Source organism: Doryrhamphus excisus, linkage group LG8, assembly GCF_037039965.1.
Source record: "Doryrhamphus excisus strain RoL-2023G ecotype Guam linkage group LG8, RoL_Dexc_Guam_v1.1, whole genome shotgun sequence".
In the NCBI taxonomy this organism is placed as follows: Eukaryota; Metazoa; Chordata; class Actinopteri; order Syngnathiformes; family Syngnathidae; genus Doryrhamphus; species Doryrhamphus excisus.
In genome coordinates, this window is record NC_136364.1 from 19,763,597 (window position 1) to 19,907,775 (window position 144,179).

At 39.7% G+C, this 144,179-nt stretch overlaps 9 protein-coding genes and 1 non-coding gene across 12 annotated transcripts in view; 3 read left to right on the forward strand and 7 right to left on the reverse strand.

Annotated features, from left to right (window-relative positions):
* Positions 1–948: 948 nt before the first annotated feature.
* On the reverse strand, positions 949–9,586 carry rab38a (RAB38a, member RAS oncogene family). Its single transcript, XM_078792585.1, has 4 exons — positions 9,536–9,586; positions 9,169–9,444; positions 6,617–6,897; positions 949–1,951 (listed from the first exon to the last, which is right to left on the reverse strand). The coding sequence occupies exons 2-4, from the start codon at positions 9,368–9,370 to the stop codon at positions 1,796–1,798; spliced, it is 639 nt and encodes a 212-aa protein (XP_078648711.1). The 5' UTR covers positions 9,371–9,444; positions 9,536–9,586; the 3' UTR covers positions 949–1,795.
* A 1,797-nt stretch (positions 9,587–11,383) lies between these two features.
* Positions 11,384–21,721, reverse strand: ctsc (cathepsin C). Its single transcript, XM_058080469.2, has 8 exons — positions 21,561–21,721; positions 21,072–21,217; positions 19,607–19,761; positions 18,678–18,833; positions 18,180–18,298; positions 14,846–14,977; positions 13,385–13,617; positions 11,384–12,136 (listed from the first exon to the last, which is right to left on the reverse strand). The coding sequence occupies exons 1-8, from the start codon at positions 21,718–21,720 to the stop codon at positions 11,870–11,872; spliced, it is 1,368 nt and encodes a 455-aa protein (XP_057936452.2). The 5' UTR covers position 21,721; the 3' UTR covers positions 11,384–11,869.
* Positions 21,722–26,761: 5,040 nt separating this feature from the next.
* Positions 26,762–86,786, reverse strand: grm5b (glutamate receptor, metabotropic 5b). Of its 3 annotated transcripts, XM_058079457.2 has the most exons (19): positions 84,101–84,660; positions 76,481–76,917; positions 75,983–76,420; positions 75,795–75,909; positions 68,097–68,171; positions 67,822–67,996; positions 50,663–50,898; positions 49,858–49,979; positions 48,826–48,950; positions 48,461–48,629; positions 46,470–46,596; positions 43,579–43,696; positions 42,526–42,712; positions 42,226–42,384; positions 40,999–41,124; positions 40,484–40,518; positions 40,336–40,384; positions 38,315–38,481; positions 26,762–35,676 (listed from the first exon to the last, which is right to left on the reverse strand). In XM_058079457.2, exons 2-19 carry the CDS (start codon positions 76,631–76,633, stop codon positions 34,602–34,604), a joined length of 3,651 nt encoding a protein of 1,216 aa, XP_057935440.2. In that variant the 5' UTR covers positions 76,634–76,917; positions 84,101–84,660; the 3' UTR covers positions 26,762–34,601. The 3 variants fall into 3 exon arrangements, with proteins under 3 accessions (XP_057935440.2, XP_057935439.2, XP_057935438.2); XM_058079456.2 differs by lacking the exon at positions 84,101–84,660 and adding an exon at positions 86,255–86,786 and having other exon boundaries at positions 40,336–40,518; XM_058079455.2 differs by having other exon boundaries at positions 40,336–40,518.
* A 4,104-nt stretch (positions 86,787–90,890) lies between these two features.
* On the forward strand, positions 90,891–95,824 carry tyr (tyrosinase). Its single transcript, XM_058080325.2, has 6 exons — positions 90,891–90,995; positions 91,139–92,004; positions 93,098–93,314; positions 94,786–94,933; positions 95,011–95,192; positions 95,273–95,824. Exons 1-6 carry the CDS (start codon positions 90,899–90,901, stop codon positions 95,518–95,520), a joined length of 1,758 nt encoding a protein of 585 aa, XP_057936308.2. The 5' UTR covers positions 90,891–90,898; the 3' UTR covers positions 95,521–95,824.
* A 19-nt stretch (positions 95,825–95,843) lies between these two features.
* nox4 (NADPH oxidase 4) lies at positions 95,844–118,127 on the reverse strand. Its single transcript, XM_078792979.1, has 18 exons — positions 117,787–118,127; positions 117,544–117,639; positions 112,604–112,714; positions 110,980–111,064; positions 108,097–108,194; positions 107,041–107,068; positions 106,898–106,970; positions 103,906–103,986; positions 102,539–102,698; positions 101,759–101,923; positions 101,288–101,350; positions 100,616–100,676; positions 100,129–100,210; positions 98,949–99,068; positions 98,742–98,850; positions 98,055–98,123; positions 97,320–97,420; positions 95,844–97,246 (listed from the first exon to the last, which is right to left on the reverse strand). Exons 1-18 carry the CDS (start codon positions 117,844–117,846, stop codon positions 97,126–97,128), a joined length of 1,683 nt encoding a protein of 560 aa, XP_078649105.1. The 5' UTR covers positions 117,847–118,127; the 3' UTR covers positions 95,844–97,125.
* trnad-guc (transfer RNA aspartic acid (anticodon GUC)) lies at positions 97,706–97,777 on the reverse strand. The gene has a single exon. It is a non-coding gene; the product is annotated as a tRNA-Asp (tRNA).
* Positions 118,128–121,452: 3,325 nt separating the features above from the next.
* naalad2 (N-acetylated alpha-linked acidic dipeptidase 2) lies at positions 121,453–131,581 on the forward strand. Its single transcript, XM_058080094.2, has 20 exons — positions 121,453–121,616; positions 121,931–122,039; positions 122,172–122,358; positions 122,622–122,723; positions 122,811–122,936; positions 126,446–126,526; positions 126,610–126,715; positions 126,789–126,882; positions 126,952–127,047; positions 127,387–127,472; positions 128,208–128,327; positions 128,405–128,487; positions 129,258–129,321; positions 129,402–129,469; positions 129,603–129,694; positions 130,303–130,393; positions 130,588–130,852; positions 130,937–131,018; positions 131,097–131,189; positions 131,362–131,581. Exons 1-20 carry the CDS (start codon positions 121,532–121,534, stop codon positions 131,549–131,551), a joined length of 2,220 nt encoding a protein of 739 aa, XP_057936077.2. The 5' UTR covers positions 121,453–121,531; the 3' UTR covers positions 131,552–131,581.
* A 3,537-nt stretch (positions 131,582–135,118) lies between these two features.
* On the forward strand, positions 135,119–136,589 carry lrrc51 (leucine rich repeat containing 51). Its single transcript, XM_058080097.2, has 4 exons — positions 135,119–135,190; positions 135,429–135,634; positions 135,849–135,997; positions 136,062–136,589. Exons 1-4 carry the CDS (start codon positions 135,139–135,141, stop codon positions 136,192–136,194), a joined length of 540 nt encoding a protein of 179 aa, XP_057936080.2. The 5' UTR covers positions 135,119–135,138; the 3' UTR covers positions 136,195–136,589.
* Positions 136,590–137,001: 412 nt separating this feature from the next.
* Positions 137,002–141,114, reverse strand: lamtor1 (late endosomal/lysosomal adaptor, MAPK and MTOR activator 1). The gene is made up of 5 exons (XM_058080100.2): positions 140,878–141,114; positions 140,194–140,336; positions 140,044–140,121; positions 138,308–138,431; positions 137,002–138,196 (listed from the first exon to the last, which is right to left on the reverse strand). The coding sequence occupies exons 1-5, from the start codon at positions 140,917–140,919 to the stop codon at positions 138,104–138,106; spliced, it is 480 nt and encodes a 159-aa protein (XP_057936083.1). The 5' UTR covers positions 140,920–141,114; the 3' UTR covers positions 137,002–138,103.
* A 2,096-nt stretch (positions 141,115–143,210) lies between these two features.
* LOC144899676 (nuclear mitotic apparatus protein 1-like) overlaps positions 143,211–144,179 on the reverse strand; it is a 6,206-nt gene continuing 5,237 nt past the window's right edge. Inside the window, exon 12 of the mRNA XM_078792981.1 lies at positions 143,211–143,759. Within this exon, the coding sequence (XP_078649107.1) occupies positions 143,730–143,759 (30 nt within the window). The 3' untranslated portion in view covers positions 143,211–143,729. The remainder of the gene's footprint in view (positions 143,760–144,179) is intronic.

Here is a 144,179-nt window from a genome sequence, read left to right on the forward strand (position 1 = left end):
CTAGTGGGCGAGGAGAGGACACGTCAGCTCCAAAACACGTTGGCAGAATAAACTCACCCAAGATTATCAGCCAGCTAAGATGTTCTGTAGACCCCCCGCTCACAGTACTCCGGTGAGGAATCACACGAGAAGTCAGAGGCAGGTCATTGGGACGGGCGACAATCAACAACTCTGGATTTGCTGATCTTGTAAATACGGGTTTTAACTTTATTAGAGCCTTCTATACCCAAAGTAACATCCCTATAGTAACATCCCTATAGCCATCATTATTTTTGAAATGGAGTTGCAAAATTCCTACTGCAAATTGGCGAGGGACAACAAGATGGCACTATCTTGTGGCACTATACTGGTGTCTAAAGGGTTGCTATCCCCAAAATATAAGTATTAGTATTTAATATTTACAGTTCAAGCTGTTTTTGAAAAATGTTATTCTCACCAAGTAGGGATCAATATAAATAGATGGAATATTTTAATAGCTAGGGCATGGAAAACCTATTTTTGCCATTATTAGAGCCTTGTAGACATGAAATAGCACCCCTATAGTCACCGTTACACTCCTATTATTCTTTGTTTTGTTGGTGAAAAATTTGATTTGATTGCCGGAATATAAAAATTGATGCTGAAACACAAAATGTAAGCCTTTAAACACACTTTTACTACCAATGTTTGTTTTTTTTTTACTGTGGAGCTCCCCCTAGAGGTGTGCAATGCAACTTAAATATCAGATACTGTGCTTAATGCAAAATTATAAGAAAAAAATAAAAGGAATTGACTCATGAAATAATAAAATTACAGATTTTAAACATTGTTCCCGATATGCGGCGCTGAGTGGAAAAAGTTTGGACACCCCTCATCTAATTATTATTACACATTTTTGCTTTAAAATCAGAATTTTACAGAAAAGAATCAGAGAGTCAAAGACTCAAAGAGTCAGAAAGGAAAGTTTATTCATGTTGATAACAAGACACATTAGAATATAATATGTACATATTTGTATAGATAGATAATTACAAATATTACAAGTTATGAACATTAGAAATTAGAGTATAAAACCAGTGGATAAAAATTAAAATACTTTCTCCTTTTTCCATCAATTTGGTGAAAGTAAGTTAAGATTTATCCTGAGTATAAAACTGTCATAAATGTTGCCATATATTGATAACTTATATCTCTTATTGCATTTATAAATAAAATATTTGATCATGTGGACGCTGACATATTAAAAATGACGCTGTAATAACAAAGCCGGCGGTAATATATTTTGAATGCAAAGTGATATCAGCCATGTAACTGTAGAGTTATTGGGTAATTACTGAAGGAACACTGTATGGCAATGAGGGATGGGGGGGGGCAAAAAAGAGGCGGGATAATAAAATGGAGTGGGCGAGTATAACGAGTGACAGCCAAGATTCGGACCTTTCGCAGAGATATTCACCGGTATCCTCCATGTGTTCATTAAGTAACTGCGTCTCCATGGTTACGCACGTGGGAGTGCTGGAGATGTGAGTGACCTTGTCTTTGACAGGTACATCCATCCTTCTGTCTCTCTAGCTTTTCTTCCATCCCTCCCATTTCCTCTGTGCTCTCTCTCCTTTCTATACCTCTTGTCCTCATTAGGGTCACGAGTAAGATGGAACCTATCTTAGATGACATCGGCGGGGAGAGGCGGGGTACATTAACGGTCACACCTATGGACAATTTGCACTCTACAATGAACCTATCGTGCATGTTTTTGGATTCACGGTGCGACTTTGCATGTCGTCGCATACAAAAACGGTCGGCCACATACGCGCCATTACTGCGATCTGAAGCAAGAGGAGCACGCCCCGCCTTTTTCCGTCTCTAAATGAGGGATGATGGTGTCTGGGACCTCTGATTGCAGCATGTCATTCTCGCTGGAAATGATGTGTTTCACCAGGCAGTTAGCAGCTTCATCGATGTTGATGTTCTCCTAAGCATTGAGACAAGAGCAATGGGAGGGAAAAAAAAAGGACAGTAAGCAGGCGATAAAATAGGAATGTATTTACTGTAATGTCAACACAATCATCCAAAAAATGGAACCTCTCAAGTGGAACACCCCCGAGGCCATAAAATGTAGAATTGAACCAATATTTTTCACACATGTTGGATTCAAAACCGAGAACCTCACGGCTGTGAAGCAGATGTGCATTATGATTTAATGCAAAGTTGCAAGTTTTGCACCAACACTGAAAAATCTGCCACAAGGACTGTATTGGTAATGGTAATGGTAATGGTAATGGTAATGGTAATGGTAATGGTAATGGTAATGGTAATGGTAATGGTAATGGTAATGGTAATGGTAATGGTAATGGTAATGGTAATGGTAATGGTAATGGTAATGGTAATGGTAATGGTAATGGTTTTATTTCATTTGAACATGCATCAGATTACAATTGAGTGCATCCCATAATCAGTTCACAGTTCCACATGTCCAAAAGGAGTAGGAAGAAGCAAAGCTTATTAAATCCTACCCCTCCATCTGGTACTTTTACAATCAGTAACTGTTACATTTGTTCACTTCCTGCTTTCCTAATATAGTTTTAAATTAAAATTAAAATTAAAATTAAAATTAAAATTAAAATTAAAATTAAAATTAAAATTAAAATTAAAATTAAAATTAAAATTAAAATTAAAATTAAAATTAAAATTAAAATTAAAATTAAAATTAAAATTAAAATTAAAATTAAAATTTAGATGGAACCTATCTTAGATGACATTGGGGGAGAGGCGGGGTACATTAACGGGTACAATAAATTTATACTTAAATTTAAATTTAAGTATATTAGGAAAGCAGGAAGTGAACAAATGTAACAGTTACTGATTGTAAAAGTACCAGATGGAGGGGTAGGATTTAATAAGCTTTGCTTCTTCCTACTCCTTTTGGACATGTGGAACTGTGAACTGATTATGGGATGCACTCAATTGTAATCTGATGCATGTTCAAATGAAATAAAACAATTTTAATTTTAATTTTAATTAAAAAAAATTTTTTTTAAATTAAATTAAATTTTTTTTTTGACCATACAATGACATAATGGGTACCATAGTAACTGTCAATATAGTGATATGTATTGGAACCACCTATAATATGGATGGGACCCATCCCATCCAGTATCAATATGGGCCTCCCAGACCGGAAAAGTGCATAGATTTCCAATCCATAAGCCATGTCTATGATATAGTGTTGTCAGCAAGGAATATCAATAAATAAAATAAAGCAAATGTAGATGTCTGCACACATGCAACACCACAAACACACACAAGGTCTCCACTACAGTCAGACATTAGAAACTCTGAACACAAAACTGGGATGTTACAATATCCTGTAGAGAGGAGTTTATTGTAGTCCAAAGCCTGTTTGAGGCCTGCAGCTTGTTTTTAATTGGCCATCGGCAATTATAATAATAAGATTAAAGCAAATTTGGAAAAGTCAAAATGTGGATTGGTGCATTCAAAAGAAATAAAGTACTCCAAAGCACAACTAATTCAGTGGTTCTAAAATTTCCTAAAGTGCAAATGCAAGTGAATGGTTGTTTATCCATAGTATGTGGATTGGTGACCAATCAAAAGTAAGCTGGGCTCCAGCTCACCCGTGACCCCTTCACAGGATAAGGACAAAAAAAAAAGCACCATTATAAAAATGTTAATATAATTTTTCCCAGCCTTTTCCTCCCATTTCGATGTATTTGACGAAGTCTATTAAAGCTTCCTTTGTGACTTTATTGGATGACAGAGCAGATAGATGAGAACCAAAAGACAGGGTGGTGACATGCAACAATGGTCTCAAGCCCAAATCATACCTGGCAGATATAATTCTCAAGAACAGACAATTATCTCGCTTGACTTGCACAACATTTCGAAAAACGGAGTCAACCCAAAGAAAACATGTCAGCAAACACAACACAAACAAAAGATGTGAACTGAGTGAACTGGGGAGGAACATAATAAAGTAATCCCTGCGTACAATATGTTTACGATTGTTTTACACTGGATCTTTCTATTTTAAAACCATTATGGCACCCAATAAAATATAACACTGATTCTTTCCAAGTGCAAGTGTAAAGTGGAGTCAACATTGATGAGAACCAGGATTAACGTTCAGATTCTCTCGGGATTGTTCACATTTTTTAATTCCAATTACCAGTTTTGATGCCCAGTCCGCCAACCGGAAGAAATACCAATGAAGAAGAAGCGACTGTGAAAGTGCAACATTTGTGCGACATGCAAAAAATATCATTGTAATTAAAAACTTCCAGATTAACGATGTATAAATAATTGGATATGCCGTCTTTGATGCATGTCAGAATCAGGGAAGTCCAACAATAAAAGACGTCTTCCTCATGCCAACGTAAGCCGGGGTTTGAGGATGACGGCTGATGTGGAAGTTGAGTATAAATAAAGAACGGGAGCCACGGCTGCAAGATATAATGCTAGTATAATGCTAAATAACATGCTAGTTCAATCATGTACACATGATCGGTTTTCAAAATCAGAGCACTTTGCACTACATCCTGTTTACAGGAGTCTATATAATCAAGAAATTTCAGCACGGCGACTGATGTAATCGCAGCTGCATGTTTTTATGGATTGAAATTGACTGATTTCTGCAACCTATTCATGTTCAACTACACTGTATCATACTGAGAGTTGTTTCTAATATTATGTTTACCTTTGTAGCTACATTAAAGATGACAAAAGCTAAGAAAATATGAACAATAAATGATACATATATACTGGATTATACAGGTGCATCTAATTTAATTGTATTTTAGTGACTAGCGGGTGTTAAAGTGTGTGCAAGTCAATGTGCACGTCTTGTTCTATTTTCCGACCTTACCACCAGGCTGTGACATTCTTGAAGCACATCACTCACTGCACTCCGGTTCGTAGCTGCTGTGGTATTATTTTAGCCCCGCTAGACTAAACTAATCATACATTCCATTCATTTGCAATGTTTAGAAATCAACAAAATAAAATCTATTGAATAGCTCACTCTATTGTATTGATATCAGCCATGTAATTTACAATGTAGCAAAGCTAAAGACAACATTGCTACATTCATCATGATTACTAGCAATGGTTGAAATATTAACATTAGTACACACTTATTACCATTGCTTATAGAGTTGCAAATTTTGGTATACTGTACTACGGCATATTGGAATACTACAATAATATAGTATAGTATATAATATAGTATACAGTATATAGTAATAAAGTATAGTATATAGTAAATAGTATGGTATAGTATAGTAATATAATATCTTATATAATATACTTGAGATTTTTCATTTTCATTTGCAATCAGAATTTTCATCATTGAGAACTAACACGGCTACACGGCGGTCGAGTGGTTAGCGCGCAGACCTCACAGCTCGGAGACCTGAGTTCAATTCCACTCTCTGGCATCTCTGTGTGGAGTTTGCATGCGTGGGTTTTCTCCGGGTACTCCGGTTTTTCCTCCCACATTCCAAAAACATGCTAGGTTAATTGGCGACTCCAAATTGTCCAAAGTTGTCCAAATTGTCACATATGAATGTGAGTGTGAATGGTTGTTTGTCTATATGTGCCCTGTGATTGGCTGGCCACCAGTCCAGGGTGTACCCCGCCTCACGCCCAAAAAGACAGCTGGGATAGGCTCCAGCACCCCCGCGACCCTCGTGAGGAAAAGCGGTAGAAAATGAATGAATGAATGAGAACTAACACTGATGACAATTTTCCAAAAAATAAATAATTCATATTAATTTTAACGATAATTTAAACAAAATTTGGCCTCGGTTTTTGTACAGTTATCATACAATATTGTACGTAACAGAGTAGTTTGTCTGTACTGTAGTGTTACGCAAAATCCAGCGCCCAAACAACACCCTCCATACATTGCTAACGCACTCTGTGTGTATTTTTGATTGAGCGTAACTGCTAAATAACCCGTCATGGGGCCAAGTTAAAGTTGCGAGTGAAAATGACTCGCAACACCGAGGTACCAAGTTACTATGGTAACCATTATGTCATTGTATGGTCATATCACCTCGTACTTCGGTACGTGACAGAAAAAAAATAATTTTAATTTTAATTTTAATTTTAATTTTAATTTTAATTTTAATTTTAATTTTAATTTTAATTTTAATTTTAATTTTAATTTTAATTTTAATTTTAATTTTAATTTTAATTTTAATTTTAATTTTAATTTTAATTTTAATTTTAATTTTAAACTATATTAGGAAAGCAGGAAGTGAACAAATGTAACAGTTATTGATTGTAAAACTATAATAGGAAAGCAGGAAGTGAACAAATGAAACAGTTATTGATTGTAAAAGTACCAGATGGAGGGGTAGGATTTAATAAGCTTTGCTTCTGTTTTTGTGCATTATGCGACTATACTGTATTTGCGTTGTTTCATGCCATCCACTGTCCCTCAATCACTAATTCAATTAATTCCAGTTGTTATTGTAGTCATGCATATTGTCCTGTCCTCCATATAAATGTCTGTAATGATGTAAGAGTGATGTCATAACGATGTCATGTTTTCAATGCTGATTTCCACGCATGTTTTGCGTAAATAACCTCGCCACATTTGTGTGCACGTTTGTGTTACCTTGGCAGATGTCTCGAACCATCCCACAAAGCCGTTCTCCTGGCAGAACTGCTCCATCTTTATTCCGTTATTGGTCAGTACGTCCCGGCCCTGGTCACATTTATTAGCCAGGAGCACAGTGGCCACGTGCTTGCCATTGCCTAGCGACACCTTGGAATCCAAGTCCTCCTTCCATTTGGTGACGGCCTCAAAGGAGGCGGGTCTTGTGACGTCAAACACGATGAAGGCGCCCATTGCCTCGCGGTAGTACACACGGGTCATGTTGCCGAATCTCTCCTGACCTAGGACGCACGCACAGGTGAGAATAGGTGAGAATGAAGGATTAAAGTGACTGAATCGTTTCGGAATGTACCATTTTAAATGAACCAATACTGAAGGCAAAAAGGGCAACAAATGAATTTGATCAGCCTTGTAAGGACACACAAGCATGCATTTGTTTGGAATCCATCCTGTATTCTTACAGATGGATATTTGTTTATACATGTCTTGACACTTTTAATAATCATATAATACATCTAGCCAGGCGTAAACCCGCATTGACCGACCTCATAAAAAAGAATGATAATGTTTCTATTACGGAATAATACCAATTAGGAGTGTTTAGAAGATGATCAGTCATATTAATCAGAGATGTATGATAGCCGGTATTATCAATCTCTTGTTTTTTTTTTGTCTGGGCGGCGCTGAGCTGAGGTAATCCTTCAATGATTTATGGCAAGTCTTAAGTTATTACGAAAAGCTGCCAAAATAATGCAGCGTTATATCAGTGTTTGTCCCTCTGTCAGTTAGCAGGCTACTTCCTGGTTCATGGATGATGATATTATGATACTGGGGTTTGAAATAAGAGTTGTGCGGATCGATTTAAATATTAGTATTTTCCATACCACGGTCGTGTTTGTTTGTATTACGTATTGTAACAGTATTTGTAACAGTATTTATGGCAGGGGCCTCAAACTAGTGTCCTGTGGGCCACATTTGGCCCACGGGCCGCGTGTTTGATATGAAAGTTTCATGTTAGTGCGGCCCGCGCAAGTTCGATATGGATGCTGTACCCAGAAAAAATTATTACGTTTGATTAATGTTCATGTTAAAGGTTAAATAACTGTTAATAGTTATCCTCCCTATCCGTGTGGAAGTGGTAAGTTTTTGGCTATTTAAGTTTAAAGGAAATAACTTGAAGGCTACCGTTTAGGTCGCTAGCTCTCTAGTTTGCGAGTTAGCATGTGTCTCAAGACCCTGCAGTTGCACAATATGTTGTAAATAAAAAGAGTATAAATGTGACTATAGTCGTGTTTTGTCATGTTAATTTTAAAATAATTTGTCTACCCACCAACTATATGTGGTTTCTTAAGTTTTTATTATTTGTCGTTTTATTATTATATTTTACTGATTGATTGATTTTTATTCTTGATTTGTTTATTTATTTTTCATCTTATTTTGTGCAGAAAAATAAAAATTAAGATATTTGAGAACAGTGGAATGTTTTATCAGAGCTTTTATTGTAGAAAATCGGAACCAAAGCACTGAAAAAGTTTGTATATTTTTCTGTTTTTAATAAATGCATTTTTTGGGGGGGGGGAAACCTGATGCGGCCCAGCCTTGCCCAGACCCTAGCTCCAGTGGCCCCCAGGTAAATTGAGTTTGAGACCCCTGCTCTACACAGAGATGACCGAGGCTGGGATTGAACTCGGGTGTCCTAGCTGTGAGGTCTGCAAGTTTTACCATTATAATTCAAATTAAATGGGTTGTCTGCTAAAAAATGAAGGTTATTATAAGTCATGGCTCCACTTTAATCTTAAAAAATGTAAAAAAAAAAGTATAGTTATCAAAACCAGGCTACGCCCTTAATGTGTTTATGCAGGTCTGCTGACACGATAATGAAACTAAAGGATGCTCTCCACAACTATGAGATCGGCGTCAAAGTAAACGGCTCGCATAAACGCTCTCTGTACACGACACGCTCGGACCTCAAATCTGCCTCACATGAGAAGCAGACACATGACCGCTCGTGCTCAGTGGAGAAAGTGCAGCGGAGGGCCTCGAGCGAGCAGGTCAACCTCAGCCGACACTCACGTGAGATGAGCACCGTCTGAGCCTTCAGGTCTGTTCTCTCAGCAGCAAGCCATCATTGATCAGAAGGCAAAAAACAGACCACAAATGTTCTTCTAATAGGGGGGTGTTATGTATGTAAATGCGGCATCCATTAATATGAATGTAGATTATCCTCATTGAACATGCATGGTCACATGGTTCATTATTATTCCCGCCCTTGCAGTACCAAGCTTTTTTTTTTTTTTTCTGATAATATACAATAAAATGGCAGCAGAACTGAGCAATAATTTCATTTGTGGTGCAAAATCAGTTGACTAAGTGGACTGTTCTAATTTTGAGAAGGGGGGGCACACAAATAAGATTGTAATTTATTTTACTGTAGTTGGCCCAGGCACTTTTTTTAAAATATCTAAAGTACTTACTCACAGTATCTTAATCATAATCTACCGCAAAATACTACTATTGTAAACCCCTTCATGTTTAAAGTAACATTCAAGTACCTGCAATGTCCCACAACTGCAGTCTCACGGTCTCCTGGTCCAAGTTGAGGACCTTGAGGGCGAAGTCCACGCCGATGGTGGCTCTGTAGTTGGGGCTGAAGTTGTGGTGCACGTACCGCTTGATGATGCTGGTCTTGCCCACCCCGAGGTCTCCTATGACCAGGATCTTGTACAGGTGCTCCTTGGCGTGGTGGTTCTGCATGGCGAGGGCCGAGCATGAATCCACTCGAGTGGAAGTAGCTGCTGGGACGAAAGGGTAAGCGTGGAGCACGATCGCTAAGTGGAGGGGAGAAGAAGGGAGGAGGAGGAGGAGGTGTGTGAGTGAGACTGGCTGGCAGAGGAAGGGGAGGTGAACTTGGAAGGATACAAGGTAGGAAGTCCGTTCCGTTGGACGGGTTTGGACCTTGTGACTGCTGGCGCGGAGGGGCGATCGGGGTGTGTCGTGGACTAGTTCGTGGTCTTTTCTGCAAGTAGATCAAACTTCAACAACAACAAAAAAAATACAAAATACACACTAGCAAATGTGGACAGAATTGTTGCATCAGTACTGGATCAATACTAGCACGACCATCCATCTCTCTTCTATACCGCTTATCCTCACGAGGGTCGCATGCTGGAGCCTATCCCAGCTGGACTGTGTTGTTCCTATTATTTACACTTTACTTTGTATCACTTAGATACTAAACAATATTGTTCACCCCCAATACACACACCACATAGGGTGTAAATCAGGGGTCTCAAACTCAATTTACCTGGGGGCCACTGGAGCTAGGGTCTGGGCAAGGCTGGGCCCCATCAGGTTTTCCAAAAAAAAAAAATAAAAATAATAAAACGCATTTATTAAAAACAGAAAAATATACAAACCTTTTAAGTGCTTTGGTTCCGATTTTCTACAATAAAAGCTCTGATAAAACATTCCACTGTTCTCAAATATCTTCATTTTTATTTTTCTGCACAAAATAAGATGAAAAATAAATAAACAAATCAAGAATAAAGAAAATCAATCAGTAATAAATAAATATAATAATAATAATAAAACATCAAATAATAAAAACTTAAGAAACCACATATAGTTGGTGGGTAGACAAATTATTTTTTTCAGATTAAAATGAACAAAGCATTATTAGAGCCCTGTAGACATGACAAAACACGACTATAGTCACATTTATACTCTTTTTATTTACAACATATTGCGCAAACTAGAGAGCTAGCGACCTAAACGGTAGCCTTCAAGTTATTTCCTTTAAACTTAAATAGCCAAAAACTTACCACTTCCACACGGATAGGGAGGATAACTATTAACAGTTATTTAACCTTTAACATGAACATTAATCAAACGTAATAATTTTTTCTGGGTACATGATACCATACAGCATCCATATCAAACTTGCGCAGGCCGCACTAACATTAAACTTTCATATCAAGGCGGGGGCCTCAAACTAGTGTCCTGCGGGCCACATCTGGCCCGCGGGGCGCGTGTTTGAGACCCCTGCTGTAAATGTCTGCTTTCCCAATATTAATAATTAAAAAAATAAATAAATAATTGGATTTTGTTTACCATTGTCAAAGAGCTGGTATCACTATGTTTATTACTGGCATATTTTGGTTACATTATAGAAGATATACCTTTTAAATACAGCCACAATAATGAACATATTATTCAATGAACACCTCTTTGACTGTTTTAATTAAAATGTTTCTCTGACAAATGTTGATTTGTGGGCTTCACGGCGGACGAGTGGTTAGCGCGCAGACCTCACACCTAGGAGACCAGGGTTCAATTCCACCCTCAGCCATCTCTGTGTGGAGTTTGCATGTTCTCTCCCGTGGGTTTTCTCCGGGTACTCCGGTTTCCTCCCACATTCCAAAAACATGCTAGGTTAATTGGCGACTCCAAATTGTCCATAGGTATGAATGTGAGTGTGAATGGTTGTTTGTCTATATGTGCCCTGTGATTATATGTGCTCCAGCACCCCGCGACCCTCATGAGGAACAGCAGTAGAAAATGAATGAATGAATATGTTTCCTGATACGACCAGTTCAGGGTGTACCCCGCTTCTCGCCTAGGCTCCAGCATACCCAGGACCCTAGTGTGGATAAGAAAATGTATGTATGGATGCTTGAAGGTCAGAAGCAGCCAAACGGAGTACAATGTCACAAAAGTGCTATAAGGGAGTGTAAACCGGTGCTGTTCAAAGTTTCCTTGTTATTTTCAAACTACAGCAATCAAGATCACCAAAGTTTTTGTTTTTTTTTCTCTCTTCAACATTTTATTGAGATCCCTTTATTACAACCATTAAAAACGCGGAGCTGTATATGGCTCCACAAAGACATACATAAACGGTTTAAAAGTGATTCAAGGAGACTGGCTGTGCTTCCCCGATTCCCTGAGACAAACAAAGACCCTGACAAGCGGATATTAAAAAGTAGCCTCACTTGGCTATTCCCTTTACACAATTACAGCATGCGCTCTGTCTGTACTAATCACACTAAAAGTCAATGAAAAATCACGCGGGGCTTTGCCATCCTCCTAAAATATTGAGATTGATTCTGTCCCTTTTAAAAATTTTACTAATTCACGCTGAACCAATTCTTATTAATGTCATCAAAATGTGAAATCACTGTTAATAATACTGCATTAGGAAGGGATCAGAGTGCAGTTTGAACCACAAGTTCTTATTAGCGCATGCGATGTCGCGCCCTACAGTTGGGGAATGGGCTTGGCGGCGACCGCGATGCTCTCGATGGAACACTCGTCGTTTCCCCGGCGGATTCGGAAGTAGCCGTCTTCTCCCCAGCCGGTGCCCCAGCTGTTCTTGACCAGCCAGTACTTCTGACCGGTCATGTGACAGCGACCGTAACCCACCAGTAGCACAGCGTGGTTGGTCAGCTCGAAGGGGTTGAAGGAGTCGGAGACGCCCGTGTGGTGGTAGATGCCCTCCTTGTAATGCATGAAGTCTGGATACACCTGGAGAGAACGTATTCATCCACATGGTTCATTGATGCTAGTGGTGATCTTCCAGCATATATATTTTTTTTTTACCTGCATGTAAGGTGTGTGCATCTATAACGAAATCAAGTATGTGCCATATGAAAACACAGTTGAATGGTGGCCAACAGGGGCAAAAGTGTGGCAACATCCAGATATGATCCAACACCATAAAACACATGCAAAAGGAATCTGATGCAAGGCTTCCAGGGATGTGACGGATATCCCTCTTAAGAGGACATTTTGTACGATGTAATATTTTACACTAAGTTGCAGCATTTCTCCTTGTGCATGTGTTTTGGATGCTTTGCGTGTTTTGGGCATTTGCAATATTTTACTTTTGCATTTGTTTTTGGTGTTTCACCGTTTCGTGTGTTTTATGGTGCCGCTGTCAGCCACAGTACAGTTGCACGAAAAATTATTCAACCAACAAAACAAAATTCACTATTTACTACTTATCAAAATTGGCTGATCCTATCCATCCTGGTCACTCCCAACGACAACCTCAAGATCCACATCTCTGCTTCCTCCAGTTCTTTGATCATTATTCATTCATTCATTTTCTACCGCTTATCCTCACGAGGGTCGCGAGGGGTGCTGGAGCCTATCCCAGCTGTCTTTGTGCAAGAGGCGGGGTACACCCTGGACTGGTGGCCTGCCAATCACAGGGCACATATAGACAAACAACCATTCACACTCACATTCATACCTATGGACAATTTGGAGTCGCCAATTAACCTAGCATGTTTTTGGAATGTGGGAGGAAACCGGAGTACCCGGAGAAAACGCACACACGCACGGGGAGAACATGCAAACTCCACACAGAGATGGCTGAGGATGGGATTGAACTCAGGTCTCCTAGCTGTGAGGTCTGTGCGCTAACCACTCGATCGCCGTGCAGCTGCATTGTAAGTTAATAATAATAATAATAATAATAATAATAGGGGTTGGACAACTTTCACTGCAACAGAAGTGGATAAATGGGAATTGAGCACTTAGACGTGCAGAGTAAATGCAGCTTTGGTGCATTATTGAAGCAAAAATCGACTAATGTAACTCAGAAAAACATTATGAGGACAAAGCAAATGTAGCTGATAAACATTCTAAAAGCTCTGCGCTGAATGTTGATATTTTGCTTAGTTTGACGGGACAGTAGAGAATGCGATAGGTGGGCCTCCCGCAGCAGTCATACTCTGTACTTTTAAGAATAGCAGTAATAATTTGTACCTCAAAGGCCACCGCCATGGGCCCATTCTGGACCAGTTCCAGCATCATGGCCGCCTCACTGCAGCCGCCGTAAAATCCACCCACGTAGCTATACTCGGCCACGTAAGTGCGGCCGCAGTTTTGAGGGACGCCGCATGGAGTGTTCTTTCCCACGTACGGGAAACAAGACTCATCCGCGATACCGAAGTCCTGGATGTACTTGCCAATCAGATACGGGAAACCGCCATCGCAACCTTTGGAGAAGAAGACAAGCTTGACTCGTGACCAATAATGACATTTCATATATAAAAGAAGACGTTGAAATTGCATGCCGATAAATCCCACAGTAGCAGTGGTTCCTGAAGCATCCCCAGAAACTGAATGTGTAAATACGGGGTTAGGAGCAGCATAAGGACATCATCAGCACGGTGTGTCTTTTTTTACACTCTGCTGTAGTTCACGGATAAATGTCAAGACCTCCTTTGTGCATCATTGCCTGTGTGTGTGTTTGTGTGTGTGTGTGTGTGTGAGCGAGAGAGATACTATCCATATCATTAATCATTGTATTGTGCTTCAACCAGTTAGTTCAGTAAACAACTCCGTTTACTGAGAATGAACAACAATATGAAGATAAATGACAATGAGATTTATAGATATATATGTTCGGAGTTTCTTTGAATGCATCTTGCGTTCTTGTAATGACAATAAGACGGATGGGGTTAGATATAAATACACATGGTGTGTTCAGGTCACAATGAAGTGAAATGAAACTGTGTCAGGCTCTGCGTGACTGTGTGTGTGTTTGATGTCGGACCCCAGGCCTGCTCGCTCTGGTACGCGTGTTGCGCAACTGTTGCAACATATTGCGTATAATGCACAAGATTTTCTATACATCACTTTTACTATTGCATTTCTAGCGATTACTTTTGTTATTACACTTAAGCAATATACAGAAGGTCATATACAGATTAACTGTTTACCCTGGGCTGGTGATTGTATGTATGTAATACTCACGGTACTTGCTGTGATATACTGTATGTGATGTGATGTTGTTCCATTCTTCTTGTTGTAATTGGATACAAGAGTCTATATTTGAATTTGTTTTACATAATCCTGAACATTCTGCACGTCAAGCAGAAAAAAAATGTTTAAGGATAAAATGGGTAAGATAATACATTGCAGCACATCCTAGGAATCCATAGATTTTGTTGATTTTTTTTGTTGATTCTCACCAAAAAGGATCTAAAAATAAAAAGTCCATATTCCATTCCAGATAGTATCCTTATCGAATGCCCAAACCACATCAAGTCTCTCATTGTGTTAAGACTTGCAGCTCTAATTCAAGCTCCTAACTAAAAACATTGAAAGCATACTCATCTCAGTTGCTTTTATGCCTCAATTGCAGGAAAGAATACAATAGTACATTAATAGCAGAATATGATGCTGTTTTGTAAGTAACATGTCAAAGAGTCAAGATGTTACCTTGGGAATATTCAGAGCAGGAAACCACTTGTTGCGGGCTGAGGATGGGAGTCTCGCTGTTGTTGGTTTGAATTCGGATGCGAGCCTCCAGCATTCCCATGGAGGCGAAGGAGTAACAGCTACCGCATGAGGCTGAAAAGAAAGAATACATTTTAGAATAAAATAGTATAAAGCGCTGATTCCTTACTTTTTGCCTGTTTGTCACATTTAAGATTTAGAACATAACCCAAAACTATTTATAGACCAACAACAACAACAATGGCGTCAACAATGTCAACCTTATCCTTCACGACCGCGACAGATCTCCATGCCAGTGTGAACTGCCTGTATTTTTGTCTCTGTCGAATTCGTCGCCATTTTCCTCTTGTCAGCACGCAATTCAGCAACTTCTGTCTTCATATCCAAGCTGTTGCTGCCGATCGGAGGAAAATAGAACTATTGCTCTCGACTGGGACAGAAAACGTTGCCGACAAGTCTGAAAGTCACACATAAGTTGCATAAGACTTTGATCTGCAGCAAGCAAGACGTCAATGGACATCTTTGGCAGTCAATGCGACTTTTTGAAAATACATCTATAGACGTCTTTGGCAGTAAATGAGTTAATAGCATGAGTTAATTCTCCACACGGGTACAATAGCAAAGACTAGCCGAGTTTTTCGGAATATACCAATGATATTTCCCAGGGATTGTAGCAATCTCTGCACTGCACTGACTCCACTGACTGCCTGGGAACAGGAAGCAAAGAAACTCCATTTCAGTCAATGAGCAGCGCACATCCAACCTAACTTTCGAGGCTTGAAAGACAGCAACCGTTGCCGTAAGACACAGTGGCTTAAAGGGCTTCTAGTCAAACACTTCAGCCCTCTCCAGATCCTAAAGCACAGCCCTGCAGAGTCGCTCTCAGACACTCAAACTACTCAGCACGCTTAATCCCTCCACTCACACACCAGGCTGTGCAGAAACGCATGAGAGCGCACAGACGAGCCAGGCCTGCCAGGAGGGGAGGCAAACAAGCTGCTGCTCAGTGCCTGCCGCTACCCATGCTGTGCACGTCCGTGTGCAAGGATTCAGCCTCGACTGACACAACAGATCTTCTCATATCCAGTCTTTCCATTTTGGTGTGAAGGAACATTATAATCTTGTTTCAAATATCAACAAAATGGCTAAAATTCATTTCTTTGAACAAATAATACAAAGACGCTCAGATGATGATGATGACCCAAATTTGACTAAGTTTCCATGACAACAAACCAAAAACGCCAGCAAAAAGAACTGAAAAAGCCGCAATATGCATGCCGGCCAGTTGTCGGCAGTGTCTCTTTGTAAAGAAAAACAATGTGCATGCAAACATTTTCGGAATGCCCCGTCTTTGCTGTATGTTTATATATGCATGTTTAGCTATTGTATTAATTATGGTAATTGCAATGGTTTTATTTCATTCGAACATGCATCAGATTACAATTGAGTGCATCCCATAATCAGTTCACAGTTCCACATGTCCAAAAGGAGTAGGAAGAAGCAAAGCTTATTAAATCCTATCCCACCATCTGGTACTTTTACAGTAACTGTTACATTTGTTCACTTCCTGCTTTCCTAATATAGTTTAAGTTTTTTTTTAAATTTTATTCTTGGCACGCACCAAAGTACGAGGTGATATGACCATACAATGACATAATCGGTACCATTATTGCTGTGACATGAATTTTCATACTTTTTCATTGAAAAAAGGATGAAAAAGACGACTTATATTTAGAGATTATTTATTTATATATACATACACACACACACACACACACACACACACACACACACACACACACACACACACACACACTTTATATGCTTTTCTCATTTTTACCATGTTTTTGTTTTTCATTTCCACAATGTGCTCTGGGCCAATAAATTGTCTCCGGGCTGCACTTTGGACACCCTTGCCTTTATAGCTCTTTACCTGTGAGCAACCTCAACTCTCTACTATTTAACTATTTAGCTTGCAGTCATGAGAAAATGGTGACAATTAAAAAAAAAGAATGGGAGTGCTATTGCAGCTAAAAATGCTGAAAACAGTCAGCAGATACGTCCGCCATCTGAACGTGCCGTGTAGAGACTTGAAATAATGAACTACAAGCCAACCAATCATAGCCTTAATGAGGATTTTTTGGGGGAGGTGGACGTTACGCTAAGTGGGGTGGATGAACAAGGAAACTGAAACTGGTGAAATGCAACAAAAAGTGTACCAGAGAGCAGCGAAGCATACAAGCGTATTCAAGGGTTAAAATGCATGTGCGTACAAACATGAGTACATGTTCACAGGTACCACATACAGGTCTGACGTGACTCAAAGTTTGGGTAAGTTATTTAACAGATGAAACATGGTTGTTATTGTAAGATAAGGAGATGAATGAAGCAGAGTCGTCATGATATTTATAGGTTATCACATGATACTGGCACGCGGGGGGCATGATACTGGGCCTGATACCAGACAAACCATGTGATGATCTTATTATCACATACTATTTAATCATGAGCTTATTATCACGTACTACTTAATCAAAAGACCATTTTGTTTCCAGAAAATGTTCAGTTTTTACATGTATTATATCTTCATGGAAGTTTAGCTTTCGTTTTTCCATCATGTAACGTGCCAGAGAGTTGAATTTTGATTTGAGAGAATCAGGCTCGTATTCATCTCCATTTTCTTTTCTGATTGATAAAATAAACATAGACACGTATTTGTCTAACTCAGGCGGGGGAATACTTTCTACCAGTCTTCGTTCGTTCTTGCAGTTGATGAGCCATTCAGAAAAAAGCTTGAGGTCGCCCTTGGTTTTCCCACTTGTATTTGCATTTTTAGTTTTTTCGATCATTTCAAGAGTGTCCTCCTCATTAATGGTGATAAAACGTTCCATTTCTATTATTCTGTTTGCTATTTTCCCTATTTGTCTTTCGCTGGGAGTTCGCCTGGGCTTTGACACAGTATCATTTCAGCCTTTTCCCGTATCATTCATGGGTGGTTTCTAGGGTACAGGGCCAATTAATACTGTAGTATGTGATAAGTCTTATTATCTGAAACGAGTCTTGAAAATAATCTTGTACTCAGAGTTGTCTTGTAGTCTGGTCAATGCAGTCGTGATAACGGTGCTGCTTTTGAAAAACTTCTCATCTGACACCAAATACTTACCCTTTACAACCCACTTTATGTGTAAAAAAAAAAAAAATGACGCCAGCCTTCATCAGTTTACAGTTAAAAATTATGTGACGCAAACAGTCCTGAATATGTTTACGTGTGCGAAAATAGCAGAAAATATTAGAATTAACGTGAAATGTACATCACCTTGGTTGCGTACAGGGCTGACAAAGTTTACGCCATCCATGTTCCTCCAGTCCCAGTGCTCTGGTAGGGCTGCGGCTAACTTGGCTACTTGAGCTGTCACAGGCATAGGACGAACACGGCTGAAGAAAAACAAAGTACATTTGCAGTGAATGAACATTTTAGATCGGGACACATTTACATAATGTTGTGTTAGATTAACGTTAGAAAACACCTTTTACGTTATAATAGCATCTCCGTTTGACGGATATGAACTTGTGGAGGACATAATTTGGACTGAAAAGTAACAACGGTGATGGACTAATATGCGATCTTTTGACCTACGTTGGCCTTTGTGAACTCGCACGCCATTATTTCTTTGAAATCTGCTTCATTATGGATTCCAGCACAGTAATCGCTTGAAAAGTTTGACATGGTGAACACTAAATGCATACATTAAGCAGTTCAGAGTGATTGTTGTTTTTCTTTGGATTGCATGCCATTCCTAGAGTAGAAACTCACACAGGAATGCGCGAGGCAGGTCCTCCTGCTCGATAGTGCAGCTCCTGCAGCGAGTATCTCTTGTATTCTGGATACGACACAGCTTTCCAGGAGTTCTGGACCGAGTTAATGGCCTCGATGACGTCCAGGTTGGGCGTGAAAGTCCTCTGGAGAAGCCTGAGGGGATGAGACAAATGTCAGGACTGTAATGCTTCAAAGCACTCTTCTCTTATTTGTCACACTTAAATGTTCTTGATAATGAAACTAAATTAAATATTGACAACTGAATTTTAAATGAGACTTTTTATTATTAAGGGGGAAAAAAAATCCAAACCTATATGGCACTGTGAGCAAAAGTCATTTTGTTTTTCCTCAACATTTAGAGGTGGACATGGTGGTGTGGTTTCGATCGTTGTCCAGCAGCAGAAGCCAAGTTGGTTTCAACTTAATGTCACCAACACATAGCTGGACATTCTCCTTCAGGATTTTTTGGAAATCATGGTTCCATTTATCACAGCAAGTCTTTCAGGTCCTGAACCAGCCAAACAGCCCCGGACCATCACACTACCACCACCATATTTTACAGTTGGTACGATATTGTTTTTCTGAAATGCGGTTTTTGTCTCGTCAGACCAGAGTATTTTTCCAAAGGTCAAGATTTTTCCTGGCAAAATTGAGATAAGCCTTAATGTTCTGTTGAGCAGTGGTTTTGGTCTAGGAACTCTGTTATGGAGGTCGTTTTTGTGTATTTCTTATGGTGGAGTCATGAACATGACGAGTGAAGCCTGCAGTTCTTTGGATGTTGTTGTGGGGTCTTTTGTGACCTCTTGTGACCTCAAATGTGTTTGATGATCTGACACATGCAATAAAATAAATCAGAATCAGAAAGGGTGAACACACATTTCTCTCTCAATGTATACTATATGTATCTGAGTGCTTTATAGTTTTACCTGGTGCTCATGACCGGTTTATCGTAAGATTGTGGAGGTACTGGCTTCACCTTTTTCCCAACAAAACAAGACCAGTTGTTTCCCAGGACATCATGCACCCATCCTGGTAGGGTATGGTCACAATAGCTGGTCACCTTACGGCCATCTTCGGTGTACTGAAAAGGAGGCAAAAATACTGTAGGTCTTTAAACTTAACACAACAAACACATTTGTGTTTCAAAAAAATACTCTGACTAAGTCTTTGAATACTTTCTGAATGGACAAATAAATAACGAAATGAAGAATAGCAGATAACAAGGGATCATGTGGGTTTTGGAGCCATAAGGGATACAATATTTCCTTTACTCAAGACTCATGTGAGGAAAAAAGGGGAAGAAAGCAACAATAACTCTGTTGTGAAATCCCTAGAAATAAGATTATGATAAGGTTATGGACATTTTTGGAATAACTCCATATTAGTTAAATGAAATGGCAAGTTGGGCCATGATGAAAAAATGCTTCAAATATTGAATACTATAACATAGTACACATTTTAAAACAATTATAAATACATCTCAATTGTCCTACAATTGTGTATTACCCCAAATCTAGCTTGGTGGTGGATTTTAGACTATTTTACAAGTCCTGCATTTCCTACAGGAGTACGCTGTTTTTGTGTGATTTGTGTGTCTGTAGCTTTCTCCCAGAAGCACTTTTGTGGACTTTATCCACTTATTTCATCATCCCTTGCCACATCACGTTAAAAATTTTGCATACAAAAATATATTAATTAATAAAACACGCAGTTTTGTGTTTGAATACGGCCTTTTGGTAAAACAATATATATATATATATCCTTAAAAAAGGTTTGCAAACTGCACACAGAGATACCCAGGCAGAGAATCAAACCAAGTTCCAGATTTCCTGACTGTGTGGCCTACCACTTGTCCACAGTGCCGCCCCCATCTCTTGTTTTAACATTTAAAAAAGTCAATTTTGCATAACAGGGTTGTTTAACGTTAAATAATTATAATATTAATATTATAATTTATTATAATAATAATAATAATAACAACAACAATAATAATAGGGCTGCATGGCAGTCGAGTTAGCGCGCAGACCTCACAGCTAGGAGACCAAGGTTCAATTCCACCCTCGGCCATCTCTGTGTGGAGTTTGCATGTTTTCCCCGTGCATGCTTGAGTTTTCTCCAGGTATTCCGGTTTCCTCCCACATTCCAAAAACATGCTAGGTTAATTAGCGACTCCAAATTGTGCATAGTATGAATGTGAGTGTGAATGGTTGTTTGTCTATATGTGCCCTGTGATTGGCTGGCCACCAGTCCAGGGTGTATCCCGCCACTAGCTCGAAGACAGCTGGGATAGGCCCCCTGCGACCCTCGTGAGGATAAGCGGTAGAAAATGAATAATAATAATAATAATAAAAACTTTAAATAATACAATTGTTTCCTTGGCATTTTGTTCACCTTGAAGAATGCAAACCATTTGTAGCCATTGATGACTACTTCAAAACCTTGGTTATAAATAAGAGTGAAGAAGCCGCTGTTTCCCAGCTCATCTTTGGCCACCGATAGCTTCTCAAGGGTCACCATCACCATGGTCTCACTGGTGGCTGAAAAAGATAATGTAATATATGACTACCTAGTCCACAAAAACACACAGGGATGTATTATTTCAATGAATTCACAGTCCATAATCAGACAGAAATTAAACAAACCAGAGCACAATCATTCCAGAATTTTCCCCACCACATTTCTGTCAGGTTTTAATTATGAGTGTTGTACCAGGAAGTGTTTGAAAGTGCTACAACTAAACCTCAAGTAAAAATGCCAACACTTCATTAAATATCACAGGGGCACACGTCCTTGTTTAAGTGTCATGTTACTGTTTTTAACACATATTTACATGCTTTATCTCAACAGTCCGTGTCCATGTTTGAACAGTGTGTGATTTACCTTCAGCGGAGCAGTTGATATTTTTATCATGTCCCCCCTTGGACACTTGGAACACCCATGTCCCCAGCAGGTCCTCGTAAGTGCAGTTGGCCGGTGTGTCCCCCCAACAGACATCAGTCCAAATCAGTAGCAAACACGCCAAGACGCCATTCAGCTTCATCGTCACCTATTCGGAAAGTTGGGAAACCCGTTGACTTCTTCTTTTGGTCACGCGCGTCCTGATACACGCGACCAAATCTTAGCAAAGTACTTTTTTTTTTTAAACAAAGACCATGATCACAATGTTCAAGATAACTACCTTTCACGTACGCGGAAGTGGTACCAACAACGCTTGACCGGACCCCAAAATTCGTAAAAAGTAACAAATGTTTAGGTTTTCACTATTAAATAACTCATATAAACGTCGTAATTGCAGATTAAAATAATAGTAGATCGAGTTCTTTTTTCTTTTTCTACTTTTATTGCCGCTATTATGACTGTGCTTAGCGCGGCATCAGAAAGAACAATCTCTCTTCTAGATAGTCTTTGTTGGTGTCGCCGTTTGCTTTCGTTTTTCCACGAGCACGTGACCATGACGTGTGCGCTTGCGCAGTTGAGATAAGATGATTTGTTTACTAGAGTAGACTGATGTCCGGATTTGTTTGACGCTGTCACAATGTTTTTTTATTTATTTGTCACGATATGTACATTACCATTACATCATACACATACTGTAGATGCAAAAACATCTGGAGGATGCAAAAACTTAATACAATTCTCTCTCTATAATGACGAAAAATCCAAATTTTCACAAGAGATGTCCTAGAAGTTTCTCCACCCTAACAAGGTCAAAGGTGTGTTGCAAAAAAAAATACACGCGTAAACAAGGCAGCAACAAATCACACCATTGACTGTAGAGCTTTACTCCAAAAGAAAGTCTGACATAGATCAAGTGTAATATTTAAAAGGCTACAGAACCTGCTGCAGGCCTAGCAAGCATTTAAGGGAAGTACTGGGGCCCCGGATCACCATAGTAACCACATACTGTAATGGAGTGACTCACCTTCTCTACACAATAAGCACTCGTGTGAAGAAGGGTCTGAAGTAGCATGAGTCATGAAGTCTTGATTGCTATTATTACACCGTGTGCATGTGTCTGTGCATTAGTGTTTGAAAGTATTTTAACCAGTACTTTTGTAAATATTTAGTTGTTGATTCATATGTTTATCCTTAGCTGTTTAGTCCCCCTCCCAGGCCCTGTAGTAGTTGTTGTAGTTTTACCTTGGCAGTTTTACCTTCCACTGTCAAACTCCTTGATTTTGTTGTTGTTGTTGTTCTGCATGACTAGAACTTTCAAGTCCGCCATCGTTAGTCCAGACCACATCTCTGGCATGACTAGGGTGATGATTCATGTCTAGAGATGGGTGATGGAGGCGGATGGACACAAGTCTTCATGCTGAACCCGGAGACATTCATTCATTCATTCATTCATTTTCTATGTTTTTTCTATGCATGTTTTTGGAATGTGGGAGGAAACCGGAGTACCCGGAGAAAACCCACGCATGCAAACTCCGCACAGAGATGGCCGAGGGTGGAATCGAGCAAGGGTCTCCTAGCTGTGAGGCCTGCGCACGGACACAAGTCTTCATGCTGAACCCGGAAACATTCATTCATTCATTCATTTTCTACTGCTTATCCTCACGAGGGTCGTGGGGGTGCTGGAGCCTATCCCAGCTGTCTTCGGGCGAGAGGCGAGGTACACCCTGGACTGGTGGCCAGCCAATCACAGGGCACTTATAGACAAACAACCATTCACACTCACATTCATACCTATGGACAATTTGGAGTCACCAATTAACCTAGCATGTTTTTGGAATGTGGGAGGAAACTGGAGTACCCGGAGAAAACCCACGCAAGCAAACTCCGCACAGAGATGGCCGAGGGTGGAATCGAGCACGGGTCTCCTAGCTGTGAGGCCTGCACACGGACACAAGTCTTCATGCTGAACCCGGAGACATTCATTCATTTTCTACTGCTTATCCTCACGAGTGTCGTGGGGATGCTGGAGCCTATCCCCGCTGTCTTCGGGCGAGAGGCGGGGTACACCCTGGACTGGTTGCCAGCCAATCACAGGGCACATATAGACAAACAACCATTCACACTCACATTCATACCTATGGACAATTTGGAGTCGCCAATTAACCTAGCATGTTTTTGGAATGTTTTTGGGAGGAAACCGGAGTACCAGGAGAACATGCAAACTCCGCACAGAGATCGCCGAGGGTGGACTTGAACCCTGGTCTCCTAGCTGTGAGGCACCCACATATCCGGTTCTTGCTTAGGCGCTTTCTTTTTCCTTTCCCTGCATATAGTACATGCAGCATACATATTTCTCTCTGCACACGATTCCTGGTTTTTGAGCAAGTTCTTGCACCTGTGTTCCTTTCATGCATGCAGGTGTGTGGGTGTCTTTGCCTTCCCTGTGAATGTTTCGTTGCCGAGCAAATTTACACTTATTGTATCCTCTACAACCGTCACTGACAATTTAGCAGTTACCGTAGTTACAGTTACATCACGGTTCACTGGACTGTGATGAGTGAATTTCTGCAGTTTCTGGAGTATTCCTTGTTTATAAATCAAGTATTTTCACGTTGTTGACATTCACACAGATAGCGAGACACCACACGTACACCAGCTTCCTGTTTGGTCATGACTCATTTCTCACCTTCTTTGTCAAAATGCTGGCAACTTGCAACTTCCGGGTTCCACTGTTGAGGTGAGAATTCAAGAACTTGAAACAGGAAGGTTGTGGTGGTGGTTGATCTTGCAAGATAAAATCTTCATTTATCCTTTTCGCTCATTATTTATATGTATTTATATGCATTTCAAAATGTAACAAAGTTTAAAACGATAAAATCGTGTTTTGGGTCAACATTTTTGGCTTTACATTATTTATTACGGGAAAATATATGGTAATGGTTTTATTTCATTTGAATATGCATCAAATTACAATTGAGTGCATCCCATAATCAGTTCACAGTTCCACATGTCCAAAAGGAGTAGGAAGAAGCAAAGCTTATTAAATCCTACCCCTCCATCTGGTACTTTTACAATCAGTAGCTGTTACATTTGTTCACTTCCTGCTTTCCTAGTATAGTTTTTTATTATTATTATTATTTTTTAATTCTATTTTTTGTTACGTACCGAAGTACAAGGTAATATGACCATACAATGACATAAACATTACCATAGTAAATGTCAATATAGTGATATGTATATTGCGTTAGAGTCAGGAACAAATTAATGTAGCTAACCAAGGTGCACACAGGTACATTTTTAAACATTATTAGAGCCCTCCAGACATCAATTAACACCCCTTTACACTTGTATTACTCACTATAGTGGACATGATAAAAGTAAATAAGCAATTTAAGACATAAATAACACTCGGGCTTGTGTGTTATTTAGGGGAAATGAGTGGTTGGTGGACAGGAAGTGATGTTGAGGGTTCAGAATTGAATTTCACGACTGAGAGTATACAGTACTGTGGATGTCTGGTGAATCGTGACAGCTTTTGAATTGGATGTTTTGTGCATAAAAAAATAAATAAATAAATCCAATCACCCCTATGTATGACTCTACAGTAGCAGTCAAATGTTTAGACACACTTTCCCATTTAATAGCATGAAAAAGTGTTTCGAGTCTTGTGACTGGTACTGCCGCATGCTGCCACAGTTCATCCACAAACAATGAACAATCAATCAAACCTGGGATCTGTGCATTTTGAGATAAAAAGCTAAATGATTGACAGAGCAGATAAGCATGACTGCTGCTGGCAATTCAAAGAGAATTAAAACTAAAATCGTTAAATGAGAATTAGGCCGATCTTTATTTTTATTTATGAGCAAAATAGCACTTCACAAAACCTTCTTATGTAAGAAGTGTAAACCGAGGTAAATGTGTATACTTACGTTATGTATTTAAATCTCGACCACCAATGAAATCAGACATTAGACCCGTTTGATTAAAGCCTGAAATGCTGTGTGTTTTAGCAGCAAATCAATATACTCAGCCTCTGGGATCACAAACACACACACACGACTAATGAATGAGATATTGACCGATCCATACTTAAACCCATCAGTGAGTGAGTGAGTATATTTATATATTTGCATCTTTGCAGATGATGAATTTCTGTTGGTGTATTAGCAATAAACCCAACCACCTTTTGCATTTTTGTTCCCATTTGTTTTTTTTTTCTTATTTTGTTCTATCCATTTAATCAGACAGGAGGTCTAATGCAGCAATTTGCATTGATAGACGTGTCGGCTGTGGGCGTCGGGGAAATTGTTTTCTGTTTTCTCTTCCATTTACAGCCATGTTTTTGAATCTCATTAGATTCAATGCAAGATATAAGGACAGTAGAAAATAGTACTGTATAGAACAGGGGTCTCAAACACGCGGCCCGCGGGCCAAATGTGGCCCGCAGGACACTAGTTTGAGGCCCCGCCTTGATATGAAAGTTTCATGTTAGTGCGGCGCGCGAAAAGTTTGATATGGATGCTGCATGGCATCATGTACCCAGAAAAAATTATTACGTTTGATTAATGTTCATGTTAAAGGTTAAATAACTGTTAATAGTTATCCTCCTTATCCGTGTGGAAGTGGTAAGTTTTTGGCTATTTGAGTTTAAAGGAAATAACTTGAAGGCTACCGTTTAGGTCGCTAGCTGTCTAGTTTGCGAGTTAGCATGTGTCTCAAGACCCTGCAGTTGCGCAATATGTTGTAAATAAAAAAAGTATACATGTGACTATAGTCGTGTTTTGTCATGTCTACAGGGCTCTAATAATGCTTTGTTCATTTTAATCTGAAAAAAATAATTTGTCTACCCACCAACTATATGTGGTTTCTTAAGTTTTTATTATTTGCCATTTTATTATTATTATATTTATTTATTACTGATTGATTGATTTTATTTATTCTTGATTTGTTTATTTATTTTTCATCTTATTTTGTACAGAAAAATAAAAATTAAGTCATTTTAATACTCACTTCTTCTCAGGTCTCTTGTAGATATCACCACTCCTCAGTCGTCAGCATTGAACCCATGCAAAACGGCAATATGAACCAAATGCATCCAAAATGCAGATGCAATGTTTCATTACCTGTCAGGTCTGTTGTGAGAAGACATCAGCGTTAGGAACACAATTTGGACAAAACAACACAATCTGAGGACGATTTATTCTCTGAGTAAATGGACTTTATCTCAGTTCGGAGTATTTAAGAACATTCTAAAGCAACTTACCTCTAAAAATGTAAAATATAACCAACGCAAACACCGCTCCCCCGCACAACCCTGTGATCAATGCCCTCTACAAAGCCACTTAGAAATATACTGCATTTTTCATACTACAACCATATAGTATTCACACGTTTACAAATCTGAAGGGGATATAGGAAATAGATAACCAAATATTTCAATATAAATCCATCTCTGATTATCACAGATAGTTTCTTTGAAGTTACATTCTACATTTGTAACATAAAAAAAAATGGAATGAAATCGACACCGCTTAAAAAAGTTCATAAAAATGAATCCACACAATATCAAATCGAGGAAATGATATAAGATTTCCTCAAATAAACAATAGATGTAAATAGTCTTTTTAGTACACGTACAGTAAGTTAATAGCTTGTGAAAAATTTACATCATTTGTCACAGCAGATGGTTCGTAAGATTTCGCTCCACACACTTCAAAATTCCAGATAAGAAATACAGAAGCACTTGAAATGAGGTGGGGAGGGGGTGAAAATTGGCACACACTCTCAAGGAAATAAAAAAAAAAAAAAGAGGATACAATTGTTATTTGCGTTCATTTCACTAACAGTCATTTTGAACGTGATAACCTTTTTTGCACACTTTAGCATTTAAACAGCAGTGCATTTCTTCAAGTAACATTTGCTAACCAACCATTATTCCACTTCATCAAAATCAAGTCCCGACTAACTGCTTGGTGTGATCAGCGTGGGCTGGAAGGAGAGTGGAACACAACACAGCCACTTCATTTAAATGGAGATGAGCTGCGTGCTTCTCTCCGTTCAGACCTTCGGCGTCAGTATTGCAAAAAAAAAAAAAAAAAAAAAACATTTGCTGACAAGCCTGTAAAAAATGTCACTGTAAATGAATGCCTTGATTACCTGTGATGAATTTGATTAGCTCTAGTGAGCGGCGAAAATGTAAACATCTCTTCTAAAGGCAACACTCACATTTGTTTTACTTAGTAGGGCCACTGAATTAAAAATTAGAATTAAAATCATATGTGTGTTTATGTGTTATGGTGGCATTTCACGGCTCCTTTTGGTTTAAAAAAAAGATGCATTACTTCACTTTATGACATCACACAACATCAACAAAGTAGTGGAGGATCTACAACCTGCCTGCACCATCCTGTATGTCAAATAATATCTTCCACTTTCCTCAAGCACATCATATAACATATTGTAATGCATAATAATTTAATGAATAACCAACCACAAAAAAATATCTTTATCCACTTAGAAGCCACATTCCATTCAGCAGCACCAAACAACCAATATTATTATTATTTAAGACATTGAAGTCGCCACCTCAGCTTAGCCTGCCTTAAGCAAACTGAAACATGTAACCAGCCTTAATTACTTAATATTCAAAAAAATGCTATGCTAATATCTATAGAGTGTTTATAAGTAAAGTATTTCTTCTTATCCTTCTAATGCGCCTACATCCGCACACAGCAATTTTTAAAGTCAGTCTTGGTTGAAACACGGTTGAAACCGAGGGAAAAAAAAAAGAGCTAGAAAGCTGGAACATTGCAGTTCAAGATGGCCAATATTCAAAATGACAAAATACAATATACTATATATAGTTATAATATATTATATACTATAATAGAGCAAAAAATAATATACTCATTATTTTCTGTGTATTGTTTGTCAGATTCAAGTGAATAACGGTGCATACTGCTCCAGTTGTGTGAGTGTGCATGGTGTGTTGCTCCATTCTGCTTGTGTGGTGAGGTGTTCAGGTGCACTCGTAATTGTGAGTGTTAGGGGAAAAGTTTTTTTTTAATTTTGGTACTAGGAGTGTGCGTACCCCAGTTTGGGAACCTAGGCTGTAAACCAGGGGTCTCAAACATGCGGCCCGCGGGCCAAATGTGGCCCGCAGGACACTAGTTTGAGGCCCCCGCCTTGATATGAAAGTTTAATGTTTGATATGGATGCTGTATGGTATCATGTACCCAGAAAAAATTATTACGTTTGATTAATGTTCAAGGTTAAATAACTGTTAATAGTTATCCTCCCAATCCGTGTGGAAGTGGTAAGTTTTTGGCTATTTAAGTTTAAAGGAAATAATTTGAAGGCTACCGTTTAGGTCGCTAGCTCTCTAGTTTGCGAGTTAGCATGTGTCTCAAGACCCTGCAGTTGCGCAATATGTTGTAAATAAAAAGAGTATAAATGTGACTATAGTCGTGTTTTGTCATGTCTACAGGGCTCTAATAATGCTTTGTTCATTTTAATCTGAAAAAAATAATTTGTCTACCCACCAACTATATGTGGTTTCTTAAGTTTTTATTATTTGCCGTTTTATTATTATTATTATATTTATTTATTACTGATTGATTTTCTTTATTCTTGATTTGTTCATTTATTTTTCATCTTATTTTGTGTAGAAAAATAAAAAGTAAGATATTTGAGAACAGTGGAATGTTTTATCAGAGCTTTTCTTGTAGAAAATTGGAACCAAAGCGAAGATTTTTAAATTTTTTGGTTTTTAATAAATGCGTTTTTTTTGGAAAACCTAATGCGGCCCAAGCTCACCCAGACCCGAGCTCCAGTGACCCCCCCAAGTAAATTGAGTTTGAGACCCCTGCTGTAAACAACACGGTTGCTACCCTGTTCAATTCCGTCTCAGTCATTGAATGATTTCCATATGCGAGAATATTGCACGTATGCAGCGTTTTCACTCTGACTTCACTTGACATGTCCCTCCAGATATGCTTGTGTGACCCTCAACCCGATGATGCAATAATTTGACATCTCTTCAAACGCAAGAAAAGACTACATAAGCTATATTTTATCTCTATTTATTGGTTCTAGTAGATACAAGCTTTGCATTAAAATTGGTATTTAGATATGTCACTATATCATCTCGGCTGCATGAGTGGTTCGTGCGCAGGCCTCACAGCTAGGAGACCCGTGTTCGATTCCACTCTCGACCTTCTCTGTATGGAATATGCATGCGTGGGTTTTCTCAGTTTTCCTCCCACATTCCAAAAACATGCTAGGTTAATTGGCGACTCCAAATTGTCCATAGGTATGAATGTGAGTGTGAATGGTTGTTTGTCTATATGTGCCCTGTGATTGGCCGGCGACCAGTCCAGGGTGTACCCCGCATCTCGCCCGAAGACAGCACTACTGCCACCCTGATCAGGTCTACCAGATAAAACAGTTGAGTCGTCAAAAGGGACGTACATCCCATGTCTCATCATAAACCAACTAGTAAGAAAACAATAGCTTGGTCCAGGGTTTACATGTAAACATTCAGCTGTTGTGTATGAGAATATCAAAGGGGCATCGTCCACCGCGAACACCAACACCAACATCTCCTGGGATTCCATAGACAGACTGATAAAAGCCCTTAGTCACCATCTTTTATAGTGGATGTTTGCAGTTCAAAAGTCAGCATCAGTGCAGTTCCACGGGACAGGACAATGTGGCATTTCCCTAAAAGAACATTCCAGCAACCTTAAGACGACCAAAAAAAACATTCTCATTTATCACAATTAGCCAATTTAACCAGCGGATGAAATGACATTACATGACAAGACCAGCTACATGACACAGCCTCCTCACCACACACGATCCTTGAGCTAAAAGCGAGAACTGGATCAGCAGTTAAAATGTCATCACCCTCTGATCAGCACATGGATTTAAAGTATTTTGCAGCACAAGGATTATCAGTCCAATTCTTTGGAGTGCCATTACAAAAATCAGGGGATCAAACTTTGGCTCATATTTTGGTAAAAATATGTATTTGTTTGGGTCGAGTGGTTAGCGTACAGACCTCACAGCTGGGAGACCAGTGTTCGATTCCACCCTCGGCCATCTCTGTGTGGAATTTGCATGTGCGGGTTTTCTCAGAGACTCCGGTTTCCTCCCACATTCCAAAAACATGCTAGGTTAATTAGCGACTCCAAATTGTCCATAGGTATGAATGTGAGTGTGAATGGTTGTTTGTCTATATGTGCCCTGTGATTGGCTGGCCACCAGTCCAGGGTGTACCCCGCCTCTTGCCCAAAGACAGCTGGGATAGGCTCTTGTTGTTGAATTGTTGAGGTCGAGTGGTTAGCGCACAGACCTCACAGCTGGGAGACCAGTGTTCGATTCCACCCTCGGCCATGTCTGTGTGGAGTTTGCATGTTCTCCCCGTGCATGCGTGGGTTTTCTCCGGGTACTCCGGTTTCCTCCCACATTCCAAAAACATGCTATGTTAATTAGCGACTCCAAATTGTCCATAGGTATGAATGTGAGTGTGAATGGTTGTTTGTCTATATGTGCAAATATACTAGAGGTAGTGAAATACCTTTTTCACAAAAGCATATATTATATCATTGTAATATTATGGGTGTCATAACCTTGCAAGGTTTTTTTTAAGTATCATTTTTTAAGCAAACACGTTTTTGACAACATATGAAATGTTGTGGCTGCACGGCACTGCAAGTGGTTAACTTACAGGCCTCACAGCTAGGAGACCCGAGTTCGATTCCACCCTCGGGCATCTCTGTGTGGAGTTTGCATGTTCTCCCCGTGCATGCGTGGGTTTTCTCCGGGTACTCCGGTTTCCTCCCACATTCCAAAAACATGCTAGGTTAGTTAGCCACTCCAAATTGTCCATAGGTATGAATGTGAGTGTGAATGGTTGTTTGTCTATATGTGCCCTGTGATTGGCTGGCTACCCCGCCTCTGGCCCGAAGACAGCTGGGATAGGCTCCAGCACCCCCCGGCGACGCTCGTGAGGAAAAGCGTTAGAAAATGAATGAATGTATTTCTTTCCAAATTTTCCCTCCGTTTTGGTCCAATTCAGCAGTTCTATTTGAGGCTTGTTGTTATTGGGAAAAATCGCCTCGGTTTTCAAACGTTTACATTTCCGTCTAACCTTTTGCACCACTGCGTATCCATGCATATACAACTAAAGAATGTTTCCAATCCTCCTGTTGCTGGACTAGTACTGGTAATGCTTTCACTAAACTCCCTTAGCCACATCATCTAGGCTGATGTCACAGCACCGAGTCCTTGTCGAAAAATAAACTGATCCTCTCTTTTTCTCTGCTGAGGCAGCAAATATAAAACGTGGCGTTCCACCCGAGGGGCTGATAACGTGCAGGCTGAAGTGCTGAAGCGAGCACTCCGTTCTCGCCGTCGTAATAAACACAGTTGGTGGAAGCAGGCTGTAAACTCGCTCCTCTCAAACAACACCACGACGACAATTGTTAATTGTTAAGTCGTTGCGAACAATTATATCTTTTCCTTGCTTACTTCATCCTAAACCCAGTTATGTCATATATTAATACTGTATATGCAATTACTGGAGAAAAACTGAAATAATACCATTCAAATGCACTTGTATCTATCTCATATGGAGCTATGAATAAGATCAGGGATTAGAATAAGTAACAGAGGCCTCAAGCACTTTGGAGCACTTCTGCAATGCACACTCCTTGGCAAACTGTGCACTAGAGAATACAGAAGTGTGATTTGAGAGCCCATTCACATGTATGGAAACTATTGCTTTTACAATAAAAGGATCAGAATGATCAAATTGAAGATATGAAAATACAATACAAAGTCTTTGACATTTACATTGGCTTTTTTTTTGTGTTTTTTTTTTATCAAAGCACATATTTACTAACAAGCATATAAGGTAGCCTCACCTGAACCCCCTTTGGCACAATAATTAACATGAAATCAATTATGATACAGTCATTGCCAAACATTTTGCAAGTGACTTTGTGCTTAAATAACTTTGATGCTTCATTTTCATTTTTGGGGAAAAAAAAATGCTTGATGTTGCAGAATATATAGACATGGGGCGGCACGGTGGTCGAGTGGTTAGCGCGCAGACTTCACAGCTAAGAGACCAGGGTTCAATTCCACCCTCGGGCATCTCTGTGTGGAGTTTGCATGTTCTCCCCCGTATGCATGCGTGGGTTTTCTCCGGGTACTCCGGTTTTCTTCCCACATTCCAAAAACATGCTGGGTTAATAATTGGTGACTCCAAATTGTCCATAGGTATGAATGTGAGTGTGAATGGTTGTTTGTCTATATGTGCCCTGTGATTGGCTGGCCTCTCGCCCGAAGACAGCTGGGATAGGCTCCAGCACCCCCGCGACCCTCGTGAGGGTCTCTGGCTTTTAACTCGGAGTGAGTCGTATGGTCCTGTGTCTTTTAGTTCTTTGTTTTATTGTAATTGGTTTTATTTTTTATACTTTTATTGCTTTGTTTCTTGTTTTTAATATTTTAATATATTTATATTTTAATAATTTTAATTTTGGATTATTACTTTTTAATTTTACGGTAAAGCAGTAGAAAATGAATGAATTCCGGTTTCCTCCCACATTCCAAAAACATGCTAGGTTAATTGACGACTCCAAATTGTCCATAGGTATGAATGTGAGTGTGAATGGTTGTTTGTCTATATGTGCCCTGTGATTGGCTGGCCTCTCGCCCGAAGACAGCTGGGATAGGCTCCAGCATCCCCGCGACCCTCGTGAGGAAAAACTTTTATTCTCTGGCTTTTAACTCGGAGTGAGTCATATGGTCCTGTGTCTTTTAGTTCTTCGTTTATTTATTTATTTTTTTTTTTTTTCATACTTTTATTGCTTTGTTTCTTGTTTATATTTTAATAATTTTAATTTTGGATTATTACTTTTTAATTTTACGGTAAAGCGGTAGAAAATGAATGAATTCCGGTTTCCTCCCACATTCCAAAAACATGCTAGGTTAATTGACGACTCCAAATTGTCCATAGGTATGAATGTGAGTGTGAATGGTTGTTTGTCTATACTATGTGCCCTGTGATTGGCTGGCGACCAGTCTAGGGGTGTACCCCGCCTCTCGCCCAAAGACAGCTGGGATAGGCTCCAGCACCCCCACAAGTGGTAGAAAATGAATGAATGAATGAATATAGACATGGAAAATGTTTTCTTAAAAAACACAGAGGTTGAGAGTTATTGAAGCACAAAATTGAATTCCCTGCCAAAATGTTTGCGGCCGTGAATGTATTGTTGAAAAAAATTGGAATGTTTGCGCACACGTAGCACAACACAGTGACTGCTAACACAGTTTCTGTAGTCATTATACATGCTGTGACCGTCATTGATGGTAAAGTATTAGAATTCTTGTTTGGTTTTTTTGGTCCCCGTCTTTTCAAGTGAAAAACTTTGATGGACAAATAGAATAAGAAGAATTTTTATGGCAAATACAAAGATGTGTATGTTATGGAAACTGGCAAAGCAACTTATATTTATATTTTCTTAACCAAAACAAACTCCTGCAACGCATGACTTGATCAATATTTACACTTTCATTTTTTATCCGCAAGCCGATGCTGTGCCTGTTTGACTGTTGCACAGCGGATCCACCAACCTGTCAAGTTTGTGTGCCCTTGGGAGCTTTTAAGCTTGTTTCCAAGCACTTCCCTGGCGTCTTTGACCCGTCCTTTCAATATACGAACCGCATCCATAAAGGCATACCTATGTATACTCACACAAGTGCACAATCGCTATGTCTAATTAGCTGACAGCCGTGTTAGCTCAAGGCCACGATCTATACCTAATACCACATATTTATACTGTGGCCATTTTTTTCCCTTTCCTGTGATTGACACCACTATGAAAATCTCTCACTGCACATAATGTAAACACAAAGCTTTCACACCCCCACCGTGCGGATGAATGGATTCGACTAGATCAATCCACTCTCCTTTTGTTGGCATGATCCTCTTCTCTCGGAAGCATGTCTGCCTCACAGTGACGAGGAACTCTGGCTGTAGTTTCTGAGAGTTAGTCTACTGTACCTGGGCGACGGGGGCGATGGAGGCGGGTGGGAAGGGACCGGCGGGAGACACAGATCTATGTCAGATACAGCTGAGCTACTGCTGGATGCCAGAGAGTCCCGGAAGGGCGAGGGGGGAGTTAAAGCGATAAGCTCCTCATCCAGCTCCACCCTCCTCAGCGGAGAGTCCATGAGGCAGGTGACGAGGCCTCCTCGCATGGGGGAGATGGAAGGGGACGACTGAGGGTGAGGAGGTGGAAGAGGGTACGGATGAATGGGACACCCGCTCCGGCGACCCAAACTTGACTCACCGACGGGATGGGCTTGGACTTCGGCGTATGTTGTGAGAGTAGGAGGCGTGTGGATCTCACGTGGGAGCAGATAGGGATCAGCGGGATGAGGAGGCGGCGGCGGTGGCGGCGAGTGTTTGTGTATGTGAGGATGCGTCGGAGAGGACAGCAGCATCATGGTGTTGAGCTCGCTGATGTTGGCGGTGAAGCGGTTCACCACGCAGCTGATCTGCTCCATCAGGTTGCTTTGGCACGCCACCGGTCGACCTTCCAGGATGACCAAGCGACCGTCGCTCCCGGTTACACCGGATCCGCTGTTGACGGGTCCGCAACTGCTGCCGCTGCTCTGGCTGCAAACGCTGCTGGGATATTTGGCTACACCCGTGACCTGAGGTTCCTCCTCCAAACCTGGACCCAGTCTCTGGCTTACCGTGCTGATTGGAGATGGCGTTTGTGGAGCGTACGTGAGGGAGCACCTCTCCTCCGCTTCAGAGAGCTCATAGAGGTTCTTGTCGCCACCGGCGTCGCTGTGAGAATGCAGGGAGGAAATGGACGGCAAGGAGGGAAGAGGTAAATGTGGAGGCAGGTTGCCCCCCCCCAAATAACGCTCCCCGGAGGTCTTGGAGAAGGGCTTGATGACAGCCGTCTGGTTGTTCTCCTTCTTTTTGATGTGGAAGGACAGACGCTGCCACAAGTGGTTCCCGTGTGAACTGTTGCGCTCCGTCTGCGCCCAAGACACCGACTTGCCGTTAGAGCTGAAAAACAAGATCGCTTTCAATTTCCATGGCAGTCGATTGAAAACACAGCCTTAGTAATACTTAGGACGTCATTTCCATGAATGAACTGTTCATGTACTGGAATGCTTTGAACCAGCAAAACCTTCGCCATTAAGGTCATTTGGTCAAAAGTCGAAAAAAAACTAGAACAGCAACAACAAGAAGAAATCGAGAGAATGAGGCTCATTGGACTTCTCAATATAATATTGCAGACAAGTTGATATCAAATGTGATCTCAGGAAATATGATATCAAGGAAGAACTAAATTTGAAACATGCTAGGACTACGTTAAGAAGCCATAGCATTTCAGTATGTGGAATCAAACTATGGAATGGATTGAGTAAGACCCTCAAACAATGCACAACGATGAGCCAATTCAAGAAACAAAACAAGCAGTTGATGTTTGCTAAATACAAGGATGAAGAGTCTTGAACCAGTCATGATGTGGTATACATATCACTATATGAATAAAATAAAATAAAATGAAATAAAATAAAATAAAATAAAATAAAATAAAATAAAATAAAATAAAATAAAATAAAATAAAATAAAATAAAATAAAATAAAATAAAATAAAATAATTAAATTAAAAAATAATAATAAAAATACATTTTAATTAATAAAATAAAGTAATAAAAAAAGACTTAAATTATGTTAGGAAAGCAGGAAGTGAACAAATGTAACAGTTACTGATTGTAAAAGTACCAGACGGAGGGGTAGGATTTAATAAGCTTTGCTTCTTCCTACTCCTTTTGGACATGTGGAACTGTGAACTGATTATGTGATGCATTCAATTGTAATCTGATGCATGTTCAAATGAAATAAAACCATTACCATTACCAAATGTCAGCTCCAGCCGGGAGAGAATGGTCATACAATGACAATTTCATAATTGTGGTTATTAAAAGTCACATCATTTCACATATAGTTGAGTTTTATTTTGATTAAATCGATACTATAATTTCATTTACATTCAATGAGTTTTTCCAACCAAAGTATTTTCACTATATTTCATACTCTGTTCTATTTTTAACTGACCTTATGTTCTTCATTTGTCACTGTCAGGTAATCCCTTTTTTTTTTTTCTTCACCGTCGTCCTCTTTACATTTGTCACAATTTGTCCCCTGCCCCTTCCTTTTGTCAGATTAATTCCTTTGATTAATGCATAGTGGAAGTTCTGATTAAACCTCACACCGCAATTGAAGGGAACAAGAAGAGTTTCCCTGAAAAAGCGCATACGTTTCTTTACATTGATATTCTCACCGTGTATACAACATTTTCTACTGCTTATCCTCAAGGGTCGCGAGGGGTGCTGGAGCCTATCCCAGCTGTCTTTCGGTGACCCTGGACTGGTGGCCCGCCAATCACAGGGCACATATAGACAAACAACCATTCACACTCACATTCATACCTATGGACAATTTGGAGTCGCTAATTAACCTAGCATGTTTTTGGAATGTGGGAGGAAACCGGAGTACCCGGAGAAAACCCACGCATGCACGGGGAGAACATGCAAACTCCACACAGAGATGGCCGAGGGTGGAATCAAACTCGGGTCTCCTAGCTGTGAGGCCTGTGCATGAACCACATGAACGCCGTGCAGCCACAACACTTCATTCATTCATTTATTCATTTTCTACCGCTTTTCCTCACGAGGGTCGCGGGGGTGCTGGAGCCTATCCCAGTTTTTTTGATGCGAGAGGCAGAGTACACCCTGGACTGGTAGCCAGCCAATCACAGGGCACATATAGACAAACAACCATTCACACTCACATTCATACCTATGGACAATTTGGAGTCGCTAATTAACCTAGCATGTTTTTGGAATGTGGGAGGAAACCGGAGTACCCGGAGAAAACCCACGCATGCACGGGGAGAACATGCAAACTCCACACAGACATGGCCGAGAGTGGAATCGAACTCGGGTCAACTAGCTGTGAGGCCTGTGCACTTGTCCACCACTCAAACAAAGTGTTTGCTTAAAAAACAATACTTAAAAAAAACCTTGTAAGGTCATGACACCCATAATATATTCTATAATAATATAATATCTGCTTTTGTGAAAAAGGTGTATTTGCTTTATATTTGTCTGTGTCAACATGACAGCATCTCAAAGGCCACATCTCAGCACCGAGGTAGACACGCTGCCAATTTGGTGGCGGCGGCGAGTGTACAAGACAGGAAGGACCCAGGTAGTGCCGAGGGGAATAAAAGAAGCAAAGATGGAAGCACTCTTGATACGTCTCATAAAAGCACGATTGAAATCTTGCTTGCCAAGCACGGCGAGCTCAAATAACATGCTGACAATTAAGATGGCTCTTTTTATTCTCTCACTCCTTTTCAATTGGGGAAAGTGGCTGTCCATCACTGCCTTTGTGTCTTTTGATCCTTTTGCTTGTTGCCACAGATGACAAGCGGATTGCCTTATGATTGGTGCAAAAGCTATTAGGCTTTTTTTTTATTTTCAATCAGACATGTTCTCCTTCTTGCCTTCTGCTCAGTTCATTCCCATCTCCGTCATTGCCATGTCCCTATTAGCCAATCGTCTGCAGTTCATGTTAGGGTCAGAAGAACAATCAGGTTTCGGTGAATTAGCTCAAAAACTAGCACACATACCTGAGAGTCTCAGCAGTGGAGCCTCGGCGTTTCCACAGGTTAACCAGACTGGAGGAGCGGCTCGCAGCTGAGGAGGACTTTCCATCTCCCACGTGCATGCGTACCACTGTACTGGTGGTAAAGGCACTGCGCACATTACGCTCGGGTTTGGCCAGTATGATGTATACCTTTGATGACAGAAAGTTAAATATACATTAACATTAAACTCAGCTTACATAATTCTAATTAATACCAAAACACTAGTCTAGTCCGATACAGGTATTATTTAATTGTAGAGATGCTTGATACCGATATCAGCAATTGTGTCACAAGCACATTATTTACTGTGATGCCACTGCATGCTAAATATGACAAATATAATAAGATATGATGTGATATATTTGGTCTGCCCTCCCCACAATGTAACATCCTATTTTCCACACTGTACATATTTCAAGTGAGGGACTGGATGAAAAGGCGAGGTATTCGGCTACAGTATAACACTGTATTGTCTTAAAAATAAAAACAGTAAACCAGGGGTGTTCAAAGTGTGGCCCCAGGGGACATTTTCGGCCCTTAGCTTGTACAGTAACATGCATTGTCACTTATAACAGCTTTTATAGCTTGTAGTACAATGTACATGGGATTGTTTTTTTAATATCTTTAATGTATCAAAGTGGCCCCCACATTCTTACATTTTTGCATGTATGCCATGTCAATATTTTTTGTTTTTTACTTAAAAACGTCGATTGTAATTTCATTTCTATGCTTCATTTAAAAGATCACTTAAAATGAAAAAAATACCTATGGACAATTTGGAGTCGCCAATTAACCTATCACATTCTTACCATGTTTTTGGAATGTGGGAGGAGGGTGGAATTGAACTTGGGTCTACTAGCTGTGAGGCCAACACACTAACCACTTGTCCATCGTGCAGCCCTCACTTAAAATTAATAAGTTAATAAGAGTTACCTGTACCGTTACACCCCTAGTCATCGCACACTGATATCATTGGCGTCAGAAAAACCCATACGATGCGCCGGATACGATGCGCCGGATACGATGCGCCGGATACGATGCGCCGGATACGATGCGCCGGATACGATGCGCCGGATACGATGCGCCGGATACGATGCGCCGGATACGATGCGCCGGATACGATGCGCCGGATACGATGCGCCGGATACGATGCGCCGGATACGATGCGCCCGAGACGTTGCGCCCGAGACGTTGCGCCCGAGACGTTGCGCCCGAGACGTTGCGCCCGAGACGTTGCGCCCGAGACGTTGCGCCCGAGACGATGCGCCCGAGACGATGCGCCCGAGACGATGCGCCCGAGACGATGCGCCCGAGACGATGCGCGCGAGACGATGCGCGCGATAAGATGCGCGCGATAAGATGCGCGCGATAAGATGCGCGCGATACGATGCGCGCGATACGATGCGCGCGATACGATGCGCGCGATAAGATGCGCGCGATAAGATGCGCGCGATACGATGAGCGCCATACGATGAGCGCCATACGATGAGCGCCATACGATGAGCGCCATACGATGCGCTCCATACGATGCGCCCCATACGATGCGCCCCATAGGATGCGCCCCATAGGATGCGCCCCATAGGATGCGCCCGATAGGATGCGCCCGATAGGATGCGCCCGATAGGATGCGCCCGATAGGATGCGCCCGATAGGATGCGCCCGATAGGATGCGCCCGATACGATGCGCTCCATACGATGCGCTCTCATTTGTATGTCCATATGGGTCGATATTAGGACATCACTAAAGAATTGCATAACATGGCGTCCACTAGCATCAACCATAATGTATTGCGGGTGTTATTGAGTGCGGAAATATTGAACAAACACAAACAATATTTTATTTATGGTAGAAGTGGATCACATGCAATACTATGCATCATTGTCGAGAATAGAAACATTTATATTTTTAAACAAAAATCAGTGCGGTATTTGTGAAGGCCGCATTAAATATGTATGTAGAAAGGAAAAGTAACCAAGGCGGGAAGAGTCGGCCATAAACTTACCTTGGGTACGAACATGCAGCAAAGGGCCACCGTGGCGCTGAGGCTGACGCTGAAGCACATGGTGATAATTTTATAATTGGAGCCAAAGTAGATGGGAACAAAGGCCAGCCAAATGATGCAGGTGGTGTACATGGTAAATGCGATGTACTTTGCCTCGTTGAAATTAGCAGGAACGTTGCGGGTCTGGAAGGGAAAAAAGGCAGACAGGAAGGAGCGAATCATTTTATTGTTCACTTGATTTTGCATTAATTGACAATTACGGCTGGGAACTTCATTATACCTCAATTATATTAGGTTTAAGGAACGCCTATGGCGCCGGGTTGTTATTTGGAATTTATGTCATCTTTTGTCTCCTTTTTACTAAGCAGTTTTCACACTGTGGAGAAAATTGATGGCTACAGGCCACAAACAATCAAATATGGACTTTCATTTACATTTTTGGGGGAAATGAAATTTCAGTCAGCGGTCTTTTGCTTAATCAGCCCGCAGCAATTCAATTATTATTTTTATCAGTCCGTGTGACGTCTCTCACATGAAAGTACAGGTCATAGATTTTTTTCTTATTGATCTACTTTAATCACTTTAATCAACTGTAGAAGCCTCAGGTCTGCAGAAACTGATTTTGTTGCACATGTGATGGAGATAAGAAGGTCCAGCCGTTACCTTGAAGGCATAGAAGGTACAGCTGAGGATGAGCAGGCCGTTGTATCCCAGAGGGGCGACCACACCCAAGTTGGTGGTGTTGCATATGAGGTTGACTTGGCGTATGCTGGGATAGTCATGGATCACCTGCGTGGACGAATGAAACCATTTTATACACGTTTAAATGAAAATAACTTTATTGCAAAACTGTAGGAGCACAGAAAATATGAGTCAATTGCTATTGTTATGAGTATTTTTGTTAAAGTGTGTGAATTATGTAGTGTTTAATAAAACACATTTGTATAATTTAGAGCTGCTCGGCAGCCCCACAGCTACGAGACCCGGGTTTGATTCCACCCTATGCCATGTCTGTGCATGTTCTCCCCGTGCATGCGTGGGTTTTCTCCGGGTACTCCGGTTTCCTCCCACATTCCAAAAACATGCTAGGTTAATTAGCGACTCCAAATTGTCCATAGGTATGAATGTGAGTGTGAATGGTTGTTTGTCTATATGTGCCCTGTGATCCTCACCCTAGTGAGGATAACCGTTAAAAAAATGGATGGATGCTTTAATGTACATTTTCTATTATTTATCATTCTTTTCAATTTCAAATTATTATTAGTCAAAAAATAAAATATCAGCAATTGATGATTGTTTGTTATTTGCATTACATACCGTATATAGTCACACCTTGGTTTATTTATTGTGTGGAAATATGGGGTAATAACTACAAAAGCAATCTTCACTCGCTAAATGTACTGCAAAAAAGGTCAGTAAGGATAATTCATAATGCCGCCTACAGAGAACATACTAACATACTAATTTCTAAAATCACAAATGCTTCAACTTGCTGATATAGTTCATCTTCAAACAGCTAAAATAATGCATAAGGCTAAAAATAACCAATTAGCGAAAAATGTCATCCAATACTTCTCTACAAGAGAGGAGAAATATGATCTCAGGGAAGAAGTACATTTGAAACACTTCTATGCTAGGACTACGTTAAAAAGCCATAGCATTTCAGTATGTGGAATCAAACTATGGAATGGATTGAGTAAGACCCTCAAACAATGCACAACGATGAGCCAATTCAAGAATTCAAGAAGTGAAAAAAAAAATCTTTGAATTCAAGAAAGAAGCTCCTCTCCTTTGCAAGTCTTCAGAAAATGTCAAGATTATTTTAAATATTCATTTGTCCTATATAATTACTGTATATGCTCTTGGAGTCTACTGTATTTTCATGGTCACCTGCGGGGGCTCCATAAGGAAGAGAGCTACAATGATGCCGAGCTGTAGCAGTATGAGCAGGAAGGCAATGATGAGCTGGGCGCAGGCGGACATGAAACGAGGCTTCTTGGTACAAATTTTCTTCTTGCTGCCGGCCAGGATCCGTGCAATGCGGTTAGTCTGGGAACAGAATGCAAATATTAACATAATGTCAATTCAGTGTTCTCTCTATCGTGGTTTACTTTTCCATAACTGTGTTTTATTGTCCAAGAAGGTACCTTACACTTTATATAATTCATATACTTCCAAAGTCATACTCACCTTGGTGACCAGCGCCGAGTAGCTCATGGCGGGTGACAGACCAATTCCCAAACGCTGGAGGTAGCAATGGATGACATGTGGTTTGGCGATGAGGCTGAAGGTACACAGGTACCCCAAGCAGATGCCCGCCAGTATTATGTAGCATAGCTCTCTGCTGGATGATTTCACTACAGGGGTGTCCCTGAACCTGAATAGAATGATATATATAACACACTATGAAACATCACATGCTTTATATCAGGGGTCTCAAACATGCGGCCCGCGGGCCAAATGTGGCCCGCAGGACACTAGTTTGAGGAGTTTAATGTTAGCGCGGCCCGCGCAAGTTTGATATGGATGCTGTATGGTATCATGTACCCAGAAAAAATTATTACGTTTGATTAATGTTCATGTTTAAGGTTAAATAACTGTTAATAGTTATCCTCCCTATCCGTGTGGAAGTGGTAAGTTTTTGGCTATTTAAGTTTAAGGGAAATAACTTGAAGGCTACCGTTTAGGTCGCTAGCTCTCTAATTTGCGAGTTAGCATGTGTCTCAAGACCCTGCAGTTGTGCAATATGTTGTAAATAAAAAGAGTATAAATGTGACTATAGTCGTGTTTTGTCATGTCTACAGGGCTCTAATAATGCTTTGTTCATTTTAATCTGAAAAAAATAATTTGTCTACCCACCAACTATATGTGGTTTCTTAAGTTTTATTTTTTGCCGTTTTATTATTATTATTATATTTATTTATTACTGATTTATTCTTGATTTGTTTATTTATTTTTCATCTTATTTTGTGCAGAAAAATAAAAATTAAGATATTTGAGAACAGTGGAATGTTTTATCAGAGCTTTTATTGTAGAAAATCGGAACCAAAGCACTGAAAAAGTTTGTATATTTTTCTGTTTTTAATAAATTTTTTTTTTTTTTGGAAAACCTGATGCGGCCCACCCTTGCCCAGACCCTAACTCCAGTGGCCCCCAGGTAAATTAAGTTTGAGACCCCTGCTTTATATACATCGAACTTTCCATGTTGACTGACAAATGTCCACAATCAGTGATATCTGATACCTGATGAAGACAGCAGTGACAAAGAATGTGGCCATGAGTCCAAGACAGGCAAACACCACAGCAGCGATGGGTTCAGGGTCTCCCCATCTCAAGTACTCCACCGGGATCGGATCACATCCTGGGTGTGGAGTCATAATTATTAACCATTCATTTATAAGGCATGCCGAGTGCACCATGTTCACAATATCTTTCATGTTTTGGTATAGTGTCTCCGTATCCATTTGGTGTAGATCTACACAAGTGTAGCAGCAGTACATAACAGTTAAATGCTTTGATATCGTTGCTCCTCTTTCTAATCGCTCACTCCAGCTGTGAACGGTTGTCACACCCCCCCCGTTGCAACATCTTTAATTAATGCCACGCTTGCACTGCATATACATCAGTCTCTCTGCCATTCTCAAACAAGGAGAGGGTTGATTTCTCCATCTGGATTATTATTATTGGCTTCAAATATTTAGTATTTAGGCCCCCCAGCATAGAGACGGGAGGACACTCTTGGATCTACTCTAAGATTTGTATTATTGCAGCGATTAATGATGATTAATCATGATTAAGCACAGGATGGAAATGTGATTATTCATTCATTTTCTACCACTTATCCTCACAAGTGTCGCGGGGGTGCTGGTGTCTATCCCTTGAATGGTCGCGAGCCAATCACAGGGCACATATAGACAAACAACCATTCACACTCACATTCATACATATGGACAATTTGGAGTCGCCAATAAACCTAGCATGTTTTTTAAATGTGGGAGGAGGGTGGAATTGAACTTGGGTCTCCTAGCTGTGAGGCCAACTCGCTAACCACTTGTCCATCGTGCAACCCTCACTTAAAATGAATAAGTTAATAAGAGTTACCTGTACCGTTATGTTTTTGGAGTGTGGGAGGAAACCGGAGTACCCGGAAAAAAACCCACACATGCACGGGGAGAACATGCAAACTCCACACAGAGATGCCCGATGGTGGAATCGAACTCGGGTCTGCTCGTTGTGAGGCCGGCACGCTAACTAGTTGTCCACCGTGCAGCCCGGAAATGTGATTCATTAATTCATTCATTTTCTACCGCTTTTTCCTCACGAGGGTCGCGGGAGGTGCTGGAGCCTATCCCAGCTGTCTTCTGGCGAGAGGCGGGGTACACCCTGGACTGGTGGCCAGCCAATCACAGGGCACATATAGACAAACAACCATTCAAACTCACATTCATACCTATGGACAATTTGGAGTCGCTAATCAACCTAGCATGTTTTTGGAATGTTTAGGAAACCGGAGTACCCGGAAAAAAAAACAGCACATGGAGTGTTCCATGAAAAGTTCTCCTAAGTTAAGGACAGTTTGGTGGGCGAAGTCAATACAAAGACGTGACACTTCAAATACATTCTAAATTCAACTGTGAAACTTCACTGACCACAGAAGAAGCTCCAAGCCCAAAACTAATCCTCTCTTTTTCTGCTCGTTTCACTCTCCTGGCGGCTGCTTCTGCCAGACTCTCAATTTATTTCCTTCTCTTCCATTCCCCTGCCCTCATTATTCCAAGCAACTTTTTCTCAACTCTATTTCCCTGTTTTTGTCCTCGATTGCTTGTGACAATTACCTATTTGTTTTCACACCAACTTCACAGTACAGCCATTCTCTGTCCATTTTCATTGTCTTATTCATGGCTGTCCTATTACTCCGCACCCACTAAATTTAGAGGATTTAGATTTGTACATATATAAGCCGTGCCCATGCATAAGCTGCATGTGTCCACATTGTGGTCATGTGGACCGGGCAGCTCTTTATTTCGCAGGAGGCAATCATGAGCTATAAAAAAAAAAAAAAACTCACCACAATCTTGTCAACCCATTGGAAATTGTAGAAGGTCATTACTCAATATGACAGCCTGACAAAAACAATTAATTCATCACACAGGAACTTAACACTCAAAAGGTAAAACTAATGAGTATACGAACAATGTTTAAAATCGACCCCCCAACATTTTAATGCATTACCAAAACATTTAATTGGAGGACAAGCCACAAAGAAAATGGATGGATGGGGGTTCAATGCTGCCTCAGTCCACCACAGAGAGCCAGAGGAGCCGGGAACCCGGAGCCCAGCGGGAGGCTTATGTCAATGCAGCACCCCTATAAAACTCATATTGGTACATGTTTGTATATATATATGTATATGCAAGGGGCGTTAAGTTGCTGTGTGATGAGTTTAGTGATAGTTGGGTTGACAAGCTCATTGGTAAGTGTACCTCTCTGCTCTTTGACCCTCATAACCCCACATATCCTGCTTTGTAATACACGCAGTTGGTCAAATTCTGCAAATGACAACCGCATCTGGCCAGTGAGCGCATACCGTATCACCCTGGGGGGGGGGGGGGAGCACAGAGCACTAGTATTTGAGCCCAAATCCCTTGGTGAGACTTGCCTGTGTGCTTCTCTTTAAATCTGCTAAATATGTCTGCTCCATTAAGTGAGGTGCCTTCTGTCTCTGTCATTGAGGCTCAATTTGAATGTTCAGCAGGATTCTTTTCATGTTTTAATCATTGCATGGCAAGCAGCTAGCAAGCAGCATAATGAGCTTCTGAAAGAATAACAAGGCAATAGTCGTCCTCTTGAAATGCAGTGAAGGAGAAAAATACATTTTCACCGCAGCAGAAATATGTTTGCACTGAAAGCTGCTCTGGATTGAGAATAATTAAAACAGCAGTGATCATGTTGCCAGCAAATTAAAAAGAATTACAGTGGAGGGGGGCGGGGGGGGGGGGGGGGGGGGGATGTAGCGGCGGGTGGAGAACCTACAATAATATTATGCTAATTGTATCTCTGATGACATGGTAATTTAATCATTGCATATCTGCTACATTGCAACGCATAAAAAAAAAAAAAATACAAAGACTGACCTGTCAGGTCATCGGTAGGCCAGGAGCCGAGGTCACAAGCTCGGCAGGTGTACTCATCAAACACAAACTCATTTTCTTTACAGGGGGTGCACGTCCAGCAGCAGCTCACCTCACCTTTACGGATCACCTATGAAAGAAGAAAAGTTCACTTCCCGCACTTGACACATCAATTCAGGTTCAATCAGCTGCTGAATATATGCAATGAGGGGGAATCAAATGAATAACAGTTAAATTAATAACGATTAATCACCCACTATAGTAGGCACAGGACACAGCGCTAGTTGAATCACACTTAAACAGCGTTATTATAGGCAATGAGGAGTTGCGTTCAAAGACTTCTGCATTAAGAGTCAGACAGTGAGTTTGGACAACACGAAGAAAACAGTGCTAATTAGTTCCTGCTCCGACACAAAGAAAGGAGTCAACTGTGGAGGTGTTCATCGTTATTTGCATTATTTGAACCAGGAAGTGAGTTTAATTATATTTTTATATAACTCAAGAGCTTGCAAGTTGGAGATAAATATACTCCTAGACTCCTCAGACCAGTTGACAAATTACAAGAATTTACATTTTTACAGCAGGGGCCTCAAACACGCGGCCCGCGGGCCAAATGTGGCCCGCAGGACACTAGTTTGAGGCCCCCGCCCTTGATATGAAAGTTTAATGTTAGTGCGGCCCACGCAAGTTTGATATGGATGCTGTATGGTATCATGTACCCAGAAAAAATTATTACGTTTGATTAATGTTCATGTTAAAGGTTAAATAACTGTTAATAGTTATCCTCCCTATCCGTGTGGAAGTGGTAAGTTTTTGGCTATTTAAGTTTAAAGGAAATAACTTGACGGCTACCGTTTAGGTCGCTAGCTCTCTAGTTTGCGAGTTAGCATGTGTCTCAAGACCCTGCAGTTGCGCAATATGTTGTAAATAAAAAGAGTATAAATGTGACTATAGTCGTGTTTTGTCATGTCTACAGGGCTCTAATAAAGCTTTGTTCATTTTAATCTGAAAAAAATCATTTGTCTACCCACCAACTATATGTGGTTTCTTAAGTTTTTATTATTTGCCATTTTAATATTATTAATATTATATTTATTTATTACTGATTGATTGATTTTCTTTATTCTTGATTTGTTTATTTTTCATCTTATTTTGTGTAGAAAAATAAAAAGTAAGATATTTGAAAACAGTGGAATGTTTTATCAGAGCTTTTCTTGTAGAAAATCGGAACCAAAGCAAAGTTTATTCATTTTTCTGTTTTTAATATATGCGTTTTTTTTTTTTTAAACCTGATGCGGCCCAGTCTCACCCAGACCCGAGCTCCAGTGGCCCCCAGGTAAATTGAGTTTGATACCCCTGTTTTACAGTGTTGGGCCATAAGGTGGTTCTGAGTAAAGTTCAAATTTTGAACTTTATTGCAAATAACAATAGAACTGAAATACCTCACAATACCCAGAAAGCCTCCAAATATAGAAATTACATAAAAAAAGTGAGCAATTCTTATTAAAATTGGTTTTGGCCTGCTGGCTTCCAGGAGACTCGTGGAAATGTTGCTCCTGCACAACCTGACACTCTATTGAAAGAAAAAAGACCCCACTACTGTGCTGTGTGGGATCTCCTTTTCATGCCAGTAAAGTTAAAAGCCATCAGGACCATCAAGGTTATTTACTTTTTTCACAGCAGAGAATAAACCTTTCAAAGCGCCATGTTTGGTGCAACTTAAAAATGCTTCAAATTTAAATTCTTGTCATTTTTCAACATCCTGTACGGTGTTAGAATTTCACTGCTGATGTTTTCAGATCAGTATAAACTTATAAAAAATGGACAAAAAATGGAAATGGACACTACACTTTGCAATCTGCCATCATAATGCACATGAGTTTATTATGTTAAAAATGCAATGTGATGAATTTCATATGTAATTTAGTTACCACTGTTAGCATGTTATCTCTGTACAAAAAACAGGCTTATCTTCTATAATTCATTCACCTTACCTTAATCTGACCCTTATCGCAGGGCTCACTGCAAACCGACTTGATGACCGTATCCTTGCTTGACCAGATTTCGTCATCATCTATCTTCAATCCACTATTGTCCCAACTTCCCACATTAATGTAATCGTAGTAGTCTTTCCCCATCTTCTTAAAGTTCATTATTTCATACCTGGGGACAGATAGCACACAAAGTGTTACAAGGTTTTTGTTTGTTTTGGGGGGTTTTGTTACAGAGGTATAGATTCCACACCCTGGAATTCTGAATTGTACCATGAAGTATTCAATGTAAACTGCATGTTCGAAATAAATTAAACTGTTACCATTAGTAAATCAAGTGGGAAAAAAAAGTTGATGACAAAGCTTACCTGCCAGGTGAGTCTCCATTCTCATCAAAGAGGATTCCTTCCCCAGACACTCCGGTAAAGTTTGTTTTCATTAGAAAGTCCAGCAGTGTAGCGCCATCAATAGGCCTCATGGTATCACACAGGCCCTTCAAATGCACCAACAGTCATTTCTCATTAACTTGACAGAAAAAAGAACTCATGCAGGCAAGATGTGTTGCACAAAAAAAAAATAATGAAATTGATTAGATTAGCAATTTATTCCAAACATCCAGTATACATAATAGAATAGAAAATCAAAATATAAGCAAGATTTTATTTTAATTCTCACTTTAAAAAAAATAGTCATTTCTATGGTGTATTTGTTGACTATCTTGACTTTATTCATCACACAGTCAACTAATTTTTTTTTTTTTTATTGTGATGTGCGGAGCACCAGACTACAGTCAAACCTGGTTTTGCACACGCCACCTGGTAACGTATATATGATATTATTAACTGAGCATTTTACACACGTCAGCGTATCAAAAATATCAGTTGAGAATTGTGACGGGGGGCGGCACGGCAGTCGTGTGGTGCGCAGACCTAACAGCTAGGAAACCAGGGCTCAATTCCACCCTCGGCCATCTCTGTGTGAAGTTTGCATGTTCTCCCCGTGCGTGCGTGGGTTTTCTCCGGGTACTCCGGTTTCCTCCCACATTCCAAAAACATGCTAGGTTAATTGGCGACTCAAAATTGTCCATAGGTATGAATGTGAGTGTGAATGGTTGTTTGTCTATATGTGCCCTGTGATTGGCTGGCGACCATTCCAGGGTGTACCCCGCCTCTCGCCCGAAGACAGCTGGGATAGGCTCCAGCACCCCCTGCAACCCTCGTGAGGAAAAGCGGTAGAAAATGAATGAATGACTGAATTGTGACGGGAATCTTGCGGTTTCATAAACACGGTCATTGTGACTGCTTACAGAATTAAGATTTCGTAGTCAGGTAGGCGTTTCAGTGACTATTTAAAGAAAGTTATGTTTAAAGTTTAAAGAAAGTTATCAGAAAGGCACCTACCTGATATCCTGGGCACAGTGCCCGTTGCATGTTATGCAGGCCATATGCCATAGAATAAATGGCATTGATGACAAAGCCCATCTTGGTGTCCTGTGCATACTGCTGCCGGAGAGACTCTCTCTCTGCAGAAGCGAAGGGAAAGAGGGGGGGGGTTGGTTTGATGGAAAAACAATTGAATGAGAAAGCAGGTGTATGTCAATAACTCTTGATTTAATGTTATTCCCTCTATTGAAAGAATGAATTGCAGCGAGGCTTTCTTTTCTCAACATCAAAGACCACAGGACCGCCTCTCGTTGCTTCCCAGCAGCCACACTCCGCCGCCGTATCTCATTTCTTTCCGACTGCTGTTCATTTGGTTTTCACGTCCCGTTTCATTAGAATACAGGAGACGTGATCCCTTTGAAGCGGTGCTCACAGTATTTTACTTATGAATGGGGCCGGTGAAACAGAGAAGAACAGGAGGAGATGAGCACCACAAAATAAAGGGGATGGGAGGTGGGGGGGCGGGGGGTGCTTTCAAAACCACAAAAGGTTTGAACCAGAGAGCTGTGCACGGCGAAGGTATAATAGTGCGTGCATGAGTAGCCAGCCTGTTTGTGCGTTTTGTGACCCGCTATTGTTAATAAAATTCCTAATATGGAACACAGGAACAAAAAACACACCCACCCACTTTCTCTCATACACACACAAATATTATAAAATACAAAATCACTCACACACATACACTCTATAAACAAATCTAAATTACATAAACTACTGATATTCAATATTGTGTATGATGCTTTACATAGCGGTCTCAACTTACTGCTACAGGTACGGTTGTACTTGTTGCTCTCCTGCGGATGGCCCTTCAGTCGACAGTGGAAGCGATGCTGCCAGAATTCAGTAAACCACGGGTTCCTGTGGTTGTTCTCGGGGCGAAGTTTAAGGTAGTAGTCGTCAAACCACTTGACGTCGGCCGACTGAAGTTTGATGGTTATTCCGCCGGCAGCTTCCTTCACATAACCGTCTGTCACGTCATACCTGTCTGCCCATCCGTCACTGCCAAGACACAAAGTCGTAAACATATCAGCAACGCAACAAGACAATCTGGCGTATTATGAGCCCAATTCCCCATTTCCGACTAATTTAATTGAGGTTATTTATACTCGGCAAAGGATCATTTACTGATGGATTGACAAATTGAGGTGTGATGACAAATAAATAGCCTAAAAATGGATGACCATGGATCGTTTACACCAGACACCGGTACCGACATTGTCACACATACAATATACACTAACCTGTGCACGCTTATGTCAATGGTTCTGTGTCAAATGCACAGAACAAATGTGGTATCTACAGTACTGTTGAGGCTCTATTGTATCAATTTAAAGTACACCAAAGTACATCAATAATGACAACATGAAGATTTCTTATCGGGATGGATAGTCTTGATCAGATCCTGCACATTTTTTGAAACGTGCAAACCTCTTCCCAAATACAAAAAGGACCACTATTCCAAATATACACACACTCTAACCAGGGTGATGTAGGTTAAATGAAGTAATTTGGCATAATCTCAGCACACACACGTTTGCCAAAATCCAGCAAGATGAGTATAATGGGCGACAAACACACACAGACAAATTGTGACCGATCACTGCAATTTGCTCACTGAAGTACAGATGGTACAGCAGGGGTTTGAGTGGCGTGGGAGCCAATGAGAGCCAAGCACCTACAAGGAGCATATGTGCGCCGATGAAAAGTAAAATGACCCACTCATACGAGTCTTTTAGACACTGTCTACGTTCATTTTTTTTGGTCGCCTCATCAATAAAGTCACCGATTGTCGCCAATAAAGTCATACAATGACATTGTATGGTCATATCACCTTGTACTTCATTAAGGGACCAAAAATTTTAAAATTTAGAAAAAAAACAAAAGAAAAAAGCAAAGTTTAATTAATTTAAAATTAAAATTAAAATTAAAATTAAAATTAAAATTAAAATTAAAATTAAAATTAAAATTAAAATTAAAATTAAAATTAAAATTAAAATTAAAATTAAAATTAAAATTAAAATTAAAATTAAAATTAAAAAAAATAAAAAACCTATACTATATTATGAAAGCAGGAAGTGAACAAATGTAACAGTTACTGATTATAAAAGTACCAGATGGAGGGGTAGGATTTAATAAGCTTTGCTTCTTCCTACTCCTTTTGGACAACATGTGGAACTGTGAACTGATTATGGGATGCACTCAATTGTAATCTGATGCATGTTCAAATGAAATAAAACCATTACCATTACCATTACCATTACCATTACCATTACCATTACACTGGAATCTTGATTGTTTTTATTTGGTCTAAAGACATCAGACAAGCATGATGGAGGCAAAGATTATAAACATTTTGAAGTAAAACAGTGACTTATGGTATATTATATATAACACATGTATATATTAGGAAAGCAGGAAGTGAACAAATGTAACAGTTACTGATTGTAAAAGTACCAGATGGAGGGTTAGGATTTAATAAGCTTTGCTTCTTCCTACTCCTTTTGGACATGTGGAACTGTGAACTGATTATGGGATGCATTCAATTGTAATCTGATGCATGTTCAAATGGAATAAAACCATTACCATTACCATTACACTTGTTAATAAAGTATAATTAGAGTTTAGCTGGATGCTGTGGGACTGTCCTGGTTGATGTTTCCTCAACAGTGTAGGGAACTTTGGAAAACTACCTCTGGATTTTTCCAGACATGGGTGTGTTAACGCTACAAGGAGAATCACACTCCTCAGCCTCCATAGGAAAATATATTCCAGAGTGCTGGAGAGAAGAGCATGACCATCAGTCTAACTTCAGCGACAGGAGGTCCAATGTAGAACACTGGACCAGCTCCAGAGACTGGCTCTTTTAGAATTTCTAGTCACAGCAAGGCGTTGAGGGGGTGCACTATGGGGACCTTAGGATCTCATCTCTTCAATTTGCTGATTTATGTGGCCCTGAAGGACCTCATCGGTCTTTAACCTTCACTGTTTACTAGTTCAGTCTGCAGCTGAGTGTGAAGCTTCTGGTGTGAGACTCAGCGCCTGCAAATCTGAGGTCACGGTTGTGAGTGAGGTCACAGGTGGAGGACTTCAAGTATCTTGTGATCTTGCTCACGAGTGAGTGAAGGCTGGAGCATGAGATCAGCTGGATGAATGGCTGCAGCATCCGCAGTGATGCAGATCATGTAAGTAATGTAAGCGGTAGGCATATTGCAGCTTGTCATCAATAATATTAATATAAATAAAACATTATTACAAATAAGGAATGTGATGGTGGATCTTCTAATTGCTAATCACATTCTCAAGGAGTGCTGAAAAAAAGATATAATCAAAAGGTGTGTGTTGCACTGTGAGACTGTACTTATGGTAATGGTTTTATTTCATTTGAACATGCATCAGATTACTATTGAGTGCATCCCATAATCAGTTCACAGTTCCACATGTCCAAAAGGAGTAGGAAGAAGCAAAGCTTATTAAATCCTACCCCTCCATCTGGTACTTTTACAATCAGTAACTGTTACATTTGTTCACTTCCTGCTTTCCTAATATAGTTTAAGGGGTTTTTTTTGGTCACGTACCAAAGTACGAGTTGATATGACCATACAATGACACAATGGGTACCATAATAACTGTTACATTTGTTCACTTCCTGCTTTCCTAATTAATTTTAAATTTTTAATTTTTATTTTTTATTTTTAAATTTTAAATTTTAAATTTTAAATTTTAAATTTTAAATTTTAAATTTTAAATTTTAAATTTTAAATTTTAAATTTTAAATTTTAAATTTTAAATTTTAAATTTTATTTGTTTACTACTTAGTATTAGTATTTAGCCAAAAGCAGTATAAACAGTGCCCCGCCCCGCTTTTACTCATGTTTTAACTGTGTATAAACGAATGAATGTTGTATTATAACGTATCTTTTACACTGTTTACTTGTTTTTACTCCATTTTTCTGTAAAGTGTCTTTGAGTATTTTGAAAAGCGCTATACCAATAAAATTATTATTATTATTATATTATTAACCGAATCGTGGTTATGAATCAACAGCATACAATGAGTCAAACCTGCAACTGCTTTTGTTCATTTTCAACAAGATCTCAAAATCACGCCATCATAAAAATGCATTATTGATTTGAACATGCAAGGTTGAAAGAGTTTAGAGTGTAGGCATGGATTTCATGACAAAGGCAGGTGTTTATAGATCCGCATTCACACTATAGAATTGTGTGGGCGATGTTTCAATCAGAAATACACTTAATAATACACTGGAAGTACTGCATGTACATGCGGGATGACTACACATGCCACACATGTACTGCATGCATGTGTGTGTGTGTGACACCCATAAGTAGACATAATCAACATAGATTAGACTGATTTAATATAAACTCAATTTTGATAAAAATGACTGGCGTTAATGGCGTGCCGGTTCCCCTCTCTTTACCTCCCTCAGTCTAGGAGCCAAAGGCTGTTGCCATGGTTCCCAGCCCACGCTCAACTGGCTGTCTGTACTTCATGTATCATTAGAGTACACTGGTTGTGTACACCCAAACATATTCTTCCTTCCTCATACAAAATCCAGTACACGACTGTAATCTTCATTATCTGAAGCAAAGCCTTTACAATACACGAAGCTATGCAGGAAGCCATTCCACCCCCAATGAATAAAGTCAATAGAAATGTCACCTTAATGTTGCGCTGCATTTGATTAGTTTTTCTTGATTCTAAAATCCATCTCAGTCCTGAAGACTAATAAGAGAAAAGCACCATTGCGGCATGAATCAAGGCCAACCCCCCTTCTGCATACTTCATCTGAGCTAATACAATTCAAACAGTAAGTGCACCTTAACAAAAGCGTTCTGGGATTACAGTCAATATAAGATTAATTGGATTTATTGCTTCCCTTTCACTTTAAATTGTGTTTGGCCGGACAGGAGCATGACAATGACATTGTTTTTTGAGACACGGGTTCAAATGGAAATGTTTTGGAGTAGATCAAAATAAAAAGGTCAGGTTATTTTTTTTTTTTTGGCAGGAATTTTAAATCAAATTAAATTGCTGCCAATGAATCACTCCAGTAATTAACAGCGTTGTTGACTCTTTAGCTGCAAATGGTAAGCTGGCAAGGACAACATCTGTCTCACACACTCATAAATACAGTGGTTCTATATAATAATAATAATGATACTAATCGGCAGCACGGCGGTCTAGTGGTTAACACGCAGGCCTCACAGCTAGGAAACCCAAGTTCAATTCCACCCTCGGCCATCTCTGTGTGGAGTTTTCATGTTCTCCCCGTGCATGCGTGGGTTTTCTCCGGGTACTCCGGTTTCCTCCCACAGGATAAGCAGTAGAAAATGAATGAATAATACTAATGTATAATACTGTATTGTTGTTATTATTATTAATATTATTATTAAAATATGCAAACCTGCACAATGTTCATTCATTCATTCATTTTCTACCGCTTATCCTCACGAGGGTCGCGGGGGTGCTGGAGCCTATCCCAGCTGTCTTCTGGCGAGAGGCGCGATACACCCTGGACTGGTCGCCAGCCAATCACAGGGCACATATAGACAAACAACCATTCACACTCACATTCATACCTATGGACAATTTGGAGTTGCCAATTAACCTAGTATGTTTTTGGAATGTGGGAGGAAACCGGAGTACCCGGAGAAAACCCACGCATGCACGGGGAGAAACATGCAAACTCCACACAGAGAGTGGGATTGAACTCGGGTCTCCGAGCTGTGAGATCTACGCGCTAACCACTCGACCGCCGTGCAGCCCTGCACAATGTTCAATGAAACGTAATTAAACGTAAATGTATGGGCCTGCAAACAGACTTCCAGGATACTGTAGTATTGTGTACGCTGAGTATCGCAGTAAGTTAGGTGTGGGATACAAGATGGCTTCATAAACAAGTAATGCTGGAAGTAGACCGTCCACATCTTTATTAATATCGCTTGATTTAACGTAGCAAAGGATGAAATACAACTGTTTGTTGTGCAAAATATTGTATGATATGAGGTAATGAATGTGAGTGTGAATGGTTGTTTGCCTATATGTGCCCTGTGATTGGCTGGCCACCAATCTAGGGTGTACCCCGCCTCTCGCCCGAAGACAGCTGGGATAGGCTCCAGCACCACTCGCAACCCTTGTGAGGATAAGTGGTAGAAAATGAACAAATGAATAATCACATTTCCATCCTGTGCTTAATCATGATTAATCATCATTAATCGCTATTTCGGTTTCCTCCCACATTCCAAAAACATGCTAGGTTAATTGGCAACTCCAAATTGTTGGCCTCAAACTAGTGTCCTGCGGGCCACATTTGGCCCGTGGGCCGCATGTTTGAGACCCCTGGATTAGATCTAATGCCGTACGCGCATGCATGTTAGGTTGATTGGCGACTCCAAATTGCCCATAGGTATGAATGTGAGTGTGAATGGTTGTTTGTCTATATGTGCCCTGTGATTGGCTGGCCACCAATCTAGGGTGTACCCCGCCTCTCGCCCGAAGACAGCTGGGATAGGCTCCAGCACCACTCGCAACCCTTGTGGGGATAAGTGGTAGAAAATGAACAAATGAATAATCACATTTCCATCCTGTGCTTAATCATGATTAATCATCATTAATCGCTATTCCGGTTTCCTCCCACATTCCAAAAACATGCTAGGTTAATTGGTGACTCCAAATTGTCCATAGGTATGAATGTGAGTGTGAATGGTTGATTGGATGGCGACCAGTCCAGGGTGTACCCCACCCGAAGAAAGCTGGGATAGGCTCCAGCATACCCCCGTGGCCCAAGTGAGGGTAAGCGGTATAAAAAATGGAAAAACTGAGGTGTTGGTAAACCAAGGCTTGACTATAATGAAATCCAGCATGCGTAATAGCGTAGTCCATGGAGTCCTATTTGGAAGTAATCCAGAGTTTATCCCGGGAAAACCAACACGCATGTATATGCTACGTATCTCTTCTTGTTTAGCAAGGATTTCCAGCCCACAATGACGGTAATTTCCAATAAAAAGAGAAAAACCGGTATGAGACAGCCTTCTTCGTGACCATAATCTCTTAAGCCAAATATTGCATTGTGTGCAAATACAAACACCTCAAACCTCAATCTGAACGCATGCATGCATGAGCCCTTAATGGACAATCTTGTGTAACCTAATGATAGACCAGTGGTCTAAATGCAGCGGTTGGGAGTCATTGCCTGCTTTACACGACGGCAATAATTATGCTGGTTGAAGCTGCACACACACACACACACACACACACACACTAAAAGCTTGTCTGTTTGACAGCAGGGATTAGCAAAGAGCGGTGCAGCTAATGCTCAGTAACGAGACATTCAGCTTATCGCCCACAGAATCGTGTGTGTGTGTGTGTGTGTGTGTGTGTGTCAGAGAGAGTACCAGACAGATCTAAAGTAAATTAGTGTGTTCCTCCGGACTTTAATTGCTTTCTCTCGTCTCAATGGAACCACATTCCCTCAAATGGAGACTGCGCCTAAAAATGAAGCTCCAACATGGTTCTGGTACTAAGGTGCAGGAAGTTTGGTTTTTGAAAAAGTCCTAATAGCAATCGTGCACAAGTAAACATCCTTATCTGCACTTTTTCTTGCGTTCAGTCTCTGTGGTTGCTATAGTAACAAGCCGTGCGGGGGCTGTGATCCAGCACACATCTCACCAATCTGACTGAGCTCACAAGGAGAGAGAGAGAGAAAGTGAGTGAAGGCCAAAGAAGGTGAGATTAGCAGGCAACAGGGTCAGGTGTTCACTTCACTTTGACACCGACCAGCCACATTTGTTCACTTCCTGCTTTCCTAATATAGTTTCGGTTTTTAATTTTTAAATTTTTTTTTTTTTTGTTTAATACTTAGTATTAGTATTTAGCCAAAAACAGTATAACTGCATACCTGTTTTTTAATTTTTAATTTTTTTTATTTGTTTAATACTTAGTATTAGTACTTAGCCAAAAACAGTATAACTGTATACTGGTTTTAAATTTTTAATTTTTAATTAATTTTTAATTTTTAATTTTTAATTTTTTTTGTTTAATACTTAGTATTAGTATTTAGCCAAAAACAGTATAACTGTATACTTGTTTTTAATTTTTTATTTTAAATTTTAAATTTTAAATTTTAAATTTTAAATTTTAAATTTTAAATTTTAAATTTTTAATTTTTAATTTTTAATTTTTTTATTTGTTTAATACTTAGTATTAGTATTTAGCCAAAAACCGTATAACTGTGTACTGGTTTTAAATTTTAAATTTTAAATTTTAAATTTTAAATTTTAAATTTTAAATTTTAAATTTTAAATTTTAAATTTTAAATTTTAAATTTTAAATTTTAAATTTTAAATTTTAAATTTTAAATTTTAAATTTTCAGTATTTGTTTAATACTTAGTATTTAGCCAAAAACAGTATAACTGTATACTGGTTATGAATCAACAGCTAAAATGAGTCAAACTGCTTTTGTTCATTTTTAACAAGAACTCAAAAATCACGCCATCATAAAAATGCATTATTGATTTAAACATGCAAGGTTGTGTGACATTTTCATATCAACTTTTACCAACTGTTGACGCCACTGGCTTGAGACCCCTGTTCTATATGGTATACCCTATAAAGGTATATTACTCACAAGTAAGGCACCAAAGGCATTATGTACATTAAACATATTACACCGCTCCCCCATTTGAGTACTTATTTAGTTTCACAAACACTAGCAACTGACCCCCTTTTTTCCCACTGTTAGATTTCCTTATTCACATCTCACAAGTTCTGCTCTTTCTTGGTGGCATCACAGTTCATATTTCTCTTAATTACCTTTTTCCTAGCGTCTGAGCTAAATTAAGGGTCATTTAATTTCCTATCCAGGAACTGCAGAACAGGCAAGACAATTTGTTGAATAAGTATTCCACCTGAGATGAGCACAAGGAGGGGATAAAAAACGTGATGTGAGATGTCAAATATCAAATATGTAGACATGTGTCTATGTCAATACACATATGATTGACTGCTATGGTAACACCCAGTGGAACATTACTATTTCTAATGTTCAGTATGATCAGTTGTCACAACCATGACAACAAAAAAAGGGGGAACTCTTATGTAAATGACAAACTATAAAAAAGGATTATCTTGGGATGCGTGTGTGCGCCTATATTTTAGCAAGCTCAACCACTCAATTTAATCGCACGGCATAATTCTGTGCAGCAAAAAGGTCGAACTGAGCTCCCAGTAGAACAGAGTAAAGACACAAAGCATGTCAGTGGCAACAACAAGACCAATTTACACCACTTCATGGAGACCTCCCTTTTAAACTCCTTTCTGACCTTTATTCATTCACCTCCTCTTCTGCCTGAATCTCCATTCTATACTTTGGCATTCCCAACCATTTTCCTGCTGGAACGCTGTAACAGGAATAGTGAGGTCTTTAATCTAACACAGCAAATAAGAGGGCGGCGGTGTGTTTAGGTGAATTTGTGCATGTTAAGTGTCATCAAACGATACATTTCTGTTATGTCACAATTTTAAAAACTAAAGAGCAATCCGATTGGCTCGTCTGCTCATGTGAGCAAATTGATTTCTTGACAAATTACTACGAGTCCTTTCTGGAATTCAAAATTCTTTATGAAAGTTCAGGCATTTGCAGCATTCTTTAGCATCCTGGTGGGTTATTTTGCAGCTGTAATAAAATACGCAGTGCACTTGAATGCCTCATCAGTGAGAGGACGATGACACGAAAGTTCATCATTTTGTTGCCGTTCGATGGACAAATAAACCACACCAAATGTGACAAGATTTCTCGTTCTGAAAAAAATGTCATGTAGGCCTGATATGATAATAAATTAATTCACACAATAAAGAAAAACTTGATTACTTTGCCGGATTTAATATACATAATAATTGGTATATTGGGCAGTTTACATTAGGAATATTCCCATCAGGGTTTATGGTGCCGATACCGACCCCAATAATCCATTAGTGAAATCGGCCGATACCAATACCAATCACATCCATCCATTATCCTTACAAGGGTCGCAGGCATGCTGGAGCCTATCCCAGCTGTCTTCGGTTGAGAGGCGGGGTACACCCTGGACTGGTCGGCACATATAAACAAACAATGCACGCATTGGGAGAACATGCAAACTCCACACAGAGATGCCTGAGCGGGGAATCAAACCCGTCTTCTATAGCTCTGTAACATGTGCGCTAACCACTTGTCCACCGCCGATCACATTAATGGAGTGTTCCACACTGTATGGGGGCTGGCTACTGAGCGAGAAGGCCTCACATGCCATGGATGTGATTGAGTGGGGCAGGGGGTTCTTCTCCCATTCCGTGGGGAAGTGGTAAATTTTTGGCCAATTTACTGATTTGAAACTAAAGAAAGTGTTTCAAACTGTGTGGTTCATTCCTCCCCACACCGTTTGAAACACTTTATTTAGTTTCGAATAAGTAAATTGGATAGGCTAACTAGTTAGCTCGTTAGCTTGCTGTCCTAGCGGTGGCCATCTGTTAAGTCCGTGCAGTGATCCCGTGTGATGTATGCAAATAATAATAGTAAAAGCAACCACTGGGGTGTTATTTCATGTCTACAGGGCTCTAATAATGTTAAGTCATAACTACTAAAATATTCCATTTATTCATATTACTACTTACTTTGAGAAAATTCACTTACTCGAACGGGTTTGGAACCAGTTTCTAGCATTATGAAAACACTCACACATGCTCATCTTCTCTAAAAGCCGACTTGAAAGGCGGACCGAGACATACAAACGCCACAGTGTTGTACAATGGGTGAAACGTGCCAGATAAATAAACAGTACTTCAATGAAATTCAACTTTGCTGCTAAAAATATCAACACCTGCTTTGCCGTGCAGCATAAAATAAGGTCATTACTCTGTAAAGTCACCGGAGGATTTTGTAATGCCATTTCAGGTTCCTTCTTATTAAAAGGCCAATTCACAGATAAAATACAGCTGCAGGCAAGAGACGGAAAAAATAGCACCCAACACCCAATGAACAATATTAAAGCAATACAAAACACAGAGCGGTGGAGTCAAAAACAAACATGGCTGCGGTACGTAATCGTCATGGTAATGCATTGAGGACCACTTTCTATACTACTTCCTGTATGTGCTCATTTGTGCAGTCCGTAGAAGAAGCACATTAAAAGGGAGAAGGAACTTGTTGAAAGCTCAGGGAAGATAAAATGTCAAAAAATAAAGTAGTGTTGGGGACGGGGGTTGGTAGAGCACACACACATGAAAAAGACCTGTGAAGTGAATTTTTTGTTCTTTTTTTTTTTTTTTTTGGGGTTGAGTTGCTTTTGATGCACGACTTCACCCAGACTGGCAGCCGAAATTCAAAGTCAAGGTCGACTGATATTGAAGACCAAGAGCTGCTGAAAGTATTCTCTGATATGTGCTTGACTCTTGACACCATACGAGATCTAAGAAGTTTTATTACATGAATTTAGTCCTCCACTGGAATCCACACAAGAAAATTGTACAAGGCAACTGAGAAACAGAAGTGCTTCACAATGACTACTCATCCTTGCCATTTTTCAAAAGTTGTCCCTCTATGGACTTTTTAGATGATTTTGACTGATTTTTCTAAGGCACACAGAATATTGTGTTATATAGAACATAAGAACATTCATTCATTCATTTTCTACCACTTGTCCTCACGAGGGTGGCGGAGGAGCTGGAGCCTATCCCAGCTGTCTTCGGCCGAGAGGCGGGGTATACACCCTGGACTGGTCGCCATCCAATCACAGGGCACATATAGACAAACAACCATTCACACTCACATTCATATCTATGGACAATTTGGAGTCGCCGATTAACCTAGCATGTTTTTGGAATGTGGGAGGAAACCGGAGTACCCGGAGAAAACCCACACATGCACGGGGAGAACATGCAGAGATGGCTGAGGGTGGAATTGAACCCTGGTCTCCTAGCTGTGAGGTCGGCGCGCTAACCACTCATTTGCCGTGCAGACCACTTAAGAACATAAACAACACAAAAAATGGTTGTTTTGCATGAAAGTAACACCATGAGCTAGTTACAATTTTCACATTTGCAACTGGGATGCACGGTGGACAAGTGGTTAGTGCGCAGGCCACACAACTAGGAGAGCAAGGTTTGATTCCCCCCTCAGGCATCTCTGTGTGGAGTTTGCATGTTCTACCCGTGCGTGGTTTCCAAATTGTCCATAGATATGAATGTGAGTGTGAATGGTTGTTTGTCCTTATCTACTTTGTGTTATTTGTTCTGGTTTGTGGCTGCACGGCTGTCAAGTGGTTAGCACGCAGGCTTCATAGCTAAGAGACCCGAGTTGAATTCCACCCTCGGCCATCTCTGTGCATGCGTGGGTTTTCTCCGGGTACTCCGGTTTCCTCCCACATTCCAAAAACATGCTAGGTTAATTGGCGACTCCAAATTGTCCATAGGTATGAATGTGAGTGTGAATGGTTGTTTGTCTATATGTGCCCTGTGATTGGCTGGCCACCAGTCCAGGGTGTACCCCGCCTCTCGACCGAAAACAGCTGGGATAGGCTCCAGCACCCCCCGCGACCATTGTGAGGATAAGCGTCAGAAAATGAATGAATGAATAAATGAACATTTGCAACTGGGATGCACGGTGGAGAGTGGTTAGCGCCACACAGCTAGGAGAGCAAGGTTCAATTCCACCTCCATAGATATGAATGTGAGTGTGAATGGTTGTTTGTCTATATGTGCCCTGTGATTGGCTGGCCACCAAGTCCAGGGTGTACCCCGCCTCTCGCCCCGTAGACAGCTGGGATAGGCTCCAGCACCCCTTTGCAAACCTCGTGAGGACAAGCGGTAGAAAATGAATGAAAAAATGGTTCGCTGTGGCAACATGGCGAGCGCCACTACACGCCAATCACATAATTTTTGGCGCGAACTGGCACCAACTAGCGTCAACCCTGTGGACTCCTAGCATTACAATTTCATGTCAAAAAATCCAAAGTATCCCTCTAATGACGTTGAGTGACATGTGTGCATGTTAGCATGTGTCCTGCACAGCAGTGATGCGTGAATTGCACACCATGCGTGTCGGACACAAAGTCTTATTTTCATCCTCTATGACACACGCATCACATGTTAATCTCCGTCAGCAGCTATTGATGTTTTTCTCCGCTTCCTTGTGTCGCCCACTACCCTTTATTTCCGACATGTGCCGTATCTTCCCCCTCCATGCTCGACTCTTCAGTGTCTCTGATCTCTCACTTAGGTGTGATATCCACATAAATCTATTATAAAAGACTTTCTCTGATATTTCGCCACCAGGCAGAGTCAAATTTACGTGTGAAGTAAACACCGCCGGGGTCTGACTGGAGTTGAGGGTCTGTCTTCCCATACAAAAACAAAGTTGCACTTCAACAAAGCACCAGCAGCTGGATTCTGAGAAGAACACTCATAGAAAGAGCAAGAGATAAGAAGAACATATCGGGTAAAAAGGGCCAACCTGATAAGGAAAGAGGAAGAATAAAGACTGAGTGGCGAAGATGGAGGTGTGAGATTAGAATAAAAACATTTCTGGGTCCTTCATCCGTCCTAACCAGAAGCAGGGACCCCCTCCAACATGCTAACCACTAGCAAATGTATTTTAAGGCAACAATATGACTGAACTACCCAGAAAAAAACAGCCTATAGTATTGTCCTGACAGTCACATGGGTGTATTGTGATGCACCCACGCTTGCAAACGTGTCACATATCACCCCATTCCGCCATGCTTTCAAATATGGAAGGCAATATTTCCATGGAAACAGCAGACAAAAGGGAAGCAGACATGTGCTATGTTCACTGGAGGTAATCTGATACTCGACTTTTAGATAAACTCTGCATTTCTAGTCCGTCCAACAGGATGGACGAACGGTCCCGTTTCCTGTTTCAGTATGTGGAATCAAACTATGGAATGGATTGAGTAAGACCCTCAAACAATGCACAACGATGAGCCAATTCAAGAAACAATACAAGCAGTTGATGTTTGCTAAATACATGAAGAGTCATGATGTGCTATATATATCACTATATTGACACTTACTATGATACCCATTATGGCATTGGATGCTCATATCACCTCTTACTTCCGTACGTGACAAAAATAAAAAAATTAAAAAAAAACTATATTGGGAAAGCAGGAAGTGAACAAATGTAATGGTAATGGTTTTATTTCATTTGAACATGCATCAGATTACAATTGAGTGCATCCCATAATCAGTTCACAGTTCCACATGTCCAAAAGGAGTAGGAAGAAGCAAAGCTTATTAAATCCTACCCCTCCATCTGGTACTTTTACAATCAGTAACTGTTACATTTGTTCACTTCCTGCTTTCCTAATATAGTTTAGGTTTTTAATTTTTTTTAATTTTAATTTTAATTTTAATTTTAATTTTAATTTTAATTTTAATTTTAATTTTAATTTTAATTTTAATTTTAATTTTAATTTTAATTTTAATTTTAATTTTAATTTTAATTTTAATTTTAATTTTAATTTTAATTTATAGCACATCATGACTGGTTCAAGACTCTTCATCCTTGTATTTAGCAAACATCCACTGCTTGTATTGTTTCTTGAATTCACTCAATGTAACAGTTACTGATTGATTTTAATAAGCTTCTTCCTACTCCTTTTGGACATGTAGAACTGTGAACTGATTATGGGATGCACTCAATTGTAATCTGATGCATGTTCAAATGAAATAAAGCCATTACCATTACCATAAAACCTGACGTGACAGATTTTGCCATCCAATATTATGTGATTAGAGGCAACTGGTGGCCATGGTGCTCACAGACTGAGATATGTTACCGATCAATATCGCCGTCCACAAGCCTTCTTCAGTTGATTTTCATGTACATGAGAGAAAAAGAGTGCACTACTACTGATGTATGGGTGTAGAAGTGTGGGTGGTATTTGTGTGTACTATGTAGCTATAGATATCCGTCCCAGTTCCGCCATTCACTTTTAGGTCTGTTGCCTTGGGACCAAAGAACTCCAAAGTTGAGCGTTAAAACACCATCAATTGATCACAATTAGAAACCGGGCAAATATGTAAATTAGTAGAGGTTACAGAGATCATTTGTGATTTTAATTTCACTTTTTCTTAATGACGACTAATTTGTGTGTGAGATATTTCCAGTATATTTACCCGAATGGTGATTTTGGAGTTCTTGATGAGTCCAGTGATGCAGAGAGGTGTTAAACACTTACCGTAATCAGATCAGTGGTAAGTGAATAATCATCTTTATCATCATCTGTGTGCTCTTGTGGTAATGTAATTATCCCGGGTGTTTAAGAGTGTGTGCGCCCAACAGGACAGGGATAATCAGAATGTCTTCCTACAGACCTCCAGTGAACGCAGCATCCACCCATGACCACCTCCAATCTACAGACACTTTTTAAGTTTAATTAACTGAACTAATCAAAACAGACTGGCTGGCAATACAGTAGGCGGGAGGGCGAGCGCTATACCCCGAACATATGTAAATAAGAATTTCCAGTTGGGGAATTTATTATAGCCGACTTGTGCAAAATCAGCAGTCCAGCAGATGGTTATTGAATGAGAACCACGGGACTAAAACCACAAATTAGTCAATGTCGACTGCATCACGTGGCACAGATTAACAGCAGTAAAATCATTTGAAATTTTAAGTTCATTTTACATTTTTGTAAAAAAAAAAAAAAAAAAAAGAACATTTCAGGTGTTACCTCTCTCTCAGCAGCGTGACCCAGATGACGATGGTGGTGAAGATGATGATTGGGATGAACGTGGTGATGATGATAATAATGAGCATCATGGAGGCGAGGACAACAAAAGTGATGCTGCTACGATGTTTTAGTTAAGCAGCGAGGATCACTGCGGAAAGAGTAGAACAGAATTACACTGGAGGTATTTAAATGCCACCCAACATGACAATTAACCTGGTCTGTTTATTTTGGTTTTGGAGAATTTCTGGCTCATCTTATGGTAATTATATAGTTGGCATAGCAAGAAAAGTCTAAGGCTTAGAACAAGGATATCCAACCAATTTGATATTTTGCTTAAAAGGTGTGTATATTTAAAAAAAAAAATGCATTTGTTTTTTTCCTATATTTGCTGTTGTTTTTATTTTTTTTAATATTAAAAATATATATTTAAATCCCGGTAAATTCTTGAAATTTAAATATATTTTTTTCATAATATTAGGACTTCATAGTTTGACTTTATTCCCATAATGTTATAACTTTTGTTCCAAAGCTTTTCATAATATTACAACTTTTTGAAAAATTGATCAAATTAAAAAAAAAAATTAAATATTTTAAAAAATCTTGTTGTTGCCACTGACATGCTTTGTGTCTTTTGTCTGTAAAAATAAAATATCGTTAGATTACAACCTGTTCTGTTCATTTTGGTTTTGGAGATTTTCTGGCTCATCTTATGGCAATTATATAGTTGGCATAGCAACAAAAGTCTAAGGCTTAGAACAAGGATGTCCAAACTTTGGTTGCGAGGGCCAATTTGGTATTTTAATAATAATAATAATAATAATAAATTTAATTTTGCTTAAAAGTTGTGTAAATTTCAAGGAAAAACTGCATTTCCACTTTGTGATATTGGTGGAAAACATGTATTATTCGTATGAGGTTGGGTCTTTGCTGTTTTTTTCCTATATTTGCTGTTGTTTTTATTTTTTTTTAATATTAAAAATTATATATTTAAAGCCATGTAAATTCTTGAAATTTAAATATTTTTTTTTCATAATATTAGGACTTTATATTTTGACTTAATTCCCATAATGTTATAACTTTTTTCCCTTTTTATGTTCCAAAGCTTTTCATAATATTACAACTTTTAAAAAAAATCGATCAATTAAAAAAAGAAAATTAAATATTTAAAAAAAACTTGTTGTTGCCACTGACATGCTTTGTGTCTTTTGTCTGTAAAAATAAAATATCGTTAGATTACAACCTGTCCTGTTCTGTTTTCCTATATTTGCTGTTGTTTTCATTTTTTTTAAATATTATATATTTTTTTATATATATTTTAAATATTTTTCATAATATTAGGACTTTATATTTTGACTTTATTCCCATAATGTTATAACTTTTTTCCCCTTTTTATGTTCTAAAGCTTTTCATAATATTACAACTTTTTTTTTTAAATCAATCAAATTAAAGTAAATTTTCCTGAAAAAAAAAATATTGTTAGATTACAACTTTTTCCTGTTAATATTTTGACTTTATTCTTGTAAAATTAGTGCTGATATATATATTTTTTTTTTGGGTTTACTTCCTTGTTAAATTCTATTTTCAGAATTTTCAGAACACCCCTGGTTTAAAAGCTTAGCACACATGCATATTTTTTACTTGCATGAGGGTAGTGACAACAAATGTAATACTTTTTGCCTTTACTAGATTGTTGCCAAATTAAATGAAATCGTTTGGTATGTGTATGCAAAATGCAGTGTATAGACACCATAAAGCCTGATGTTATCTCCTAGCTTCTACTGCAGAGTTATCGTTGAGTGGAAGCTGACATCCGGGACACGCTGCACTCACACGTGATGACAAACTATGACTTCATTCCGTTCTGTGAAGAGCTTTAGAAACGTAAAATGTGATGACTTTAGAATTTGTCCATCCGGCTTTGTCTACACTTGCTAAAAATATCGAGGTTATTTGTGGAGTTTTAATGAATCCAGACTTTTCAATGTGTTTCTAATCATTTCTAAGCTTCTACGAGAAGACCGCTGAGAAGAGGATGCAGACGTTTCCTCTCCATCTGTCATGGTCAGCCTCCTTCTCTCACTTTTGAATGACTCATGGCGAAGAACTGCTTCTAATCATAGTTGACTGTTATCATTTGATAGGTTAGTGTTGACTTCACTGACCTGCCGACAAGAAGAAACTCTCCCACCAGTGCCTGGCGCCTCATAGCCATGAGAATATTGCGGACGGTCATGCCCTCACAGAAACACGCTACCACCCTGGCCTTGGGCAGGTGGGCCCGCAGCCTCTCCACCAATCGGTCGAAGCTCTGCTCTCCGGCGTTGCTCCATATTTTGCCTGAAGCAGACATGTCCAACATGAACCATCATAACACGGTCAGTACATGATGGAAATATTTGCATCATCGTTGATCGTTGATTTTGCATGAATCTCCTACCAGAGTGAGCGATGCAAATGCCCTCTTTGGCTGCCATGTCTTTGAACGCTTCCATCCCACTTTCGCCATAGTTACCTAGAAAGACAGACAAGATTAGAACAAAGGTAGGGAAGAAAAAACAAGTCAAATGCACGGGACAGACGTACCGACCCAATTCCCCGACTCGCCTGCCCAAGCACAATTCATTAATTTCAAATTTGTGTCAGAGAAATTGTCTCCCCGTTGTGGCACCCGTTTCTCTTTGCCAGGGAAAGTGGGTGACCTGGAATTTATGCAAATGACAGGTTGTACACACTGGCAAAGAAGAGGATAAGGATTTCCCTGCCTAAAATCGCCCCATTTTCCTTTTATCTCCACATTTTGTGGGCTCATTGAAGTAAAGATCAGAAATCTATCTATCTACCGGGGGGGTGTCTGAACATCATTCAAACAGATTAGCACTCAGATTACGCTCCACTCGTGCTGTGTATAATCAATAATAAAATAGGCACCCCTGATCTCGCTCCATTATAATTGCTATTGAGGAAAAAAAGACCGCAGATTAAAAAAAAGAAAGGCCAAAAAAATAAATAAAAAGCAAGTGTATGTGAATGCATATGGAGTGGGGGGGCATGCCAATGACGATTGTGGCTGAGCTAAGTATAAAGTCCTGTAATTAGTCTCTCACCGAGAGGAGCGGGAGACAGATGGTGCAGACCTTCCAACCCTACACAGACGCACACACGCTCACAAAGGCAACGCGTCATCACAATCGATAAAGCTTGTAACCTACTTCGCTCTGCTCTCAACAGGGATTTACGTGAGAGACATCTTTCTCGGTGGGTCTCTCTGTTATAGTCTGTCTTCTACACATGTGCGATCCCCTTCACGGGGAGCTTGTCTTTGAAATTATTCCTTACATATGAATACTTATTCCTCATTTGACCAAAGGGAGGAGAAAACAGGTCACCCTACATCATGTTACCCTATAGTATTATTATTATCATTATTATCAAAGTTGTTATTATTAGTAGTAGTAGTTATAATTTGTATAATTTATTATCAAAGAGGGCTGCACGGCGGACGAGTGGTTAGCACGCAGACCTCACAGCGAGAAGACCAGAGTTCAATTCCACCCTCGGCCATCTCTGTGTGGAGTTTGCATGTTCTTCCCCGTGCATGCGTGGGTTTTCTCCGGGTACTCCGGTTTCCTCCCACATTCCAAAAACATGCTAGGTTTAATTGGCGACTCCAAATTGTTGGCCTCAAACTAGTGTCCTGCGGGCCACATTTGGCCCGCGGGCCGCATGTTTGAGACCCCTGGATTAGATCTAATGCCGTACACGCATGCATGTTAGGTTGATTGGCGACTCCAAATTGTCCATAGGTATGAATGTGAGTGTGAATGGTTGTTTGTCTATATGTGCCCTGTGATTGGCTGGCCACCAGTCCAGGGTGTACCCCGCCTCTCACCCGAAGACAGCTGGGATAGGCTCCAGCACCACCCGCGACCCTCGTGAGGATAAGCGGTAGAAAATGAATGAATTATTATCAAAGAACTGGAGGTAGCAGAGATGTGGATTCTGAAGTTCACGTTGGGAGTGACCAGGATGGATAGGATCAGGAAGGAGTACATCAAAATGACATTACATGTTAGAAGCCTTGGAGATAAAGTCAGAGAGGCCAGTCTGAGATGGTTCGGACATGTCCAGAGGAGAGATAGTGAAAAAACAGGTCACCCTACATCATGTTACCCTATAGTATTATTATTATTATTATAATTATTAAAGCTGTTATTATTAGTAGTAGTAGTTATAATTTAACTATAGTTATTATCAAAGAACTGGAGGAAGCAGAGATGAGGATTCTGAGGTTCACTTTGGGAGTGACCAGGATGGATAGGATCGGGGACAAGTACATCAGAGGGACATTATATGTTAGGGACCTTGGAGATAAAGTCAGAGAGGCCAGACTGAGATGGTTGGGACATGTCCAGAGAAGATAGTGACAGGTAGGAGGCGTAGAGGAAGACCTAAGAGGAGGTTTATGGATGTAGTGAAGGAGGACATGAGGGTAGTTGGTGTGAGAGGAGATTGATTTGCTGTGGCGACCCCAGAAGGGAAAAGCCCAAAGAGAAAGAAGAAGAAGAAGAAGATCATTATTACCAAAGTTCGAGAAGAAACTACGTATATACATTGCAACATGTGATTAAGTCTAATTACGCTCTACTCTCAAACTCCTTCCTCCTGCTTATTTTTTTTACGAGAGGGAGTAAAAGTGTTTAGGATCTCATTTCCGCCGACTTCCTTCCTCTGCCCTCCCTCTCTTCCCCTTCCTGTACGCCTCTCAATTACCATTCTCATCCTCTTGTCACATATTGCCGGCCATTCGCCCATCTTTACAAGCCACTCTCTCTCTCCCTCTCTTTCCTCTCCGCTGCCCTCATCCGCACTCTCCTCTCCTGTCAATGCTTCACCGCGAGGGGAAAAACACGGCATAAAAACATCTGAAAGTGGAAAGCGTCTACATTTGCTTGTCCTCTCCCTGATACCGCACATCGCATTTGGAGTCACAAGCGTATACACATACCGTAGCGTTCAGATAAACTAATACTGTACTCAAGAGACATACGGCTCAGTGACATTTGCATCATGTTACTCAGACATGAAACCAAAAATACATACATGAACACAAAAAGTGAGAGGTATCGTACACATATACACTTGGATGCCTCGCCATGTTAAAATGACAGCAAACATGTGATACACTCCCTTGTAGTCTAGTCAGTGTTACCCATAGCAAGACACACGAGTATGGGTCTTATTTATGTATTAATTAGCTTATTTAGTCTTATTATATCTACTATAGCGGTACAGCGGTCTAGTAGTTAGCGCGCAGACCTGACAGCTAGGAGACCAGGGTTCAATTCCACCCTCGGCCATCTCTGTGTGGAGTTTGCATGTTCTCCCCGTGCATGCGTGGGTTTTCTCCGGGTACTCCGGTTTCCTCCCACATTCCAAACACATGCTAGGTTAATTGGCGACTCCAAATTGTTGGCCTCAAACTAGTGTCCTGCGGGCCACATTTGGCCCGCGGGCTGCATGTTTGAGACCCCTGGATTAGATCTAATGCCGGTTTCTTCCCCCAAAAAACATGCTAGGTTAATTGGCGACTCCAAATTGTCCGTAGGTATGAATGTGAGTGTGAATGGTTGTTTGTCTATATGTGCCCTGTGATTGGCTGGCGACCAGTCCGGGGTGTACCCCGCCTCTCGCCCGAAGACAGCTGGGATAGGCTCCAGCACCCCCCGTGACCCTCGTGAGGAAAAGCGGTAGAAAATGAATGAATGAATATCTACTATAATGGCTAATATGACTTTAATGGTTATCATAGGGGTGTTATAGGGGTGTCTAGAGCTCTAATAATGTTTAGAACGTCGTTATGTGTTCTATGCAGTATTAAACTACTACAAAAATATTCCATCCATCCATTTTTTTTATATTGTTTATCTTCACTAGGGTTGTAGGCATGCTGGAGCCTATCCCAGCTGTCTTTGAGCGAGAGGCGGGGTACACCCTGGACTGGTGCACCAGCCAATCACAGGGCACATATAGACAAACAACCATTCACACTCACATTCATACCTATGGACAATTTGGAGTCGCTAATTAACCTAGCATGTTTTTGGAATGTGGGAGGAAACCGGAGTACCCGGAGAAAACCCACGCATGCACGGGGAGAACATGCAAACTCCACACAGAGATGCCATATTCCATTTATAATTAAGGAATCCTGCTTCAGTGAGTGTGAATGGTTGTTTGTCTATATGTGCCCTGTGATTGGCTGGCTGACCACTCCAGGGTGTACCCCGCTTCTCGCCTGAAGACAGCTGGGATAGGCTCCAGCACCCCCTGCGACCCTCATGAGGATAAGCGGTAAAAAATGAATGAATGAACGAATAAATTAATCCTACTTCATGGAAATTCACTTATCACAGTTGGGTCAGGAACCAATTGACTGTAATAAACGCAGGATTATTATGTATGGAAAATACCGGTCTGCATCCGAACGCAACACATTTATGTAGCGTGGCGTAAAACAGAGATCAAAGTCTCACTGCGTCTGAATCAAAGCAAATAAGTAGAAAAACAGAAGGTGGCGAGAAGGTTGACAACTTCATTTATCGAGAAATTGATCGGTTACTGCGAGATCACTTGGGTGACACTTTGTTAAATTTCGTATCAATAAAGTGAATTGGGCCAAGGACAGAAAGGAATACATGAGACTGAATTCAATAGTGGACATCAATAATAATACCCTTCTGTAGAAATAAGCAGTAGAATCAAAATGCAACCGGTTGCACAGACACAGAGTTCTGCATGGCATGAAAGGGCACTAAAAATAGTGAATATTTTGATGAGTACAGTTTCTATGGCAACATGTGCATCATCTTAAAAGTAGGGCTGTAAGATTTGGAATAAAAACTTCCAGTCAAGCTGAATTTTGAGCTTGAGTCTTGTTTGACTTTTGTTTAATCTCTAATAGATTAGATCAGGGGTCTCAAACTCAATTTACTTGGGGGCCACTGGAGCTAGGGTCTGGGCGAGGCTGGGCCGCATCAGGTTTTCAAAAAAAAAAAAAAACGCATTTATTAAAAACGCGAATAAACTTGGCTTTGGTTCCGATTTTCTACAATAAAAGTTCTGATAAAACATTCCACTGTTCTCAAATATCTTAATTTTTATTTTTCTACACAAAATAAGATGAAAAATAAATAAATCAAGAATAAATCAGTAATAAATAAATATAATAATAATAATAAAACGACAAATAATAAAAACTTAAGAAACCACATATAGTTGGTGGGTAGACAAATGATTTTTTTCAGATTAAAATTCACAAAGCATTATTAGAGCCCTGTAGACATGACAAAACACGACTATAGTCACATTTATACTCTTTTTATTTACAACATATTGCGCAACTGCAGGGTCTTGAGACACATGCTAACTCGCTAAACTAGAGAGCTAGCGACCTAAACGGTAGCCTTCAAGTTATTTCCTTTAAACTTAAATAGCCAAAAACTTACCACTTCCACACGGATAGGGAGGATAACTATTAACAGTTATTTAACCTTTAACATGAACATTAATCAAACGTAATAATTTTTTCTGGGTACATGATACCATACAGCATCCATATCAAACTTGCGCGGGCAGCACTAACATTAAACTTTCATATCAAGGCGGGGGCCTCAAACTAGCGTCCTGCGGGCCACATTAGGCCCGCGGGCCGCATGTTTGAGACCCCTGGATTAGATCTAATTCCGTACATGCATGCATGCTAGGTTAATTGGCGACTCCAAATTGTCCATAGGTATGAATGTGAGTGTGAATGGTTGTTTGTCTATATGTGCCCTGTGATTGGCTGGCGACCAGTCCAGGGTGTACCCCGCCTGGGATAGGCTCCAGCATTCCATCACAACCACAAATGTATGGATGGATAATACTGTAGCATGTATTTGGCGTACCTATATGTGTCAATTTTGTTATGATTTGCCTTTTTTCTCATCTTTGCGGGAATCAAACGACTACTTAATTTCTACTCAATGAACTCATTACTACCCAACATTAACTGTTATTGTAAGATATAAAATAGTGTCATATGAATCATGGTCTAATCCTGTATGAAATAAATACTAGCAGGACGTTAACACCGCCACCATTAAATGGTCATTGTAACCTTAAGTGTATGAGTCACTTTCTTGCATATGAGCGTCTATCATCTTTCATCCAGATGCTACATTAATGCTGGAAATTAATGAGTGTGGAAATCACCACCCCCACCTCATCTTTCTTCCTCCCCAGTTTCCACTTCCTGTATACGCTCTTATCTATCCCAGGCACTCCATTCACACACACACACACACACACACACACCATTAGTATCATTGCTTTTTCCCATTTTCCCTTTCTGCCTCCTCTTCCTTTTTACTTCCATACGCCCATCCAATACCCCCCCCCCCCCCCCCCCCGGACTGCTTCTCTACCTCATTTTCCTTTCCCCGTTCTAATTCCTGCCATCTTCTCTCTCCTACCCTCCCTCTTACAGTCATTGCGTATGAGAAAGCAGTACCCGACCTTGAAGATCTGTTGCAAGGTCAAACGTGCTACAAAAATCAGTACATTGGCTTCGTTGCACCCAACAAGTCCCCTCAGACAAAAGCCACCTCTGAAACGCCGCACGACACGGGAGATAGCAGAAAGGAAATGCGTTGCTACGATCCGAAGCGACGTACAGTAAAAGGTCCTCAGATGTATGAATGAATACGGCAGAAAGAAAGAGTATTTGAGGACACGGAATAAGCCCGTCAATAACAGCATGAGAGGCGGGACATCATGCCATTACTCAAGGCACTACATGATCACATGATATGTTCATATATCAAAATGAGTTATTTATTCATATAGAGAGACATACTGAAAGTGCCAGTGAAAATTTATAATACTGAGAATTCAGTACTTTATTACTAATGGCTAAGTAGATAATGCCAAGTAATACATAGATTTTCGACATGAAGCTCATAACCTAGCAAATCAAAAATGTCATCGTCTAATAGGTTGGAATATAAAACATATGTACAGTATATTAAATGCAGGAGTGTGCGTGGTAACGTGCTATATTTACGCCATTACATTTATTTACGTCACTTTTTGGATCATGAAAAACTTTACTGCAAAATAGTGTTTACTTTAGTATTTTTTACTTTGCTACATCAAGTAACATATCCTTATCTACTTTGTGTTATTTGTTTTGGTTTGTGGCTGCACGGCGGATGAGTGGTGAGCACACAGGCCTCACAGCTAGGAGACCCGAGTTCAATTGCACCCTCGGCTATGTCTGTGCATGCATGGGTTTTTTTCCGGGTACTCCGGTTTCCTCCCAAAAAAACATGCTAGGTTAATTAGCGATTCTAAATTGTCCATAGGTATGAATGTGAGTGTGAATGGTTGTTTGTCTATATGTGCCCTGTGATTGGCTGGCCACCAGTCCAGGGTGTACTCTGCCTCTCGCTCGAAGACAGCTGGAATAGGCTCCAGCACCCTCGTGAAGATAAGTGGTAGAAAATGAATGAATTAATTATGACCAAAGAACTGGAGGTAGCAGAGATGTGGATCCTGAGGTTCTCATTGGGAGTGACCAGGATGGATAGGATCAGGAATGAGTACATCAAAGGTACATTACATGTTAGAGGCCTTGGAGATAAAGTCAGAGAGGCCAGACTGAGATGGTTGGGACATGTCCAGAGGAGAGACAGTGAAAAAACAGGTTCTCATTAGGAGTGACCAGGATGGATAGGATCGGGGAAGAGTACATCAGAGCGACATTACATGTTAGAGGAGTTGGAGATCACAGGGAGGTTGGTGTTTAAATTTTTCCTTACATACGAATACTTATTCCTCATTTCACCACAGGACGTAAAAACTGGTCACCCTACATCATGTTACCCTATAGTATTATTATTATCATTATTAAAGTTGTTATTATTAGTAGTAGTAGTTATAATTTAATTATAGTTATTATCAAAGAACTGGAGGAAGCAGAGATGAGGATTCTGAGGTTCACTTTGGGAGTGACCAGGATGGATAGGATCAGGAAGCAATAATTGCAGTATTTCTGTGTGTCTTTTGTGGGTACAATATTAAAGTTGTGTGGTACCTTCAGTGTTTATGGCAGAAACATAGCTCCAGTTGTATCTCTTGACGATGTCGACCATAGCCCTTGCCTGCTGGGCGTCTGACGGCACCACCCGCATGAAGTACTTGTACAGACTCTGAAAGAGAAACGGGGTAAATATTTAGAAACAATAAAGCATAAAGTGCATTTAAATTCCTATTCTGTCTCACCTTATCGCTAAGATCCATGCTAGTGGCAGAGTAGGCAATTTGTGGTATGTTGAAGAGCTGCAGAAGATTTTGGACTTGGATGGCCACTGAGCTCGAACCCGGCCCAATTAAACCCACAATGGGTTTTTTCCCTCGCATGGGAGTGGCAGAGGGGTCTGCACACTTCATCGACGCACCCCCTCCTCCTCCGCCCCCCCAGGGGCTTCCTCCACCCCACTCCTCTGCCTCATCAGAGGACACCAACGAATCCCGAATGAACTCGATACTCTGCTCCAGAGCAACAGCGGAGTGCCAACAGGAGTCGCGGATCTCACATCCGAGAGTGATGTTGGGAAGGATGTGGGGGTCTGCGTTGATGCGGTCCAGCGTATGCATCATCGCCTCCACCCTTTGGATGCCATACTGCTCTCGGACAGCACCGCACTTACGTTCGTGGACCTGGACGGAGAAGATGAGGATCAGGTGTCATCCACACAGAGTCAAAAAAAAAAAACTAACCTTGTCTGCAGGAGGCTGATGATGCACAGAGAAAAGCGCTCCAATGATGATGTCCCCGGGAATATGGGCGACGACTCGCCGTTCATTGGACTGGGCGGAGTCGCTTTGGTCAGGTGTCACCAAAACGAAAAGGAGCAGGAGCCACAGCATCATCTTGGTCCGTTTAGTGAGGCGAAGGTGACGTAAAAAGACGTAATCACAGGTAACTTGTCCTGGAAATTATTTTGCTGGCCATAGCAAAAGGATTCCTTTCTTCAGACTTTTCAGATTTCAAAGTGGGACCGTCGGTGCAAGTGGTGAGACGGGTGCAGCAGTGGGAAATTTAACAGGGAACCTTGACTGAGTCTCAGTAGCTGATCCAAGTCCAGGTTGCACTCGTTGAAAGGCAGAGTTGGTGTCCAAAGTAAGTGATGACAGAGAGACATGTTCACATAAACCTGCAAGGACAAGGCGGAGGGGAGGGGGGGGGGGGGTGTCACATCTCACAGCTGGAGCAGGACACAGAAGCATCACCACACACACACACACACACACACACACACACCACATGTAATTAATTCATAACACTTTCATGTTACAAAACAAAAATCTGAATGTTTGAAGGCAAATAAATAGTTCTTAATATGACTGACTATAGCATACCTGGCAGGTGAGTTCAGGTGCACTTCATAAAAACAGGTAAAAACCCAACTGCAATGTTAAGTTAATGAAAAATACAAGCAAATAAAGCCTTGTACTTGTGATGACTGGATACTATATGATTTTTAGACATCAAACAGGAACTAAAAACAGTAAAAACAGGAACTAAATTTGAAACACTAATATGCTAGGCCCACGTTAAAAAAGCCATAGCATTTCAGTATGTGGAATCAAACTATGGAATGGATTGAGTAAGACCCTCAAACAATGCACAACGATGAGCCAATTCAAGAAACAATACAAGCAGTTGATGTATGGTCATATCACCTTGTATTTTGATATGTGACAAAAAATTTAAAAATTAAATTAAAAAATTTAAATATTAAAATAAAATAAATATTTAAATTAGAAAATTTAAAAAAAAAAAAAAAATTTAATTTTTTTTTTAATATTTTAAAAAAATGTAAATTAAAAAAATAAAAAAATAAAAACAACTTAAACTATATTTGGAAAGCAGGAAGTGAACAAATGTAACAGTTACTGATTGTAAAAGTACCATATGGAGGGGTAGGATTTAATAAGCTTTGCTTCTTCCTACTCCTTTCGGACATGTGGAACTGTGAACTGATTATGGGATGCACTCAATTGTAATCTGATGCATGTTCAAATGAAATAAAACCATTACCATTATCAATACATAATTAACATAATGCCGTTTTATTCAGGTTAGAGTAATTTGGCCCCATATCTATAGCCTACTTTCTTGCACTTTGTGTTTGTTAAAATGAAAACAGAAGGTGCGGCGCTTCCTACACATATTAACGCACAGCATAGGTACGGACATGGAAGATAACAGCAAAAAGCATAATAATAATAATAATCCATAATGACCCCCACTGCAAATCATTTTCAAGAATGCAATTACTGTTGTTACTTTGTGTCATTTTTTTCACAATATCCTAATATGGATACTTCCATCATGGGCCGCACGGTGGCTTGATGTGATTGACTGGTGACCAGGCCAGGGTCTACCCCGCCTCCGCCTACTGGATAGGCTACAGCATACCCCCTTGACAGTAATGAAGGTAAACAGCATAGAAGATGGATAGATGGCTTTTTCCATTCTGTAATAATTGCAACCATTACATTTTCATTTAATCTACAACTAATAGTTTTAAAGTATACATAAAATAAAAGTGTGCATGAGCACCAATGCTTTCCTCGGAAACAAAGTACAACAGTAAAAGATACACCAAGGTCAAGAAAGGAGAGATGGGAATCCATACTGACAAAGAGTGAGTGCTACAGATATGCCAAAAAAATAAAAAATTCCAAAACGATGACAAGGGAGAAGAAGTCTCACTCAATGTAATTAAGATGACGATGTTAGGATGGCAGCTCGGCTAACTGCTGCTCCAATAATGAACAAGTCCCACCGAACACTTCCTTCTCCGACGTCTCCCTTTCTGACACACACACACACACACACAGCTACACAAACCTACACACTGAAGACAAACTACTAGTGTTTCATTTTGACGCTAAGCACACACACAAACGCAGCACTATACACACTGGGTCTCTCTATCACCTTCTGTCTTGTTGCGTAGGCCTCGCTTGGCGCTGAATGGAGGAGAAAATCAAATCCTCTATTCCCAAACAAACATCTCGTTCACACCATTAGGCATTTCTAAATCTATTCAGACTACATACACAACAGCGATACAAAAGCCTGGAAAATGAATTTTAGACAGCAACATAGTCACACATCATCCGTGTACATGGTTAAGGAAGTGTTTTGATTGGTCCAAAAGCAGTAACTTAGTAAACATTCAGGTGGCACAATTATTGGGGTATTTTATATCAAAATACACGCAAACCTGATTGGAGATGGTAAACTCCAACGTGTTTTAATTTAGGCCACTATAAGACAATGCGTTGCAAATGTACAGTCAACGTTTATTCATAATCATGGCCCACAAATTGTCAGAAATGTGTTCAATCTTATATGATCATTCATGAGCAGTAAGTGTCGATACATTTTAGATGTTTGGTAAGTGTGTGGGACCAGCCATGTTGTTTGGTCTAGAGACAGTGCCACTAAAGAAAAGACAGGAAGCAGAGATGAGGATGCTGAGGTTCTCATTGGGAGTGACCAGGATGGATAGGATCAGGAAAGAGTACATCAGAGCGACATTATAGTTTATTATCTAGTTAGATAGTTTATATTATAGTTCTTATCAAAAAACTGGAGGAAGCAGAGATGAGGATTCTGAGATTCTCATTGGGAGTGACCAGGATGGATAGGATCAGGAAAGAGTACATCAGAGCGACATTATAGTTTATTATCTAGTTAGATTGTTTATATTATAGATATTATAGATAGTTTATATTACAGTTATTATCAAAGAACTGGAGGAAGCAGAGATGAGGATGCTGAGGTTCTCATTGGGAGTGACCAGGATGGATGGGATCAGGAAAGAGTACATCAGAGCGACATTATATTTTATTATCTAGTTAGATAGTTAATATTATAGATATTATACATAGTTTATATTATAGTTATCAAAGAACTGGAGGAAGCAGAGATGTGGATTCTGAGATTCTCATTGGGAGTGACCAGGATGGACAGGATCAGGAAAGAGTACATCAGAGCGACATTATAGTTTATTATCTAGTTAGATAGTTTATATTGTAGTTATTATCAAAAAACTGGAGGAAGCAGAGATGAGGATTCTGAGATTCTCATTCGGAGTGACCAGGATGGATAGGATCAGGAAAGAGTACATCAGAGCGACATTATAGTTTATTATCTAGTTAGATTGTTTATATTATAAATAGTTTATACTATAGTTATTATCAAAGAACTGGAGGAAGCAGAGATGAGGATGCTGAGGTTCTCATTGGGAGTGACCAGGATGGACAGGATCAGGAAAGAGTACATCAGAGCGACATTATAGTTTATTATCTAGTTAGATAGTTTATATTATAGATAGTTTATATTATAGTTATTATCAAAGAACTGGAGGAAACAGAGATGAGGATTTTGAGGTTCTCATTGGGAGTGACCAGTATGGACAGGATCAGGAAAGAGTACATCAGAGCGACATTATAGTTTATTATCTAGTTAGATAGTTGAAATTATAGATATTATAGATAGTTTATATTATAGTTATTATCAAAAAACTGGAGGAAGCAGAGATGAGGATGCTCAGGTTCTCATTGGGAGTGACCAGGATGGACAGGATCAGGAAAGAGTACATCAGAGCAATAGTATAGTTTATTATTTAGTTAGATAGTTTATAATATAGATAGTTTATATTATAGTTATTATCAAAAAAGCTTCACTTTGGGAGTGACCAGGATGGATAGGATCAGGAACGAGTACATCAGAGCAACATTATAGTTTATTATTTAGTTAGATAGTTTATATTATAGTTATCAAAAAAGCTTCACTTTGGGAGTGACCAGGATGGATAGGATCAGGAAAGAGTACATCAGAGCGACATTACATGTTAGAGGCCTTGGAGATAAAGTCAAAGAGGCCGGACTGAGATGGTTTGGACATGTCCAGAGAAGATAGTGACAGGTAGGAGGCATAGAGGAAGACCAAAGAGGAGGTTTATGGATGCCGTGAAGGAGGACATGAGGGTAGTTGGTGTGAGAGAAACGTATGTAATGTAGAAGACATGGCTGGATGGAAGAGAAATTAATTATGACTAAAACACTAAGAGACGTTGACTCCTTTCATATTTTTTTCATAAGAACAGAAGTGGAAGACATACTGTGTCCCACACGGAGCTGCATTTCTCCATGGCGGGACTGATAAAGACTTATTCTTTTCTATTGTATACAGATGAGCACACACAAAATCGCACAAGGGATAAGGATCAGTATTCTCTCTCAGGTTTATGACTTTTACAATCTGCCCATTCAAGTGTGTACTTATCAGGGAGTTCTATGTAATACAAGTCATCTTTTTATACTGCAGTATATTGACTACCTTCATATGTGAATGAACAACATTTACCGTTTGCATTGAAAGCCCCAGGAACACGAATATACAACACAAATGTGTTAAATAGAATGCACATTATTTTCTATTGCAAGCATAATAATGCTCCATATTTTTGTACATAAGCACCAAAAAAGTACATCCCTCTTTTTTTTTCATCATTAATTGCTTGCCCTTTCCTTGAATTCTGCAACAAGTCGCCGCTTCATCAGGTTCATTGATCTGGATTGATACATGAATTACCGTAGAACATTTAAATTCAAACCACCCCCGAAAGGGCGGCCCACTGAAATAAAAACAGAGATTGAACCACAGTCACGCTCGTCGTCGCATGAGAGCATCCAAACAATTCCCTCCACAGGTGTGTTTTGTTCTTTCTCGGGCTTTTGTGTGATGTCACACACAGGAGTGATGCCAGACAAAAAGCGTGATGATAACTATAGAACTAGAAAGAAATCGGAGATAATGGTGGCATAATGGAAAATATCTATTTCCTATATGCTTTATTGTATGACAGCTGAAAATGTTACACTACCGGTCAAAACTTTTCCACTTATTTATTTATTAAAATTCAAGTCATTAAATTCCAATGAATAGTTAAAAATGGTGTAAAGAGTAAGGTGTGAAATCAAGGTGTTCTGGATCAAGTTCTGGAGTACTTACTACCTCATCTGTCTGCATAAAAGTAGTGTTTAGGAACACATGATGATACTACCATCGTACCATAGTGGGAAGTAATTTATTGCTACAAAAATGGCAAGAAAAACGGGATTTAACAATGCAAAGCGACTGACCACTGTAACACTTAAAAATGTATCGTTTTCCTCCAAAGCAATTGGAATGTTTTGAAACTTTTGACCAGTCGTGAACATAAAATGTTGCCCCGGATTAGTTTCACTAGGGGAACAATTTGTTCAGAATATAAATAACAATAATATAAATAATAATAATAATAATATAAATAGCATGTGTCTGTAATTGTGAATCAATCATATTAAATTATCTAATAACATATTCATTCATTTTCTACCGCTTTTTCCTCACAAGGGTCGCGGGGGTGCTGGGGCCTATCCCAGCTGTCTTTGGGCGAGGTGGACTGGTGGACAGCCAATCACAGGGCACATATAGACAAACAACCATTCACACTCACATTCATACCTATGGACAATTTGGAGTCGCTAATTAACCTAGCATGTTTTTGGAATGTGGGAGGAAACCGGAGTACCCGGAGAAAACCCACACATGCACGGGGAGAACATGCAAACACCACACAGAGATGGCCGAGGGTGGAATTGAACCCTGGTTGCTGTGAGGTCTGCGTGCTAACCACTCGATCACCGTGCCACCTGTAACATATTCATAATAAAGGTATATATGTCATGTGCATCACAACGGCGGCTGAATGGTGGACTAGTGGATCCCTGCTTGGGCATCTCTGTATGGAGTTAGCATGTTCTCTCCGGGTTTTCTCCGGGTACTCCGGTTTCCTCCCACATTCCAAAAACATGCTAGGTTAATTAGCGACTCCAAATCCATAGGTATAGTCCATAGGTATGAATGTGAGTGTGAATGGTTGTTTGTCTATATGTGCTAGTGATGGGCAAAACTGTTCATTTCAGTGAACCGGATCATTCTGGTGAACTGACTCTCCAAAAAAGCATCTGCAACTGAACGGACTGAACGGGTATTTTAGTGGCGGTGACCTTGTTCATTCCGTTCACAAAAAATAACTAGTTCTTTTGACCCGTTCGTTCATGACCGACACACCACTAATGGTGGTTAGCACGCAGGCCTCACAGCTAGGAGACCCGAGTTCAATTCCACCCTTGGCCATCTCTTTGTGGAGTTTGCATGTTCTCCCCGGGTTTTCTCCGGGTACTCCGGTTTCCTCCCACATTCCAAAAACATGCTAGGTTAATTAGCGACTCCAAATTGTCCATAGGTATGAATGTGAGTGTGAATGGTTGTTTGTCTATATGTGCCCTGTGATTGGCTGGCCACCAGTCGCCCGAAGACAGCTGGGATAGGCTCCAGCTTACCCGCGACCTTCACAGACAAATCAAATCAAAGTCTCCACAGCGTAATTATGATCGAAACCTGCTTAAATGTCAATAGTATTTTTTTTTCCAATGTCAGATCAAACTCAGTGACAAATTTGCCCTTTCCTGCTCCAGCTAATTATCTTTCAAATGAGATGTGAAAATGGAATTATTAAAAGTTGATCATGAAAGGATTGATCAAACTGTAAAAAGGGCACCATCTGTTTCTTTGGACACCACAGGAGTGGCAAAGTCAATACCTTCACCTTAACACTGAACCAAGAAATATGGCACTGTAAAAAAAAAACACACACACACACACAGCTGGGGACTGCAAGGATACCGTGGACTGCACCCACGGGAATGATAGAAAGAAAGACTCAGGCCACATGTGGAGTCATTGTTTCCAGTCAGCAGCGTGGATACTTTACGTTTACAATGACTGACTGCAGCTGGATGGATCATCAAGTCCACCTTTCAAAACCTCATCTTAAATGACTTTATGTACAATTTACCACATATTGTACTAGTTATTAGTATTTCACTCACATTTTTAAAGGTGATTAACAACTCATCAAAAGGCGTCGTAGATGCTTGTCAGTCATAAAGACGCCTGGTGCAGCGATGCGCCCGCAAGCCGCAATGGGAGCGAGCATTCTGCTTCCTCACTTGCGCTATTTTTTTTTTAATGCACAACATCAAATTAAATGCACATGAATGCAATAAATTGCATTGTTCTATTCTAACATTACGATGATATCACAACAGGATACATCACATGCAACCGGATGTTACTCTCAATCACTTCTTTGCGTATTCCTTCTATATTCATTACAATTCACGAAGAGGATATTAAAGTATTTCAAATTCGGACACGACTCCGATTCCGCTCCACGCTCGTATTAGCGCCGAGGCTGCGAGTCTTACCTCCTTCGTCAGGCTCCGCTTGATAATTAGGTCGCAATTTAGCAATCACGGGAAGGGAACCGATATGTGCGATGGCGCACAGTTCAATGTCAAACACGCCACAGCTGCATCTGCCGCCGCTTCCTCTCCGGTTTTCCGGTCACGCACACCTGAGCCTTTCTCCAAACACCTCTCCTTCACACGCTGCTCTCTTACACACACACACACACACATATATACACACACACAGGGGCGGAACACCGAATTCCGGGACCCCCATATATTCAAGAAGGGGCCATTCCACGCCACCTTCAACCCACCCGAAAGTTGTTTTAGTATGGCTTTGGATTCTAAATAAACAACAAAATGTAAAGCGTATTTACGCTTGTTTAACATAAACACTTTATTATGAAATAGTGGAATAAAAAGTGTCACTTTTCCTTCTATTGATTTACTCTCTTCCTAGCACTTCCTGTTGGCTGCGTCTTTTAGACACCCGGCGGAACAGAGTACACTCAAACCTCAAGTTTCCGATACTACTACTTGTCAAAATGAAGTGAAAAACGATGCCGACTCATTGCTAAATAACCTGCCATGGGGCCCAAAAAGGTGGAAGTGACAGCAACTAAGACACAAAAGCTGAGAAACACGATTTACATAAAATGTATGGAAGTCTGTATCTATCCCAGCTGTCTTCGGGCGAGAGGCGGGGTACACCCTGGACTGGTGGCCAGCCAATCACAGGGCACATATAGACAAACAACCATTCACACTCACATTCATACCTATGGACAATTTGGAGTCGACAATTAATTTAGCATGTTTTTTGGAATTTGGGAGGAAACCGAAGTACACGGAGTACACGGTCTTTGCGATCTCCTGACTGTGTGGCCAACATGCTAACCACTTGTCCACTATGCAGCCAAACATGTTAAAAGTTATAATGTTCCGATAATAAAGACAAAATATTATGGGGTTAAAGTCAAAAATACTAGATGAAGATTTCCAAGAAGAAAGTTCAAATAGTTGGAAAATTGAAAAAAAAAAAAAACTACAGAATTTTTTTTTTTATTTTAAAGTCAAAATATTACAAGAAAAAAAGTAATATTCTAATAAGGAAAAAAAAAACAATATTCCAGGAGTAAACTCGTCATGTCATGAGGGGAATAAAATGTCACTTCAGTAAAGAATAAAAAAATAGGTTATTTTTAAAAGAAACAAAGTTGTCACTTCGGAGAATTAGGTTGGAGCCAAAGTTATATGGGAAAATCTGGATCAATTCCAAATATTATGATAATAGTCATAATATTTCAAAAAGAAATTGTATTAACACTATTTATGAAGAAAAAAAGAGGAAATGGAAAAGAGGAAAAGAGCAAAGACCAAAGTACCCCTACTTGAAAAAAAATATATATATATTTTTTTTTTTGGAAAAGACCAAAGTACCCCTACTTCAAGTTTTTTTAAAAAAAAATATATTTTTTTCATTAAAATTTTATTTTTTAAATATATATATATATATATATATATATATAAGTAGGGGTACTTTGGTCTTTGCCCTTTTCCTCTTTTTTCATTTTTTCAAGTTTAAAAAAAAAAATTATTTTTCATTTTTTCAAGTTTTTTTAAAATATATATATATATATATTTGTTTTTTTCAAGTATTAAAAAAAATTTTTTTCATTTTTTTTAAATATATATATATTTTTTTTTTCAAGTAGGGGTACTATGGTCTTTGCTCTTTTCCTCTTTTCCGTTAGCAATTTAAACCTATTTCATGATGTGCCTGTAAGGAGCATCCCTTATATATATTTGTATTATTTCCAATAAATCAATTCCTCTGAAAAAAAAATCGATATATTACAGTAAAGTGTACATAATAGTGCATATTTAGTTTTGTTTTGCATGTGAATTTGCATGCTGCCTCCCTCTTCACTGATGATGCGAGGTGACACTGTACGCTGGATAAGCATGCAGTGGCGAGAATAGATCGATAGCGCTTAAAGTGTCATAGCGGTCACGGGAATAACGAGCCGTTTACCTGCACCCCCTTTTTAATCATAACCATTAAGAAATAAAAACAGAGAATCTAATCCAAACGTGATTGGAACACGTGGAACGAGACACATTCCATGACACGACACAACACGAGCCTTCAGTGAGTAGAACGCATACCTTGGCTTGCAGGACAGGTGTGTGTGTGGACTTGGAGAAGAACAACATCCCTCATGCGTCCATCATGGCATCACTGTTTGCTGTGGTTAATCTACTTTTTCACTATGGCAACAAATGAACCCATCCTCCTCCCGCTCGCTCTTTCCCTCTCCAATGAGGAGACTCCATTGGCGTCACAGGCCACCCAACCTCTCTCCATCTCTCCCACTCCCACTGCCTCCAGCTCTCACACCTACCTCCATGATACCATCTGGAGATGGAGACTGATAAAGAGTGAGAGGGAACCAGGGAAGGGGTAATATGGGATAGAGGGGATTTTAGAGCTTGGCTATGACAAGGCTTGGATTAATTTGCCAGCCAAATGCATTTGAGATTAGTAGACCATTAAAAGAGCATAGACATGCACATGGGCGCACAAACCCACACGCAGGCGGCGGGGACGCTGGGAGGAAGTGATAGCCGTACAAAGTCTGACCTCTATCGCTCTCTCTTGTTCCCTTCCTTTTTAGCGTTTTAGCTTGTTTGAACGTGAATAAATAGGATGTGATGGAAAACATACTGTATGAGAGTATAAATCACAGACAAATTACACTTTTGCATATACATTTTGTTGATGTATGTTCTAGTATGTGTAGTAGTATTCTGAGATCTTTTAACAATAGGGCCCTGTGGTACATGAAATCCTGCTCATTTTGATACATGTACATTTTGTAAATGTTAATTTTGCATATGACAGGTTTTCTGACTGTACTGCGTGAGTCCAACCGTATTCTTAATGTATTTATTTAACTGTACAAGCTTGCTAATACATGAAAACAGAAAATCATCTCCATCACACGTCTATAATATCATCAGTGGTTGACTCTGTAGTTTTTCTTTTTATTTTATACACATATGATTAAAGTTACTTGCTAAAGTTACATTTTTTTTAATCAAAATGCTGGTTTATTTGGCTCCATCATGGGTCATTTTACGGCTGTAATAAAAAAAATAGCAGAGACTTGAGGTGAGAAAGACTATTGAATTGAAGAAATTAACTCATGGCAAAACATGAAGGTGGCATCAGCGTTGATCTTGATGCCACATTATGTCTTTGTCTCACATCTTCAATGACGGTAAAAGTAACGTTAAATGTTCATCAGTCGTATGTATTTACATTATTTATTGTTGTTTTGTGGGCTGCATGGCGGAAAGTGGTTAGCACGCAGGCCTCACAGCTAGGAGAGCAGAGTTTAATTCCACCCTCGGCCATCTCTGTGTGGAGTTTGCATGTTCTCCGGTTTCCTCCCACATTCCAAAAACATGCTAGGTTAATTGGCGACTCCAAATTGTCCATAGGTATGAATGTGAGTGTGAATGGTTGTTTGTCTATATGTGCCCTGTGATTGGCTGGCCACCAGTCCAGGGTGTAACAGTGCCTCTCACCCGAATGAATGAATGTTGCTTTGTGCATGTGTAAAACTATAAAAACGTCTTTTGTGTTAACAATTCTGGAATAGGTTAATTGGATTTCCTATATGGGAAAAATGTCTTCCATTTCAGTTTTGGAACAAATTATTAATGAAAATCCTCGGAAAAATAGATTGAGAGTTATAGGCATTTCCATTTTACTCCAATATTTATGTATAATATATCCTGAAAGAATGAGTGAACTATTGTGGAACGAAGGTATTGTTTGTATATTTGTGTGTAATGACTGCCAATATATTACTGTGGAGTACAGGAGTACATATCAATATATTTTGGGTGTAATCGCCTTCCTCTGCAAATCACCACCACAAGAGAGTCAGTGTCACAGGCAGCAAATCAATTACACGAAGGGATTTCAAAATAAGAGTGGTTGCCATGGACACGCAGCTGATTTACAGGGTTGTCACTCAGCCATCAGAGTCACACTCTAAGTGGGACAAAATGAAGAATATAAAATATTTGATGACAACATAACCATGCAAATATGAATGGGTATTGTACCTATGTTTTGTTTTATATATATTTTATGCTTTCTACAAAAAAAAGACATGGGAGTAACACAAAGCCAGTTATTTAAGCCATCATATTAGATACTGCATATAGATAGATATTTACTTTGGAAAGCTTTGCATGCATATGAATATATGCATAAATATGATAATTCACCTGTGGTGGTATTTTGACTGTGATTTTCCTCATAGTAGGGGTCACTCGGGTGATGTTTTGGACCTGCTTTGGGTCATGTTCAGGATCCTAGGACCACACTGCCCTCTTGCGTCTGTTTGGAGGAACAACAAGAGCAGTGTGAGCACTTCGAACTTCATCATGTGATCAAATTGATAGAATAACTCTTAGAAAAGAAAAGCGAGCACTCTCTCTCTCTGTCTCTCACACGCACAAACACACGCAGGGTCTGATTCCCAGAGGAGCCCCTGCGGTCAGGTCTATCCTGTGATGTTCATTCCTCATTCCTGTGCGCTCCAGCGCGTTCCTGCCGCAGATAAGCCGCATCCCGTGCCCGGTTTGCGGCAGCATGTGACTGCTTGGTGATCCCGAGGTCTACACAACTACACGACCCCCCCCCCCCCCCCCCCCACGGTCTGACTGTATGCTGCAGGTCCACACAGCCCGGGGAGGACAAGTGCATGGGGGGAGCAAGTGATAGTCACGCTGAACAACGTGGCCATAACTATCATAATGCAACATTGTCAACACTATTGTATGCTCCATTCATTTGTTCCTCCCATTCATCATTCTACATGATTATGTGCATGGAAGAACCTTCCTGTCTGCTCATCAAAAAGGAACATATACTTCATGAAGTGCACATGTTCAATTCATCCAAAAATACAATATTAAACATTTATATTAAAAATCTTCTACACATTCCCTCTTAAAAATATATTTCATTTCATTTTCTACTGCTTATCCTCACGAGGGTCGCAGGGGTGCTGGAGCCTATCCCAGCTGTCTTCTTGCAAGAGGTGGGGTACACGCTGGACTGGTGGCCAGCCAATCACAGGGCACATATAGACAAACAACCATTCACACTCACATTCATCTTAAGAATATATGTTGAAATGTATTAATTTTTAATTTATTAATTAATCATTTAGGTTGTTTTTTTCCCAAAATAAAACTTTTATAACAATTTTAAAAATTGTACCTGTCGACATATTGTAAAGAGAGACTCATTCATTCATTCATTCATTTTCTACCGCTTTTTCCTCACGAGGGTTGCGGGGGGTGCTGGAGCCTATCACAGCTGTCTTTGGGCGAGAGGCAGGGTACACCCTGGACTGGTGGCCAGCCAATCACAGGGCACATATAGACAAACAACCATTCACACTCACATTCATACCTATGGACAATTTGGAGTCGCTAATTAACCTAGCATGTTTTTGGAATGTGGGAGGAAACCGGAGTGTAAAGACAGACTGCAATATTAAATATTATTTCATTCATTCATTCATTCATTCATTAATTCATTTTCTACCGCTTATCCTCACGAGGGTCGCAGGGGTGCTGGAGCCTATCCCAGTTGTATTAAATATTATTTTTGGCATATAAAACAATTTCAAAATTCTTTGCATTTATTATTTAGTTTATTATTTTGCGGTTTTGAATACAATTAAATGCTTGTACATTTTCTAAAACAGTAATGGGACATGGGCTGCACAGAGGGAGACCTGAGTTCGATTCCACCCTCTGTGTGGAGTTAGCATATTCTCCCCGTGCATGCGTGGGTTTACAATTTTCACATTTTCAACTGGGATGCACGATGGACAAGTGGTTAGCGCGCAGGCCACACAGCTAGGAGAGTAAGGTTCGATTGCCCCTCAGGCATCTCTGTGTGGAGTTTGCATGTTCTAAATGGGTTTCCAAATTGTCCATAGGTATGAATGTGAGTGTGAATGGTTGTTTGTCTACTTATCTACTTTGAGTTATTTGTTCTGGTTTGTGGCTGCACGGTGGGCGAGTGGTTAACACGAAGGCCTCATAACTAGGAGACCCGAGTAGAATTCCACCCTCGGCCATCTCTGTGCATGTGTGGGTTTTCTCCGGGTACTCCGGTTTTCCTCCCACATTCCAAAAACATGCTAGGTTAATTAGCGACTCCAAATTGTCCATAGGTATGAATGTGAGTGTGAATGGTTGTTTGTCTATATGTGCCCTGTGATTGGCTGGCCACCAGTCCAGGGTATACCCCGCCTCTCGTCAGAAGAAAGCTGGGATAGGCTCCAGCATCCAGCGATAAATGAATGAATAATGGGACATTTTCCTTTTTGACTGCAACATATTATATTTGTCCTACAGAACAATTATTGCTTATTGAAATCATGTATTCTTATTCAGAGTTATTTCAGCCAGTGTTCTACCTTAACCTAATAAATGATCCGTGTGTGTGTGTGTGTGTGTGTGTGAACGTGGAACCGGACAAGACGATACAAAGGGGTTCTCCGCAAGCACAGTCACACACGTATGCCTGAGGTGTATTGGAGCAGAGGTCAGCTGGTCTCAAAACAGAATGAAAGAAAAATCTGGAATATTATCCAAAGCATGTGATGTTGTACCAGAGCACACACATATTTTCTGTGTGTGTGTGTGTGTGTGTGCGCCAGTCTCATAACGAGATCACACATTTTGTCATAGGACGGCCCCTAAAACAGCTCAATGAGCTTGAAGCGAACGGAAGACTGTTGGCTGGGTGAAGAGAGAGAGGAGTGGAAGGAGTTTGGAAGGCACACTGGCAGAATCAATTTGAAACAAGGTAATTTAGTTTTTCAAAATAAGGTAATAGTTTGTAACATTCATGTAAAAACATTTCTGCCGTGAATTCTTGTATTGTATCATAAAATTGTGCCTGACGACTTGTGAGGACATCAGCTTCTCTTCTCGCCATCTTTCCAACAGGTTTTACCGTGAGAACAACCGAGAATAATTTCACCATCATGAGGAGCCCGCTTCTAGTTGTGCTTCTTTCGCAGCTTCTTGGGACTTGCCTCTGCCAATTCCCACGCCCTTGCGCCAACTCAGAGGGCTTACGGACTAAAGAGTGCTGCCCTGTATGGGACGGAGACGGCTCAGCCTGCGGTGCTCTGTCGGGCCGTGGTTTCTGCACAGAGGTGGAAGTGTCAGAAGAACCCCACGGCCCGCAGTACCCTCACAGCGGGATCGATGACAGGGAGCGCTGGCCTTTAGCTTTCTACAACCGCACGTGTCGTTGTGCTGGGAACTACGGCGGTTTTAACTGCGGGGAGTGCAGGTTTGGCTACTGGGGAGCAAACTGCGCCGAGTACAGGGAATCCGTACGCAGAAATATCATGACCCTGTCAAATGCAGAGCAGCAGAAGTTCATTTCCTACCTGAACCTGGCCAAGAACACCATCAGCCGTGACTATGTCATCGCCACGGCGACCAGATCAGAAATGGGTGAAAACGGTGAAAACCCCATGTTCTCTGACATCAACGCCTACGATCTGTTTGTCTGGATGCACTACTACGTGTCGCGGGACGCCTTCCTCGGAGGGCCGGGGAACGTTTGGACCGACATCGACTTCGCCCATGAATCTGCAGCCTTTCTGCCGTGGCATCGTGTCTACCTGCTTCACTGGGAGAACGAGATAAGGAAGCTCACAGGAGATTTTAACTTCACCATCCCATATTGGGACTGGAGGGACGCCCAATCCTGCGAGGTGTGCACTGACAGTTTGATGGGGGGTCGCAGCTCCTTCAGCCCCAACCTCATCAGCCCTGCCTCGGTCTTCTCATCATGGAAGGCAAGAATATTTCATTCACTTTTCCTCATTAAGTGGGCAGACCACTGGCTGAAAATACGCTCTTGATCTCTAATTAAACAGACTAAACTGTTTCAGATCGAATTAGATTTGTTAGAAATACTAGAAATATTATATACATGTATATAATATTTCTACTATAATATTAACATATATAATATTTCTCTATATAGAGAAATATTATAAATATAATTATAATTATTTCAGATCTAATTAGATTTGTTAGAAATACTAGAAATATTATATATGTATATAATATTTCTAATATAATATTTACATATATAATATTCTCTATATAGAGAAATATTATAAATATAAATATAATTAATAATTAAATATAACGCTAACCCTAACCCTCTATATAGAGAAATATTATAAATATAAATATATTAGAAATATATTAAATATTAATATAAATATTTAATATAATATACATGATTTAAAATAAATTCTAATATTTTAATATTTTACATTCAATTATATTTACATTATATGTATTTTATATTTAATATAAATAAATATTAATATAATATTAATATTAATATGTATAAAAATTATATATATAAATATTATATTAGAAATATATTAAATATTTATATTTAATATAATATAAATAATTTAAAATAAATTCTAATATTTTTATATTTTTATTACATTATATTTAAATTATATGTATTTTATACTTCATATAAATATTATTATAATATTAATATGTATACAAATTATATATGTAAATATTATATTAGAAATATTAGATACTCCTGAGAGAACAAAAATATTATATTAGAAATATATTAAATATTAATATAAATATTTAATATAATATAATTTAAAATAAATTCTAATATTTTAATATTTTATATTTAATTATATGTCTTTATATTTGATATAAATAAATATTAATATATATATATATATATTAATATTATATTAGAAATATTAAGATACTCCTGTGAGAACAACAACAAAAATACCAAAAAACATCTATACAGATATATTGAGCTAAAAATGACCAAAGTCTGAAAAGGATGAGCGATCTATAAATTTAAATTTGTGTATGTTTGCTTGAGTGTAGGTCATCTGCACTCAGCCCGAAGAATACAACAGTCGGGAGGCATTGTGCAATGCTACAGGGGAAGGGCCGCTGTTGCGTAACCCTGGCAACCACGACACGAATCGTGTGCAACGACTCCCGACATCAGCTGATGTTGACTTCGCTGTGAGCCTCCAACAATACGAGACGGGATCCATGGACAGATTTGCCAACATGAGCTTCAGGAACGTCCTTGAGGGTAAAAACGGCGGACGCAAACGCAAACACGTTAATACGGTTGTATTACTGTATTGGCATGACGAACAAATGAATGTGAAAGTAATCCCTGGGCTAATCTCTCTAATCTAGAGAGGGATATTTGGCCCATTTGCAGGCCCACATGCGTATGTAGTAGGCATGGGCCGGTTAAATACAAAATACACTAATATAAAGGTTTCCTTCTTATACTCATGTGTAGTAGCACTAGGTGGCAGAACTCCAATGTAAACACGTCATCATTCCACTGGTATGGCTGCGCTACTGTCATCGTTTTTAATGGACATTAGAACAGTTGATAATAGAAAATATTTATGTCGTGAGTTGCAGTAGACTGCATTAAGAACTGCATTTTTATTTATTAAGAGATCATTTGGATTTGGGTCAGGTATTTGGTTGAAAAATAGCTGTTCAACAGATTATTTTCTCCTCTTTTCAGCAAGATGTTTCAAAATAACACATTTTAAATATGGAATTATAATATTGTGAAACTATGATAGTTTTGCCAAAGGTTATCACACTGTCAGAATCTCATAAAAGGCCCATGCCTAGCATATAGATACTCATTATGGTGACAATGTCCATTATTCTACACAGCCAATCCATTTTCATATCCCGTGCCACATAATAATATAATATAATATAATATAATATAATATAATATAATATAATATAATATAATATAATATAATATAATATAATATAATATAATATAATATAATATAATATAATATAATATAATATAATATAATATAATATAATATAATATAATATAATATAATATAATATAATAATATAATATAATATAATATAATATAATATAATATAATATAATTATATTTAATAATATAATAATAATTTCCCTTCGCTGCAGTACTAACGCATCACAATGTAATTGCTCCTGCTGCCAGTAGTGGCCACTGTTGCTCAGCAATAGTTATGTTACTATATTTGCTGCCATCACTGTCTAGTGCCTATAAAAAATTGTTTATAATTTAAAGCGGAGGAAAAAAATCTGCAAATATTTTCTTGTGACAAAAATGAGAAATACCTGTCTCTTTCAGGGTTTTCACTTGCCCCCTTAGGCCTTCTTAGTCTTAAAAGGAACAGTATGCACAGGATCCCTAACTACCCCGAGGGCGCTGACACTTGAATGTGCTGCGTATTTATATCCCGCCCTCATTACTGCTTTGAAAATGCAACATTACACCAAGTGTAAAACACACACACGCATTAATCATGTTTTCTGTCAGCTAATGATAGCTATTTGGCTAAGTTTAGTTACTCAACTTAGCTATCATTGAATGTATAACAAAATAGCATTGTAACAAAATGAATGTATATTGTTGGTTGCCTCTGAGAACAGAATGTCCAGGTGTCCCAAAACTTTTGTCTCTAGCATAGTAATGTGTGGCTTTCTCAAGTCTAATCAGTGCTCACACTCAATCCATCAGGTTTTGCCAATCCTGAGACCGGCATAGCAGTTCAAGGCCAAAGCACGATGCACAATGCCTTGCATGTCTTCATGAATGGCTCCATGTCCTCTGTGCAAGGTTCCGCCAATGACCCCATATTTCTCCTGCACCATGCTTTTATAGACAGGTAGCACTCGTGCACATTGTCACTCTTCCACAACTGTTGTTTCCACTCACTACCGCTCTCTATCTTCTCTTGCACAGCATCTATGAGCGCTGGCTCAGGACCCACCAGCCTACACGGACCTTCTATCCGCTCCGCAACGCCCCCATCGGGCACAATGATGGTTACTACATGGTGCCATTCATGCCTCTTTACAGAAATGGAGACTATTTCCTCTCCAATAAGGCAATGGGATATGAATACGCCTATCTGTTGGACCCAGGTGAGTTCAAAGCAGCTCGTGATTTGCTGTTTTCGAATGCTCTATCTAAAAGGTGTCATCGTGTCTTTGCTCCATTACAGGTCAGAGATTTGTGGAAGAGGTTCTGAACCCTTACCTCCAGCAGGCCCAGCAGATCTGGCAGTGGTTGCTCGGAGCAGGCATCCTGGGGGCGCTCATCACGGTGGTCATTGCAGCGGTGGTCATTGCCGCAAGAAAAAAGTGGAGACGGAGCCAGAGGAGGAAGAGAGCGTCCATTTTTGGAGAGCGGCAGCCACTTCTTCAGAGCAGCTCCGAGGAAGGCTCGGCATCCTATCAGACGACTCTGTAACACACACAGGGCTACACAAACGCATGAATGTGAGGAACAATGGGATATTTTCCTGGATCAAATCAAATCTAGCATCAGTTCACATCATTACAGACATAATAATAATCCACCACAGTGGAAGTGAAATACTCCTAGATTGCAAAGTAAATATTGCAGTTAAAACCTCAAATCTGACCAAAAATAAACTCCATCTTTGTAGTACTTTGTGTATACCAAAGATTTACCCATGGTAAAATGTGTCACAATGAATCTGCTGTAAAGAGTATATAAAGAATACCTTTCAAATAGGATGCTGTGTATTTGACAAAATGCACAACAAATATGTTACTGTACGACACATACATATCTACACGGCCAAATGTCTTTCATAAAGCTCCATAGACTTTCTGATACAGTTACATAAATAAGTGAGATAGATCACCTTGGATGATGAATACAGACACTCATTCATCATACAATGTATAATTAATAATATAATTTATTATACTGACCGAAGCTCCAACACTTGGTGGTAGCACTGGTGCTAAAGGATCATAGTAATGCATGTGATCATTCACTAACTCATGTGCCTGAGTTGCTGCATTAAAATCTGATCCAATCCAACTTATGTTGCCTGTGGTCCTTCTGTTTGTAAAGAGGTATGAACACATACCATAATTGCATTCAACAAAAATAGGAACTCAACACTTTGTTTGCCCATATATGACCATCACTGCAGGCCACATATGGGCCTCGAGTTTGACCGGCAGTCAGACTGGTTATCTGACCAACCTGGACACCCCTAATACAGTAAAACTGCACATTTTAAAGTGGCCATACATTGTTGCCCGTGCTCACTAACGCAGACTTAGACAGCATTGTAACAATACTGTATTTGACAGAAACAGACCTTTTGGACAAATAGAAAATATCTTTGAAGTTAGATCTTTGAACTCAGCTCATGAAAGTCAAGTGCAAAAACAACTGTCAAATTTATATTTTTCGTAATTTTATGTAGGATTTTTTGTTTCAAGAAATGAGGCTATTGCCACCAAAATGAAATTCAGTGCTCTCTTTTCAGAAGACTGTAAATCAACTGATACAAAATACAGTTCAACAAAATAAATAATTCATACAACTCATATGTAATGTGTTTGGTACGGTTCAGTTTCCTTCTGTATTGTCCAACATACGGTATGACATAAACAGTGTGGATATGCATGTAAAAAGTAAAAGCAGGATGAAAGATTATTATTCTTCTTGTCAAAAAAGTCAACACCAAGAGATTAACTCCCAAATATCCCAAAATTGATACTGGTGTTGAGGAATAAATGTCAATAATGAAAAGAGAAGAGCAAAAATCCAATGGTAGCTTCCAAAAAGAAGAGCATCTTCAATTAAGTGGTATCCAGTGGAATTCACTCTTTCTGGTGAACCTCCACAGCCCACCGCTGTGTACTGGATCATTGTCCTGTTGTGACATCCTCTCACCAGGAATAACAAGTAGTCCGTAAATAGTCTCTTTTAGAGTCGCAAACACTGGCTATATTTCATCTAGCCATGTAATCCCAATGACATCAGTCCATTGTCCAACACGTGAATAAATGCAGGCTTTCCTTGCTGCAATCAGCTGAAAGATTCCTTGTTAAATTCAAAAGTGGTTCCATGGAAGTGTGCAGAGTTACACAGTCTGTGCAGCGTCCTGGAGATGCCTTTAGGTCCACAGCAAAAAACACCCACTCGCTTACTGAAAAGCCACACACACAGCGTGTCAGTGACCTATGAATTGTTTGGACAGAATGATAATGCATCATACTCACTGCCTGTTAGTCCTTCCAATGTCATCTAAAAGTATCTTCCACCTGGGTCGACCGACCAAAAGCCTTGATGCAAGTGGCCGGTACTTCTCCTCAGATATACACTTGAAAGGAAGATCACAGTGGGGGAAAACATGACAAAAAGGTTGGATGTGATCATCTTCCAGATGCCTGAGGTGGCCCCCCGGCGGTACCTTCTGTATGTTATTGATGGTTTGTATGATTGTGATATGACAGTGGTAGTAGTGGCATGTGATAGTAGTACGAAATGCACCGCCCCCTACTGGTGAAATATATTTTTTATTATGTTTTTGCAGAATGTATGCTGCAGCTCAATAAACCAACAACTGACTTCTAGAAGTTATGTTGCATAAAATTTGAAAAACATTCTCCCCGTCGGGGAATCGAACCCCGGTCTCCCGCGTGACAGGCGGGGATACTCACCACTATACTAACGAGGAGAGCTGAAAACCTATGCTGACAATAGAGCATATATAGGTGTCAAAACAGACTTGCTGTATGCCCATGGCACTATGATGCATTCATAGATATTAACATATGGAGAGCTAGCAAGAGAGGGATAGGGAAAACTAGAGTGAGCGAGCAAGGAAGAAGAGCGAGTGAGGGACAGAGGGAGGGGGAAGGTGGCGTGGGGGCGGGACAAAGAGCGAGACAGCCAGAGCCAGGAGGAAGGAAGTAAGAGGAAGAGGCGGGGGAAATCAAGTGCTTGCCACCTACCTGAAGGTTGTCTGTCCGAGTGACGTAAAGCTTCAAGTTAAAGTAGTCAGGTCTGTTCTCATGCCATAACTAAAAGAGAGAAAATAATCTTGTTCAATTGAGCTGCTGCCACATTTCAGAACAAATAGCCAAATTAGCCTTGAGCGTTTCATTTATTTTTGCACAGCCGCCACCATCCACAAGGTGGTGCCAAAACAACGTCTAATTGTCTTTCTCCTACAATACCAACAGTGCAAGTCCTCAATTTTTGTATGTTTTGTATTTTAATGTCAATCTGCACATATATTTTACTCTTATTTATGAATAACATATGCTTTTTGTCACTCACAGAACCAATCTCTAACATTTAAATGGAATTTTTTCCTTTAAAACCTGACATCTATAGACAAAGTCATTTACATCAAGAGGTCCCCAATCACCTACAATGCAAAAACATCTAGACACAATTAGGATAATGGAGAGACAAGTTAACAAAATTTAACTGGAACTGGACTTCAATAGGAGAATGCTGACAATGCCTTCTCCCAGAGGAATAATGTCACTCTTTTGGCGCATCCTGCATGTTCCCCTGGTCTTATGAATTTGAATTTGACCAGGAGTGGATGTAAGAGGCATTACAAACACAAACAGCTATCACAGTGTTGATATTTGACAAAACATTCAAAGTGTAACAGAGTGTCAACCAACCTTATGATGTACGGCACAAAGCAGCTCAGCAAACCAGTAGAGGGACTGAAGCTCCCTGCAGACCCACACGAAATACAACCTCTTCAACCTAAACCCCTTCCAGTCGTCACTGAGTCCACCCATATGACAGGAGGGACCATTTAAATGACAGTTGAAATCAAGTCTCCATCATTGTATGTGATGTACTGTACAATTCAAAGCACTCACAGCAGAGCATGCAGGACACAGGCAAATGGCGTCACTCCTATTCCACCGGCGACACAAAGGCTGACATCGTAGTTGAACACTTCCTCTGATGGACTTCCAAATGGACCGTCCACATAAAGCCTGGACATGGAAGTGTAGAAAGTACAAATATAAACACGGAAATTATTTTACTTCCGGTTCTGGGTTAAGTACGCATCCTCATAGACGCTCACATAACGCATAAACACATAAAACAACAAAGCAGTTAGTTTCTCGGTTAAAAGAAATGTATTTCTTAACATCATCCAATATGTGTGTTTATATTTCTATCATTACAAAAGTCTAGCAATACATATAATCAAACACTATAGCTAGCAAATCGGCCGTCGACTAGCTTGCTAAGCTAGGAGGCTAATACAAGTTAACTCACCGAAGTTTTCACTCGACTAAGAGCGACTTTCAATAATACACATTCTTGAGGAAATATCCTTTGAGATTAAATACTGGAACCTACGTGTTCTTTTATCAACAGTCTGTACACTAATTGGCGTCAGAAAAACTACTGCATGCCCTTAGCGTCTGGAAGTGTTCACGGATTGGAAAGTTCAATGGCGGCGCCATCATTGTCCATGACACCTGAATGCGCGCCCTGCTGGCGAAAATGAGAATTACATCCATGTGAATTCTGTACTGTAACTCCAAATGCTGTTTCACGGTTAAATAAAGGGTTCTATTTATTAGTGTGCTTGACAGTAACATTCCGCCTAATACTAAAACGGAGGAAGAACCCATTTATTCATAAAAATGCAGGTTTTAGTGGAATCGACTGCATTGGACAGAATCATATTCTTGTCCGTCTAATTCTTGTGTGGTCGTAAGATGGAACTTTTTCCCTCCTACTTGTCCATCTAAGGTTTGACAACAACGAGACGGTCCAAGGAACATTCATGAACAATAGCTGTAGGGTTCCTTACCTACCCTGACCACCAGGAGGCAGTATTTCACACCTTTAAGCCATACAAGACATTAGACTGTCACAAAATCTCACTCCCTGCAGGCCTTTCTATCTTTGTCTCCCACATACTCGGAGCAGGAAGAGCATATGGTCAAAGGTGAAGAGGTCAAAACCTCTCACCCCTCTGTGATTCTAAGCTTTCATGAGAAATCATGTCAGCCGCATCCCCCCTTCCCCGCCACATACTTGGGGTATCTCCTCTGATGCACCACCGGGAGGATGTCCAAGTCTGTCCTCAAGTCAGGAAATAACAGCTGCGTGAAACGCTCTAAGGAGGATGATGGTGAAACAATTATTTTTATTAAAATGTGCCACATTAAAAAAAATACTGCAATGCTTTCCTAAAGAGGTATATAGTAAGCACATTTACACATTCTAATTCTATGTTTTTGTTTTATGTTTGAACATGTTATCATGTCTGATTCAAGGGCCAACACAAACAAGCTGACTTCCCGTCTTGTGTTCTCAAAGCAAGTGTGCACTTGCACGTGGAAACCACAACACACGTTTACATTTGTCACAGTCTCCTAAAGGAAACAGCCTCCCTTATACGTAATGTATGTGAAAAGAACATCCATTGTATGATTGAACACACAAAAAATGAAGATAATGCAAACTTTAAAGTCAAAGCCCTGTGTATGTGTGTATGTATGTGTGTGTGTGTGTCACTCACCAGTCCAGTCTCCCACAACCCGGAGATGGATGCCAAAAGTTTCCTTGCTCTCTGTGGGACACTACAGAGTTAATAAGCAGAGAGTGAGTCACAAAGGACACACACACACACACACAGTGGATGGGATGCATTAAAACACATATAAACCCAAATAAATAACACCTGCAAAGATATTACATACTAGCGCCATGTTTTTTTTTTCTTAACCTGATGAATTACACATAGTACATCAAACGGTTCATTTAGATTACATCATGTTAAAATATTTACAAGCGCCATAAAATCTTATCAGAACTTGCGCTGAAATACTTCAGTGTGTCCGAAAGGAATCGGAAGAAGCAGAGCATGGATACGCAGTTACAGTTATCCTGTTGGCAGACGCCATTACTGGCCTCAGGGGTCTGTCTGCTCTCTGTCAGAGTGATTCCTTACCCTCCTCTCGTAAGCTTCATAACACACGGCGCATGCAGTGTGTGTGTGTGTGTGTGTTTAGATCTCAGATGAACAATGTGAGGTGTAATATCCAGCTGTCAATCAAATGACTTGGGTAAAATGTTGAAAGAGACAAGAAAGAAAAAAAAGACATACCAGAGTGAGAACATAGGATACTATATGTGTGCACGTAATACATTGTGTGTTGGGAATGTGTAGTAATGTGTTGTGCTCACTTACTGCCGTTAGTGTGAAGGGATGATTCTCAAATGAAGAGACACTGGGACAGTTGAGAACAATATACTAGAAACAAAAAAATAAACATATTAGATGTTGAGTGGTTAGCGCATATATGGGCACACAGCTAGGAGACCAGAGTTCGATTCCACCCGCGGCCATCTTTGTGTGGAGTTTGCATGTTCTCCCCGTGCATGCGTGGGTTTTCTCCGGGTACTCCGGTTTCCTCCCACATTCCAAAAACATGCTAGGTTAATTAGCGACTCCAAATTGTTCATAGGTATGAATGTGAGTGTGAATGGTTGTTTGTCTATATGTGCCCTGTGATTGGCTGGCAAACAGTCCAGGGTGTACCCTGACTTTCGCCCGAAGACAACTGGGATAGGCTCCAGCACCCTCGTGAGGATAATTGGTAGAAAATGAATAAATGTTGATGATGTGGGAGTGGAACACTAATGATATGCATCCACTTACCTGCCCAGGACGAGCCTTAAAGTTCTTCTTCAACATCCCCAATTCGATGACATCACAAGGGTGCCTGATGACAGTCACTATGGTAACGGGATCGCTGCTTCGGATGTAGCGGTACAGACGCTCCGCACAGTAGAAACACAAAGGACCGGACACCCAGATCCATGTCTATGCAAACGGACACAGAAATCGAACATTGTGCATATGCTCTCTGTATTGACTAGTATTGCTCTTTGCGGTGAAAAAGGAGTCTGCCCTATAGATTCTGCCTATCAACAAGCGGCAATACAAAAGTTTGACAGGACTAGAACTCAACACTGTGTTGTTTATACTTGATTTTTGTTAATCAGAAAAGTATAAATAATAATTACAGCTGATGACTGCTATGTTGCTGTCTATATTTATTAAATGACAATAATAAACAAACATCTGAATCAAATACCCAGGCCCAATAGGTGTACATGACCTATGCTGAAACAATGCGTCTGTTCCCTATTCTCTTTTTTGGCAGGTACCTGTTGCAGACTAATTGCTCACAGCTCCTCTCAAGCCTGCGGAGCACAAATGGCTTTAAGAGGGATTTTATGGAACCACCTTGTAGCTTAACGACCATGTGCAAACACATAATCACACACAGAGGTAAGTACATGCACAGAACCGACCTTGATGTAAAAAAAAAAAAAAAAAAAAAAAAAAGAGGATGACTACCCCTCCCAACCAAACAGCCCCACTGCTCTAATAAACAGGACCCACTCCCTCCAAGAAATACACCGCAACAAACACCTGGGGATAGTGGGGCTGGAATTGAGCCTCCTCCCTGCATGGTCGGTCCTCTTCCTCACGTTGCTCCAGCTCCTCCCCTTGTTGCTCAGTGCTACTCTGATTGGCTCGTAAGCAGCCAGGGGGGTGGGCCTCTATGTTGGTCTGATATTTTAGTGCTCCTCTTTTTGGGACATGGAGATAGATGAGAAAAGAGAAAGGCAATAAGATTGTAAGAAGCTGTGTAGTTAGCAGCAACATTGGAAAAAGTGTAACCTTGGTTTAAGAACACATTGGTTTTCAGTGCTTTGGTTCCGATTTTCTACAATAAAAGCTCTGATAAAACATTCCACTGTTCTCAAATATCTTAATTTTTATTTTTCTGCACAAAATAAGATGCAAAATAAATAAACAAATCAAGAATAAATCAGTAATAAATATAATAATAATAATAATAAAACGGCAAACCACATATAGTTGGTGGGTAGACAAATTATTTTTTTCAGATTAAAATGAACAAAGCATTATTAGAGCCCTGTAGACATGACAAAACACGACTATAGTCACATTTATACTCTTTTTATTTACAACATATTGCGCAACTGCAGCGTCTTGAGACACATGCTAACTCGCAAACTAGAGAGCTAGCGACCTAAACGGTAGCCTTTAAGTTATTTCCTTTCAACTTAAATAGCCAAAAACCTACCACTTCCACACGGATAGGGAGGATAACTATTAACAGTTATTTAACCTTTAACATGAACAATAATCAAATGTAATAATTTTTTCTGGGTACATGATACCATACAGCATCCATATCAAAACTTGCACGGGCCGCACTAACATTAAACTTTCATATCAAGGCGGGGGCCTCAAAGTAGTGTCCTGCGGGCCACATTTGGCCCACGGGCCGCGTGTTTGAGACCACTGGTATAAATGAATGAATGTTGTATTTTAATGTATTTTTACTCTGTTTACTTGCTTTTATTCAACTCCATTTTTTCTGTTAAGTGTCTGAGTATTTTGAAAAGCGCTATACAAATAAAATTGTATTATTATTATTATTAAAATATGGCCTCTGTTTTTGTACACAGTCATTATTATTGCTCAAAATTGCATCTCACAAACTGTTTTATCATTTGGCACACTGAATTTTCCGGGGCTTGTTTATTCAGCCATCTTGGATCGCACACCCAACACCAAAGAAAGAATCTATGACTCAGTCACGTTAATTCATTTGCTTGTGTGAGTCCGTAAAGTGTCATCACAGGTCGACGTAGTTACTTTTTATTAAGTATGACTGCAAAATAAGCCACCACGGGGCCAAAGAAAGTTGTAAGCTGACTGCTAATAGAACATATCACCCACCAGTGGACATAACCGACACTTACCCCACCATGTGTACCATGAGGATGATGTAGAAGACGATGAAGAGGTTGTGTGTATACCAGAAAATCTCATAGTTGTATATTCTGAAATAATCAAAATGAGAACCAATTACAATGATAATATTTACAGACAGCTGTAAACAAGATTTAACGGCATGGAAAAAAAAAAAAAGATGAATGAGAAACAGAGACGAGGGGGGGGGTGGGGGGGGGGGGGAAGCAACAAAAGAAGAAAGCGAGTTGAGTTTGTTCATGAACAGACGCACAGACTCCCAGCTCACAGCTCTTGAGTAAGCAGGACATCAGAGGTCAATATTAGAGGGGTCATTACACACAACGACCCCCTGGCCCATAAACACGGCACACAATGAACATTGGCAAACTCTTGAGCCACCTCTTTCTATTCATCTTCTTTAGAAGCTTTGACCTTTGTTCTTTCATCTTTACTTTTTTATAAACAGCGCAATTAGTGCTATGCACGTACACACAGACTGGCTGTTCAACTCCATATTAATGTACAGTTAAGTTAAGCTTAAGAAGATTTTTTTTTTTCGATAGAATTTACACAGTCGGCTGCACGGCCCAACAGCTACGAGAAATGGTTCCACAAAAATGTTTAAAAATACTGTAATATGCATTCCACACCAGTAGGTGGCGAAGTCACTTTATAGTGAGACATTACGTATGTGCCCAAGCAGAATTTATCCAAAAACATCTTCTGAATAAACATATCATTATACATAAAATAAAATGTAAAAATGTATAACAAGACAATGGAACCTCAGTTTTGTCATTAATTCCTTCCAACGTCCATCAAAAACTGAGGCAAGTTTTCTGACAGGAAATAAAGTAAATCTTATTTATCGGCTCCAAACACCCAAAATCCTTAACAAAAACAACATTTCTACAGAATGTTATTATGATTGTTATGTTGTTATTAACTCCGGTTTCCTCCCACATTCCAAAAACATGCTAGGTTAATTAGCGACTCCAAATTGTCCATAGGTATGAATGTGAGTGTGAATGGTTGTTTGTCTATATGTGCCCTGTGATTGGCTGGCCACCAGTCCAGGGTGTACCCCGCATCTAGCCCGAAGACAACTGGGATAGGCTCCAGCACCCCCCACGACCCTCGTGAGGAAAAGCGGTAGAAAATGAATGAATGAATGAATGTTGTTATTATAATGGCTGTTGGTAGATAATTCAAAAATCATAATTTATCAATGAATATACAAATTAATTTTTAACTATAATACATGTAGCCATTTTTACAGTATGCTTAATGCTTAATTTGGGTAAAAATATGTACAATTCGCAAAAATGTGCATTTTTTTTTCTTACTGTATTCATGAACTAATTCAATCCCTGATTTTTTTCAAAAGCCATCCCTCTCGGTAGCGGCCATTTTTGGTCATCCAATACTTCTCTAGGGAGGAGAAATATGATCTCAGGGAAGAAGTACATTTGCTAGGACTACGTTAAAAAGCCATAGCATTTCAGTATGTGGAATCAAACTATGGAATGGATTGAGTAAGACCCTCAAACAATGCACAACGATGAGCCAATTCAAGAAACAATACAAGCAGTTGATGTTTGCTAAATACAAGGATGAAGAGTCTTGAACCAGTCATGATGTGCTATATATATCACTATATTGACACTTACTATGGTACACATTATGGCATTGGATGGTCATATCACCTCGTACTTTGGTACGAAGTGCATTATAAAAAATAAAAAAAAAATACCTTAAACTGTATTATGGAAAGCAGGAAGTGAACAAATGTAACAGTTACTGATTGTAAAAATGTAAAAATGTAAAAATGTAAAAATGTAAAAATGTTTAAATGTTTAAATGTTAAAATGTTAAAATGTTAAAATGTTAAAATGTTAAAATGTTAAAATGTTAAAATGTTAAAATGTTAAAATGTTAAAATGTTAAAATGTTAAAATGTTAAAATTTTTAAATTTTTAAATTATATTAGGAAAGCAGGAAGTGAACAAATGTAACAGTTACTGATTGTAAAAGTACCAGATGGAGGGGTAGGATTTAATAAGCTTTGCTTCTTCCTACTCCTTTTGGACATGTGGAACTGTGAACTGCAGTAAAATCTCCCTTCATTGGGTAAACTGGTGCAGGCTTTTAACTTCCTGGTTGCCGTGCAGCCTGGAATTCAATGGGAAAGATGCATGTTTGTTTTTACGACTTAAAACCACACCAAACATGATCTCTTCTATTGTGCATTCGCATCATCACCTCTTCTTGCTTTTTGCACAAAAAAAATGGTAGCTGCCGAACCATGACGTGGCAAGGGATGACTTTATTTATTGCACATTTATAGTTGAAATGTCTTATTTTGTGGCACTATGGTATTATTTTTCTGGCACACGCAGCTGTTTTGGCCCCGTGGCGGGTTATTTAGCAGTCGCATTCAATAAGAACTGCACAAACAGTGAGTACACTATGTGTATGGTGTTTAGTGTGTTTACCATTTTTTGCATATACTACCATTTTCAGTGGTGCTAATGTCTTCTTAAATGTCATGTTCATGTGGATAATTCAACATAGTTGGGTGGCATCAATCCCTCAACCTCTCTTATCTATTGCCCTCCAGCCTTAAGTAGTCTGGAAATTCCTCTTGACCGCTCTTCATTTACTTACACACCACACACACACACAGGGAGTGACCCACTATGACCTGTGTCATGACAGCACCAAGAGTAGAACACTTAGCAGAGATATGCTCTGCAAGCATGTTCTCCTTATCATCTTCATCTTCCATTTCTCTTTTGCGCTCGCACACGGTGTGACTCCTCACCAACGAAGCAAAATAAAACAAAGACGGGAAGTGGAGACAGAGCCATGAGCTCGGAGACAAAGATAAGACATGCATTAAGATCAATCATGACTTGACCGCAACGCAACGTGGGTCTCAATTATTCCGACTTTTTGGGTCTACTTCGAAAAGAGGGATTATGAGTGAAGAGCACTTACCGTACGCAGTAGGAGGAGGAAGTGAACATTAGGAAAAGGATGAGAACCAAGAGAACACCGGTGACTCCTGGAACTGAAAGTACATCAGAAAACCAGTCAGACATCTGTAAAGTGAATCTGAGTTTTATAGTCTTCTGTCTTACCTGTGGTTAGAATGATTCGCTTTGGGTCCTGTGGAGACATAAAACATGAATATCACATTAATATCATATCATTCACCAACAAGAAATGCATTTTTAACACCGAAGTGAATGTTGTCTTATACTGTATAGCAGGGGTCTCAAACATGCGGCCCGCGGGCCACCCCCGCCTTGATATAAAAGTTTAATGTTAGTGCGGCCGGCGCAAGTTTGATATGGATGCTGTATGGTATCATGTACCCAGAAAAAATTATTACGTTTGATTAATGTTCATGTTAAAGGTTAAATAACTGTTAATAGTTATCCTCCCTATCCGTGTGGAAGTGGTAAGTTTTTGGCTTTTTAAGTTTAAAGGAAATAACTTGAAGGCTAACGTTTAGGTCGCTAGCTGTCTAGATTGCGAGTTAGCATTTGTCTCAAGACCCTGCAGTTGCGCAATATGTTGTAAATAAAAAAAAAGTATAAATGCGACTATAGTCGTGTTTTGTCATGTCTACAGGGCTCTAATAATGCTTTGTTCATTTTAATCTGAAAAAAATAATTTGTCTACCCACCAACTATATGTGGTTTCTTAAGTTTTTATTATTTGCCGTTTTATTATTATTATTATATTTATTTATTACTGATTGATGGATTTTCTTTATTCTTGATTTGTTTATTTATTTTTCATCTTATTTTGTGCAGAAAAATGTGTCTGACATTTTTTGACCCTTTGTATTGAGTTGTGGGCTCCTATAGAGCAGCTACACACAATAACCCACATCGAAAACTTTTTAGATTTTCCAGAATCTGCACCTATTCCAGCTTCCAAAACAGTCTGTTTTAATTTATTCCACTTCACTGCGATTGTTCACACGCTCAAAGTGCTCCCAAACTATGAACCATATAAGGAAGTCCGCCTCTCTGTGATGTCACAAAGGCACGGTTTTACCACGCCTTTTCAAACTGAGCATTTGGTTCCCAAACTTTTACTTTTAGGGCTCACTTCCAAATGCGCAAACCTCATCGTCGTCTTATATTGGCATCAATAGCGGTGCAAAGGATAAGGAGGTTTCTCACCTCTCCTTTGTAGCGAGCAAAGTTAAGAGCGGGGAAGTCTTCCGAGTAGCTCCCACTGAAGTTGACGACATTCACCAGGTGGGCAGAAACGTGAATAACTACAGGAAGAAGAAGGACACGGCGTTATGCAAACAGCACACAAGGATCTTGCAGGCACCTCAGGACTTCACAAAGATACACATCTGAAGATAGCAGACACTCAAACACACACTCCTTTGTGCGTCGACTGGAAAGTCAGCGAAACGTCTTCCTGACTCATTTGTACACAATCACAAACACACGCATGCTCCCTGACATCATCGGCTAACCACGTAGCGCTCAACAGCTGATGGTATTAAGAGGGCGTAATCATAAGACACAAGGGTCCTTTTTCTCACACACACATCCTCTCCCACTCCCACGACCCCCCCCCCCTCCTTTCCTACCCCACACTCTTTCTTTCCTAAGTCCATGTCTCCTAACTCACAGCCCCCCCCTCCTTCCTCATTGTCTTTTGTCTCACAACTTAGGAATTCTTCTATTAGAATGCAAGAACTTTGCCTTGAGGGAAATGCGTATGTGTGTGTGTAATTGATGAAGCATATGGAATGGTGGCAGAAGATTTATAGATCATATCATAATGAATACAACATGATTGTCCTTTGTTTTTAAATATACATTAAGGCATTAACAGAAATCTGCACCAAAATTTGTATGTTTTCTTCATGGAAATCAGTTAAGTGATTAACTCACTGAAATTAACTGACTGAAAACAGCTGTCGTGAATTTTGTGGGAATAACATCGTAATATTGCAAGACGAGTGCTTAGCGCGCAGGCCTCACAGCTAGGAGACCCGAGTTCGATTCCACCCTCAGGCATGTCTGTGTGGAGTTTGCATGTTCTCCCCGTGCATGCGTGGGTTTTCTCCGGGTACTCCGGTTTCCTCCCACATTCCAAAAACATGCTAGGTTAATTAGCGACTCCAAATTGTCCATAGGTATGAATGTGAGTGTGAATGGTTGTTTGTCTATATGTGCCCTGTGATTGGCTGGCGACCAGTCCAGGGTGTACCCCGCCTCTCGCCTGAAGACAGCTGGGATAGGCTCCAGCACCCCCACAACCCTCGTGAGCAAAAATCAGTAGAAAATGAATGAAGTGGATAGTGCGCAGGCCTCAGACCAGGGTTCAATTCCACCCTCAGCCATCTCTGTGTGGAGTTTATATGTTCTCTCTGTGCATGCGTGGGTTTTCTCCGGGTACTCCGGTTTCCTCCCACATTCCAAAAACATGCTAGGTTAATTAGCGACTCCAAATTGTCCATAGGTATGAATGTGAGTGTGAATGGTTGTTTGTCTATATGTGCCCTGTGATTGGCTGGCCACCAGTCCAGGGTGTACCCCGCCTCTCGCCTGAAGACAGCTGGGATAGGCTCCAGAACCCCCATGACCCTCGTGAGGAAAAAGCGGTAGAAAATGAATGAAGTGGATAGTGCGCAGGCCTCAGACCAGGGTTCAATTCCACACTTGGCCATCTCTGTGTGGAGTTTACATGTTCTCCCTGTGCATGCGTGGGTTTTCTCCGGGTACTCCGGTTTCCTCCCACATTCCAAAAACATGCTAAGTTAATTGTCGACTCCAAATTGTCCATAGGTATGAATGTGAGTGTGAATGGTTGTTTGTCTATATGTGCCCTGTGATTGGCTGGCCACCAGTCCAGGGTGAACCCCGCCTCTCGCCCGAAGACAGCTGGTTGTAAGTGGTTGAAAATGAATGAATGAATGAATATTGCAAGAAAAAAACTAAATGATGAATGAAAGTTTAAATAATTAGGTTGTGGAAAAACAATACTTCTTACAACATCCATAAACCTCCTCTTTGGTCTTCCTCTATGCCTCCTACCTGGCAGCTCTAAACGCAGCATCCTTCTACCAATATATTCACTATCTCTCCTCTGGACATGTCCGAACCATCTCAGTCTGGCCTCTCTGACCTTATCTCCAAGGCCTCTAACATGTAATGTCCCTCTGATGTACTCCTTCCTGATCCTATCCATCCTGGTCACTCCCAATGTGAACCTCAGAATCCACATCTCTGCTACCTCCAGTTTTTTTATAATAATTCATTCATTCATTTTCTACCGCTTATCCTCACAGGGGTTGCGGGGGTGCTGGAGCCTATCCCAGCTGTCTTCGGGCGAGAGGCGGGGTACACCCTGGACTGGTGGCCAGCCAATCACAGGGCACATATAGACAAACAACCATTCACACTCACATTCATACCTATGGACAATTTGGAGTCGCCAATTAACCTAGCATGTTTTTTGTAATGTGGGAGGACCCGCGCATGATCGGGGAGAAGATGCAAACTCAGAGGGTGGAATCGAACTCGGGTCTTCTAGCTGTGTGGCATGCGCACTCGCTATAAAAATACTGGCGTAGATGTACTGGATTTCCAAAAGTTTCAATTGAAGTCTTAAAAGTCCAGTTTAATAAGCAAAACTCTTTTGTTTGTCTTTCTCTATGAGTTCACAGAGGAGAAGAAACACACAGCATTGGGTTGCTTGTCCTCTTTTTTTTTTTTTTTTAAACAAAGTGTACCATGATACTACAAAAACACAGGTGGATCAGGGTACTTCAGGACTTAAAAATCTAGTCAACCAACAAAGCTGCGAGGGGCTCCAGTGATGTCATGGGATGAGCGTATACATAGGAACACACACACACACACACACACACACATATGCTGAAAACTGAGAACACACACCCAGCAGCTGGAGGGACATGCCTGTGATACTGCAGGAATGCTGAGCCAGCATGGATCCAGTTATCCACACACAAATGCACATGCACACTAAATAATCGGCATCATTTTTTGTTGGTGTTTGTGGTTTTTTTTTGCATTTACCAGAGAAGATACAGATAGCAACCCCACAGGCCACGTGGAAGGTCTTGCTTTTGTCCAGCAGTCGCCGTGTTCTTCTGCTTGATACCTTGATAAAGTGGGGGTAGAATGAGCAACAGTACACAAAATATGTACTATATACACATATTTTTTGACGCCTCCCTGAATTAAACAGTTCATTAATCGGGGTTTGGCTTTACTGAACACAGACATTTTTTTGTTCGTGGGGTTAGACCAGGGGTGGGCAAACTACGGCCCGCCAAGTGTTTGAATACGGCCCGCCCAATCTTTCCAAAGTATTTCATTTAAACTCAACATACAACCTGGCATCATGGCCTGAGCCAACCTTTTGATGGTTTTATCAATTTCGTTTTTTGACATGGTCTGTTGTTTACAAAGTGCTCCTGAAAAAAGGGACACAAGCACATAATAATAATTATAATTATTATGATTAGATTATTATAATTATTATTAGAACTATTATTATAGTTATAGTTATTATGATATTATTATTATAATTATTATATTAATGCTAATTATTATATTAATTATATATAATATTATTGTTATATTTGCATATTTTACATAATAATAATATAATAATTATTATTTAAATTTTATTGTAATTATTGTAATATTTTATTATTTTTCAAATATTTAAATATGAATATAAAATAATAAATAATAATAGCAGATTGCATGACAATTTTACAGATACAATAATACCAGGTGGACTGTTACGTGTAAAATATATAGTCTGCCCCCCCCCTCTGTAAATTTTGTCATATCAATGCGGCCCGCGAGTCAAAAAGTTTGCCCACCCCTGGGTTAGACCCTTTTCTGTTACAAAGCAGAGTCCATAAAGACATGCTTGGATTAGTTCGCTATAGACCTCCTCCTCATCAAACAGACTTGGAATGAACTAAATTACAGATTAAGAGCCAGGTGTCCTGGCGGGAATGACACACAGTAAAAGTACCGGGATTAGCCTAAACCGCATGTGTCCGATTGCCACTTGGATTCATTTTGTGCTGTGATGATGCTAAAACCGATCCAATGTAGGTGAACATACGCTAAAACGCGGGCGTCCAACTTTCGTCACTGTTAGAACTGCTTTGACAAAAAGAAATAAGCTATGTGTTTGTTTATACAACTGGCAACATTTAAATTGTACTCTATTTACTAAGCAGATCTTTATTTAAACAGTGGGACCAACGTCTTCATGCTATTTTGTGGTCATTTCTGAAGAAAACATCAACATATCAAATTATTACCACAGATGGCCCTTGGGCCACACTTTGGGCACCCACATGTGTTCAGCCTACTCTGTAAATAACAGCGACAATTTCGCTAAATTGTAAAAACCAAACTCTTCAACGTATGAGATGTGTTATAAAGCGGTATTGTGTCGACAATCGTAGTATTAATGAAGCAAAATATAGTGTGTGTTAAGCACTTCATGCGTGGTTCCAATAACGCCTTATACATGCCACGTCCATATTACAGTATAATTATTCATTTTAGTGATGTCACAGTTCACAATAGGATCCTCGAGAGACAGCTTTTTATGTCACATTTGAAAACGAAAATCTATGCAGCAAAATGTAAAGGCATAAAAGCTTCCTACCGTGTGTGTTCCTCTGACAAACGTGAGAAGGGAGCGACACATCGGCAACAGAACCAAACTGCAGTTCAGATTGAGCACAGACGCAGAGGCTCTGCTGATGCACAGTCCGAGCTGGAAGAAAACACACAGTTATGCTGGTTCCTAAAACTCAGGTGACGCCACTGGATCTGAATTTTTACCCTGACTGAGCGTTTAAAGTCTAAGGCATCATTTTTTTCATGTTCTTTAATAAAATGTTGACTTTTTATATGTCTGTTTTGCTCAGCATCATGCTACAAGTTCATGATTTGTAATGGTAATGGTTTTATTTCATTTGAACATGCATCAGATTACAATTGAGTGCATCCCATAATCAGTTCACAGTTCCATATGTCCAAAAGGAGTAGGAAGAAGCAAAGCTTATTAAATCCTACCCCTCCATCTGGTACTTTTACAATCAGTAACTGTTACATTTGTTCACTTCCTGCTTTCCTAATATCATTAAAGTTATTTTTTGTTAATTTTTAATTTTTTATTCTAACATAATTTTAATTTTAATTTTAATTTTAATTTTAATTTTAATTTTAATTTTAATTTTAATTTTAATTTTAATTTTAATTTTAATTTTAATTTTAATTTTAATTTTAATTTTAATTTTAATTTTAATTTTAATTTTAATTTTCCACATACTGAAATGATATGGCTTTTTAACGTAGTCCAAGCATATACGTGTTTCAAATTTAGTTCTTAAATTAAATTGATTAAAGATCAAAATATACCATACTGTTTGCAGAAGTAGAAGAAATTGTGTTTAGGGCTTCAATGAGTCAGGGTGGTCCTGCTTGTGTTTGTCCATCTGTTGGTTAGTTGACAGGCTACTACCTGATACATACTAGATGACAGATGGGTGATGCAACTAAAATAGTGGGGGTGGATTGCTCCATTAAAGCCACCCTGACCGAAACTATGATAGTCACTCACTAAATGTACTGCAAAAAAAGGTCAGTAAGGATAATTCATAATGCCGCCTACAGAGAACATACTAACTCCTTATTTCTAAAATCACAAATACTTCAACTTGCTGATATAGTTCATCTTCAAACAGCTAAAATAATGCATAAGGCTAAAAATAAGAGTCTTGATGTGCTATATATATCACTATATTGACACTTACTATGGTACCCATTATGTCATTGGATGGTCACATGACCTCGTACTTCGGTACGTGACAAAAAATAAAAAAATTAAAAAAATTTAAAAATTCAAAAATTTAAAAATTCAAAAATTCAAAAATTCAAAAATAAAAAAAATAAAAAAAATAAAAAAAATAAAATAAAATAATAAAAATAAAATAAAAATTTAAAAATTTAAAAATTTAAAAATTTAAAAATTTAAAAATTTAAAAATTTAAAAATTTAAAAATTTAAAAATAAAAAAATTTACAAATTAACAAATTTAAAATCTTAAACTATATTAGGAAAGCAGGAAGTGAACAAATGTAACAGTTACTGATTGTAAAAGTACCAGATGGATGGGTAGGATTTAATAAGCTTTGCTTCTTCCTACTCCTTTTGGACATGTGGAACTGTGAACTGATTATGGGATGCACTCAATTGTAATCTGATGCATGTTCAAATGAATTAAAACCATTACCATTACCATTACCATTACCATTACATTTCCATAGATTCTTATATCTGTACCTCTGTCCACATCTCCTTGACACATGAACCACCTCAACCATTAGTTTTTGGCAGTCTGGAACGTACCATACCTCTCATCAGCTTCCTTGTGACCTTGAACAGAATAAGTGAATAATCCACTTTTTGATGTTCACGATCTTCCATCAGTTTCTTTAACACCTATTTGTGGATCACCTGACCAGAGCGGCTGCACTGCAGTTTACCTCAAGTGGCACGCGAGGGATGTCAGCTGTGTAATCAGTAATTCAGGCTGTTGGCACGGCTTCCAATCATTCCCGTACGTTTAAAGCCGTTCTTTGCAACCTCTGAGCGCACCGCTGGTGCCGTCTCTTCTGATTAGAACCCCTCAGATAACAAAACATTTTACCGAGTCTCACGCAGGTGCACAGATTAGAGACGGAGCAGACGAGGGTGCTGATTTGGTACAAAAAGTACAGAAATCCGGCCTGCTTTGGATTAAAAGTGAAGATGAACCCTTGTTTTAGTCTGTAGTCTGAGAACTCCTTCTCGTAAAGACTAAAGCTAAACCTCAAAGTGAGATAAGTGAATACCTAATTTGGACACACACACACACACACACACAGACCTAAGCCGTGTGTCAAGGCATTCAGTCAAAGCCAGCGGCGTGCCCACGCTTGCCCCCCGCTCCCCCATGCTTCTCGCCGGTCAGGCTGCACATGAATAGCTCACACATGCTGCTTGCTGCCACATCTTATTTTTCCAGCCTTTTTATAATCCAACAAGGATTCCAGTTTGAAGTTACCGTTTTTATGTCACAAAACAAGTAAGAGGAAGAAATGTAAAGTATTGAGCGTTTCAGTTTTGAGCGGAATCAATGGTGTGCTGACAATGCCGGTGGTGATTTTGACACCAAGAAAACACACATTGTCATGAACTTGTGACAACAATTACAGCAACACTCACATGGGCCACAAAGCGTCAAATTCCTACCTCTGTGTGTGTGTGTGTATGAGATATGGACACACATGCTTCTCGCGGTCAGGCTGCAACATAATGTCATAATGTTGTATGGTCATATCACCTCGTACTTCGGTACGGGACAAAAAAATTACAAAATTAAAAAAAAAAAAAAAAAAAAAACACCTTAAACCACTGGGCCGCATCAGGTTTTCCAAAAAAACAACATTTATTAAAAACAGAAAAATTAATAAACTTTGCTTTGGTTTCGATTTTCTACAATAAAAGCTCTGATAAAACATTCCACTGTTCTCAAATATCTCAATTTTTATTTTTCTACACAAAATAAGATGAAAAATAAATAAACAAATCAAGAATAAAGAAAATCAATCAATCAGTAATAAATAAATATAAATATAATAATAAAACGTCAAATAATAAAAACTTAAGAAACCACATATAGTTGGTGGGTAGACAAATTATTTTTTTCAGATTAAAATGAACAAAGCATTATTAGAGCCGTGTAGACATGACAAAACACGACTATAGTCACATTTATACTCTTTTTATTTACAACATATTGTGCAACTGCAGCGTCTTGAGACACATGCTAACTCGCAAACTAGAGAGCTAGCGACCTAAACGGTAGCCTTCAAGTTATTTCCTTTAAACTTAAATAGCCAAAAACTTACCACTTCCACACGGATAGGGAGGATAACTATTAACAGTTATTTAACCTTTAACATGAACATTAATCAAACGTAATAATTTTTTCTGGGTACATGATACCATACAGCATCCATATCAAACTTGCGCGGGCCGCACTAACATTAAACTTTCATATCAAGGCGGGGGCCTCAAACTAGTGTCATGCGGGCCAAATTTGGCCCGCGGGCCGCGTGTTTGAGACCTGCCTTAAACTGTATTATGGAAAGCAGGAAGTGAACAAATGTAACAGTTACTGATTGTAAAAGTACCAGATGGAGGGGTAGGATTTAATAAGCTTTGCTTCTTCCTACTCCTTTTGGACATGTGGAACTGTGAACTCATTATGGGATGCACTCAATTGTAATCTGATGCATGTTCAAATGAAATAAAACCATTACCATTACGTGTAAATTAAACTAAAATAGCATGTCATGTGACAGTAAGAGTGCTGACGGTGGGAAATAACATGTATAAAAATTCAGAAGTAAACCCTATAAACTGTGTGGTTAGCACAGCTGCCTCATCGTCAGGTGGTTCTGTGTTCAAATCATGCATGTTCGGTTAAATTGAGGCACTAAATTGTTTATAAACAACGTTTTTATTATGCGTCTAACTGTGGTCTAAATAAACAAAAATGCAAAGAAAAACAACAGTGTGATATTCTTTGTAACTCTTCATGAGGAAGTACTCTCTGTTTACATTTAAGTATGCTCGGAAATCCCATAAAATTCCATAAGAACATGCAAATTCAACTTAAATGGTCTGGTGTCTTTGAACGCAACTCGTCATTGCTCATGGTAATGCAGTTAATGACTGATTCCAATATTACAAATATAAAAGAAACCAGTGTTAGGTAAATAGATTTTCAGATAGATTCAATTGATTTTTTTTTCAAAAAATAAAAAAAAATTAAAAAAATTACAAAAAATGGTAAATTTTCAGTGAATTTGGCACCGTTAATACATACAAATATACAGTATGTAATCCTGCCCTATCATTTATCTTTCTTTCAAGAAAATACAGTAAAAATGGGCATATTTCAGACAGTGTGACATGGTGATTAATCATGATTAATTATTCATTCATTCATTTTCTACCGCTTTTTCCTCACGAGGGTCGCGGGGGTTGCTGGAGCCTATCCCAGCTGTCTTTTGGCGAGAGGCGGGGTACACCCTGGACTGGTGGCCAGCCAATCACAGGGCACATATAGACAAACAACCATTCACACTCACATTCATACCTATGGACAATTTGGAGTCGCCAATTAACACAGCATGTTTTTGGAATGTGGGAGGAAACCGGAGTCATGATTAATTAATTTGGGAAAATTTGATTAATCTGATTCCAAATTTTAATCATTTGACAGCCCTAATTAAAAAAAAAAACACACATGCTACTGTTGCGGTAACTCAACTCTGAACCTCTTATGTCACTTCCTGTTTTCCTGTCATAGGAATTGTGTTTATTCCAATGCGGTGCAGGACAATAGAAATTAGCTGCAGGGCACAAATAGCCCTCAGGCTGCATCTTGGACACCCTTTGTTTATAAAAGGCTACCTGATCTAAGATTATGTAGTGTGCTGAGATCAAGTGTCAGATTGTGTGTTTGTGTGTGTTTGTGTGTGTGTGTACCCCAAGCATCTTGTAGAGGTAGTGATACTGCTGTCCGGTGGAGTACAGCAGGAAGGTTTTGACAAACAGCCAGGTGTTAGCTCCCAACCACAGCATCTACACACACATACACAAAACGGTTATCACACTCACATTGTGTACTACACATTGTGTACTACACTTCATACTTATAGTCCCTCGTCAGAGCGTCCACGTAACTTCTGAAGTGGAATGACATGAAAACGTAGAAAAATGTCCACTTACCAGGACAAAGTGTTTTCCTCCCTCATTGGCGAGCCAGCTCCGCACTGACACGACCATCATGCCCGAGGTTGTCGCCAAAGAGCCGGTATGACTGAGGCGGAGACACACATCCGAACTCCGGCCGGAACTTTAACTTATGTACATTAGAGAGAGAGCGAGAAAGAGAGAGAGAGAGGGAGGGGGGAGAAAAAAGTGGGGGTTGCCTCCATCCTGCGCACACAAAACTCAAGAGTAAAAATTTACGACCACATTTTCTTTCAAACGTCGAGCAAGAATGCCTTTTGACAAAAAAAAAAAAGAAGACAAAGAACATGAACTACAATCAACTGTGTAAGGCAACATATATAAATATGGCCACTAGAGGGCGCCCTTATACACACTAGTCAACTTTCATGTTATCAATAGTGTAGTTGAATTTACTGGTTCTCTAATATGTGTACTGGATATTTAAAATATATTAAAATAAGTATCCGAACATGAAAGGTACATATTTGTTGTGTTAGGTTTATTGTAGATTAGATTAGATTAAACTTTATTGTTATTTCTCATGTCACTGGTACAGGGCAACAAAATGCAGTTAGCATCCAACCAGAAGTGCAAATTTATAAATACCTTATTAGTAAATAAATGTACAAATAGAATAGAGCTACAGATTATACAGATTATAATTATAATACAGATTATAAACAGTATGCACAGTATGAATGTGACAAGATATAACAGTAAGATGTACAGTAGTGCAATGAGTAGATTATGATACAGTGTGGATATAAATGACTATAGCATGGTTATTGCAGATTATACAGATTATATTATATATTGTAACAAGGAGACACAGAAAAATAATGTTATTTGTTACTTGATTTATAGTTGCATTGAATTAATCATATTACAACCCCCAAAAGAGAGCACTTTAAGCTTATAATAATTTTATATGATTATAATATAATTATATTTATTTGGAATAAAGTTAATTATTTGAGAATTGTTCATATTTTATATAACAATTTCATATTTTAGAACCCTTGTTGTGTTTTATATATATATATATTTGTTTGTTTTCGTGTTTACTACATTTTAGTTTCAACTGTGGTTGTTAAAGTGCTTTTTTTACATAATGAAACGCATCAAAATAGTCTCCTACAACTTTAACTACATATTTTTGTCAAGTGGTTTGAAATTCAGTCAGAGAAAAAGTCAAAAATATTTGTTTTCATTGCCATCTAGCGTCTGTAAAAGGAACTGCTGCGGGTGACATCTTGACATATTTATTGTAGTGTAGTTCACACAATACGAAGAATTTGTTCTGGTGATTATGTGCATTAATGAACATGTTAATTTAAAATATGTAGAGTAATTGAGAAAGTTTGTGACCAAAGTAAAAGTAAAATCTTACCTGCATACTTCAGAGTACCAGAGGGTCCAGGGTCTTGGAGGGAAGACAGATTGCAACCTTTCACTTCTGTGCCCTCGTCTTTGGCAGTAGCCTGCAGTGACCCATGTGGTGATGGAGGAGGTGAGGATGGATTTAAATGATGAAGGTGTAAAATTGCACCATCATTTTCGCTGGCAGGCTAAACGTCTTCAGCTGCTGCAGGAAATAAATACATCCTTTGCTGGACTTTTTTTTGATGAGGGAGCAGATGTTCAACTCCCACTTGAGGACACCAGACGGTCTGTTCCAAACCTGAAGGTGGACTCCCTCAGTGATCAGCCCAATGAGGGTCGTGTCATCCGTAGACTGTTGAGTGGAGATGCAGCTTTTGGTGTACAGGGAAAAGAGGAGTTAATGTTTTCATGTAATGGAACCTTGGTTAGTGTCCGCCCCTGGTTAGCATGTTCTTTGGTTAACATCAAGTAGTTATTGTGACTAGGTTTTTTTTTTTTTTTCAAGAGACAAATTACATGCTGAGTATGACAAATTCATACATATTGACACCCCGCCCCACCCCTAAGGGGGGACCCACCCCACTATTTGAGAAGCACTGGTGTATAATGGAACCTTGGTTAGTGTCCGCCCCTGGCTAGCATGTTCTTTGGTTAACATCGAGTAGTTATTGTGCCTCGTTTTTTTTTCAAGAAACAAATTACATGCCGAGTATGACAAATTCATACATATTGACACCCCGCCGCACCCCCAAAGGGGGGACCCACCCCACTATTTGAGAAGCACTGGTGTATAATGGAACCTTGGTTAGTGTCCGCCCCTGGTTAGCATGTTAACATCAAGTAGTTATTGTGCCTAGTTTTTTTTTTTTTCAAGAGACAAATTACATGCTGAGTATGACAAATTCATACATATTGACATCCCGCCCCACCCCTAAGGGGGGACCCACCCCACTATTTGAGAAGCACTGGTGTATAATGGAACCTTGGTTAGTGTCCGCCCCTGGCTAGCATGTTCTTTGGTTAACATCGAGTAGTTATTGTGCCTCGTTTTTTTTTCAAGAAACAAATTACATGCCGAGTATGACAAATTCATACATATTGACACCCCGCCGCACCCCCAAAGGGGGGACCCACCCCACTATTTGAGAAGCACTGGTGTATAATGGAACCTTGGTTAGTGTCCGCTCTGGTTAGCATGTTCTTTGGTTAACATCAAATAGTTATTGTGACTAGGTTTGTTTTCAAGAGACAAATTACATGCTGAGTATGACAAATTCATACATATTGACACCCCGCCCCACCCCCAAGGGGGGACCCACCCCACTATTTGAGAAGCACAGGCGTATAATGGAACCTTGGTCAGTGTCCACTCTGGTTAGCATGTTCTTTGGTTAACATCAAGTAGTTATTGTGACTAGGTTTGTTTTCAAGAGACAAATTACATGCTGAGTATGACAAATTCATACATATTGACACCCCGCCCCACCCCCAAGGGGGACCCACCCCACTATTTGAGAAGCACTGGTGTATAATGGAACCTTGGTTAGTGTCCGCCCCTGGTTAGCATGTTCTTTGGTTAACATCGAGTAATTATTGTGCCTAGTTTTTTTTTTCAAGAGACAAATTACATGCTGAGTATGACAAATTCATACATATCGACACCCCGCCGCACCCCCAAAGGGGGACCCACCCCGCTATTTGAGAATCACTGGCGTACAATGTGGTGCACATCCTGTTGTGTTATGACTACACACCGTGAGTCAATCTACATTCTTAACACATTTTTAATCACAAAAGAAGTTGTTGTTAGCATTGTTAGCATCTTCTTGGCTAGCAAACAAAATAGCATCCAAAACCAGAAGTTAAGTCTCCGTTTTCATCAGTGGTTGACTCCAAAAGTTTTTATAGTTTGATCATTTTAGATCATCATAATCACACTGAGCCAATCAACCAAACAAAAACTTTATCAATAATATCTTCTACTGTATTTATGGACGGTTAAGTTTGTTGATACAAATATTTGTTGTTTGCCTAAAAAAAATAATGTGTTTTATTCAACAATACAAGGCAAAAATCACAAAATTATTCCATGAGTTGGAAAATTTCTATTATCGTTTTCAGCAATTTGGTCCCTGTATTTATTTGGCACCCACATTTATAGCCGCCTATCGACAACTAGCTAGCCGCCAAGCTTCTACTTCCGGTAACTCACTGTCTGTACTGCCATCTAGTGGCTGTTAAAAGCCCTACATTCTCTCTCTCTCTCTCTCTCTCTCCCTCTTTAGTTTAGCTGTGACTTCTATTCCATTCAACAGAGAGATAGAGACAGAGTGGAACAATCATCCGTTTAGCAATCATGTCGAAACGGAGTGGCAAATTAGTTCGATGGATGTTGTGGGTTGTGGCTGTGCTAGCTTTGTTTTTTCTGGGATTCCTCATAGGTGAGTTTGGCTAAAGTAAACATGTACACAAAACGCACACTTACTAGAAGGTGTACGTTGATATATTGGGACTTTTGTGTCGTGAGCTAGCTAACCAAGTGTGTGTTTTTCCAAATTGAAATTACTAGAAAACTACGGTATTTGGCACAACCGTGTTATGGTTGGAACTTTGAATATTGTAACATATATTACTTGAGTGTGATCCTTTGTCATTCCTAACTTACAGTCATTTTCTTTTGCATACATTGTGCAAACTCTGACTTTCTGACTCTGATATTGTATGTGTTACACTTCCATACCACACACATTTGCAGGTTGGTTTGCAAAGCCTGCACATCCAGAAAAAACAAACCCTCCCTCCAGTCAGTATTTGCAGGAGTTTCTGGAAGAAATGCAACCTAGCCAGATAAGAGAGCATCTCAGGTAAGTAGGGAACTCTCCTATCTACCATTATTCCAAGACATGCACATTTTTTAGGGAACTGGAAGTCCTCCTCTCCCTCACACGGCTTCAGCAGTCCCACCACTGAACTGCTAAATTTACTCCCCTCAAAAGGAAATTTACACGCCTCCCCCATCTGGCCGGCACGGAACAGAATCTGAAGTATGCAGAGCAGATTCAGAAGGAGTGGCAGGAGTTTGGGTTGGACTCTGTGGAGATGGTGCCGTACGATGTCCTGCTGTCCTACCCCAACGCATCGCAGCCCAATTATATTGCAATAGTGGATGCAAACGGCGATGAGGTACGGTGTACCCTGCACAAAATATGTATCTTCAACCATTTGTCTGCTCAGTCTTATCTTGAGGTCAATAGAGTCGCGGTCGTTTTAGTATTTAGTCTGCTGACATTTATGGTGTTTATATCCCGTGGAGATTAACTATGCTATATGAAACAACGTTGTAAGAGAGGAGGCCAAAGGTTTGAGATGAAGCACATGTTGCATGAGTAGAGATGCCGTCACAATCACAACACAATAATTGTCTAAAATCTAATTTAATTTCTCAGATTTTTACCACATCCTTGGCTGAGCCCGTTCCTGAGGGTTATGAAGACATCGGCGACATTGTCCCCCCATACAGCGCCTTCTCTCCCAAAGGACAACCTGAGGTGCAGAAAGCAATAACAGTTTGGTCATGCTGATACACCGCAAGCGTAATCAATGAGAATTCGCTTTTGTGTTTTATTTTTGTGCAGGGCGATCTGGTGTATGTCAACTATGGCCGAACTGAAGACTTCTTCCAGTTGGAGAGGCAGATGGGAATTAATGTGACTGGGAAGATCGTCATTGTCAGATATGGGAAAATATTTCGAGGCAATAAGGTAGGAAATTTGTAGAAATTGCCTTCCTTCCCTCACTGGACCTGTGAGGCGAATCTGAAATCTGGAAGAAGAAAAAAAACAGTCCCATTGTTAATAAAGTGGAACATTCTGACTGTAAACAAAAAACGGACAAATGTTACCACAAAACAGGCTTTTATAGTTTTACAATTATAATTTTACATGCAGAAAACAATTCAGAACATATAAGTAATGAATGAAAGAGATTACGGGCACCAACTTCCTGTTGTGCCATGAATTATTTATTTACTTTAACAGCATCTCAGGTCTTTGCTTTTCTTTTGATCATGGCTGCAAAATAACCCGAAACGGAGTCAAAGAATGTTGCAAGTGCCAGCATATGATAAAGAACACTTTTGAATTCATGAAATAACTCGTGATAAAACAGGAAGATGGTGTCCGTGTTTACTTTGCGTATGACATCATAGACAAGTGACAATTCCGGTTGCCATTATGTTAGCAAACTGGTGAGACCAGCGATGTTGTTTGGTCTAGAGAAAGTGTCACTGAGGAAAAGACAGGAAGCAGGTAGCAGAGATGAGGATGCTGAGGTTCACTTTGGGAGTGACCAGAATGGATAGGATCAGGAACAAGTACATCAGAGGGACATTACACGCATCATATTCTTTGCTAATCGGAAAATGTACGCAAACCAAGGCAAAATTCTTGTGTACATTAACCAAAAAATACACTAACCAAAGAGACAGAAGAAGAGGATTGTGTTAGCAAACTAAAGGATGCAAACTTTTTGTGATAAAAACACTATAATAACACAGTTGGACTGACGCAGCGACACGCTTCACATTCTATGCTAACTGGAACATTTACGCAAACCAAAGCAAAATTCTTGTGTACATTAACCAAAAACACACTAACTGAAGAGACAGAAGAAGAGGATTGTGTTAGCAAACTAAGGATGCAAACTTTTTGTGATAAAAATACTATAACACAATGGACTGACGCAGCGACACGCTTCATATTCTATGCTAATCGGAAAATGTACACAAACCAAAGCAAAATTCTTGTGTACATTAACCAAAAAACACACTAACCGAAGAGACAGAAGAAGAGGATTGTGTTAGCAAACTAAGGATGCAAACTTTTTTGTGATAAAAATACGATAATAACACAGTTGTACTGACGCAGCGACACGCTTCATATTCTATGCTAATCGGAAAATGTACGCAAACCAAGGCAAAATTCTTGTGTACATTAACCAAAAAACACACTAACCGAAGAGACAGAAGAAGAGGATTGTGTTAGCAAACTAAGGATGCAAACTTTTTGTGATAAAAATACTATAATAACACAGTTGGACTGACGCAGCGACACGCTTCATATTCTATGCTAATCGGAAAATGTACGCAAACCAAGGCAAAATTCTTGTGTACATTAACCAAAAAACACACTAACCGAAGAGACAGAAGAAGAGGATTGTGTTAGCAAACTAAGGATGCAAACTTTTTGTGATAAAAATACGATAATAACACAGTTGTACTGACGCAGCGACACGCTTCATATTCTATGCTAATCGGAAAATGTACGCAAACCAAGGCAAAATTCTTGTGTACATTAACCAAAAAACACACTAACCGAAGAGACAGAAGAAGAGGATTGTGTTAGCAAACTAAGGATGCAAACTTTTTGTGATAAAAATACGATAATAACACAGTTGTACTGACGCAGCGACACGCTTCATATTCTATGCTAATCGGAAAATGTACGCAAACCAAGGCAAAATTCTTGTGTACATTAACCAAAAAACACACTAACCGAAGAGACAGAAGAAGAGGATTGTGTTAGCAAACTAAGGATGCAAACTTTTTTGTGATAAAAATACGATAATAACACAGTTGTACTGACGCAGCGACACGCTTCATATTCTATGCTAATCGGAAAATGTACGCAAACCAAGGCAAAATTCTTGTGTACATTAACCAAAAAACACACTAACCGAAGAGACAGAAGAAGAGGATTGTGTTAGCAAACTAAGGATGCAAACTTTTTGTGATAAAAATACGATAATAACACAGTTGTACTGACGCAGCGACACGCTTCATATTCTATGCTAAGAGGAAAATGTACGCAAACCAAGGCAAAATCCTTGTGTACATTAACCAAAAAACACACTAACCGAAGAGACAGAAGAAGAGGATTGTGTTAGCAAACTAAAGGATGCAAACTTTTTGTGATAAAAATACTATAATAATAACACAGTTGGACTGACGCAGCGACACGCTTCATATTCTATGCTAATCGGAAAATGTACGCAAACCAAGGCAAGATTCTTGTGTACATTAACCAAAAAACACACCAACAGAAGAAGAGGATTGTGTTAGCAAACTAAGGATGCAAACTTTTTGTGATAAAAATACTATAATAACACAGTTGGACTGACGCAGCGACACGCTTCACATTCTATGCTAATTGGAAAATTTACGCAAACCAAGGCAAAATTCTTGTGTACATTAACCAAAAAACACACTAACCGAAGAGACAGAAGAAGAGGATTGTGTTAGCAAACTAAGGATGCAAACTTTTTGTGATAAAAATACTATAATAATAACACAGTTGGACTGACGCAGCGACATGCTTCATTTTCTATGCTAATCGGAAAATGTACGCAAACCAAGGCAAGATTCTTGTGTACATTAACCAAAAAACACACCAACAGAAGAGACAGAAGAAGAGGATTGTGTTAGCAAACTAAGGATGCAAACTTTCTGTGATAAAAATACGATAATAACACAGTTGGACTGACGCAGCAACACGCTTCATATTCTATGCTAAGAGGAAAATGTACGCAAACCAAGGCAAGATTCTTGTGTACATTAACCAAAAAACACACCAACAGAAGAGACAGAAGAAGAGGATTGTGTTAGCAAACTAAGGATGCAAACTTTTTGTGATAAAAATACTATAATAACACAGTTGGACTGACGCAGCGACACGCTTCATTTTCTATGCTAATCGGAAAATGTACGCAAACCAAGGCAAGATTCTTGTGTACATTAACCAAAAAACACACCAACAGAAGAGACAGAAGAAGAGGATTGTGTTAGCAAACTAAGGATGCAAACTTTCTGTGATAAAAATACGATAATAACACAGTTGGACTGACGCAGCAACACGCTTCATATTCTATGCTAAGAGGAAAATGTACACAAACCAAGGCAAAATTCTTGTGTACATTAACCAAAAAAAAAAAACACACTAACCAGGGCGCTATACTGACATGAAACACATTGAAGCTGAAATCTGCCTGGACAAAACAATGTCACATCAGCATGGAAGCAGTGCAGCCAAGGGACACGTTACAAAACAAAGATAATAGACTCTAATGGGAATGCATTAATACGATTGTATAGAACAAATGAATACAACTCTCAACGCAATCATCTTTTTCAGTTAGCAACCACACAACCACAATAAAAACAACATTGTTACAACCAAATTATCACTCTCTACTGTCACTCTCTCTCCTCCATCAGGTGAAGAATGCCATGTTAGCTGGTGCAAAAGGAATTATTTTGTTCTCTGATCCAGCAGATTACAGTGCTGAAGGAGTCAAGGTATTTCGCTTGTATAATAATATTTTGAACATTTCCAGAAACACTCATGAACTTGTTTCCGTTTTTGCTTTTGGCATATGTAGCCCTACCCTGAAGGTTGGAACCTTCCAGGTGGTGGAGCTCAAAGAGGAAACGTTATGAACCTGAATGGAGCAGGAGATGCGCTCACACCCGGATACCCAGCTAAAGGTACGAGTACAGTATGTATACTTTTTCCAATGGGATTTACTGACATGGGAATTACTGTACTGTACCCTTACAGAATATACCTATAGAACATCTCCTGAAGATGGAGTGGGACTTCCCAGCATTCCTGTGCATCCTATTGGCTACCATGATGCATTTCACCTCCTTAAGTATTTTTTTTCTTATTTGCCTTTGATGATGCTGCTAGAATTTTTAATCAAACTCAAACCACACAACAGGAACATGGGAGGACCAACTCCACCAAGCAACTGGAAAGGTGCTTTAAACGTTTCCTACAGGATTGGTCCAGGTTTCACAGATGACGTAAAGAACCAGTGAGTGCTTCAATTTGGATAATTTGTGTCCACTTTCAAGAAAAGGACAGTCTGATTCTCCTGTAGTTGCCCCGTCACCGCGCTACTATGCATGTGTTTGCATTGTCTTGTTTGTTGTTGCACTTTTTGTCTGGCTTTTGGCTAATGAGCTGGTGGCAAGCAGCCAAATGACACACAATGGAGGCTTTGTACTTCCTATTTGGGGGGGGGGGAACATACATTCCCACAATATTTGTTTGACATAACATTTAAATTGAAGTGTGAAGTTCCCATAAAAGTCATCTTTTTTAATGAAACACCACAGCCTCACTGGATGTGTGTGGATCTTTTTGCTCTTAGGTCAGTGCGCATGAACATCTATACCAACATCAAGGTGACCAGAATCTACAACGTCATTGGAAGGATTCGAGGCGCTCTAGAGCCAGGTACAACCACCTGACCCCAAACTTTAACTCCTTTGTGCAGCATTAAAAAAAGACACTGGCTTCCTGTCACAGCTATGGCTACCCTGAGAGGGCCACTTGTAACTGTCAATATTTACAAATACAACTATAGCCTCACACAATTGCCCTTGAATTTGCCAATTATACTTTTTACAAACAAATTAATTGATAACTTGCTTTGAAATGGTAATTGAAGTGGGCTTTCATGGGCCACATCTGGCCCCTGGGCCTTGAGTTTGACACATGGTCTAGTGCAGGGATCTCAAACTCAATTTACCTGGGGGCCACCGGAGCTAGGTTCTGGGTGAAGCCGGGCCGCATCAGGTTTTCAAAAAAAAACCCAAAACGCATTTATTAAAAACTGGAAAAAAACAGGGTAGGGTAACAGTATGGGCGGAGCAAAATCTTGTTAATTGTGTCCGGTGTGCACACAGCTTTAAGCTGTCATTTCAACATTAAACTTTGGTATCAAGGTGGGGGGGCTCAAACTAGCGTCGGCCCGCGGGCCGTGAGTTTGAGACCCCTGGTCTAGTGCTTTGATACGTTACAGCCTTATCACCCATCTTAGGCTCGGCCAACCTCAGGGAGTCAGGACTAAACACTGTGAGGTTGTGAAGTTTTATGCTGCTAAAATCTGAATTATTTTGTTTGGTGTATTAAAAAAAAAGGGCAAAGATATGAAATGACGGTACCGTTTTGTCAAACATTTTGGACTAGACAGGTATGTGATTCTTGGCGGACACCGGGATGCGTGGGTTTTTGGTGGAATTGATCCCATGTCGGGAGCTGCTGTGGTCCACGAAGTTGTTCGCAGTGCCGGCAAGTTTGTCAGTAAAGGTAAGGCTATCGAGCTAAACTATCAGGAGAGAATATTTACTTTATAATAACTAATCTGTTTATGTGTCTGTGTGCAGGCTGGAGGCCGAGAAGAACAATAATATTTGCCAGCTGGGATGCAGAGGAATTTGGACTGCTGGGCTCCACAGAATGGGCAGAGGTCGGATTTTGGAAATGTTTTCTCTTCTTCTTAGTGGTAGAGTTTGGGACCGTGAAGCTTGGCTTGCTATTTCACTGTGGTGTATGTGAGTGTGATAGTGGAGTCAAGTGCTATATTTAGTCTGTTGCTTAAACATCACCATAATAATTAATGGATTAGATTTTGAGTGGTTAGCATGCAGTTCAATTCCACCCTCGGCCATCTTTGTGTGGAGTTGTGGAATGTTTTCCCCGTGCATGCGTGGGTTTTCTCCGGTACTCAGCTTTCTTCCCACATTCCAAAAACATGCTAAGTTAATTGTCCATAGGTATGAATGTGAGTGTGAATGGTTGTTTGTCTATATGTGCCCTGTGATTGGCTGGCGACCAGTCCAGGGTGTACCCCGCCTCTCGGCCGAAAACAGCTGGGATAGGCTCCACCACCCCCCGCCACCCTTGTGAGGATAAGCGGTAGAAAACGAATAATTGATGATAATTTTATATAGCACTTTAAGTCAAGAGAACCCATTAGTCACTCATCAGTCACACACTGGTGGTGGTAATGTACATCTGTAGTCACAGCTGTCATGGGGTAGTCTGATGGAAAAGTGGCTGCCAATTCGCATCTACGGCGTCTCCACCAAACATTCCTTCCTTCCATGTCTCAAGGTTAATTAAATGCACTGTAACTATCTTTACAATTGTAATGTTAATACTGAAATTGTACGTATGAGAAATGTTATTGCGCGAGAAACAGACTATGACAGCGATTCAGTCCGCATTCCTCAACAGGACAATGCCAGGCTGCTTCAGGAGAGAGCTGTGGCCTACATCAATGCAGACTCTGGCATTGAGGGTGAGGAAAATATTCCTTGTCAAGATTAATGTGTATATTATATTCAATTTAACCTGAGTGTGTGTTTCTGTCATTTCAAGGTATGTATACATTGAGGGTTGACTGCACTCCATCTTTACACACACTTGTGTACGACCTCACCAAGCAGGTAAATATACCTAATCTTTCAATTTAAATGTTATACCTGAGGGAGCATGCAATAGGTTGCTCACATCATGAAAGATTAGTTGAGTGTTGTTTGACACTTCCTGCTTTCTTTGTGTGTTTGTCTGTCTGTGCAGTTAGCCAGTCCAGAGTCAGACGAGGAAGGACTTTCTCTGTATGAAAGTTGGCATAAGAAAGACAACTGGACGAACGACCGTGACGCACCCAGGCAAGTTGTATATGAAAGTCCTTGAATGCATCAACAGGTCTGGCCGAGATAAGCACTTTGTCACTTCAGGACAACGTTCCAAAATGACAACTTCAAAAACAAGACAAATTACATCAAAACTCTGAAGTTCCCTCAACACTCACAACATAATGTAAAAGTACCAGATGGAGGGGTAGGATTTAATAAGCTTTGCTTCTTCCTACTCCTTTTGGACATGTGGAACTGTGAACTGATTATGGGATGCACTCAATTGTAATCTGATGCATGTTCAAATGAAATAAAACCATTACAATTACATCATAGCTGCCTAATGCAGGACATATTGTAGCTCCTGTTTTAGTCGCCTTTTACAACACGCAGAGGATTGGACACATTTCTTGTTTTTTTCCCCTCCATCATCAAATTCAGAATATTAAAACATCAGCTGCTTTGAGTTATGGGATTCTGTTCGGGCAAGCGTAATTGTCAGATGAAAGCACGAGAGTGCTGGAACTCATTCAAGGTGAACTCAAATATCTCATTGTGCCTTTGCAATCATCAGTCAAACAATCAAGGATGTCATCTAAGAAACGTCTGAGTCAGTATTTCTTCTACCTGGTCTTCTGTAGGATCAACAAACTGGGCTCAGGAAGTGATTTTGAAGCTTATTTTGTCCGTCTGGGAATTGCAGCAGGCAGAGCAAGATACACCAAGAACTGGGTAATATTATTTAGCACTTGGCTGTACGTCAGGTACTATTTTGGATGCAAAGCTATGCATGTTTGTGTGCTTGTTATCACTCCAGTGCAGTGCACAGTGCACTCACCAGCCATACATAACATGAACACCTTTATAGTCTAACACAGAGGTGTCCAGACTTTTTCCACCCAGGGCCACTTTCATGTGTTTTGCAGAAAACAGAGCGATACAGCAGTTTCCCCGTCTATCACACCGTGTATGAAACCTTTGAGGTTGTGGAGAATTTTTACGACCCTACCTTCAGAAGACTCCGTACTGTGGCACAAATGAGAGGGGGGCTCACTTTCCTCCTGGCGGATTCACAGATCATCCCTCTGGATGCCAACCAGTACGCCCTCTCTCTCCAAAAGTATGCAAGGAGCATTGCAGTCTTAGGACAGGGACACATGGAGGAGATGCAGAAATACAAGGTGTCATTTGGTAAGTCCCAGTACTACATTACATAAATTTCAATGCTTAGTCTTTTTACAGCGTAGTCACGATTTGTGCATATTCGTTTTACAGATTCCTTGTTTTCAGCAGTGGAAAACTTCACAGTGGCTGCAAGGGACTTTCATGAGCGCCTGCAAAACATAAACACGGCAGAGTAATGAGACAGTTGTGTCCTAAAATGTCAGCTTGCATGCTTACTTAACCCAATTTGTGATTTTTTTGTGTGCATCAGTCCTTTGCAGGTACGTGCAATGAATGATCAGCTCATGTATCTCGAGAGGGCCTTTATAGACCCCCTGGGATTACCTGGCCGACCTTTCTACAGGTATAACTGTCGACCATGTGCATGTATTGTGGACTGTATAAAACAATCCAAGGTAGTGTAATATAGTAAACAATACAGCAGTATCCTAATCATAAAGCACAGGTTATTCTTATGGCGTTTGACTGTATACTGCAGGACTTTGACATCATCCTCCTGTTGATCTTGTTTTCAGGCATGTGATATTCGCTCCAAGCAGCCATAATAAATACGCAGGGGAGTCATTCCCTGGGATTTATGACGCATTGTTCAACATCGAGGACTCAGCAGACCAGGAGAAGGCCTGGAACGAAGTCAAGAGACAAATCAGCATAGCAGCATTCACTGTCCACGCTGCTGCAATGACACTTACGCCGCCTGCGTGACATACTCATGAACATCTTCTTGCACCATGGCAATAAGACGAGAAGAGGAACCGCACTGCAAATCACAAAAGGTGCAATTGTGAGGTAGAAATGATAAATCACTGTTTGAGACTTCTGATCACAATATAGTAAAATACATTTTTATAAATCAATTTTCTGTAAAGATGTTAGAAGTGGGATTCATATTGGACCGATCACCTGTCAATCACACCACACACTACTGGTTCTTTCTGAACTGGTGGCTCGGGAGCCATAACTAAATGTATTGACCCAATGTCTGTGAACGCATCTGATGGTGGGTCCCACACCCGAACCAGTTGAGAATCACTCATATAGACAATAATTCATTCACATTCACGTACATACTGCAGAGTATTTAAAAAGCAATACACTATGTGCATAAAAAAGTGACCTCTTACCTCTTCGGTACATTGCTCTGCCGCATCCAGTCCAATATTTTGCAGGATGTAAGGTTAAATTATAACAAAATAAAAATTCAACGAAGCAGCAAATCAGATAAGAGGAGTCAAAAGCTGCCATCAAATCTAAATGCATGAATTCCCCTTAAAGTGTGATATCAGATGTATTTTAAGTAGTCAATTTAGACTGGACTACTGTATACCTGAGGAAAACATGCAGAATAGTCACTAGTCGTTTTCAGACATTTTATTGTTGAAGACAAAACTGTAAGAACCATAAAGGTGCATTAAAAGTGAGCGTTTGCTTGGGTGAAGTACAAAGGCCTTTTTTCCGCCCTCACATCATCTGTGGAGTAAATTAATTAGATTAGAAGAATTTTGTGTATCGTTGCATCCCTACCAAAAACATACTGTATAATCATGCTAACCGACAGATTGCAGCAGCAGTTTGCGGGCATAATTACTTCCGTTATTACGATTGCGTGATGGCAAATGCTGTGAAAGTCACTCAAAATGAGCCAATTAAATTGTTTCTTTGCCAAACTATGAGAAGCATGCCTTGCTCAACAGGAAAAGCGAATATTTGAAAGTGAACGGACGGACCAATGTATGTATGTCTAGTCTTCCAGAATCCAGTGTACAGGCTACCTAAAACATCCTACATTTAAGAGAACCGGGATTCAAACTTGAGGGAGGATCCACATTTACCTTGCGAACGCTTTCTGTGAGCCGTGGAGACTTTGCAGACCTTCTGACTGTTTGTGGGGAGTTCCTGGTCTCCTGGGAGAGCACTTGGGGTGACTTGAAGCTGCCACACCTGCCCGCTCGTCCCACTGCAGCCGGCATGTTTTCTTTGGCCAGCACATCAGCGGGAGGCCTCTTTGAGGTTTTGCCTGGCGATTTGCGGGTGGAGCTCCGTAGCTTACTGAGGCCTTTTTTCAGATAGCTGTTGTTTTTCTTTGGGGTGTTGTCGATTGTGAACATCATGGATTGTCTCCGGTCAGCCTGAGAATAAAATGTGGAAGATGATAATGTAGTTGAATTCTCTTGAAGCAACAGAGAATAAAATAAGTAGAGTACTTGGCTGCCACCAGCAGAAGTGCTGTTCATTCAGTCTCAATAATGACAACATGAATGACAACATGAAGTCGGCTATGGGAAATGAGGATTAAATGTCATATTTTGGAAAAAATATAATTTATCAATAAGTTACTTTTCCCATACTTGATAAGGGTATTTTCATCAAAGGCCCATCCCATATATCCCGTACTCAAACCAGATTTGTTGTATGAACATTGAATGTCAAACATACTGGACTGAGGGCAGGGTGAAGTTGAGCGCTGGAGGGTCCACTGTGGATGTTCTTGTTTTTGGGCGTGAGGGGACGAGAGAAGCAGCTGGCGTTCAACTTTTTCTGTTAAAAAAAAAAAGGTGACACCAAACAGTACTCAACCATTGCACCACAGAACCACATGACAGAAGATGTTTTAGATGGGCACACAACATCATAAATAAACACAAACCAACCTCAGGTGACGACTGATGGTCAGATAAAGTTGACGCCTACCGCTTTGGGCTGATTTACACCATTTGTACCTTTCCAATTTTAACACTGAGGTTAGAGCCGTTTCTTATGTTGTCCCAGGACAATGATGTGCCTTTGCTTGGACTAAATCTGCAATGCTCTAAAGAAGAAATGAGGGAGGTTTGTTCTCAAATAATCACAAAAAATTGAATAGTTTACAATTTTAGTGGAAATTACTGCAAATCATTGCATTCAACACCCAAGGTAAAAAAAAGGTATGTGATACACCCATCTGTTTCCAAGTGTGCTGACAGTTAGTACATGAAAGAAGGATACTTAAAAAAAACAGACACGTTCAACAAATTCTGCAATGACTTTAAAGCGCTCTTCAATTGTAGTAAGTGAAGACGGGTTTGACTCCTTTTTCCTGAAAATAGTAGAAACAAACCCCACTGTGTTTTAATGCCCCCTACACGTATTACTTTACATCCATCTACTCGTATTTACTAGTATTTCTAATACTCACAGTTTGAAAACAACAACTCCCCATCTTGTAACGCTTCAATATTAACATCTCGGTGACAAGAGTGTATAGTCCTGACCTGGAAAAACAACATAGAAGTTGGGTCAGTAACCCTAATGATAAGAACTAATGTACAATATTGCAACGTACCCAGCTGAGAAGAGCCTTAACCCCGCCATTAAGTGTCATCTTGGCGGACCATTTATCGCAAAGGGGTTTGAACTTGTGACCAGGAGATATTGTATTAGCTACACAGAAAAAGTTCGGCTCGTCGTAATTTGTCATATGACACTAGCTAGGTATCTTAACACAATTACTGGCCTAACTAGAAAATATTAACGCCTTACAACTGGTCGACTCACCTTTGAAGTTAAGTGCTGTATATAATCTTGTATATGCCTGCTTGTTATCCGAACGCTCTGTTTACACACAAAGACAACTACCGCGATACAAACATTGAAAACCGGTGTTTCCGTAAAATTAGCCAATCAGGGCTTGTTCTTCTTCTTCCTGGTTTTTACTGGCGTTTGACAAGCAACTTTTAGTGTGCATTACCGCCATCTACTGGTAAGGAATGTGGATAAAGACGATTTAAAAAATACAATTAAAAAAAGAACTACAATAAAATAAAACAACAAAATAAGATTAATGCTAACAATGTTAACAACTAAATCTTTTTATCTAAACCTGTTTCCCTTAAGAACTTCCCTTTTAAGGAGCTATTTAGATATGTATGTCCAAACTTTTTCCGCGTTTGAAAAAGGGCTACAGCGATTGGATAAAAAGCCGGAAGTTACCAGAACATGGCAGTTGTGTTCTCAAACCGGATGTTGGACTGAACCACCCGACGGGAAAGATGCTGAAATATATTTTAACATAAATTAACAACTATAATAACAATCACTGCCCCTCCGTTCTATCTAAGTTATGAATAAGATTTTTTTGTTATATTTTTAAAACCTTTTTTTAAAACCTAAACCACGTGACCGACCTATAAGTTACCCTGGAAACCATATGTTGACTTCGTTACAGGTTCCTGTTGTATTGTAAAGTAAAAGAAAAACATGGTTTGCGTTACAATTTTTTAAATATTTTTTAAAGTGAGTACTGAATATTGAATATGCATAGCGCTCCGGTGGATTTATCCTTTAAAGCCATCAGCAACTTGGCAGGTAGTGTTTGTTTTCATCTTTTTTTCTCATTCATATAGCGTCACTCCATCATTTTAGCATTCCAGTGAATTTAGCAATTGTGTTAGCCAGTATTATAGGTTAAGTTGTACACCTCCTTTATTTGAATAGCCATCAAACGCACTATACTTTTGATAGCAGTTCAATATTGCATATTAAGTTTGTTTCAAATCAATACAGTTGAGTGTTAAGGTCATTCATGATGTGCATACATTTTCAGATGCACTGTCAGAAGAACCCAGCAGTGGTCTGCGGCCTTTAAAGAGAAATTCAGAAGGGAAGTTCCAAAGTGGCTCCCTGCGACTGAATAACAATAACATTACAAATCTTTATGACCTCCAGAAGACCATTAGCCACTTTCTGGCTGAACCATCTCAAGTCGCGTGGCTGGACCTTTCGTTTAACCGGATCACCAACATAGACAGGGTGAGTTTGTGAGATTGTACATTCTCATCATTTTAGGATGAATAGTTTGAAGTGAGAAAACTAAAGACGAAGTAAAGGATTTACACTGTAACCCCTCAGTCTCCACTTTGTTGCAGCGAGTAGAGCTGAGCTGGTACCGTGCAGTGGAAAAGCATCATACTATTACACACATCCGTTATATGGAATTGGATATTAAATGTGTTTGTGTTTCCAGGTTTTGTGTGAACTGCCTCAACTGCGTGTGTTGTATCTTCACGGCAACTGCATTTTCACATTATCAGAGGTGGACAAGCTGGGGGTTCTTCCACATCTACACACCATCACTCTACATGGAAATATCATTGAATCCAACAAGGCCTACAGGTGAAGACAATGTCAATACTATTAAATGATCATGAATTATTATGAGTATTTGTATCCCATTTAGGAATCACGTCATATTTGCTCTGCCAGGATTAAAGTCAATGGACTTCAGTGTCGTTACCCCGCAGGAGCGACTCTTGGCACAAATTTCTCACCGCAGAAGCAACTCAGGCAGAAGAAATGTGAAGCGTCACTGACTGTAAAGTCCCTTATGATGCATTCAAGTCCTACCTGTTTCACAAAACAGCACATATATTAAGATAGTAAGTTCACAACCTTGCAAATATATTGTATGTAACATTAACAGAGCCCTCCAGAAATAAAATAGCACCCCTATTGTCACCTTTACACTCATATTACCCCATATAGTACCCATAATAAGTTCACAACCTTCCAAATATATTGTATGTAACATTAACAGAGCCCTCCAGAAATAAAATAGCACCCCTATTGTCACCTTTACACTCACATTACCCCATATAGTACCCATAATAAGAATAAATAAGCCATTTAAGACAAAAGACTCACGCACATGTGTGTTGATGTAAATGTGATCTCCAGGGGAGTGGAGTGGCGGGTGGACAGGAAGTGACATTAGTGCGGTTACTTGGCATGGGTTACTGCAACAATAGTAGTCCCGTGTTTTTGTTTGGGATTATTCTGTCTGTTGTGAGATCATTCAAACCTGCAATAAAATTCTGTTGTTCTGGCAATCAAGGATCAAGTCTGTCCTTATATGTCTTTTAGTTTATTTATTGGGAAATGCTTAATTTAGGCAAAAAATCCATACGAGTGTGTATATTTTTTTGGGCTAATAACAGACCATTTGACCATGAAACAGCATCATTTATTCATATAGTTTTGGAAAACTGCGCTCAAGTGAAGCCAAAGTGGATTTGAACCCCAAAGTGGTTTTGTTGCATTTACAGTTTGAAAAGAGGAGGACAAAAATGATAATCCATAATGGAGATTTGGTTTTAATAATAAACTGTAACCAATCACAATAGCTGTTGGAAGTTTTTAATGAATTAACAGGAAAAAAAAAACAATTTTTTGGGGTACTAGCCTAAGATATTACAAATATATTTCAGGTAATATTACACATCTCAAAACAAAACAGGAAAAAAATGCTAAGAACCCAATGCAGAAAGCTCAAATGTGTGGCTTAGAATAAATCCCAGCCCTGCACAAGATCCCTTTGGAGGTTTAGGAGCATCATTGCTGTGCTCCCTGCTCATGCATACAGTCTTGGTGCGCTCTCTGAAGAGCGACACTATCTTTAAAAACACAAAATAAATAATCTTGGATCAATTAATCAGTTGCACGGATTGTTAACGCTCTCCCACACTGCTACAATGGTTAGTTTTTTTTTCGATTAATACCAACAAATTAATCATATTACAACTTGGCAATGGAAAAAAGCTTTGAAAGCCAACAAACGCAGCCCCTCGGGAGTTCTTGGTTTTCATGAAAAAGGTCATCACCACCATGTATCGCAGCCAATCTTGACCGATGACAACACCTTCTACAATCATCTTCTGTTTTAGAATTAGTCAAAAAACTGTACAAAGAAGGCAAAAAAAATACACATCTGTCCCTGCAGCTCCCATCGACCCACCTTCTTCTGAAACATACGACCCGATTTCACAGAATTTGTGAAATTATGGGATTAGAAACCCGAGTCAGACTACGCTGCAGGGCAGCCTGTTTACATCCTCAAAATGGCTACCATCACTGATCAGAACATCCTCAGGTTGAAATGGTTCATAAAAGCTATCTACTATTTTGTCTGGAGTGAAGTGTTTGATTTATGTTGGAAAAATAATCCCTAATTTGTCATCTGGGTATCCAAAAATAAACATGCCTTCCATTAGTGATGACAAAGAACAACTAGCAGGGTAAGTGATAGCACAAAATGAACTGTTTTTATATGTTAGAACGACTCAATGACCTGTGATTGTGGTCCAACCTTGCAATGTTGAGGCTGGAGCCAAAGCCAAGTAGTACAAAATGATTCCATCGGTGGACGGGCGGAAGGGTGAGGATGCGGGAGTGACAGTGACAGACAAACCAGATGTGAGGAGCAACGTACAGGCCGGTGTTGAATCAAGGAATAGCAAACTGAACCACCAGTTCTTCCTTCGCATCCACTTTGATTTGAGAGATTGCACTGTAAGCATACGCGGCTATCTTGGATACCTGGAAACAAACAGTCAAATTAGATCACTTGCATCGTTTTTGGGGTGCTGCACATTTAATTACACTTTGTGTTTCTATTTTTTAAATACATAAATGTGCTGTGTAAGTTACCTGCTGAACGTCTGAGTATGGCACCAGGTCACTGGCAAGTACTTGGTGGGGCTGGCTTGTGAGTGAAGGGAGAGCGAGGGCTTTCTTCTGGGGAATACTGCTGCTCACTACAGCCAGTTTTGTACTGGAAGGAAAAAAATATATACAACTTAAATCTCTAACATTTTATTAGGCTGCGACACATTCTAAAAATAATATTTAACTAAAACAAAACCAAAAAAAATGCAAAAATGACAAAATCAGCAAAGATTTTTAAAGAATAAAGTCAAAATATTGAACTAAAAACTTGTCATTTAACAAGAAAATATCGTAATTATACAAGAATGTTGCAGCCACTATGTACATCTGTGTAATACTTGCTTTTATAGTCAGCATAGTTACTCCAGACTCCATTCACTGTGCAATATCTGATCAACCTCCATGTGCAATATACTAAGTTCTATGTGAAATATTTCCATAATGCCTCATATTAACTCTCTAACAAGATCTCAGTGTATAGACTGATCATATATCTCACCTCGTTTCATATTACAGTAAACCTCGGATATATCGGAAATTCGCTCACAACGGACAGATAAAAAAGAACCAATTTTTCTGTAATGCATTTCCAATAAAAATTCATTGCATATATCGGATTTTTTATCACGGATTTCGCCTATTTCGGACAAAATCTCCAGTCCCGTTCCAATGCATTTCCATTAAATTTCCCTCGCATATATCGGATGGCCGCATCGTGGCGCTCCGATTCGCCGAATCGTGACAGGCCGCTAGACAACGTCATTTGCAGCGTTGCCTGCGTGTCCAGGTACATTGGAAACATAGTCAAGGAAGTGCCTTTTTATAACGGATAAAATCCCATTTACGCATATACCGGATATAAATCCCATATATGCGTAAAACGGACATTTTCCGGTATACGCATATAACGGATTTTGCTTATATCGGACAAAACCAGTGGGAACAATTGAATCCGATATATCCGAGGTTTACTGTATCTACATACTGTATTGTATATAACTCTGGGAAAAACTGTTGCTTTTGTTAATACTTGGGTTGTTTATTTTTCTATTTTGTGTATTTTGTACTGCTTAACCGACTCTTGCTGCTGTGCAATACAAATTTCCCCACTGAGGGACGAATAAAGGCAAATCAACACTGCGAGGCGGTATATATTTTTAAGAGTATTAATATGAGAAAAACAAAACAACAAATCAAGCTGTAAAGGAGATAAGAAACGCACAAGAGGTTGGAAAAGTAGAATTAAATGGAAATGAAAAAACAGCTGTATTTTTTACAGGAATAAAGGCAAAATATATATTTTTTTATTCTAACGAGAAAAAAGTTGTAACATTATGAGGAAAAATAATGTCACATTGTGTGGAAATAGTTAATCTCATCTTGAAGGGAGATAAAACGGAGTGCACTATTTGCAATAGATATTGTTTTTGCCTTAAAGGGATAGTTCAGATTTTTTTTTTTTTTTACATGAATTTGCATGGTATCCCCATTAGCAGTGTAGTGCATCAGCTGTGACTTTTCCCCCCACTTTGTCCCGTGAGCTGAGTTCTGGTCGTTTTTTTGGGTGTTTAAGAAAGTAGCTCCAGCTACCTCAAAACAATATGCGTTCAAAGTAGTTGTTACACGTTGTTGTGTATGTGTTCCACAGTCTTTACACAAGACCGCTGCAAGGCGAGAGAGTCCCCAAACAGGGACGACCACAATGACAATAAACACACCTGTATTGCCGAGCTTTATCCATGTATTCATGCTGCTCCATCATAACGGAGTCAGCCGCTGACACATCGATGATGTTCCTGCACAATAAACACAAGACGTTTTACTTTATTTTGAACTAAACTCTACTGCTGCATGAATAATTAGCTTACTGTGCCGTTTTGGTGAGGATGGATGTGAGCAGGGCCTGTTCATCTGTTCGGGCCGAAGGCGGAGTGGGAGTAATCCAGTCTGTGCCATTTGGGGGTTTGCTGACAGGGTTTGGGTGGGTGATGAGCGGCTTGCGTTCAGGATCCTTGACAAGGATAAGGAATACATGTGATGTACATTGGAGAAACTGTGTGGAGTGATATAAAGACACAGTCACCTAATCCATAGTGCCATAATGTATTGCCATAATGTATTTTAAACATGTTGGGGACTCCAATGGGTATTAGCTGAATATATTAAGTCATGAGACTCAGTAAAAACAGGAACATGGTATCCTGTGACACTCTGTAAGAACTTCAGTTCCCCTCTGCTTCACTCAATGTTATTTCAAGAAGTAGCTAAAGTTTATTGTTATCATAACCAAGCAACTCGTGATAACTCCTGTTTTTCATTTCAGCAATGCTAAATTTCCCTGTGTGCAAGCTAGGCCGTAAGTGATGGCTTCAACGGACAAGCTAAAAAGGTACAAAAAGCATTAAAACCACCACTGAGTAAACGCGAATCCACTGAAACAATGAATTATATACTCTTAATGTCTTCGGAACACTTGAAAGTCACACACATGTAACAGCAGACAGAGTAGGGCTATCAGTGGAGCTAAGTTTAGCTAGCTATCGGCTAACTACCTGATCTGCTGTCTCGTTGTCGCTGCTGTAACAACACCCCATGGCAGCGTCCGGTCCACTCCAGCTTCCCGTTTTCACAAAGACAGCAACCGCCTTTGTCCTCACGAACAAACATAAAACTTATCTTGAGTCTATTTCGACTTCATCTAAGGGCAAAGTAGCCACTGTCCGCAGCAGCTCCACGGACGAGCTATCACATGACAGCTGCACTGTGAGCAACAACACCGGCGCCACTTCCGGTATTTGAGACGTAAATGTTACGCCACGGCGCCATTTTTAAACGTGACCGTCATTTAACATGAGAAGATATTGTTTAAATACCCCGTTTTATGATAAACCGTTAAATTCATTATTACAATGACGATCTGGTTTTATTATGTTCATTCTGATGGCTTTAGAAGTTATATATATTTTTTAAAACAAAGACAACGTTGCCAAGATAGGACGTTGCTCCTTGTGACATCAATTGTTTGGGCTCGCGCTGGTGACGTATGACGCTATCACTGATGTACAAATAAAGTTTTTGTTTTTTTTTAAAAAAGCATGCTATTCTTTTTTAATTAAAATTGATTTTTTTTAAGTTTAACCACTTGAATGCCTTCCAAAATGGCACAATCTATCAGCACTGCACCAGAAGCTGCTCCGGTAAAACAGCATTTAAGTTATTTATTTACATTGTTTTGACTTCCTGCTTTTAATTACAAGTCAACGTCGTCTGATGTTGTAATGTGCTTTTCAACTCTACAATGAATTTGTCTGTGTATCATGATAAATAATTTTCTGTTTGACTTCATACATTGATATATATTGATTAATTTCAAATTTGATGATGTGTGTAAGCAGGAATGTTTTTTGAAGGTCAGTCGTTTCTATCCTCAGGATGTCAGAACAGGCTCTTCACCGACCTTGCAGGCGTCAGACCCGGAATATCCCAGCACATCCAAACTCCTCACCCGGGGGATCCCTAAATCTTCCTCTTCCAGCAACTGTATCCCATCCAGCTCCAGCTCCACATCCAGTTCCACACCCGGCTCTCCAGAAGCAAACTTGGATCCCCCACCAAACTCACCCACTTCCTCCTCGTCTTTGTCCTCCTTTTCATCCCCTTCCAGCTCCTCCACGTCCTCATCTTCCTCCTCGTCTGACAACTGGGTCTGTGTTAGCGATGATCAAGATAAAGTGATCTTGAAGAGGGTCCCGATTGTGGCTCACAAAAAGATCTATGCAACCGGCAGGAAACTCATTCGGAGGCCTCAACTGAGGTGGGTGAGGAAGCTCATGAAGGAAAGGAATAAGCAGCGGAGACGAAAAAAAGTTGCAACAAATCCAGAGTATCAGCCTCCACAATAATGTTACACATACAGCCCCAAAATATGTATTTTTCCATTTTAGGAGATCTGCAAAACATCATATTTTTCCACATTTTGTTGTGCCTATGTTATGTTCATTAGTTTATATTTTTTCAGCTTTTTACAGCTGACCATACTGCATTCTTCACATTGCTTTTTTAAAGTTGTTGATGAAAACTAATTCAAGTTCAAAAAAGCTTAACAATCCGACAAAGAGACAAATACAAGAAACAGCAGAAGAAAATAGCAAGATGAGACTTACGTTACAGCCTCCCTAGACCAGGGGTCTCAAACACGCAGCCCGCGTGCCAAATGTGGCCCGCAGGACACCAGTTTGAGGCCCCCGCTTTGATATGAAAGTTTAATGTCAGTGCGGCCCGCACAAGTTTGATATGGATGCGCTATGGTATCATGTACCCAGAAAAAATTATTACGTTTGATTAATGTTCATGTTAAAGGTTAAATAACTTAATAGTTATCCTCCCTATCCGTGTGGAAGTGGTAAGTTTTTGGCTATTTAAGTTTAAAGGAAATAACTTGAAGGCTACCGTTTAGGTCGCTAGCTCTCTAGTTGGCGAGTTAGCATGTGTCTCAAGACCCCGCAGTTGCGCAATATGTTGTAAATAAAAAAAAAAGAGTATAAATGTGACTATAGTCGTGTTTTGTCATGTCTACAGGGCTCTAATAATGCTTTGTTCATTTTAATGTAAAAAAATAATTTGTCTACCCACCAACTATATGTGGTTTCTTAAGTTTTTATTATTTGCAGTTTTATTATTATTATATTCATTTATTTATTACTGATTGATTGATTTTCTTTGTTTATTTATCTTATTTTGTGCAGAAAAATAAAAATGAAGATATTTGAGAACAGTGGAATGTTTTATCAGTGCTTTTTTATAGAAAATCAGAACCAAAGCACTGAAAGAGCCCATTTAGGCATTTAAAAAACAAGCAATGTCACCTTGAAATGAAGTACTGTGTTCATGACGCTATAACCAGTTGAAGTCTGCGAATGGAAGACTGGTCAAGGCCAAAGTAAAGTCAGTCAGCATATTGGCAACTGCTGACTGACAGGCAAGCATGGGGAAGGCCTCGTGGACCAAACCAGTTCATGTAGCTATGGGGTAGGTAGGTTAGTGTAAATGGACCAATATCGACAGAAAGACCAGTTAAGCATGACTGAAACCAATGGAGGACAGTTCCTTTTTATCCTCCATATGTCTGCAGGTAGAACAGAGGGATCTAAAATCTAAATGCACCAGCATGAACTCCCCTTAAAGTGTGATATCAGATGTATTTTAAGTAGCCAATTTAAACTGGACTACTGTATACCTGAGGAAAACATGCAGAATAAGCACTAGTCGTTTTCAGACATTTTATTGAAGATAAAACTGTAAGAACCATTAGAAAAGGCAGAAATAAAATACATTTTAAATGAGTAAAGGTGCATTAAAAGTGAGCGTTGGCTTGGGTGAAATACGAAGGTCATTTTTTCCCCCCTCACATCTTGTTCCTCCTCATCATCATCATCTGTGGAATAAATTAATCAGATTAGAAGATTTTTTTTTATATTGTTGCATCCCTACCAAAAACATACTATATAATCGTGCTAACCGACAGATTGCAGCAGCAGTTTGCGGGCGTAATTACTTCAGGTATTACGGTTGCGTGACAGCAAATGCGGTGACGTCACTCAAAATGAGCAAATTAAATAGTTTCTTACCATACAGTGACATAATGGATACTATATTGACAGGTACTATGGTATAGTATAGTACTATATTGACAGTTAATATGGTACCCATTATGTCACTGTATGGTCATATCACCTCGTACTTCGGTACTTGACAAAAAAAAAAAAACAACTTAAACTATATTAGGGAAAGCAGGAAGTGAACAAATGTAACAGTTACTGATTGTAAAAGTACCAGATGGAGGGGTAGGATTTAA

What these genes read in the sequence shown, in the direction of transcription:
- nox4 (XM_078792979.1), bottom strand. Translation starts at nt 117,846, where the DNA reads ATGATGGTCGTGTCAGTGCGGAGCTGGCTCGCCAATGAGGGAGGAAAA. An exon ending in TGCTATCTGTATCTTCTCTG is followed by an intron (nt 108,195 to 110,979) that starts GTAAATGCAAAA and finishes TTCTTCCTGTAG; the next exon opens with TTATTCACGTTTCTGCCCAC. An exon ending in GGTTGTGGGAGACTGGACTG is followed by an intron (nt 100,211 to 100,615) that starts GTGAGTGACACA and finishes CATCCTCCTTAG; the next exon opens with AGCGTTTCACGCAGCTGTTA.
- rab38a (XM_078792585.1), bottom strand. Translation starts at nt 9,370, where the DNA reads ATGCAGAACCACCACGCCAAGGAGCACCTGTACAAGATCCTGGTCATA. An exon ending in GCAGTTGTGGGACATTGCAG is followed by an intron (nt 6,898 to 9,168) that starts GTACTTGAATGT and finishes CGTGCGTCCTAG; the next exon opens with GTCAGGAGAGATTCGGCAAC. An exon ending in GGTTCGAGACATCTGCCAAG is followed by an intron (nt 1,952 to 6,616) that starts GTAACACAAACG and finishes CTCAATGCTTAG; the next exon opens with GAGAACATCAACATCGATGA.
- grm5b (XM_058079456.2), bottom strand. Translation starts at nt 76,633, where the DNA reads ATGATGCTGTGGCTCCTGCTCCTTTTCGTTTTGGTGACACCTGACCAA. An exon ending in GCTGCATGTTCGTACCCAAG is followed by an intron (nt 38,482 to 40,335) that starts GTAAGTTTATGG and finishes CTGTCATCAAAG; the next exon opens with GTATACATCATACTGGCCAA. An exon ending in TCCACTGCTGAGACTCTCAG is followed by an intron (nt 35,677 to 38,314) that starts GTATGTGTGCTA and finishes CTTGTTTTTCAG; the next exon opens with CTCTAACGGCAAGTCGGTGT.
- ctsc (XM_058080469.2), bottom strand. Translation starts at nt 21,720, where the DNA reads ATGAAGCTGAATGGCGTCTTGGCGTGTTTGCTACTGATTTGGACTGAT. An exon ending in AATGGTTTGCATTCTTCAAG is followed by an intron (nt 19,762 to 21,071) that starts GTGAACAAAATG and finishes CCTCCTTTTCAG; the next exon opens with TACACCGAAGATGGCCGTAA. An exon ending in AAACCGGTCATGAGCACCAG is followed by an intron (nt 18,834 to 19,606) that starts GTAAAACTATAA and finishes TCATCCCCTCAG; the next exon opens with GCTTCTCCAGAGGACTTTCA.
- lrrc51 (XM_058080097.2), top strand. Translation starts at nt 135,139, where the DNA reads ATGCATAGCGCTCCGGTGGATTTATCCTTTAAAGCCATCAGCAACTTG. An exon ending in AGCCATCAGCAACTTGGCAG is followed by an intron (nt 135,191 to 135,428) that starts GTAGTGTTTGTT and finishes ATACATTTTCAG; the next exon opens with ATGCACTGTCAGAAGAACCC. An exon ending in GGATCACCAACATAGACAGG is followed by an intron (nt 135,635 to 135,848) that starts GTGAGTTTGTGA and finishes TTGTGTTTCCAG; the next exon opens with GTTTTGTGTGAACTGCCTCA.
- naalad2 (XM_058080094.2), top strand. Translation starts at nt 121,532, where the DNA reads ATGTCGAAACGGAGTGGCAAATTAGTTCGATGGATGTTGTGGGTTGTG. An exon ending in ACAGATGACGTAAAGAACCA is followed by an intron (nt 127,048 to 127,386) that starts GTGAGTGCTTCA and finishes TTTTGCTCTTAG; the next exon opens with GTCAGTGCGCATGAACATCT. An exon ending in GAAATACAAGGTGTCATTTG is followed by an intron (nt 130,853 to 130,936) that starts GTAAGTCCCAGT and finishes TTCGTTTTACAG; the next exon opens with ATTCCTTGTTTTCAGCAGTG.
- lamtor1 (XM_058080100.2), bottom strand. Translation starts at nt 140,919, where the DNA reads ATGGGGTGTTGTTACAGCAGCGACAACGAGACAGCAGATCAG. An exon ending in ACAACGAGACAGCAGATCAG is followed by an intron (nt 140,337 to 140,877) that starts GTAGTTAGCCGA and finishes ATCCTTGTCAAG; the next exon opens with GATCCTGAACGCAAGCCGCT. An exon ending in GATAAAGCTCGGCAATACAG is followed by an intron (nt 138,432 to 140,043) that starts GTGTGTTTATTG and finishes TTTTCCTTCCAG; the next exon opens with TACAAAACTGGCTGTAGTGA.
- tyr (XM_058080325.2), top strand. Translation starts at nt 90,899, where the DNA reads ATGAGCTTGAAGCGAACGGAAGACTGTTGGCTGGGTGAAGAGAGAGAG. An exon ending in CTTCAGGAACGTCCTTGAGG is followed by an intron (nt 93,315 to 94,785) that starts GTAAAAACGGCG and finishes TCAATCCATCAG; the next exon opens with GTTTTGCCAATCCTGAGACC. An exon ending in CACCATGCTTTTATAGACAG is followed by an intron (nt 94,934 to 95,010) that starts GTAGCACTCGTG and finishes TCTCTTGCACAG; the next exon opens with CATCTATGAGCGCTGGCTCA.